Raw genomic sequence first — 144,179 nt, 5'->3', positions numbered from 1 at the left:
GTGCTTTGGAGATAGGATTCGTACCGGGAATAAGCTCTATCTCAAATTCAATCTCCCTGTCTGGTGCTAGGCCTGGTAACTCCTCAGGGAAGACTGCTGGGTAGTCACATACAACTCGGAGCTCTTCTAGTTTTTGGTCCTTGTCCTGACTAGTATTGACTACATGTGCTAGGAATCCCGTACATCCTGAATCCATTAATTTCTGTGCTTTTAGAGTTGAGAGAAACTTCTTGGCCTTTCTCTTTGGTTCTCCGATGTACTCGAACTGTACTTCTACTTCAGGTTGGAATACGACTTTCTGTTTACGACACTCTATAGAAACACCGTATTTGATCAGGAAGTCCATTCCAAAGATGACATCATAATCAGTCATATCTATCACTATCAGATCACAAAAGAGTTCTCTGTTTGCTATAATGACTGACACTGCTCTGAGCCAGTGCGTGGATGCCATAATTTCTCCTGAAGGTAGCGTTGTCAAAAACTGACCACTGAGTACCTCTGGAGGTATCGCTATCTTTTCGGCAAACGCCCTGGATATATAAGAATGGGTTGCCCCAGTATCGAATAAGACAGTTGCACTTTGCTGTAAAATACTAATCTGACCTGAAACAACTATCGAGGCATTCGCTACGTCCTCTCTGGTGAGTGAGTAGATCCTCGCATTGGTCGTAGCTGAAGGGGCTTCTAGTATGCCCTGGCTGATGTGTGGACCATCTAAAGCGGCCTGCATCTGATGTAACTGAGCTGGCTGGCCTCCGTACTGAATCGACTGTGGTTGAGGAAGACTAGTCTTGTTTGGACACTGCTTAGCCATATGCCCTTCCTGTCCACACTCAAAGCATCCTCGTGTGCCCTTACGACAAACTCCAGGGTGGAATTTCCCACAAGTAACACATTTGGGATAACTAGGCTGTTTACTAGCTGGTTCTCCTTTTGGGTAACTCCCTGGTTTGCATTTATTGCTGGAGTTCCCTTTCCAGTTAGAGCCGTGGGAGCTGTGGCCCTGGTGTTTCTGAGTACCTGAGCCTCCTTGACCTTTGGACTCTGAGAGAACTTGCTTCTGCTGCTTGATGCTATTCTGGTAATGCTCCGTGATGAGGGCACTACTTACTAGTTCTTCTGTGGTTTGTGGCCTATGAACGCCACTGGCTACATTCAGTGCTATGTCCGGCCTCAGCATCTTAAGCATCAGTCGGACCCTTTCCCTTTCAGTGCTGACTAATTCGGGACACAGACGAGCCAGCCTGTTGAATTTCTTCACGGCCTCCTCAACTGAAAGGTTGCCCTGGCGGAATTCAGTGAACTCATCGTAGTGACGGTTTGTGACCCGCATGTGAAAGAACTCCTCAAAGAATTCTTTCTCGAAGTCAGCCCATGTCATCTGGTTTACTGGGCGCTTCGCTCTAATTCTCTCCCACCACATGCGTGCATCTCCTACTAGGCAGAAGGAGGCGCACTTCACCTTCTCATGTTCTGGCCAGTCCAGAAGCTCCATTGTACTCTCCAGTGTTTTGAACCAGGCCTGAGCATCCCATGGTTCACTGGTTCCTGAGAAATTCTCTGGCTTGACTTTCTGCCACTGGATCAGATAGGCTTCTCTCTATGTTCCTGCTGCTGGGGCTATAGGCTGGACTGGTGGAACCTCTATCACTACTGGAGTTGTTAAGTTAGGTTATGGGGTGACAGTGGGGGTGTTCTGCTGATTAGCCCTTAAAGTGGCTATCTCTTGTTGCTGTTCAGCTAGTTGCTGTTGTAACTGAGCCACTACTGCTGTAAGGTCTGGGGGAGGCACTGAACTGCCTGCCTCTTGTTGGGGCTTAGTAGCTGGTGTCCTTCTAGCTGGGCATCCTCGTGCAATTTCTAGAGACATAGAGGACATACATAACTAATACAATCATAATTGCATAACTATTGTTATCATGTTAGATACTATCATAAATAACCATGCTTTAGTTATCTCTAAACATGAAAACGAGAAACATAAATAAAGTGAGAGATGTTCTTACTTGGAAGCTGCAGGTTCAATGCTGATGTGTGTGTAGGAAGTATGGAACTTTTGCTCTGATACCACTCTGTAACGTCCCGCCTCCTACTAACTAAGCTGTAAGGCCGGGGTTACATTTTCCTGTGCTAAGCTATATCCATGACCATCAATAAGTCTAAGTGTGGAAAGCTGTACCAATTAAAATCTTTGCTAACTGCTACTAAATTCAGGATTTTATTATCAGACATATGCTAAGGGGTGTAATCTAAGATATACATGTCATCTATTACATCCCCTATGGTCAAGGAATCTAAATAGGGGTTTGCAGCTGATATCAGGCCTCCCAATCGATCCGTGGATCGATTGGAATGACCTGATCGATCCACTGATCGATCTAGCATGCTACTGTATATGAAAACTTTGTTTGGATCGATCAGTTGATCGATCCAGACTTGTTGATCGATCTATTGATCGATTCAGCTCGCTACTGTGCACGGGGTAAATTCTGGATTGATCGGCTGATCGATCTAGGCTTGCTAATCGATCCACTGATCGATTCCAAGGCTCTCTGTTCGCGAGGCTAAATCCCCCGATCGATCCAGTGATCGATTCCAGAGCTTACTGTTCGCGAAATCAAGCTCCCCAATCGAGATCAGCTGATCGATTGGGGGCCTCCAATCGATCGGCTGACCGATTGGGGTTTCTGATTTTGCAACTGAGTTATGATTTCAGCACTGTTTCGTGCCCAAATCACATATACAAGTTCTAAAATGGCTGGGAAACATTCTAACATCAAATATTTAATATTCTAAGCTTGGCCTAGTGTTGGGTTTTTCGGGCCGCGAAAACCGCTTTTCGCGTCGCGGAAACCCCGAATCGCCCAAGCCACGGATCTCGTGCAAGGTAAAACAGAACGAAAATACGAGTACGAGTTTGAAAAACTTTAATCTACAGTAGATCTACATAAGGATAAACCATTTATACCTTTGATGCGATGCCCTTCGCGTTCCCGCTCGTCCAAATGATGCCGGATCTCAAGACCGTCAAGCGCCGGTCCTCTAGAAGTATCCACACGGACACACTAGATGGAGATGACCAAAAACCAAGGTGTGCTAGCACCTATGTGGTTCGGCGAAGGGAGGAGAGGGAGAGGGAGAGCTTGAGAGGGAGAAGGAAGAAGATGCGCACAAGTGAATGAAAAATGAATTTCTTCACCCAAAACAAAGTGGCCGGCCACATTTCAAAATTCACATTAATTGCATTAATTGCAATTAATATGAAACCATAAAATCACATTAATTGCATTAATTGTAATTAATATGAAACCATTAAGAGAGTGGCTTTGTCACTTCCATGAGGTGGCACCCATGATGATGTGGAACATCATTATTGGTCCACCTAATGCCAACTCACCAATGAGGTGGCAAAAGGTCAAGTCAAAATTGACCTTTTGGTCTTCCTTCTCAAGTCAAGTCAAACTTGACTCAATCTCTACCATGGTAGATCTAATCCAACCATTTGATTCGAGCCAACTTAATATAATGAATCTAATTCATTAAATTAAATTGATTCAATGAGTCAAAATCTAAATTAGACTCATTTAACACATGAATCAACTTGAGTCGAACTCAAGTTAGCCCAATTAGGATTACTCTTAATCCAATTTGATTCATCAAATGAATCTAATCCTCTTGGTTCATCATATGAACCTAATCTCCACCTAATTGTCCTAAGTGTGTGACCCTATAGGTTCTTGTAACGTTGGTAATGCCCTAAACCCATTTAGGAGCATAAGTAATGAGCGGTATCTAGCAACACATCATTACTACCCAAGTTACAAGAATGTCGAGATCCGACATCACCTTGTGACTACCAATTGTGACTACTCACAAAATAATGACAAGTGTCCTTCTATCCTAGACATCTAGATTGATCAATGTGACGCATAGACCGTGTCATCCTCTAATCAATCTAAATCTTGAACTCCAAGTAGACTCACTCGATCAAATGAGCTCAACATCTAATGTTGACTCATTTGGGCATAACCATGCACTTAGTGGTCTCACTCTATCAAGAATACCGATGTCGCTCCGTCATATGGGAGGGATAGATCCCATCTACATCACTCACATCCTCTACATAATTCGTTATATACCCAGTAATCGCCTTTATAGTCCACCCAGTTACGGGTGACGTTTGACGAAACTAAAGTACATAACTCCTTATGTAGGGATCCATGGTGACTTCAAGTCTAAGGACTAATAGTCATACTAATAGCCACATGAGAAAGTATATGACACTCATATAACGATCCATGATACTTTCTCATGGCGGGTCATTCAGTATACATTCTCTAATGCATACCCATGTGTCAGCTTGATATCTCTATATCCATGACTTGTGAGATCAAGTCATCGAGCTGACCTACATGCTAGTCTTATTGTATTAACATTGTCCCTGAATGCTAATACTCGACTAGGAATGATTTAGAGTAGTGTTCCCTATATCATCTCACTATCGATTCAACTAATCGATTGATATAGGTATGAACCTTCTACTCAAGGACGCTATTATACTTAGTCTATTTGGCACTAATATAAATAAGTATAATAACCAAACAAATGCCTTTATTAATATACAAGAATATGATATACATGAGTCCATACAATCATCAAATGATTGGCTCTAGGGCTCTAACTAACACCTAGTGCATAGTTCACTAGTTCATGACATTTGAACATACTCAAGTGCGGAACAAATAAATTGCTAAAGAGTTCTAATGCTTAAAACAAAACTTGCTAGATCCCTAAGATCTTTATTCCAAGTTTCACCCACACACATCTTCATCACACTGACCTTCAGCCTCCGCTAGTCCATCTTTCCTTTACCTTTATCTGCAGTATAAGGAAAAGAGTATCTATAAGCTTTCGCTTAGTAAGAAACCATCTACCTCACAAAACATGCATACGATGGAATCATGCTTTTAAAACATGCTATTTGAAATACATGCTGACATGCTGAAATATAAATACTGAGGTTATTAGTCATGTATACTAAAACATGGCATCAAAACTAGTCATGAAATATCAAGAGCTAAGCATGAAACTATCACATGTATCGATGGAAAGAAGCTAAACTGATATAACACTGAGCCGAACTGAACTAAGCTAATACTGAATTTAAATCATGTTCACATAACTGATTGTGAGATTTTATAAAACTATTTATAATAATAGATCAAAATACTAATCATGCTGCTGATGGGCCCAGCAACCGTACTTGCTATGCGCGCATCCCTAACTAGACCCGGGGTTGCAAATTCCGAATCTAATAGGGTTTACTAGGTTATCTAAACCTAGGGACGACTATGGGAGCCCAACCCAATGGACATCTAGTCCAGTACAGTGCCACTGATAAAGTAAGATACTGGTATAGCTGAATTTTCTTATCTTGTTATTTCTAGGTTATCTGAACACGACATCTTCAATCGTTAAAGCTCTAAATCAATTTTCCTATATTTCTCAATATGTCACATCAAATCATATCAAAAACATAAAAATCTACTACTTTCTCTATTATAAAAAAACCCTCAATAACTTTTTTGTGGCTCCTACACTATGACGTCTGGCGAGATAGCGATTATCTTACAGGCTGACGTGAAGAGGGGTTTTGAGGAGAAAGCAAGAAGAGAAAATCACTATCCTCTAGGTTTTTCGAAAAAGAAAAATTTATTTAATAATAGATGATTAATCCTCAAACAACTAAATACATATTTATATAAAATCCAAATAAAGAAAAGAATCCTAATATATAGAATACAATTTCAATCTTATAAAGAAAGAAAAAATTATTAACATACTCATAATCCTAAAAATCCTAAATAGACTCAAAATATAAAAATATAAGATAGAAATTACTAAAAATACCTAAAATACTAAAAATACCTCAAATACCAAAAAGTAAAAATTACCAAAAAAAAATGATAATAATAATAATCTATAAAATCTCCTGCATCAGTCGTCTAGGGTTGAAAGAACTCACATTTGAGTACCAAGGATTACTCCTCAAACAACTAAATACATATTTATATACACTCCATACACTATTACTTAAATAAAAGAAAGAAATCCTAATATATATAGACTACAATTTTTTATCTTATAAAGAAAAGAAAGAAATTCTAAAAGAAAAGAAAAATTATTAACAGACTCACAATCCAAAAAATCCTAAACGGACATAAAATACAAAATATAAAAGATAAAAATTATCAAATTACCTTAAATATAAAAAAGATAAAAATTATTAAAAATAATAATAAAAATCTATAGAACCTCCTACATCACACTATTAAATTGCACATCTTTATTTACTATTTTTCATTTAATACCTCTATAGTCTAACCTACATTCTTAGTTTTGAAATTTCAGTACCGCTTCTAAAATAAAAAACCTCAAACCTCATGTCCAGGATGCTTCAAGTTTTTTTTTTCAACTTTTTGAATTCACAAACCTATCTATAAACCTTGCATTGGAGTTGCCCTGTGGAAGGATAAGATTAAAAACAAAAGCTAATGGTATGAATTTATCACACTGAGAAGTAGGAGTGGTATACCTTACCATACCAAAAATTTTAATATTTGAAAAATATATACTAATATTGTACTGAAATTTTGGTAAAAAATTTTCAATATGGTTAAATTTCATACCATTCATACCAAAATTGTTCGCTATTTGATTTTTTCGATATATCAAAATTATAAAAAAAATTATATTTGTTCAATTATCCTTCAAAATTATTTGGTATCAAGTTCATTCTAAATCACAATGGTGTTGTATTTCGAAATTCAGCACCATAGTGATGCCGATTTTAGAAATCCAGCACCACTTTGGTATTGGTTTATGAAATTCAGCACCACTGTGATTTATGATAAAATTTATTCGGTATTTGTTATATATCGAAATATCGAAAAGTTTGGTACGAATAATACCTTATCAAAATTTTCGGTAGGAATGATATATATCGGTATGATACATGTGGTATAGAAAACTTTTTGATATTTTCCTACCCCGATTTTGGAGGTAATGCTAAAAAATTTATAAAAATAAAAGGAGAGGAAATGGGCACGAGAGAGCAATGAAATCAAGCATTCAACTTGATGATTTTCGTTACAACAATGACACAAGAGAATCTCTTCTCATCTCAATCTTGTTTTAGCAAAAGGTGGCATCGCTCATCCAAAATGGTCTAGTATTATCGGCCCTACGACAAGATATAGGTAGATAAATCATGAGGGCATTTTACCTTAATACAATGGCCTTTTATATGGAAAAGATCAGACATCCAACGAAATATTTTACATTCATTTGGAATTGAATTCAGGTCAACTCGTCCCTAGGCTAACACAGAAGAGGTAAATCACGGGTGACCACTAGCCATTAGTGCAAGTGACCAAGGCATGGGGGAAGGCATGCTCAGACGCACCGAGTTCTGACTCTAAGACCTCATGTGACAACATTCCATACCTCAACCACCGTACCACCCTAAGTTTCTTCTCGTCTCAATCTTGAAGGTTGAGATAGTGTGTAGGTTTGGGACAAATATTACATAACTTATGCATCAAGTATTCATATGGACACAATCATAATATAATTGTTAATTATATTAAAGATTTACTTTAAAATTATTATTATTAATATAATTATCTTTAGAATTTGTATAATTTTAATATTAATTAATTGACAAAAATTTATTATACTTTATTTTCATATATATATATATATATACTCATTGTGTCATTAGTGTCTCAGTGTTCTATTAAAATTGGTGATAAAATCCATCAATAAGTTCTTATTTGAAATATATCTCTTGAAAAATACATGTGAGCTTTCAAATATTTGACTATTAACATTCTAGCACAAAATACATGACTAAAATATATTGTCACCCATTTGTATCATAATTTATATATCAAGGACAACCAATCATTATTGTTGGTGCAATATTCCCTAGGTCAAGGTTGACTCGGTTGACTGAGCTTGAATTGGGTTAAGCTCGAGTCTTGATGTTTGGGTTTCGATGTTTGACAATACATGTAGACAACACATGGAGATTGTAGGTGCGATTGTTCATGTGGAAGGATTGTGAAGGAGAGTCAAATAGGTCAAGGTTGACTGGATACTGTTGGTTGCTACTCGGAAAGCCTAGAGGTTCCACTGTACAAAAATTTTGTACAAAGGTCTGAACCTTTTCCTAGCTACCATGTGTTCTTAAATTTTGGATCGCCTGCGGAACTTAACACGTTTGATCCAAAACTTAATCTATTTGTTCTTTTAGGTTTTGACTTGGATCTCCTGCGGAAATTAACACGTTCGACCCAAATCACCTTAAGTTATTAATTCCATTAAATATTAATTTTCATAATTGGTTCCCAGTACTGACGTGGCGAGGCACATGACCTTCTTGGATATGGGAGCAACCACCACCGACTAGACAAAACCTTTTATATAAATCTAATATTTAATTTCCTAAAATAACTTTAGGTTAACCGAAAAGAACAATCAAATCACAAGGAAAAATAAAACAAAAGAACACAACTTCGAAAAACATATTCGAAATACTAGAATCGTAAGCCTCTTGTATTTGGTATTATTTCCAAAAATAACTAGTATGATGCGGAAAGAAAAATACTAGTTATACCTTTTAGAAAGACCTCTTGATCTTCTACCGTATTCCTCTTCTAACCTCGGACGTTGTGTGGGCAACGATCTTCCGAGATGAGAATCCACCAAAGCACCTTCTTCTCCTTTCTTCAAGTTTCGGCCAAGCACAAAGCTTCCAAAAGATGAAGATCTTTTTCCACCAACCAAGCTCCAAGGGATACAAGCTTTCTCTCCTTCTTCTTCTTCTTCTCCAAGTAGTATCCGGCCACCACAAGAGCTCCAAGCAAATAGAGAAGGTTCGGCCACCACCAAGAGGAAGAGAGGAAGAGAGGTTGGCCGGCCACAACACCAAGGAAAAGAGGGAGAGAAATAATAGAGGTTGTTCACATGAAGCCTTCTCTACCCCCTCTTTTATAATCCTTGGTCTTGGCAAATAAGGAAATTTAATTAAAAACTTCCTTAATTCTTTTGCCATGAAAAGGAAAAATTTATTTAATTAAAAACAATTTTCCTTTTCTCAATTTACATGGCCGGCCACACCAAAGCTACAAACAAGGAGAGTTTTAATTAATTAAAACTTCCTAATTTGTCTCTAGAAATTTATAAAATTTCTTCAATAATTTAATCCCTTCATGATTGATTTATAAAAAGGAAATTTAATAAATTAAAATCTTTCTTTTAAACATGTGGATAAAAAGAAAGTTATCTCTAAAAATTAAAATCTCTTTTAATCTACAAATAAGGAAAGATATCAAATCTTTTCTCAATCTTTTGTAGAAACTAATAAAAGAGAATTATTAATTTTTAAACTTTCTTTTAAATCATGAACATGGTTAAAAAGGAAAGTTTTCTTAAAATTTAAAATCCTCCTTTAATCAACAAATAAGGAAAGATTTCAAATTTTAAACTCTCTTTTAAACATGTAGATGATTTACAAATAAGGAAAGTTTTTACCAAAATTTAAAACCATCCTTTTAATCTACAAATAAGGAAAGAGATTAATCTCTTCTCTTAATCTTTTGTAGAAAGTTATAAAAGGAAATTTTTAATTTTTAAACTCTCTTTTAAAATCATGATATCCACATAAGAAATAATTTTAATAAAAATCCTTTTAATATTCTAGTGGTCGGCCACCTAAGCTTGGGACCCAAGCTTTGGCCGGCCACCTACATGACTCATCCACTTGATCTTGGCCGGCCCTAGCTTGGGTTCCAAGCTAGCTTGGCCGGCCCCATTGGATGGGTAAGAAGGTGAGTATGCGGTGGGTATAAATCTCTATATACTAGAGGCTACGATAGGGACCGAGAGGAGGAATTGATTTTGGTCTCCCGATGAAATTAAGCATCCCGTGTTCGCCCCGAACATACAACTTAATTTCATCAATAATAATTCATTCCACTAAAGAACTATTATTGAACTACCGCACCAATCCCAAATTACATTTTGGGCTCCTTCTTATTATGAGTGTGTTAGTCTCCCGTGTTTAAGATAACAAATGTCCACTAATTAAGTAAGTTATTGACAACTCACTTAATTAATATCTAGCTCAAGAGTAGTACCACTCAACTTCATCATCATGTCGGACTATGTCCACTGCAGGGTTTAACATGACAATCCTTATGAGCTCCTCTTGGGGACATTCTCAACCTAGATCACTAGGACACAGTTTCCTTCTATAATCAACAACACACACTATAAGTGATATCATTTCCCAACTTATCGGGCTTATTGATTCATCGAACTAAATCTCACCCATTGATAAATTAAAGAAATAAATATCAAATATATGTGCTTGTTATTATATTAGGATTAAGAGCACACACTTCCATAATAACTGAGGTCTTTGTTTCTTTATAAAGTCAGTATAAAAGAAACGACCTCTAATGGTCCTACTCAATACACTCTAAGTGTACTAGTGTAATTATATAGTTAAGATAAACTAATACCTAATTACACTACGACCTTCCAATGGTTTGTTCCTTTCCATTATGGTCGTGAGCTACTGTTTATAATTTATAAGGTACTGATAACATGATCCTCTGTGTGTGACACCACACACCATGTTATCTATAATATAAATTAATTGAACAACTTCATTTATCATAAATGTAGACATTTGACCAATGTGATTCTTATTTCTAGATAAATGTTTATACCAAAAGCTAGGCTTTTAGTATACACTCTAACAGATACTTGATAGGAAAGTCCTAGTGAGTGAAGCTAGGCAGAAAGAAAATCCTGGTGAGTGAAGCCAGGTGAAAGACCTAGTGAGTGAAGCTAAGCAGTATGGGAAATCCTGGTGAGTGAAGCCAAGTGAATGACCTAGTGAGTGAAGCTAGACAGCAAGGAAAGTCCTGGTGAGTGAAGCCAGGCAAATGAGAAGTCTTAGTGAGTGAAGCTAGGCAGAAGGAAAATCCTAGTGAGTAAAGCTAGGTGAAAGTCCTGGTGAGTGAAGCCAGGCACAGGAAATCCAGATGGATCAAGTTTGATCAGATATATGGTGTTGGGAAGCCCAAGTAGGTCAAAGGAATTGACCGGATACTTGGCACGGGAAATCCAGGTGGATCAAGGTTGATCAAACATCTGGTGGAGATAAGTCCAAGTGGGTCAAGGATGACCGGACACTTGGCATGAGGAGAAAAGTCCAAGTGGGTCAAAGGGATTGACCGGACACTTGGTGAGGGAGTTCTAGCAGGTCAAGGGTGACCAGATGCTAGGCATGATGTACCAACAAGTCATGGTTGACCGGATGTTGGTCTAGGGGACTTTGGACTTGTTTTTGGGCAAAAATAAGAGCTGGATCGATCAGCCGATCGATTGGCTCATGCCCAATCGATCGGCTGATCGATTGGGCGAGTCCCTGTGACAAGCCTTTTCCCAATCGATCAGTGGATCAATTGGGGAGAATTGACGATCGCACAGAAAGCCTCCCAATCGATCGACCGATCGATTGAGAGCCTCTAATCAATCGGTTGATCGATTGGGAGCTGCGATCTTGCGCGATAAACCCTGGATCGATTAGCCGATCGATCCAGACAATTCCCAAGAGCACAGAGGCACTCTGGATCGATCGACCGATCGATCTAAAGCCTCCCCAATCGATTGGGAGCAATATAATCTATTGGGATTCGACCGTTGGTGCAGGATTTAGCCGTTGGTGTGCGATTCCTTCGACAGTTCTTCAATTCCACTCTAGAGGTGATCACGACAGCTTCTTCACAGTATTTCTCCACTCTCATCGCTAGTTCTTGAAGGATCTTGGAGAGACATCCAAGTCAAGAGGCGTGTCTACAACAAGAAGAAGAAGCTAGGGTTAGGGTTTCATTGTCCAAATCTTGTAAGCTTTCCCTTGTATTTGCTTCTCTTTGTTTCTTGTTGTATTGAGAGTATTGTAGGGCTTCTCCGCCTTCGGTAGTTACCAAAAAGGAGTATTTTCATAGTGGAGGGTGCGTGAGTGTGTGGATCCTTGGACTAGTCACCTCTTCTTGAGGTGGATACCAAGTAAATCCTCGAGTTAGCGTTATTGTATTTGTTTTCTTGTATTTTCCATTGCACATCATCGCAAGAAGCAAGCAATGCCAAGCACGAAAGTGCAACAAGCTATTCACCCCCCTCTAGCTACATATTTGGTCCCAACAAGTGGTATCAGAGCGAGACCACTCTTCACCGGAATCATCGCCGGAAGGGGCAACAAAGGTAGAGGGTGAATAAATTGAAGCAAATTCATCAAGTCAAAGAATTCAAAAAGCTCAACTTCAAGATGGAATTCTAAGATGGCCTTGGATTCGAAACAAGGGTGCCTCCACCATATGTATCTATAAGCTTCAATTCTTGGAAATCAAGGATCGAGAATTTTCTTATGATGGAGATAGAGCAATGGTTTGCTCTAATGGAAGGTTTTGAAGCTCCAAGAAATCTAAAAGGCAAGATTCTCAAGAGGAGCAAGTGGAGCCAAGAGAAAATTCAAAGGAGCGAGGCAAATGACAAAGTGGCCAAGCTATTGGTAAATCTATTGCCAAGCAATATTTTGGCTCAAGTAGGAGAATTCAAAGATGCCAAGGAGCTTTGGAGCAAATTGGCAACGATTCATGAGATCCCCTCCACTGTACCAATTCAAGAAGAATCCAAAGAGGGTGACTCCATGGGCCAAGAACAAGAGGAAGAGGACTCCGAGGTTGAGAGATGCTCAACTTCCGAAGAAGAAGTCCAAGAAGCCTCATCATCAAAGGAATGCAATGAAAAGGGCAAAGAGGGAGCATACTCTTTGTTCCATGTAAAAGATGAAGATGATGAAGTCTCCACCTCTAGGATTGAGGGGGAGCGATCTTTATTGACATCGGATCAAGAAGAAGAAGAAGCTTCTACATCCGGGTCAAATGGAGAAGAAGACATTGCATCCTCCAAAGATCAAGAAATATCAAATGGAGAATCAAGTGTCATCCCTATGTGTGAAGGTATAAATATTTCATTTAAAAATAAAGATCATATCATATGTTTTGAATGTAGGGAACATGGGCACTACAAGAGCAAGTGCCCTAAATTGGCCAAGAAGAAGGGCCAAGTGGCACCAAAGGGCAAGGAGAAGCCCAAAGAGACCGCTCCCGGAACAAAGAAGAGCAAGGAGCACATTGTGTGCTTCTTTTGCAATCAAAGGGGACACTATCGGAGTCAATGTCTCAATGGGAAGAAAGCGGTCAAGGCTCAAGGAGGAAGCATGTGTCAAGGGGGAGCCTCCAAGGTAAAACGAAAGGTATCATTTATTGAGCCTACCCCTTTAAATAATGATAAAAAACATGCTAATTCCAATTTTTATCATTTAAATGCTATTTACCATAAAAATAGGAAGCATGATAGTATTAAGGAAAAACATGTAGCTCTTCATGCTAAAACTACCACACCTAGGATTAGGAAGGTAGGTAAAAATTTAGGCAAGAACTCTAAGGACTCTAGGTATTTGCCTAAGAAAAAGGAGAATCAAGATTTTAGTGAAAAATCTAAGGTTGAGGAATTATGGAAGGAAAATTAAGTCTTGAGGTCAAGACTTGACAAAATAGAAAGGACCCTTAGAAAGATCACAAATGATACACAAGGTTTTAAAAGTCAAAACCTAGGTTTAGAGAAACAAGGGTCATCCTATGGTCGTAGAGGTTTGGAATACAAACCTAAAACTAAAAAGGATGTGCCTTCTTACCATATGGTTCCATATAATTATGGAACCAACCCTAGGTCAAAAGGTCAAGTCAAAAATACAAGGGAAGTTATCCCTAGAAGTATTTTTGCAACAACAAACGTGACTAACACTTCTAAGAAGTCTAAGCAAGTCACTAAGAAGGTCACAAGGGAAGAAATTCCTAGAGTTGACCTAGGAAATGTGACCAAGGCTTCGAAAAAGCCTAACAAGGTCACTAGGAAGGTATCTAGGGAGGTTATCCCTAGTGAATACCTAGAGCATCCAAGGAGCACCAATAGGTGTTGGGTTTCTAGGAGCATTTTCTCTACCCCTTAGATGGGTTAGAGAGTGTCAACTCTAATTGGAAGGGTAGTTAGCCCAATCATGATGAAGTTGGCACTCTAAGAGCATTTTCGAGGTTATTGTTAACCTTTAAAAATGAAAAGGATTATAAGTTTACTCTTGGAAAGAGTAAAATGTGCTATAATTTGAGTATTTGGATATAATCTTAATTGGCACAAGAAATCATGTCTAAAGAAATGCCAAGTTAAGATTTTAGCATTTCATTGGGAAATTAAAAGCAAATCTAAGCTTTATTTTAATTTGTTACTCTTTAAAAGAGTAATATGTGTCAAAATTTGAGGATTATGCTTAATTTAAATTGACACAAAATTTATAAGAGCAAAAGAAATGTCAAATTTGGGTTTTGACATTTTCTTGGGAAGTAATGGGCAATCTAGGCTTTAAATCTAAATTAGCTAAGGTTTAAGGATACTTAGATAGTTATTATAGGTATTTTATTGATGCTAATTTGCCATGCTTTGTTTGCCCATCACATGTCATGACATCATATTTATTCTTGCACTCATGATTTATTATGAAAAACATAAAAATACTATGTCATGTCATACATACATCATGTAGTCATAGGAAATTTTCTTTTGAAAATTATTTATTTTTGATGTATGCCATATCACATCATGCATAACTTTTAAATTCCTTGCAAATTAAGGATAAATGGCATTCATTAACATGTAACATCCTTGGTGGATGTTCCTAACCTCAAAATGTCTAGATAGATATGCATGATCCCTAGATTAGGGCAAAACCAAAGTTTACATCTCACTAAGAACTATAAGGTGACTTGTATGTGTTTTCGTACATATTAGATGCAAGTGAGATGTTAGGATGATGAACAAAACTCAAAATGTTGAATTAGTGCATTTTTGTGAGTTTTAAGTTCATCAAAACACATAGTTATATGTTTTCCAATCATTGGGAAAGCTAATGTACAAGTCATGTGTATTGAGCCCAAGGAACATGGTTGGATATTAGTTTTGAAAATGATTTTAAAATGCTTTCAGAAAACCTTGGTGAAGACTATCTTTTGATAGTAATCATCATTGAAAAGTTAAACACAAACTAGAAGAAAATACTAAAGTTTTTACAAGTTTCGAAGTTTGTGTCAATATTTGAAAATCGAAAATATTTTCATAGAAAACTATTTTTCCTTGATAGTATATACCCTAAGGAATGTCTACATGAATTTTCATGATTTTTTGATTTTTGTAGAATTTTAGGAGAGTTTCTGAAATTCACTGAAATAAATTTTCAGTTTTTTAGAACTCCAATCGATCACCCGATCGATTGGAGTGCCTCAATCGATCGGGCGATCGATTGAGAGTGAGCTTCTCGTGAACAGAAGCTCATTGGATCGATCCACCGATCGATCCACGCAGCCTGAATCGATCAGTGGATCGATTCAGAAGGGTTCAATCGATTGAGACCCAACTCCAATCGATTGGGGATGCTGATTTTGGCTGGAAAAGCTTGTTTTCAGCATTCTAAATCATTTTTAGTCTATAAAACCACTCCTAACCCCTAAAAATACATTTTGTATACATTTAAGGGGAGTTTTCATGATGAAAATAAGGATGGATTGGTTAAGGAAGACTAAGTAGAGGTTTAGGTTGAGGTTTGGTTTCAATATTGAATTTTTGAACCTCAAAACTTCTAAATTTGGATTTCCTATATATTTAGGGCTTCCAAGTCATTGTTGGTGCATTGACAGAAGTTACGTGCATGTCTTTTGGGGGAGTTACTCTTTAAGAACATGAAAATATATTTTTCATATACCTTGGAAGGTGGTTAACCTTCTTTAGCGAAAATACCCAAGGTTGGGTATGTGAATATAATGAAGAGTGGATATCTTCATTATTCAAGTGGTGTATGCTCATGGATGAGCATTTGATAATAATGAAGGGTATGAGACCTTCGTTATTGTGTTGTGAACAACGAGTGAAGTTGTAAACAATGTTGGGTAACTCTTCAGGGGGAGAGTTTTTGATGTGTGCCAATAGGGGGAGAATGTGTGGTTAAGTTAGGTCTTCATTACCTAAAGAGGGAGTTTGCCCGCAAGGAAAGGGGGAGAATGAAGGAAACCCTCATTCATACATTGACATGAAGGAAGTTGAGGCTATGAGATTAGCCTAACTTAAAGGAGGTATTGTCAAACATCAAAAAGGGGGAGATTGTTGGTGCAATATTCCCTAGGTCAAGGTTGACCCGGTTGACTGAGCTTGAATTGGGTCAAGCTCGAGTCTTGATGTTTGGGTTTCGATGTTTGACAATACATGCAGACAACACATGGAGATTGCAGGTGCGATTGTTCATGTGGGAAGATTATGAAGGAGAGTCAAGTAGGTCAAGGTTGACTGGATACTTGATAGGAAAGTCCTAGTGAGTGAAGCTAGGCAGAAGGGAAATCCTGGTGAGTGAAGCCAGGTGAAAGACCTAGTGAGTGAAGCTAGGCAGTATGGGAAAACCTGGTGAGTGAAGCCAGGTGAAAGACCTAGTGAGTGAAGCTAGGCAGAAAGGAAAGTCCTGGTGAGTGAAGCCAGGCAAATGAGAAGTCCTAGTGAGTGAAACTAGGCAGAAAGGAAAGTCCTGGTGAGTGAAGCCAGGCAAATGAGAAGTCCTAGTGAGTGAAGCTAGGCAGAAGGAAAATCCTAGTGAGTGAAGCTAGGTGAAAGTCCTGGTGAGTGAAGCCAGGCACAGGAAATCCAGATGGATTAAGTTTGATTAGACATATGGTGTTGGGAAGCCCAAGTAGGTCAAAGGAATTGACCGGATATTTGGCACGGGAAATCCAGGTGGATCAAGGTTGATCAAACACCTGGTGGAGATAAGTCCAAGTGGGTCAAGGATGACCGGACACTTGGCATGAGGAGAAAAGTCCAAGTGGGTCAAAGGGATTTATCGGACACTTGGTGAGGGAGTTCTAGCAGGTCAAGGGTGACCAGATGCTAGGCATGATGTACCAACAGGTCATGGTTGACCGGATGTTGGTCTAGAGGACTTTGGACTTGTTTTTGGGCAAAAATAAGAGCTGGATCAATAAGCCGATCGATTGGCTTATGCCCAATCGATCGGCTGATCGATTGGGCGAGTCCCTGTGACAAGCCTTTTCCTAATCGATCAGTGGATCAATTGGGGAGAATTGACGATCGCACAGAAAGCCTCCCAATCGATCGACCGATCGATTGGGAGCCTCTAATCAATCGGTTGATCGATTGGGAGCTACGATCTTGCGCGATAAACCCTGGATCGATTAGCCGATCAATCCAGACAATTCCCAAGAGCACAGAGGCACTCTGGATCGATCGACCGATTGATCTAAAGCCTCCCAAATCGATTGAGAGCAATCTAATCTATTGGGATTCGACCGTTGGCGCAGGATTTAGCCGTTGGCGTGCGATTCCTTCGGCGATTCTTCAATTCCACTCCAGATGTGATCACGACAACTTCTCTACAGCATTTCTCCACTCTCATCGCCAGTTCTTAAAGGATCTTGGAGAGACATCCAAGTCAAGAGGCGTGTCTACAACAAGAAGAAGAAGCTAGGGTTAGAGTTTCATTGTCCAAATCTTGTAAGCTTTCCCTTGTATTTGCTTCTCTTTGTTTCTTGTTGTATTGAGAGTATTATAGGGCTTCTCCGCCTTCGGTAGTTACCGAAAAGGAGTGTTTTCATAGTGGAGGATGCGTGAGTGTGTGGATCCTTGGACTAGTCACCTCTTCTTGAGGTTGATACCAAGTAAATCCTCGAGTTAACGTTGTTGTATTTGTTTTCTTGTATTTTTCGCTGCACATCATCGCAAGAAGCAAGCAACGCCAAGCACGAAAGTGCGACGAGCTATTCACCCCCCTCTAGCTACATATTTGGTCCCAATAATTATCCTCCAAGTTAGCACACTTGATAACCTCTTACCATGACTTTTCAAAATAATCAGGTGTTGTAGAATTTGCAATGACATTCTTTATACTCTAATAGTGGTTTTGAAAATTAAAGGGTTTAATTTTTTTGACAATTTGTTCAATATGTGTCACAAACAATATCAATGCACTATTTGAGAGAAAACTTGTATAATAACTTTTGTCATAGCAGGATCCTAATCAGTGATGATTGTTAGGATCTTCGGATGGCTAGAGAGGGGGGGTGTGAATAGCCTCCTCTAAAACTTAACTAAATTCTTCAATCAAAACGTTAGCGCAGCGGAAATATGCACATGAAAATATAATACAAGGAAAAGAAAGACACACACCACTAACACCAGTATGTACGAAGTTCGGGGATAACTTGCCCCTACTCCTCGGCGTGTCCGTAAGGTGGACGATCCCTTGATCTTTCGGTAGATTACACCCCGGATAGATACCGGCTAAAGATTTCTCCTTCTCGGTGGAGTAACCTCTCCACAAAGTCTCAGAAGATATGTAAATAAAGCACAAGACTTACAGATTAGTGGCTAAAGAGAATGAAGAAAAATGCTCACAGCCACGCGAAGACAACAGTTAAACAGAGCACAAGAAGGAAGCACAGCCAAGAACTCAAAGCTCAGCACCCTTGCTTGATCGAACGAGAGTTCTCTCTTCGAACCTCTCTTCATCCTTCTTCTTATGCCTCTGCTTCCACTGCGTTCAGCCTGTCCCGAATTACTGTAAACCTGCACCGAATCCCTGCTGCAAGCTACGACGTCGCCAATCACTCTCCCTCCTCCTCTGGTTCTCTGAACTCACACCAATAGAACCCATGGTCTTCACTGGGGTCTCTGAGCTCGAACCAATGAGCAAGAGTCAAGCTGATTCCCAACTGATCGCAGCCAGATCATAGCCTGATCGCAGCCAGTAACTGTTGATGCTCCAATTGCACCATTTGCAGCGAAACACAGTAGAAAGAACCCTTTGTCTTATTCTTCTGATGGAGCTTAATTTGAATTTAAGCATTGGCATGATACCTACAACCTTCAACTTAAAAAGCTAACAGCAGATGGTTAAATCAGATGGATCAGAAGTTGCAGAGAAATAGCAGAAACTTCAGACAGTATTGGATCGGTCAACAGATCGATCCACAGCTTGTTGGACCGATCAGGCCATAGCCTGATCGGTCCAGGAGAGCTCTGATTGGTCTGTGGACCGATCAGGCTATAGGTGGATCGGTCCATAGACCGATCCCCTATACTCTCTCCCGAACTTCATTGCCTCCTGATCGGTCTCCAGACCGATCAGTAAATCTCACAGAGTGTTACTGATCGGTCTATAGAACGATCAGTAATTCTCACAGTGAGTTACTGATTGGTTACTGATCGGTCTGGTGACCGATCAGATAACCATAGTATCACTGGATCGGTCAACAGACCGATCCAATGCCTATGTAGGTAGGTTTAAAGCTTCCCAGCCCTAAACCCTAAAGACTTCCTGGTCTAGAGAACGAGCTACCGAACCCTCTCTAACATACTCTGGAGAACGAGCTACCGAGCCCTCTCCGACTTCGTCCGGTCCAGAGAACGAGCTACCGAGCCCTCTCTGACCTAGTCTCGAGAACGAGCTACCGAGCCCTCTCCGACTTCGTCCGGTCCAGAGAACGAGCTACCGAGCCCTCTCTGACCTAGTCCGGAGAACGAGCTACCGAGCCCTCTCCGACTTCGTCCGGTCCAGAGAACGAGCTACCGAGCCCTCTCCGACTTCGCGTGCCAAGTTTCCATACTTGGACTTTTCCCTTCCACCTGATCAACATTGATCAGTAATCAATCTGAGTTTAATTAATATCTGATACAAACTTAAATCAGTGTCAACATCAAAACAACAGCCAGGTCAGCCCGTATCAACAATCTCCCCCTTTTTGTTGTTTGACAACACGATTTAAGTTTAGATCAGAAATGCTCATATTTCCCTAACTTTAGGGGAATCAAGATCCTCCCCCTAAGACGAATACAACACTAAGGAAGTCAATAATCCTCAAGGTTATCCTCTCCCCTAAAATCAAAACTCCATTCATCTCTAAACTTAGTCATCTTCTCCCCCTTTGTCAAATACCGAAAAGGTGTGAATTAGGTAATAAGACTCAAAGGACTCCCCCTTAACCCATACTGTCTCTTTCTTAATCCACACAGAATTCCCTCTAAGTGTAATATCGGACAGTAAATAAGAGACAATCAAGATATTCCATATGAAAAGCATATAAATAGTCAATAAGAACTGAAAAATAAAGAGAAGCAAGTAATAGAAAAACGAGTAGCATAAACAGCTAATATCCAAGTCAGACACAGTATCTGAAACATAGGCAGTCAAAATGACCAACATAAAACAAAGTGTATCAATCAACATCCTCAATAAGAGGAGCATCATCATCATCTGCTGGAGGAATGAATTCCTGAGGCGGCATGCTCGAGGGTGGATAGCCCGAGTAATACTGCGGAGGTGGGTAGCTGGCCATCCATCCCAGAAGCACCTGCTGCGTCGCTAACTGCTGACTGCGTAGATCATCGTAACGCTGGTCAATCCGAACGCGCAGCCCATGGAGCTCAGCAGCCAGTAGCTCATCGTGCTGATCAATGCGGCTCTCCAGCTCAACAATCTGCCAGCGCAGATCAGGATCTGCCTCTCCATACTCAGCAGTAGCAGGAGGAGGAGCAGCAACGGGAGCAGCATCAACCTGTCGTGGAGGTGCCCGTGGTAACTCACCCAGTGCTCTCCCGTCCTTCCAACGAACCGCCCCATTCTGTCCTATGATGCCAGACTTGGAAAATGCACGTTTTCCAAGTCTGTAGTTCTGCCTTACCATCTTGACTATCCTTCCCTTGGAGACATCAATCTGTAGGGTCTCGAGCCAATCCGTAATTATATGCCCATAAGGCATATAAACTGTTAAGCTGTTAGGCTCACTATAGGAGATGATAGAAGAGTAAATGCTCGACATGATGTCAAAATCGAGACGCCGACGCAATTCATAAAGCATCAGACAGTGATATGGTCGGATCTCTGACAAGGGCTTGGATGTGATTGGCAGAAGGCAATTTATGACAATCTTAAAAAGAATGTAATCTGGGGCAGATAGTCTCAGGGCTGCAAAGGTAGGAAAATCAACATCTAACTCATCCTGTCCACCTGATCTAGGATGTCCGAAGAAATACTCATAAATGGAGTCAGATGAGACATCAAATGGAGAAGGTAAAGGGTCTGATAAATCAGGATATATGGAAAAGATATTTCCTGAACACCTCCGGCAGGCTAGATAGTCAAAGAAGGCCGAGAAAGAGAAATCAACAGTTTGCTTAGCAACTCTAGTTCTATAATTAACATCATTAGTTTGATGAAGATTATTATAAAACTCGGATACTAAGTTATAATTGATGTCCCGTTCTAAGTAGACTAGAGAATCAAGTTTGTAATAGACAATTATTTCTGACACAGATGGATAGAATTCATCCATGAATTTTCGATCCACAGACCTACAAGGAAGCAGTTTGAAGGTTCTTTGTTTAAAGGCTTCTTCAAAGTGATGGTTTGGAAATCGTCCAGAAACAGATGGTTGAGGTCGGGAGGGAGCTTTAGATTTGGATTTCTCAGTTGACGACTTAGAGGTTCCCTCACCAGCTTGTTTCTTCCTAAAGGTTTAAAAAAGGTGTGACATGGATGGGGCAAATAGGTGAGCACGGAAAGCACCAACAACCGAGAACCAAGCCAATAACACAGATACGATGAGAAATGAAAAATGAAGTGCCAAAATGAGTAGAGCTCGGGGAGAATGGAGTTACCTTGGTGCCATATCTCTCGGAGAACGAAGAGAAGAGTTGAGGCGTAGGAGGGTGTCGGCTAGGGCTTCGGCGTGCAATGGGAAGAGAAAGGATCGGAAAGAGTTAAGAGGGATGGGATCGATCCAGGTGTTGATTGATCGGACGACTGTCCGATCAGGATCTCCCTTGGTCTCCTGAATACCCTGATCGGTCGGTGGACCGATCAGAGAATCTCCTGATCGGTCCCTGGACCGATCAGGATCCTCGCTTGGTCTCCTGAATACCCTGATCGGTCGGTGGACCGATCAGGGAATATCCTGATCGGTCCCTGGACCGATCAAGATCCTCGTGTACCAAAATAATCTGATCGGTCCCTGGACCGATCAGGGAGAGTATCAGCAAGCAAACAGAGAGTTCTGGATCGGTCGATAGACCGATCCAGCCTCTTCTGATCGGGCTGTAGACCGATCAGTGTCTGACAAATTGAAAATTCAGGAATTTCAGTAATCTGAGATTCGAAGAAGTTTTAGGGTTTCTAAAAACTGAAGATTCAGAACTCAATAAGTTCAGAAACTTCCAAATTCAGAACCTAGTACCTGAAGAATCTACAAACATGAATATTTCCGAAAGATAAGCTTTTACAATCTGAAATTGCTCAGAACCCGAAAGTTCCAAACCTTTAAAAACTTAGATCAACTCCAAACGCATAGAGTTCAGACGTTTTTGAATCTAAAAGTTTCAAAACCAGAAAAACTTCTGAAACTATGATCTATAGTGGACCAAGGTATTAATCAAGACTTAGGCTCTCTATTACCTGGTTCAAAACACATCCTTGCTATGATCAGTTTCGAGTTTGTCAAAATATATCCAAATTGCTATCATTACTTCAACAACTTGTCCTATTTTCAATCAAAATCATGAAAGGTATCGATCAAAGGTATCAATCAACACATCATCCATAGTTAGATAATTTCTAGGTAAAGGTCCAACCACGTTTCCTTGGTTGGAATATATGAGTAAGATCTAGGAACCAAATACACATGAATTATGTAATGGTCTTCCCCATACTCAATTTATGTCTCTTCAACCTAATTATTCAAGAGATGCATGATACATTTTGAATAATTTGGCTAATCCTAGCATCTCACCCCATTTCTAGCAAACAAAAATAATTTGTTAAACCTTATAGTTTGTGTGAGATGTCCCCATGCTGCCCAAATTAATTTCCCAATTTCTCTTGTCGTTTTAATTGTCCTTATTGATCATGATGAAGTCCTAATGGCCTATTGAGCCAAACACATTCCCAATTCTCTCCTTAAATGACTAAATTCATTTTCCGGAAGGGGTTTGGTGAAAATATCGGCTAGGTTTGATTTTGACTTAACATATGTGAGCGCAATGTCTCCCCTAGCTACGTAATCTCTAATGAAGTGATGACGCACTTCAATGTGTTTGGTCCTTGAATGATGGACTGGATTTTTCGTTAGGTTTATTGTGCTGATGTTGTCACACAACACTTGCACTCCCTTATACGAAAGCCCATAATCTTCTAGAGTGTGGATCATCCACAACAATTGTGATACACTCTCTCCCATGGCAATGTATTCAGCCTCAGTCGTGGAGAGAGCAACGCAATGTTGCTTCCGAGTTGACCAACTAACCAATGATGAACTTAAAAATTGGCAACCCCCACTAGTGCTTTTCCGATCTAATTTGCACCCAGCATAATCGGAGTCGGTATAACCTATCAAGTCAAAAGACTCCGTACGAGGGTACCATAGACCTACTCTAATTGTGCCCTTAAGGTATCTCAGGATTCTCTTAACTGCAATTAAATGAGATTCCTTGGCACAGACTTGATATCTAGCGCACAAAAGTATGTCCGGTCGACTAGCTGTGAGATATAGAAGACTACCGATCATGCTTCTATATTGCTTTAGATCAACTGGTTTTTCATTCTCATCATTGTCAAGGCGAGTGTTTGTCGCCATTGGAGTGGATACTTCCTTAGAGTCACTCATTTTGAATTTCTTGAGCATCTCTTGAGTGTATTTCGTCTGATGGACATAAATGGCATCTCGAGTATGTTTGATTTCAAGTCCAAGGAAGAATGTCAATTCTCCCACCAGACTCATCTCAAACTCACTTTCCATGTGAGTGATAAATTCATTCAAATAGCCCTTGTTATTTGAGCCACAAATTATGTCATCGACATACACCTGGGCTACAAATATGTTTTCACCATCTCTACGCAGAAATAGTGTTGGATCTATTTGACCTCTTACAAAACCCTTTTCTAGTAAGTAAGTTGACAACCTTTCGTACCAAGCTCGAGGTGCTTGTTTAAGCCCATAAAGAGCTTTCTTGAGCTTGTACACGTGGTTTGGAGCTTCGGTATTTACAAACCCCGGTGGTTGTTCAACATAGACCTCTTCTTTAATGAAACCATTTAAGAAGGCCGATTTAACGTCCATTTGATAGAGCTTGAAGCCTATGTGCAGCAAAAGCTAGCATCAAACGAATGGACTCTAATCGGGCCACGGGAGCATAAGTTTCATCATAATCGAGGCCTTCGACTTGACTATAGCCCTTGGCTACAAGTCTTGCCTTGTTTCTTACGACTTCTCCCTTTTGGTTTAACTTATTTTTGAAGACCCATTTGGTTCCAATAATAGTGGTCTTCTTAGGTCTAGGAACTAAGTCTCACACTTGGCTCCTTTCAAATTGACCTAACTCATCTTGCATAGCTATGATCCAGTCAGGATCGTGCAATGCCACATCAACTATTTTTGGTTTGATTTCTGAGATTAAGGCGACCTCATTAGACTCATTTCTAAAGAATGATCTAGTCCTAACCCCTTGTTGGATGTCTCCAACAATCTGGTCTTGGGGATGACTAGAGGCTATCCTGGATTGCCTTGGCGTCGGCGGTGCCTCATGAGTGGTCTCACTAGGCACAGGCAAAGACTCAGTATCAGGCAAAGGATCAGCCTGAGCCCTTTGTTGCCTTTGCTCATCGTCATCGGAGTGAACTTCAACTCTTTCTATGTTTTGATCATTCAAACTTAGCCTTCTACGTTCAAATTGAATTTCTCCTACATCCCTCGATTGATCATTTGATTTAGGGATTTCTTCAAATGCTACATCCGAGGACTCTTCAATCAATTTAGTCCTATTGTTGTAGACTCGATAGGCTTTGCTGATGAGAGAGTACCCGACCAGTATCCCTTCATCAGCCTTAGCCGTGAACTTTCCGAGATGATCCTTGGTGTTCAAGATAAACACCTTACAACCAAACACCCTAAGATGTTTAATTGTAGGGGGTTTTCCAAACCAAAGTTCATGGGGAGTCTTTCCTAAAAACCTATGTATCAAGACTCGATTTTGCACATAGCAAGCTGTATTTACAGCTTCAGCCCAGTAGTGAGTACTCATTGAGCATGCTTCGTGCAGCCTCTTGCAAGACTCGATTCTTTCTCTCCACAACCCCATTTTGTTGTGGGGTCCTTGGAGTAGAGAACTCATGCCTATATCCTTTTTCTTGACAAAATTCTAAAAATCTATGATTTTGAAATTCTCCACCATGATCACTTCTAATTGTTTTAATTGTTGTTGATTTTTCATTTTCAGTTCTTCTATAAAAGGAAACAAAAATATCTATGGTTTGATCCTTATTTTTCAAAAAGAAAGTCCATGTATATCTAGTAAAGTCATCAATGATCACTAAGCAATATCTACTTCCATTCAATGAAATGACATTACTACAATCAAATAAGTTCATATGCAATAAATCTAAAGCAGTAGAGGTACTTACAACGCTTTTACCTTTATGAGACGCTTTTGTTTGCTTACCCTTTTGACATGCATCACATAATTTTGTCTTTTGGTACTTGATGCTTGGTAGGCCTCGCACTAATCCTTTGTTGGCCAGCTTTCGAATATTCTTCATGTTTACGTGGGCTAACCTCCTATGCCAAAGCCATGATTCTTCTTCTTTTGACATGAAGCACTTAGCAGAGGCATTAGTAGCACTTTTAAAAGATACTTGATAAATGTTATCTACCCTTGTGCCTACTAGTACCGTGTCAAGTGTGTCAATGTGTTTGACCAGACATTGACTTGAATGAAACTCAATTGTGTAACCCGTATCACACAATTGGCTGACACTTAGGAGATTAAAGGTCATCCCCTTGACTAGAAGGACATTCTTGATTTGGAGACATTCGGATATATGAATGTCTCCAACTCCTATAACCTTAAGGCTACCATTATTACCAAATGATACATTACCTCTATTTTTGTTTTGAAGGGTGGTAAAGAGTGACTTGTCCCCGGTCATGTGCTTGGAGCATCCACTATCAACAAACCAAGTTGATAGATGCTCCCCCTTGACCAATGCCTACAAGACACGAAAAATAGACGTTTTAGGTACCCAAATCTTGGGACCTAATGCATCTACAATGAAAGACCTAGGAACCCATGCCTTGGTCACAACCTTCCTAGTCTCATGAACCCTAGAAGCATGTGATCTATGAAATTGGGTTCTAGACACTAGTGAAATGAAACTAGACTCCTTAGGTTGATATCCTAACCCAGCCTTGTTGTAGACCGCCCTTTGGGCATTTATAATCATATCTAAGGTCTTAGAGCTAGTTGAGAATTTTTCAAGCATTTTCTTGAGTTTCTCAACTTCACCCTTTAAGGCTTTGCTTTCATCCTCAAGGACCTCTAGATGTAGGTCATCAACCTCATCTTCCCTAAGGGCCCTCAAGTGCTCTACTTCATCTTTTAATGATTTAATTTGAGTTTTTGATTTCTTAAGCAAAGTAGATAAATGTGCAATGGTTTTATAACATTTCTCTAAATGAGGAGAGGTTACCTCTTCATCATCCGAAGATGATGAAGCCGCGGTTGAGGTGTCACTTGTGTCACCATCACTCCCGGAATCCGGTTCCTCCCTTGCCATGAACGCTAATTGACATGTGCTTTTCTCCTTCTTCTCTTCCTCCGATGAGCTTGAGGAGGATTCATCCCAAGTAGCCTTGAGAGCTTTCTTCTTCTTGGCCCTTTCCTCCTTCTTCTTGAGTTTTGGACACTCGCTCCGATAGTGTCCTTTCTTGCCACACTCATAACAAGTAACATTAGTTTTATCAACATTTTGATCGATAGGTTTACCTTTCCCTTTGTATCTCCGGCTTCTTTTCATGATTCTCCTTACAAAGTTGGCCATCTCGGTTGATGATGATCCACCTTTATCATCGGACTCGGAGGAGGATGAGGATGAAGGAATCTCTTTTTCCTTCTTCTTTTCTTTCTTCCTTCTTCCATCTTTGCTCTTTTCTCCTGCAACTAAGGCAATACCTTTCTCTTTTTGACCCTTGTTAGCAAACTCATGGAGTTCCATTTCACAAAAAAATTCATCTACTTTAACAATTGAAAGGTCCTTGGAGACCTTGTAGGCATCTATCATAGATGACCACAGGGCATTCCTAGGAAAGGCTTTGAGAGCATACCTTACGATATCGCGATTCTCTACGCGTTCATCTACGGAATGAAGACCATTGATAATTTCTTTGAACCTTCCGTGTAGTTCACTTACCGTCTCGTTCTCCTTCATGGTGAGGTTTTGTAGTTGGTTTAAGAATAAATCTCTCTTGGCGATCCGAGAGTCTCGAGTTCCTTCTTGGAGCTCGATGAGCTTGTTCCACAAGTCTTTTGCGCTCGTGAATGGACCTACCTTGACGAGTTGATCCTTGGCTATCCCACATTGTAGCGTGACCACTGCCTTGGCATCATCTTGTCCTTTGCGAGTTTGCTCGGTGGACCACCTTGATGAGTCAAGTTCCTTACCTTCTTCGTCCTTCGGAGGTGTAAACCCTTCCTTGACGGAGAACCACATTGAGATGTCGGTCTTGAGATAATATTCCATGCGGCTCTTCCAGTATTGAAAGTCTGCTCCGTCGAAGTAGGGTGGACGATTGGTGCTAAACCCTTCCTTCATAGCCATCTTCTTGCTCTTTAGGGTGTTAATCCGGATGAAGAGCACCTGGCTCTGATACCACTTGTTAGGATCTTCGGATGGCTAGAGAGGGGGGGGGGTGTGAATAGTCTCCTCTAAAACTTAACTAAATTCTTCAATCAAAACATTAGCGCAGCGGAAATATGCACATGAAAATCTAATACAAGGAAAAGAAAGACACACACCACTAACACCAGTATGTACGAAGTTCGGGGATAACTTGCCCCTACTCCTCGGCGTGTCCGTAAGGTGGACGATCCCTTGATCTTTCGGTAGATTACACCCCGGATAGATACCGGCTAAAGATTTCTCCTTCTCGGTGGAGTAACCTCTCCACAAAGTCTCAGAAGATATGTAAATAAAGCACAAGACTTACAGAGCAGTGGCTAAAGAGAATGAAGAAAAACGCTCACAGCCACGCGAAGACAACAGTTAAACAGAGCACAAGAAGGAAGCACAGCCAAGAACTCAAAGCTCAGCACCCTTGCTTGATAGAACGAGAGTTCTCTCTTCGAACCTCTCTTCATCCTTCTTCTTATGCCTCTGCTTCCACTGCGTTCAGCCTGTCCCGAATTGCTGTAAACCTGCACCGAATCCCTGCTGCAAGCTACGACGTCGCCAATCACTCTTCCTCCTCCTCTGATTCTCTGAACTCACACCAATAGAACCCATGGTCTTCACTGGGGTCTCTGAGCTCGAACCAATGAGCAAGAGTCAAGCTGATTCCCAACTGATCGCAGCCAGATTACAGCTAGTAACCGTTGATGCTCCAATTGCACCATTTACAGCGAAACACAGTAGAAAGAACCCTTTGTCTTATTCTTCTGATGGAGCTTAATTTGAATTTAAGCATTGGCATGATACCTGCAACCTGCAACTTAAAAAGCTAACAGCAGATGATTAAATCAGATGGATCAGAAGTTGCAGAGAAACAGCAGAAACTTCAGACAGTATTGGATCGGTCAACAAATCGATCCATAGCTTGTTGGACTGATCAGGCCATAGCCTGATCGGTCCAGGAGAGCTCTGATCGGTCTGTGGACCGATCAGGCTATAGGTGGATCGGTCCACAGACCGATCCCCTATACTCTCTCCTGAACTTCATTGCCTCCTGATCGGTCTCCAGACCGATCAGTAAATCTCACAGAGTGTTACTGATTGGTTACTGATCGATCTACAGACCGATCAGTAATTCTCACAGTGAGTTACTGATTGGTTACTGATCGGTCTGGTGACCGATCAGATAACCATAGTATCACTGGATCGGTCAACAGACTGATCCAATGCCTATGTAGGTAGGTTTAGAGCTTCCCAGCCCTAAACCCTAAAGCCTTCATGGTCTAGAGAATGAGCTACCGAGCCCTCTCTGACCTAGTCCGGAGAACGAGCTACCGAGCCCTCTCCGACTTCGTCCGGTCCAGAGAACGAGCTACCGAGCCCTCTCTGACCTAGTCCGGAGAACGAGCTACCGAGCCCTCTCCGACTTCGTCCGGTCCAGAGAACGAGCTACCGAGCCCTCTCCGACTTCGTCCGGTCCAGAGAACGAGCTACCGAGCCCTCTCTGACCTAGTCCGGAGAACGAGCTACCGAGCCCTCTCCGACTTCGTCCGGTCCAGAGAACGAGCTACCGAGCCCTCTCCGACTTCGCGTGCCAAGTTTCCATAGTTGGACTTTTCCCTTCCACCTGATCAACATTGATCAGTAATCAATCTGAGTTTAATTAATATCTGATACAAACTTAAATCAGTGTCAACATCAAAACAACAGCCAGGTCAGACCGTATCAACAATGATAATATTTGGTGGGCCATTAGGCATGATTTATATTAACTTCTTAAGGAATCAAACAAAAAACTCAGTTTTTTCATCACTTAGAAACCCACAACTAAAAATAATTATCTGATGATGATGATTAACTCTTAAAAAAGGTGCCAAAATTAAGTCATATTTGTTAGTGTTATATCTCGTATTAAATACAACTAGATCACCAAATATACTGTATGCCCACCTAGATACATGATCAGCCAAAAAATATTTACTAAAGATGTTATCTGAATCAGTCTCATAATCAAAGAAAAAAAGTTAAATTCTTCTCTTACTCGGATGCAAATAATTCGATCAATGTTTCGACATCAATACCCTTTTGTTATGTTAGAATGTATACTAAAAGTCTAGCTTTTTGTATAAACACTTAGTTTGAAATAAGAATCACATTGGTCAAATATCTGCATTTATGTTAAATGCAGTTGTTCATTTAATTTATATTGTAGATAACATGGTGTGAGGCGCCACACAGAAGATCATGTCATCAGTACTTTATAAATTATAAATAGTAGCTCACAATCAAAATGGAATGGGACAAATCATTGGAGTGGTTGTAATGTTATTTGGTATTAGTTTATATTAACTATAAAATTACACTAGTACACTATGTGTGTATTGAGCAGGACCATTTGAGGTAGTTCTTTTTATACTGACTTAATAAAAGAACAAGACCTTTGTTATTATGGAAGTGTATGCTCTTAATCCCGATATAATAGCAAGAACGTATACTTAGTATTTATTTCTTTAATTTATCAATGGGTGAGATTTATTTCGATAAATCAATATGTCCGATAAGTTGGGAAATAATATTATTTATATGGTGTGTTGTTGATTTTAGAAGGACCGTGTCCTAGTAATCTAGGTTGATAATGTCCCCTTGAGGAACTCATAAGATTGTCATGTAAACCCTACAGGTGGACTTAGTCCAACATGACAATAAAGTTGAGTGATACTACTCTTGGAGAAAGATATTAATTAAGTGAGTTGTTAGTAACTCATTTGATTAATGGATATTCGATATCTTAAACACAGGGAGATTAATGCACTCATGATAAGAAGGAGCTCATAATGTAATTTGGGATTGGTGCGGTAGTTCAATAATAACTCTTTAGTGGTATGAGTTATTATTGATGAACTTGAGTTGGGTGTTCGGGGCGAACACAGGAAGCTCAAGCTCATCGGGAGACAAAAATAATTTCTCCTTTCAGTCCCTGTTGTAGCCTCTATAATGCCTTGTATCCACAAACTCCACTTCTTACCCAAGTAATGGGTCGGACACATCCTTGCTTGGAGCAAGGGGGCAGCCAAGCATTATTTTGGAGCTCATGTAGTGGCCGACCAAGCCATGCTTGGTGACCAAGCATGGGGCTGGCCATAGGTAAAGGAAAAAGAAAGTTTTGTTTAAAACAAAATTTTATTAAAATCTTTTTTTATTTGTAGTTATCTACAATAGTTAAAAGAGAGATTTATTTTGTTAAAATCTTTTCTTTTTATAGTTAAAAGAAAGATTTTAATTTCCTTTTATAGCCATCCTCATGCTTTTAAAAGAGAGTTTTAAAATTTTAAAATCTTTCCTTTTATAGTTATCTACAAAAGATTAAAGAGAGATTTTAATTTTGTTAAAATCTTTCCTTATTTGTAGTTATCTATAATATTTAAAAGAGAGATTTTAATTTTTGATAAAACTTTCTCTTTTTGTAACCATGATTTAAAAAGGAGAAGTTTTAATTAATCTTTCATTTTTTGTAGTTGTCTACATATTTTAAAAGAGAGAAATTAATTTTAAAACTTTCCTTTATTGCCATGTACAATAGTAAATTTTAAAAGAGAGATTTTAATTGTTGTTAAAATTTCCTTTTTTAAATGGGATATCACAAATAAGGAAGTTTTAATTATGTTTAAAATTTTCCTTTTTTGCCGTGACCAAGGATTATAAAAGAGAGGTAGAGGGTGCCTTATGTTATGAGAATTGATCTCTCTTAGCTCCTCTCTTTTCCTTGGTGTGGCCGACTCCCTTTATTCTTATCCTTACTTGTGGCCGGCCCTCTCATCCCCTCATCCATCAAGGGCCGACGGCACAAGAGAGGTTCATCTTCATCTAGATCCGAGGACATACAAGGGACCTCTCTTCCTCACCTTTGGCTGGAAGCAATTTCATCCTTACTTTGCTAAGGCCGGTGGAACAAAGAGAGGAAGAAAGCTTGTGTTCGATTGCTTGGAGGAGAAGAAGAAGATAAGGTAATTTCCTATTTTGGCATCCCTTGGTGGCTCGAGAGTCTTGGAGGAGAAGAAGTGGTTCGAGTGGATCCATCTTGGTAGATCGTTGCCCACACAACGTCCAAGAGGAGGAGAGGAATACAACAGAAGATCAAGAGGCCTTTAGCTACAAAGAAATGTATAACTAGTTATTTATTTCCACATCATAACTAGTTCATGTTCTTTGTATAAATCTTGAAAAACCAAACACAAGTGGCTATCGATTTTAAGTTATCATTTTTGTTATCAATTTTTTTTTCGATTTTATGTTTCGATAATGTGCTTCTATTGAGGTCTCTATAGTTAAATCTAGTTTGTTGTAAGAAGCTAAATATCCGATTCCTTTGAGAGACTTTGTCTAGGAAGTGGTGGATGATCCCATACCCAAGAAGGCCTAGTGTCTTGCCATGTTTAACCTGGAAGCTGATCTTTGAAATAAATATTTGATTAATTTTTGTAATATGGTTTAATTTAGGAAGATCACATCGGTTAAACTTGGAGTAAAAACATTAAGTATCGTTTCCAATCCAAGTTTAACTTCTGAAGGACAATTTGGATTAATAATGTTAAACATCATTTGCAATCCAAATTTAACTTCAGGGTAGCTAGGATAGTTCTATGCTTGTACAAATTTTTGTACAGGGGAACTAGGACGATATTCCGAGTAGCAGCCAACATGTTCATCCTTAGATTTCTCTCAAAGTTTCTAATATCTTTTTTTTTATGTAACCTACCCCCTCAGGCCTTCCGTACTCTATCTCCAATAATTATTTATTGACAAGTTGATACATTGACCTCTAAAAATTATTTTCTTAATGGTTTCTTTGTTGTCGAAATATTACAATGTAAGTGTAGCAAATGTACCTTTGATGAAATCGAGAGTAGATGATTATAAATTTCTATTATCTATTCGAATAGACTCAAGATCAAAATTAGTCAACCAACCCTTGTGTAATATTAATATGGTTCTTGGAAGCCATTGGTCAAATCATTGTTATGTCGTGCTTGTCCTAGTTAACTATTTGGATCGTGTACCTCCATGGCACTCCATGCATAGTTGATATCTCAATAAGTCAGCACTTGATCAGGCCATACAAAATAGAAATCAAGAAGAAAAACATCATATTGATCAAAATTAGAAACTTATGTTTTAAGTCTATGAAGTTTACTCTCAAATCTTCTTTTGTAAAATAACTAGTAAATGGACGTGAATTGAATTCACATTATCAATAATTTAGAAAATTTAAATTTGATTTACATAATTTTACAAAAATGTTTGGCAGATTAAGCTTCAAAGATTACATACAACCATTTCTAACATATAAATGTGAAGACATTAATTTCAAAAAAGTAATGCAAGCTAATAGAATTGTTATGTTACAGACCATATTATATGGATTGTTACGGATGACTCTCAAGGCAAGTCCATGCCATTTTTTTTTTATTTTTAAATATAATTTTTTCTCTGTATTTTTTTTTCCTTCGTTCTCCTCTCCTCATTGAAATCGCTTGCCCGTGTGCCAACCGCACCTTCCTCGTCGCCCACCGCACCTACCTCACTGGGATTCCAACAGGATCATAGCCAGAATCCCGACTAAAATCTAGCCACGATCGCTAGCATGGCAGCCGGATTTCGGACGGATTTTGGCTCCAATTCAGCCGTGAACCAATCGGGGTCTGGCAACGACCCGATTCATGCCGCGATTACGTCATATTCCGACCACGATCACGCCAGATCGCAAATGGAATCCAACAGCGATCGAGCCGAATCGCGACTGGAATCCATGACGCGATCCCTCAAGGGTTCACCTCCCAGTCGATAGTTGGGGTGGGGCCAGGCAGCCGGAGACCACCGGTAGTGGGTAGGAGACTAGCGGTCGGGCGGGTGGCCAACGACGGGCGGCGCGGTGAGTACGACGAGCAATTTTAGCGAGAACAAAGGAAAAAAAAGAGAAAAAGTTGTCTTTAAAAAATTTAAAAAATGACATGAAGCCGCCATGAGGGCAGTCCGTAGCAATGCGTAAAAAATAATCTGTATCATAACAATTCTGTACAAGCTAAATTATTTGCTTCCTACTCAAATACAAACATGCATAATCGAAGGATCTTTTAGCAAAATAACGTTGTCTTTTTCAAAGTAACTTGGTGTCTGTGTTCTTGTCATATAAAAAACTAATGTTTGATTAAAAATCTCCTTTATCCAATTTGGCATGAATTAGCGACAATCGAATGTTGCATCAAAAAAAAAAACTTGTACCTCTGAATGTCCATAGGATCTTCATATGTTAAGACACCAAAGTTATAATATTTGACCCATATATCAACAGAATATGGCACTGCTAGGACAACCCTTTCATAGGTTTCCTCGGTCTTATGCAAAGTGCAAATTTGTGCCTTGTGATTTGCTTACTTATTCGAGTAACCGTAACATAAAAAATACTCAATCAAGAAGGCATCGTAAATCAATTTATAAAAATGAGCTTTTACCTCTACAAGGGTCAAGCAAGCTTCGTCATTGCGAGTGGGGGAGGGCAGTGGGGGAGGGCACGAGAATCCCTTGATTCGATGAGACGAGTAAGGGAGGCGAGGATGGCTTCGAACCCTAGCTAGATTTGACATGGCTTGTGAGAGCTTGTCACGACGAGGGAGACGCAGCAAGGGAGATTTTGCGATAAGAGAGGGTGAGGTGATTTTGCAAACTCTAACTTCAATGATGACTGTGAGAGCTTGTTGAGCGGGTCTGGGCATGTTGAAAGAACTACGAGCAAGGGCGTCTGTGACAGCAAGGTGGGGGAGGGTGCAGCGAGGAGAATCATGAGCAAGCAGCTGTGGCGAGGAGAATCATGAGCTAGGGCACAGGGAAGAGGAGATTAGATCGTTCATGGCGAGAAGAAAATAAAAAACGCATGACACGGACTTTCCACGAGGGCGGTTGACAACCGTTCGCATGTTTTGATCCACAACATAGCTATATATATATATATGGACTTGTCCAAACCGAACTCGGGCCACTTGGAATTGATCCAGGCGCTTAGATTCTTCTCTTAAGTTTATTTCTTATTTTTTATTTTAAGATATATTATATTTATTTAGTGTTCAAAGTTTTAGAATTTAAGAGTTAGGTTATAACAAATTTGAATCAATAAAATTTTTCCTTTAGGATTCAAGCTTCCCTTTTAAATTATAGTGTTTAAGATTAAAAATTTTAAATACTCGCAGGACATATTATATATATTTAGAGTTTAAGATTTTAAAATTTAAAGATTGTGTTATAATAGATTTAAACTTATAAGATTTTTTTCTAAGGTTTAGACTTTCCTCTGAGGTTATAATATTCAAGATAAATAATTTTAGGTGCTCATGAGATATAATATATATATTTAAGGTATTTTAAAAAATTTATGATTTTTAAAAATTCAAAAAATATTAAAAAAAAGTCAAGCGCTTGGATTAAATCCCGACACCCTGACTAAAAATAAACAAAAAAAAAAGAATCAAAGTGCCTGGATTAATTCCAAGCACCTCAAAAAATTTGTTGCGGATCATTCTAGAGAACGGTCTGCAGCATATTTTTTCACTATATATATATATACATATATTTAGTAATGATATAGTGACGGACTCCCATCCATAAATCCTGTCCACTCACATATATCCGAGTGCCTGGATCATTTTCAAACACCCCACACAATCAATCAAGCATGAGAATGGGCACCATATCAAACCGCGTGTATCTATATATATGGACTACAACAGGATTTTTAGGGGAAGATCTATTTTAGAGATAGACCAAATTACTACATGAATATAAACACAAGAATACATTTTTGTCTGAATCTAATCAAAGTGAGGTGACGAGAAGTTAACCGGAACTTAAATTTAGTGTAGGGCCAGGATGCAATTCTAGTTTGTGCCTTGACAAGAGCAATGATCGAGCAAATTGGGAATTTGACCAAATTGAAACTTGGCCAAGAACATACATGTACCTATTTTAACTCAAACAAGACAGATTTCTTGAAATACATAAAATGCTCGCTATATGTTGCCTACTTCTAATTCATGAGGAAAGTTTAGATACAAAAACCCTCAACCCCTTGTCTGAATTTCCTTTTATCGAATTTTTATTACCCAAGAATCTCTGTAAGTACACTTCTTGAGCAAGGAATCAAGGATTTATCATCTTGTTTTGATGCGTGAAGCATGCATAGTGCTCGTCCAGCAACATTCCAAGCAAAACTGCACCTACCAACGCCTCCCATTTGTGCATAATCATATGCTAGATTATAAATAGCAAGAGCCTCCTCAAATATATCATCACGTTTCCTTGGGCTGTCTTCAAACTCGGCAGCTTCATATAACATCTATTAATTTGCCCAACTTGTCATGAACTTGGGAATGAGTGACAGATAGTTCATGCCTTTCAGAATAATTTAATTGCACTTACCCACTTATATTTCTTGATGATGTCATCTGCCATTTCCTCTTTGAATTCTTCGATTTCGTGTTCCAATGCCTGTGCCATTTCACTCAAATAATTCGTGTACCTTGGCTTCCACAATGATAGGCCAGATTCGGAGTAACGACTGAAACAAGATAGCTTTGATATTCCTGTGAAAAGGAGTGTTTATAATGGGACCAGAGAAAAGACAGCTGGAAAACAAAATCTTGATCACATATCCATATTGAATTTTTTAATTTCAATGATTCTACATCTTTGAGCTCTGCTAGAAAGTAGAAACCAATACAAACTAGCTTTGTTTCTTCCAAGTTAAAAGGAGTTGAAACAAGTTATGCAAATTCAAAATCTTGCAAGTACATTTAGAGAGCAAGGATGACAGTTCTCACCATTAAATTGATTATCTTCAGTTTGCACTGAACCCGCTTTATTAAAGATCAATCCCAGTATGGATGTTGAAGTATAAGAATCTGACTTCAACTTCTCCATGTAATGTGGATACTTATCAGCCTTGAGTTCAGGGGGAACATCAACCTAGATTAAGAAAAATGAAAAATTAGTAAATAAGCATATCTTGAAATCAACAATACCAATAATTACACGTTAAAAGAGATCATGACCCTAAGAAGCTTAAAAAAAAGGAAAATGCCATCATTCATCTTTTTCACTTGACTACTCAAGTCAATAGCTTTACACTACATATAACATAACAATGCCGCTTCAACGAGTTTACCTCAATACGTGCCAGATTACTGATGAAAGCGCAATTTAGTGTCAATTAAAAACATCTGAAATCCAAACAATAAAAAAATAGAAAAATTAAAGAAAGTAACTCATTTTGCAACAAATTCAAGAGCTTTCTCAACCAGATCCAAAATAAAGCACAATGGATACCTTCCTAAAATGACATGTTAAATACAACTTAAACAAGATTTGAAAACACAAGAAGCAAGACAAATTAGTAAGCATAAACTAACCTTCAGTCCACTTTTTGGTGCATCCACTGCATCATAATATATGTCAACTAACTTAAGAATCTTCTCTTTTAGACATTCTTTCTCCTCCGCACAATCATCGCTTAGAGTCAGCAGCCTATCCATATATGAAAGCCAACAATCTGCAGCTACACTAATGGTGTAACTGAAAGAAATCAACGAACTCCAAGAGTTAATATGGCAGAAGAATAATAACAAATACAGAACAATGCAATCTAATAATGCCAGAAGGTGACTGGGAGCAGAAGAAGGCTTGTTTTTTTTTGCTTTAGAAAGTTAACTAGGGAAATTCACGTTTTTGAAAAATATTCTCTAGGTGAGTAAATACTAAGATCACATCTATGTTGTAGATCAAGAGAGCTTGGCCAGAGCCTTACTTTTAGGGAGAGCCAGCCTTGTCTCAGAAAACGAAACAAAGAAACTATGTACAAAGAAAAAACCAACCAAGCATACTTCAAGACATGAATAATTTCTGAGTTGTAAGATTGATAATGCTTAGGGATTGAAGAATGGAGCTTGAGGAAATCTCTGCGACTGGAGGCATATGATGCTACAGAAGTGATTGCCAATCAGTCTCATCAAAAGATCATCATAAACTTATCTGCAGACCACCTTACTATGAACATGAACAATCATATTTTGATTACAAAAGATACATTTGCTGTCATAAGAAGAATAATAGTTGCTATTAATTTTTCTTCACTGTTACTATTTTCAAACAAATAATGGCATTGACAAAGCTGCATTGTTTATGCACCACACTGCTAAGTGTTAATATGCTATCAGGTTTTAACTATGTGAGTTTCGTAGCCAGATTATATTGATCAAGACCTAACTAGGAACATGGAAAGCCCTATAAACCTGCAAATAAATCAATCATTAACGCAACTATATGTGTAAGTCTAACCTGAATAAATCACACCTCAACTTTAATCTAAAGGGGAGTCTTGGCTCAACGGTAAAGTTGTTGCCTTGAGTCCTAAAGGTCACGAGTTCGAATCCTGGAAACAGCCTCTTGCAAAAAGCAGGGTAAGGCTGCGTACAATGGATCCTTCCCCGGGACCTCACATGACGGGAGCTTCGTGCACCGGGCTGCTCCTTTTTTTATGTGAATTCTTAAATCTGTTTAAGCACCTAAATTCTAAAAAAGGGCAGCCCGGTGCACGAAGCTCCAGCCATGCGGGGTCCGGGGAAGGATCCATTATACGCAGCCTTACCCTGCTTTTTTACAAGAGGCTGTTTCCAGGATTTGAACCCGTGACCTTTTGGTCACAAAGCAACAACTTTACCGTTGCGCCAAGGCTCCCCTTCAATCTTAATTTGTTTAATTCCCCTTTACCAAGGCTAACTTTAATTTTCATGATTCAATTCCTCAATCTTAATCTAATCTATTTTACTGTCATCATACAATAGACATTTCAAATCAACACCTAATCTTAACTTAATTAAAATTCTTCAATTGGAATTATTAAATATTTAAAATTTCACCTACTATTCCACTTATTATATTTAACTTAGTTTATTTTATTCTCTATCCCAATTCCCAAGGGTGCACCCAAGGTTCTAAAATTCCCAAAGAGCGTACTATAATTTTGTTTTTTTCCAAAGGGCACACCTAATTTTAATAATACCCCTTCTACCAACAATGGAACACCAACCCATTTTTCCAAGCATCCGAGCCACAATATCTTAGCCACTCAAACATCACCTTGAACTTCATGCTTACCAAAACCTGTTTTACAATCAACTCTTTCCGCATAAAACAGTATTCCGGCAGTATAGCAAACCAGGAAAAAGTTAAAGAAGACCAATTAGGGTTTTAGCATAGCTTGGTATAGCTCATTCGACATCTTCTTATTGATTCTCTTCAAGAGTTTTTCATTATTCTCTGAATGTATAATATGTTGGCAAATGTTGTGTCAATATTGGTTTGAAAAATTATTTAGAATGAATTTTAGAGATGATAATTTATATTTTTTGTAAGAAGGGGAGCCTTGGCGCAACGGTAAAGTTGTTGCCATGTGACCAAAAGGTCACGGGTTCGAATCTTGGAAATAGCCTCTTGCAAAAAAGCAGAGTAAGGTTGCGTACAATGGATCCTTCCCCGGGACCCCGCAAGCTTCGTGCACCGGGCTGCCATTTTTTTTTTTTTAATTTATATTTGTTGTAGTTCAAGATTTTGGAAAGATAAGTTGATGGTGTGATTACAACCATTCGAATGTAAGTATTTGTATCTCATAAGAAAAATTATGTGCCCACCAAATATTAGAAAAAAATAAATTTTCAAAAATTTCTCCTATGCATTACCATGTGCAGTTTTTCTAGACTTGGTCTAGATCTCCTACTATGTGGTGCCAAACTTTCAAATGTGGTAGAGGTACATCCGTTCTTATTTCTCCAACTTGTAACACAGTGGTGCTGATCATTATAACTAAAGGTGTAAACGAATCAAGCTAGTTCGTGAGCTTTTCGAGCCGGTTCAAAAAATATTTAATTTGTATTTGAAATTATCAAATTCGATCTGAATTAGAATCCATAATATTTTGTTCGATTGTTCATGAGCAACACGTGAGCTGAACTCGAATCAAACTTTGGTTATTTTTACACAATTTTAATTTAAATATTCTCAAATTAAGGTATGAATAATTTGAACTGAACTCAAATTTAAGTTATGTCGAAGTATAATCCAATTCTGTTTGAATCAAAGTTCGAATAATTCAAACCGAACTCGAGCTCGAATTTTATTTCAAATCAAGCTTGAGCCAAAATTATTTATATTTTCGAACTGCGAATCGAATTCGAATATCACATATGTTTTTTGAACGCAAACTCAAATATCAATATTTTTCATATTATTCGACTCGATTCGATTCATTTGCACCCCTAATTATAACCTAACACTACTATGGCGTTGAACCTTCCCTCCCAGCAACATTGTGGTGTTGATCAACACAAATCGGCACCATTATGGTGCTGAACTACACAGTTGTCAGATTTCTCCAACCCAACACCATGGGGATATTGATGATTTCAACCCAGCATCACATTCGTTATGTTTTCTCTAAACTAGCAACACAGTGGTGTTGATCATTCCAACTGTGCATTAGAGTGATATTGAATTTTCAAACCCAGAACCTTGATTTCTTCAACCTAGCACCACCAACCCAACACCACATAAGTCTTGAACCTTCTAACCCAATACCTCAGTCACCAATCCTGCACCATGGTGGTGCTGATCATTTCAACCAATCACCACATAAGTATTGAAAACACCACAATCTCCAAACCTAAACCAGTGGTAGTACTAATCATTCCAATCCAGTACCAGAGTGGTGTTGATTATTTACTATGCCATTTGACGGTGAAAAGTTTGTAACTACAATGAACTTGTTCAGAAGTGTCCATCAACAATCTACCCGTGTCAGAGTCATAACTTCATGTAGTAGGCTCAAAAGTAGAATTGTACACCATCAATCAGTTTTGATCGAGATTGATAGCCTTAGCTAGCTTTGATTGAACCATATCTAAGTCCAATAGATTTTTGCATTGCCCTTGAGTCCCACCATGTCTTAAAGCCTCAGTTTCATAGCCTTCTTAGTAGCATGTTTACAAAAATTCAGCCTATCTGTCAATTGGCACAAAGCCATAAGTTCATATAGGAGTGTCAAAATCAGGGTTGTACATCATCTCTTCCTTCTCTACACTGTCTTCTACCATTCCATGCCCAAATTTTAGTTTTCTTAATTCTTTAAATCCATCAATGAGTTTCGATCAAAACTCATTGACAGCCTTAGCCATCTCTGATTAAACCCAATCCAAATCCAGTATATTTCTGCATACCCACAAGTCCCACCATGCCTAGTTTCTTGACATTCTAACATGTGCAGAGGCTATTTATAAAAATTCAACCTATGTGTCAATTGGCAGAGAGCCATAAGTACATATAAGAGGTGAGAACTCAGGTTGGATGCCATCTATACCTTCTCTATACTCCCCTCTTGCACTACATGCTAGGTTTCAATATTCCAAATCCTCTAGGTACATCAATGAGTTTTGCCCAAAACTCATTAATGGCCTTAGCCAGATCTGACCCAATTCAAGTCTAGTAGGTTTCTGCATTGCCCTTGAGCCTCACTATACCCTAAAACCTCAATTTCATAGCCTTCTTATCCATGCAAAGCCTATTTAAAAAAATTCATCCTATCTACCAATTGACATAGATTCTTATCCATGCAAAGCCTATTTAAAAAAATTCATCCTATCTACCAATTGACATAGATTCTTATCCATGCAAAGCCTATTTAAAAAAATTCATCCTATCTACCAATTGACATAGAGTTGTAACATTATATAGGAGACTCAGAACCAGAGTTGAACATCATCTCTACCTTGCAATCTATCTAATTGTGATGATTATAAAAAACTTTGTAGGGAGGACCCTATTTTTGATGAAGTTTTCATATTTTTTGAATCTATTGAATCAAATTTCGAGGAGAAACAACTAACTAATCAACAATCCATAAATGTGCCCCCATGTAATATTCCATCATTTTCTAGGTATACTAATGTGGGGAACAGAAACACAAATTATTTCACCTTTGATCTAAATGAAGTTAGTATATTAGAAGGTGAGCTACCCAATATTAGTATGGTAGTTGGAGAATATTTTGAAAGAACTTGGAGTCAGCAGGAAGTAAATGATATTCAGATTGCAAAGAAATTAAAATACAATACCGATTTGGAAGAATTTTTAACTGATGATATCCAATTTGAACAAATTGATTTTAACCCAATTAGTATAGGGACTTAGAGAAGTGCCTGGTTGTTGATGATCCATATGTATGAATTCACAAATAAAAACAAAGGCCAATTGAAGATGCAATGGAGTCAAATCAATTTTTCATTGGACAATTTTTTCCCTCCCAATCAGAGTTCAAGGATGCACTAGTAAGGCAACAATGCCCAAAAACTTCATATACAATTGAGTTGACACCCGACTCAATAGAATTAGAGTTATTTGCTTTAATCAACCACGTATGTAGAGAGTAGTTATTAACGGAGATGTGAAGTACCCTCTTACAAAATATGTACAACAACACCAATGTGATACCGTTAAGGAAACACCTAATCACCATGCTGGCACATCCAAATTTATAGCTTATCAAATTGAAGGGCAGTTTGTTTCTTTTGATAATTAGAAACCAAGGATGATCAAAAGAGAAATGCAATCTTGGGGTTCATATCATATAAAAAAACATACTTAGCAGACAAAAAGCATTAAAGAAAGTAGTTGGTGATTTTGATCAGGTTTATAGTGGCAGTTATGTTGCGCTAAGAAATGGTGAAAATCAATTTCAATGTTATTTTTGAGTTTTTGGTGCCTATGGAAGAATATTCAAGTCGTATCTATGCAAACTTATTGAAATTGATGCTACACATCTTAGTGGCAAATATCCTGGTGTGTTGTCGATGGCAACCGAGTTGATGGTAATGCAAGATCATCCAGGTTGGCTTTGGAATTACTAAAGTTGAATGTGGGTCTGTCTAAAAGTAGTTTTTGGACCATTTAAAGAGATTCCATACTGTTGATCCATAGTCATTGAGCATTGTATCGGACTTGACATCGATGCATTATATCAACAATTAATAAAGTGTAACCAACCACCCATTATGCTTTCTTTTGCTACTACTTATCTTGTAACATGGTAATAGGTACCCGGGATAGGCCTGCATTAGGTTTGTTTTGGGAAGCAACAAGAGTGCAAACGACAATCCAGGGCCGAGGAATGCAAAGCATGCTCGAAAGACATCCGGATGCTTATGAGTAGCTACAGATCATAGATTCTATAAGATGAGCTAATGCACATTTTATTGGGAGAAAGCACACAATACTAACCATTAATTGTTCAGAGAGTTTAAATACTTTATTTAAGTATACACGTGAACTTTTCATTACCAGTTTAATTAATAATATTAGAAGAAAGATTGCTCAATGGTTCTTTAATCCTAGGGAGGAAGCTTCAAAATCTTATGGTCTTTTGACACCTTACACCAAGAATGAAATTGATTTAAGGAGACAAAGAACTAGACTATATGCAGTCTTCCCACACTCCCAAAATGAAATGGAAGTACAGGTACTTGCTTCTTCCTACTTGATTTGGAAAGGCATAGTTGCAAATGCAGTGAGTTTTAAATTTCATGACTTCTTTGCTCACATGCTATTGCAGTCATCACATATCGCAACATGAATCAATATCGTTATTGTGAACATTATTTTGTGTCTCAAAATTGAAGGGGTCACTCACATGGATCGTATTTACCCATGTCAAAATAAGCAATTTTTGTCTAGTGGTTTATACAAATATTGTAGTTCTACCTCCCCGTAACGTTGTATAGCCCGGTAGGACAAAAAAGCACGCATCGAGTCCAGACATACAACTATGCAATACTATAACAATAATAAAACGATATTGTGGCAACCAAGTAAAAATAAAACATAAATGCTATCAAGTAAAACACTTGCAAAGATACAATAAGGAAATAGAGATGCTAAACAGAATTTGTAGATGATCATTGAACAATGTCTACAATCAAGTAAAAATGACCACTGTTTTATATCTATACTGTTAGAATAAGTAAAAAGGTATTTGAGTCTTTTGGTGTATATTCTCTTTTCTATATAAAGGTCTAACTCGTGGGGTTCTGTTAACACGAGATTTTAGGTTTTACCTTGAACATGGTATCAGAGCCAAAACCCTAATTTCTTTTTCTCTTCCCCGCGCCGAATTCTCTTTTTTTGCCGCGCCGAATTCTCCAGCAGCACGACCGCCGCGCGAGGTCTCTCCAGCAGCGAGCGCCGCTTCCTTCCTCGCGTCGCCTCCTTCCGCGCGAGTTCTCACCGGCGCCAACTGGCATCGATCTCTTCCTCGATCGTGCGGGTAGGGCTCGCGACAACTCCCACCGCCGGCTTTCTTCTTCTTCCTCACCACTGGCCAGCAGCCTTCTTCACTGCCTCGATCGGTGTCGGCGCACACTTTCTCAGAGCTTCGAGCCTCTCTTCCCAAGCCTGCCCTCGTCGGTGGAGTTAGTCGCGTTGAGGAGGACGAGGAGAACATCGACCCGGCCCTCAGGCGCGCCTGCACTGCTGACCACGCCCTCTTCTCAGGTACGACTGTTCTGAATACCTCTGGTGGCCAAGTCGCTGAGGATCCCTTAGCCAGCGACGTGTTCTTCCTCCATGTCACTGCCGCCGTCGCTGCGATCTTGATCTCCTTCCGCCTCTTTGCGATCGTGGTCTTGAGTTTCCTCTGCGCGCTCGTTATTGTGCTCACGACTCAGCTATTAGGTGACATTCTGTGTGTGGTTCCTCGGCCTGGCGTCCTGCAGCCTCCTGCTTCTCAAGTGCCTGCAGCCTCCTGCTTCCCAAGTGCCGGCACATCGGCTGGAATCCAACTCCAACTGATTTCCTCTGCGTCAGCAAACCTAACAACACTCTTTATATCCGCATAGCCGCTCCAAATTAGCTACTAATATTAGTTCCTGTTCCTCCTCACTTCGTATATTCCAACAGCCGGGTTCACAGTTCTATTCATGGCTACATCTAGTGTCCCAAAACCAGATATCTCAATCTTTACCAACCATATCACTGCACCTCTCTCTTCCGAGCAGTTGGATGGTAAAAATTATATCTCTTGGGCATCTCACATTGAGTTTTGGCTTGTTGGACAGGGTTATGAGACACATCTCACTCAAACTGAAGAAGATGTTCAAGACGTCGATCGTCCTCTGTAGAAGAAGGTCGACGCTCAGTTATGTTGTATTATCCGAGCCACCATCCATCCATCTCTTAGGAATGCCTTCCGTACTCACAAAACCTGCAAAGCTGTTTGGACACAAGCTCAACAACTCTTTACAAACACCTCTCGGCGACTCTATCAAGTCTATGAAGATCTCATGACCATCCTCAACGCCAATCAGATTAAGGATTCAATGTCAACTTATCTGGGTTCAGTTTCTAGCCTCCTTTGTGACTTCAATGAACTGCTCCCACCTGCGGCCGATCCTGTTGAAGAGCTTGAAAATCGGAAGAAATTTTTTATGTCTTTGGCTTTATATGGTCTGCCCACGGATTATTCTCATGTTCGTGACCAGATCCTGAGCAGCCCCACAGAAGCTACCATGGAAAATACCTGGGCGACTCTTCTCCGTGTCCCGGCCAAAGTCTTGACGATGCCTTCCTCTGTTCCTGTCGACTCGTCAGCTTTGGTCTCTCGACACAAAGGACCTCCACCTCGCAAGGGTGGCAAAGGACGACCTTGGCGTGATCATTACCACCGACCGGGACACACGATTGATAAATGCTGGAGTTTGCATGGTCGTCCTCTTCGTGCTGCTCAGATTGATCAGAGTTCTGTTGCTCCTTCAGCTTCCACTCCACAGTTAACACCTGATTCGACTTCAACACCTTCCTATACTGACTTTCTGAAATGGTTTGAGGATCGACAGGCTTCAGGTTCCACTGCTACCATTGCAGACGCTGGTACTTCCTTTGCTGGCATATCTTGTTCTTCGGGTCCTTGGGTTCTTGATTCTGGGGCCACCGATCATATCACTGGTAATAAATCCCTTTTTTCCTCTCTCACTACTTCTAGTAGTTTACCAATGGTCACCATGGCCAATGGTTCCCAAACTCAATCCCAGGGTATTGGTATTGTTCATCCTTCTTCATCTCTTTCAATTCATAATGTTCTTTATGTTCCCGGAGCTCCCTTTAATTTATTGTCGATAAGTCAACTTACTCGATCTCTTGATTGTGTCATTTCTTTTACTAACACGTCTATTTCCTTACAGGACCGGAGTACGGGGAGGATGATTGGCTTCGGATGTGAATCTCATGGCCTATATCGGCTTTAACAACCCTCTTTTGTTGGTTCGGCGGCGGCATCTCCACTTCTTATTCATGCTCAGTTGGGACATCCAGGTCTTAATAAATTGAAACAGTTACATCCTAGTCTTTCTCACTTAGAGTCTTTATCTTGTGCGTCGTGTCAATTAGGTAAGCATGTTCGTAGTTCTTTTTCTCCTCGTATTGAGAGTCGGGCTATGTCTCCTTTTGCTTTGGTTCATTCTGATATTTGGGATCCGAGTCGTGTTTCTTCTACAATGGGGTCAAGGTATTTTGTTACTTTTATAGACGATTTTTCCCGTTGTACATGGTTATATCTAATGAAGGATCGCTCAGAATTGTTTTCTATTTTTGAATCCTTTTTCCTTGAAATAAAAACTCAATTTGGTACTTCTCTTCGAACTTTACAAAGTGATAATGCACGCGAATATTTGTCTACTCAGTTTCGTACCTTCTTGGCATCTCATGGTGTGTTGCATCGCACGTTTTGCCCTCATACCCCTCAACAGAATGGGGTTGCAGAGCGCAAGAATCGTCATCTCCTTGAGACCACTCGGACTCTTCTTCTCCATTCTCATGTCCCTCATCAATTTTGGGGTGATGCCGTACTCACTGCGTGTTATCTCATCAATCGCATGCCTTCATCCACTCTCCAGGGTAAAATACCTCATCAGGTACTTTATCCACATCAGTCCCTTCATTCTCTGCCACCTCGAGTCTTTGGTTATATTTGTTTTGCTCATGCTCTTGATCCCATCATTGACAAACTATCTCCTCGGTCTCATAAGTGTGTCTTCCTTGGGTACCCACGGTCTCAGAAAGGGTACAAGTGTTATTCCCCTACTCTTCGTCGGTACTTCATCTCTGATGTCAAATTCTTTGAGTCGGTTTCTTTTTTTGGTTCTTCCGCTTCACAGGCCGAGGTTTCTCCCTCTCCACCTGCACCAGTGACTATCTTTTATCATCCGGAGGCGCCTCTATCACCTCCAGCCTCGTCTCCTCCTTTGCAGGTTTATCAATGTCGTCCTCGTTCTGCTTTGCCACCGACCAACACTGACACTGCTGTGGGCACATCTTTGGAGCCAAGTCCTTCGTCGTTTCCTCCGGTCCCATCTCCTGACTCTGATGTTCCTATTGCACTTCGAAAGGATATGCGTTCCACTCGTAATCCTTCTCCTCACTATGTTTCTTTAAGCTATCATCGTCTTTCCCCATCCTATTATTATTGTCTGTCTTCCTTGTCGTCTGTTTCTGTTCCGAAGACTGCAGGTGATGCCTTTGCCCATCCAGGATGGAAACAGGCTATGCTTGATGAAATGAGTGCCCTACAAAGCAGTGGGACTTGGGACCTCGTTCCTCTACCTCCTGGAAGGTCAGTGGTTGGTTGTCGATGGGTGTTTACGGTGAAAGTTGGTGTAGATGGCACGGTTGATCGGCTTAAGGCTCGTCTTGTCGCTAAAGGCTATATTCAGGTATTTGGATTGGATTATGGCGACACCTTTTCTCCTGTTGCCAAGATGTCTTCTGTGCGTCTTTTTCTGTCTATTGCTGCAATTCGCCATTGGCCCCTTCATCAGTTGGACATCAAAAATGCATTCTTACATGGTGACCTGCTCGAAGAAGTCTACATGCTCTGGTCTTGTTTGTTGCTCGGAGTCGGTCTTGTATGTCGCTTGCGGAAATCTTTATATGGTCTCAAGCAGTCACCCAGAGCATGGTTCAGTAGATTTAGTACCATAATTCAACAGTTTGGCATGACTCGAAGCGAGGCTGATCATTCTTTTATTCATCTACTGGTTGCATCTATGTAGTGGTTTATGTTGATGATATTGTCATCACGGTAATGATCATCTTGGAATTTCACAAGTAAAACAACATCTTTCAAACATTTCGACAAAAGATTGGCAAACTCAAATACTTTCTAGGGATAGAAGTGGCACGATCTAAAGATGGGATCATTATATCCCAAAGGAAGTATCCAATGGATATTCAGAAACAGAATGTTAAACTCAAAGGATCGACAATCCCATGGATCCTAATGTCAAGCTCCTACCAAATTAGGGGGAGCCCCTTTCAGATCCTGAACGGTATAGGCGATTGGTAGGGAAACTAAGCTACCTTACTGTCACTCGTCCGGATATCTCATTTGCAGTGAGTGTAGTAAGTCAGTTTCTTAGCTCTCCATGCAAAGAACATTGGGATGCAGTAACTCGCATTGTTCGATATATCAGGGGTGCACCAGGAAAGGGTCTTTTATATGAAGACAAAGGACATACTCAAGTCGTAGGGTATTCTGATGCAGATTGGGCAGGATCTCCCTCTGATAGAAGGTCCACTTCTGGATTTTGTATATGTGTCGGAGGTAACCTTATTTCTTGGAAAAGTAAAAAACAGAATGTTGTGGCAAGATCCAGTGCAGAGGCAGAATATCGAGCTATGACTATTGCTAGTCAAGAACTTATATGGTTAAAGCAGTTGCTTCAGGAACTAAGGTTTGGAGAGATTACACAAATGTCACTCATATGCGACAACTAAGCCGCTATGCATATTGCCTCAAATCCAGAGGCAGAATATCGAGCTATGACTATTGCTAGTCAAGAACTTATATGGTTAAAGCAGTTGCTTCAGGAACTAAGGTTTGGAGAGGTTACACAAATGTCACTCATATGCGACAACCAAGCCGCTATGCATATTGCCTCAAATCCAGTCTTCCATGAGAGAACAAAGCATATTGAAGTTGATTGTCACTTTGTCAGAGAGAAAGTCATATCTGAAGAAATATCTACTAGCTTTGTCAACTCAAATGATCAGCTAGCAGATATATTCACTAAATCACTTAGAGGTCCCCGGATTGACTACATATGTAACAAGCTTGGTGTATATAATCTATATTCTCAAGCTTGAGGGGGAGTGTTAGAATAAGTAAAAAGGTATTTGAGTCTTTTGGTGTATATTCTCTTTTCTATATAAAGGCCTAACTCGTGGGGTTCCGTTAACACGAGATTTTAGGTTTTACCTTGAACATATACTATCAAATGTTCATGTAATACACTTGTATTAATTCTTACCATTTGTCTTAATTTTTAATAGATATACAAGAATAGTAATTCAGGAATTAGTAAGTGGTGGTATTCTGCAGCACGTCTTATGGTCAAGTTGCTTGCACCAGTTGTATTTGTTTTTTACCTTCCTAGTATGTCTAGACTCGATGTGTGACTTCTTATACCGGGCTACATAATGCTATGGGGAGTAGAATCGAGATATTGTATAAACCACTAGGCCAAAATTGCTTACTATATAGATAAATACGATAAGTGACCTTCCAATTTTGAGACACAAAATAATGCTCACAATAACAGTATGGATTCATATTTCGATATGTGATGATCGCAATGACATGTGAGCAAAGAAGTCCTTAACTTTGAAACTCACCGCAGATGCAACTATGGACCAGCGATTGAAATGTCATTCCGTGCCGCTCGGCACAGACGATTTTACAATTCCGTCGGGGAAGCGAAATCGGCATGTCACGTGCGCAAGGATGTGTCACCGGAAGCTTTCGGTGCCGTCGGAGGCGTACTAGGTGCCATAAGAGTCGCGGGCGCTGGAGGTGTCACGATGCGACCCTACACTTCTAGCAGAGTCGAAAGCGTCACGCCGCCAAAAGCGTCGTAGGATGTTTTCGACGCCGCTGAAAGCATCGCGGGATGCTTTCACGTCGCCGAATGCCGAAAGCGTCGTCGGACGCCGAAAGCATCATCGAACGCTTCCAATGCTGCCAAAGGCCTCGTTGGACGCCTCTGACGCTGTTGCGGGTGCTCGTTGCAGGGTGTCAAGAGCGTTACTGTGCAAAATTAATATTACCATTTAAATAAATCAAGCAATTCCCACTTAAGTGTGATATTTTAAAGAGACTTTCATAAACTCTAATTAAATTATCCCAATAAAATATACAAAATACATTTAAAATTAAAAAAATAATAAATAAATTGTTTTTACTGTTTTAAACTTATTTAAAAATTCTAAAAAAATTTAAAAAATTTTTTATAAAAATTCTAATAAATCAAATTTATATTCTGATATATATTTCTAAATTATTTTATATTTTTTTATTGTTTTAATGTTTAATTAATATTCTAATTTTTTTAATTATTTTAAATATATATTATTTAAATTATTAACTAAATAAATAATTAAATAAATAAATAGTTATATATAAAATAGTATTTTGCATTAATTTATATAATTTTGATTATTTAATTTGGACGTTGGAAACTATAAAGGTTATCTAAGTAAAATATTACAAGAACCAATGTTTCCATCTGATTCACGTCTCTCCTTTTAGTATTAGTAAGGTAACATATTATGATGTATCAATTTTAATTCGAGTTATTGATAGATAAAATTTTCTTTAAAGAAAACTATATTTAATTATCTTTTTAACAATATTAAGTTGTTTAATAATAGAGAACTTATATAAAATCAAATACGACTTATTTTTAAATTATACACAATAAATATATTTATCTAATAATTACTATATATAAATAAAAAATACTGAAACTATTTTGGCACGACACGATACTAAAACCGTATCGTTCGGGTATGAGACCAAAACCTCGGCACGGTTCGAGATTTTAAACCTTGACTATGACTAAGCTCGTGTATGTATTTCCATTTCAGTTTATAGTATGTGAAAACGGTATATAGTCTAGTTCTTTGTCTCCTTAAATCAATTTTTTTCTTGACATAAGCTATCAGAACACTATAGCTTTCTCCTTGATTAGGATCTATGTTATGTAACGGCTCATAGGCATTTGAATGTCTTTCGAGCATAGTTTGCATTTACTTGGCCGTATTGGATTGTTGTATTAGCTCTTGCTACTGCCCAAATCAAACTTAAGGTAGGCCTATCCCAGGTATCTGTTACAATGTTACAAGATCAGTGGTAGCTATAAAAAGCATAATGAGCGGTTGGGTATACTTTACTAACTATTGATGTAATCCTTCGATATCTATCTAATATAATGCTCATGACTGTGGATCGACAACAAGGAATCTCTTCAAATGGTTTAAAAATCATTCCCCTATAGGCACACATTCAACTTCAGCAATTCCAAAGCCAACTGAGATAATTTTTCCATTACCATCAACTGTCGTTGTCATCAACAACACAATGGCATTTGCCACTTTACTAACTGTTGATATAATCCTTTGATATCCATTTCATACAATGCTCAATGACTATGGATTGACAATAAGGAATCTCTTCAAATGGTCTAAAAATCATTCTTATGCAGGCACACATTCAACTTCAGCAATTCCAAAGCCACCTGAGATGATTTTTCCATTACCATCAAGTGTCATTGTCATCAACAACACATAATGACACTTGCCACTAAGACGTGTAGCATCAATTCCAATAACAACACCATGAATATTTTGCCACAAGAACCGAAAGCCAAAAACAACACTAGAACTAATTTTCAACATTTCTCTGTAGTGCAGCTTAAGTATAGCTTAAGTATTATATAAGTCTGACCAAAATCACCAACAATTTTTTTCAATGCTTTCTCCTGAATTGAGTATGTTTTCTTATACGATATGTGAACCCCAAACCTATATTGCATTTCTCTTTGAATCATCCTTGGTTTGTAATTATCAAAAGAAACAAATTGTCTTCAATTTGACAAGCTATAAATGTGGATGTGCAAGCATGGTGATCAGGTGTTTACGTAATTGTCACATTGGTGTTGCTATATATATTTTGTAACAGTAAACTCCACATCTCCCCTAGCAATGATTCTCTATGTACATGGTTGATTGAAGCAAATAACTTTAATTCTATTGAGCCGAGTGTCAACTAGATTGTATCGGAAGCTTTTGGACATAATATACCTTACTAGTGCATCCTTGAACTCTTGTTAGGAGGGAGAAACTTGTCCAATGAAAATTTCATTTGGCTCTATTGGATCATCAATTGACCTTTGTGTTAATCGTGAATTCATAACATATGAATCATAACAGCACTAATCTGGGTTAAAATCAGCTTGTTCAAATTGGATAATATCATGAGCTAAGAATTCTTGTGAATCAGTATTGCATTCTAATTGCTCTGCAATTCGTATGTCATTTACTTCCTGCTAACTCTAGGTTCTCTCAAAGTATCAAACAGCTATCATATTAGTACTAAGTAGCTCATCTTCTAATCTATTAACTTTTCATTTAGATTAAAGGTGAAACAACTTATATTTTTGTTCCCCACATAGTATACCTAGAAAAAAATAGAATATTACTTGCAGACACATTTATGGACTCTCCTCCAAATTTAATTCAAAAGATTCAAAAAATGTGAGAACTGTATTAGTACAGTCCTCCATGCAAAAGATTTTACAATCATAACAATTACATAGACGGCAAGGTAGAGATGGTGTGCAACCCTGATTTTGAGCCTCCTAAATAAAGTTATGGCTCTGTGCCAATTAGCACAAAGGCTTAATTTTTTTAAATAGGTTCTGCACGGATAAGAATACCATGAAGCTGAGGCTTTAGGGAATGGTGGAACTTAAGGGTAATACAGAAACCTATTGGATTTGGATTGGATATCACCAGAGTTGACTAAGGTCGTTAATGGTTTTTGCTAGAAACCATGGACTTAAAGGATTTGAAATACTGAAACATAACATGGAATGGAAGAGAGAAGTGTAAAGAAGGTAGAGATCGTGTGTAACCCTAATTCTAAATCTCCTAGATGAAGTTGTTTTATGTCAATTGGCACACATGCTAATTTTTTTTTAAAAAAGACTAATAAGAAGGCTATGCATATGAGACTTTAGGGCATGGTGTAAAAACCTATTGAGTTCAATCAGAGTTTGTTAAATCATCAATGGATTTTGATCGAAACTCATTAATAAACCTAAAGGATTTGGAATATTGAAACTTGGGCATGTAGGGTTTAGGGTTTATGGTGGAAGAGGGTGTAGTGGAAGAGGGGAGTATAGAGAAGGAATAAATGATATGCAACTTTGATTCTGAGCCTCCTACATGAACTTTTGGTTATGTGTCAATAGACATACACTCGATTTCTGCACACATAACAGGCCAAAAAGCTGAGGCTTTAGGACATGGTGGGACTTGGGGCCACGCAAAAACCTACTAGACTTGGATTGGATCCGATCAAAGCTGGCTAAAGTCATCAATGGATTTTAACCGAAACTCATTGATGGAATGAGAGGATTTGGAAAACTAAAATCTCAGCATGGAATAGAAGAGGGGGAGTGTAGAGAAGGTAGAGATGGTGTGCAACTGTGATTTTGATACTCCTACATGAACTTATGGCTCTGTGTCAATTGGCACACATCTAAATTTTTGTAAACAGACTTTACACGGCTAAGAAGGTCATAAAACTGAGGCTTTAGGGCATAGTGGGAGTTAGGGGCAATGCAGAAACCTATTAGACTTGGATTGGGTCCAATTAATACTCACTAAGGCCATGATGGTGCACAATGACGTTATGATTCTATGTTAATTGGCACACAAGCTGATTGTTGATAGTTCATTAGAATTACAAGCTCATTGGAATTACAAGTTTTTCTTAGTCAAATGGCACAATAAATGATCTGCACGTGGTGTTGGGTTAGAAGATTATAATCACTAAAAATCATTTTCAAATAATTTTTCAAACCAATATTAACACAACATTTGTGTACGTACTTTTACATATCACATTCAAATTACAAATAAAAAAATTGACTTGAGTTTTAGAACCGTTTTGATCGACGTTCACGGGTGGATAAGCTTTAAGAGGTTATAACTCTTGACTCGGGTTAAATCACGAGATCTATAATATATTAAATCGAAGCTCATTTAGAGATCTACATTTATTGTTACGGGTATGACAGGTAACGCCCAGTCTTAGGCTAAAAAAAATATTATTTAAAGCCTTTTCGGAGGCTCCGAATAATTTGTCCTTTTATTAAGGTTATTTTCGTCTTTTGCATCATTAGGATTTTGAAACTATTTAAACATTTGTTTAGTTGATGTTAGAGAATTTTTTTTTTTATTTTTTTATCATCAATAATATTCTGCCATTGCTTTTCCCAAGATGACGAGTTTTGGATGTCTATTTTCTAGTATTCTGCTGAATCAACAGGTCTTTAAAAAATTATTTCGGCATTCATGGTCAAATCAATGGAATCAAAAGTTTCCGCTACATCATTTAGCATCCATGAGAAAGAATTGGTTGATTATGGAAAAAATTGTATATATAGCCAAAGTTTCAAAAGTAATGAAAATGAAAATAGATTACAAAAAATAAAAGGAGTAATAAATCGAGTCCACAAGAAAAGAGAAAGAGTGAATCAGTTTGCTTTAAGTGCAATAAATTGAGACACATGATACACAATTGCTAACTTTGCAAGAATTCAAAAGACAACACTTAAAGCTACCAAAGATGATGAAAGTGACACCTCATTCTCAACTCCATCTAGTGAATCAGATAATATTTAATGTCAGCCTAGGTTTTATAGCTGTTAATAATGAGGAAAAGTTCACTTATTTGGATAAGTGTGATGATTCCTTTGATGATTTGCGTGATGCTTTTGAAAAACGAAATGAAGACTTATAAAAAGAATGAATTGTTTTCTCAACTATAATTTTTTTTTAAAAAAAGTGAAAATAGGTTCTTAACTCCAAAACAAAAACATTGTATGAGCCTAATTAAAATTAAATCACTGCATTAAGAAAATGTTCCTATGATCTAAGATGAGATATTGGTAATAATTCTTGGTTTTGTGATGATATTGCTCTTAATGTATTGTGTTCAGTCACAGTATTTTCGAAAATGCTATAGTAAAAGAGGATCCAATATTTTTAGGTACATAATAAAATCATCTAAAACTCAAGAGCCCAAGGCACTCTGAGTATTTACTGTATCTTCGCCTCTTGTAGGTGGAGATCTCCCCATTTTATAATGCAACTTTATATTTGATAGTGGTTGTGAAAATCACTTGAAGGGATACTAGACTCAATTCACAAACATATTAAGCAAGGAAGCTCACATAATCACCTACAATGCCAAAAGTACAATTATTAGCATTGGCTTAAAAGGTGTCTACCATTCTACCATTATTTAACATATGTTATTAAAAATAACAAACTTCAAAGTATCATTTCATGTCAAAGTTTTAATTTTTGTCTATAATGGTACAATTTTAATACCATGTCATGCTGACATTAGAAATGTTTCGCCATACTTCAAACTTAAATAGAGATGACAATTCGACTTACCCACATCAAGACCCTCCCCACCTTGATTAAGGTCAATACAATGGAATTTGATTTGTAATGCATTTTATAAATTATCATGTATATTTTATTCCCACAAACCAAAAACTCAACTCGTATAGAAGCAAGGCTGGACAGGAATAGAGAAGAGGAGTTCAACCCAACTTTCTATAAAAACATAACAAGCATCTAGACGAATGATTGTTTAATATTACCAAAATGACTATTGTGTATCAAATGAAGCGTGATTTGAAATATCATACTGTGCGGGGTGGCATAGACGAAATATATTTTTCAATAAATTACAAAAACACAAAACTACTCGAACCCACTTTGTACAAGTAATTATCTTGTATCATGCCGACAAGAATCTAGACGAATGATTGTTTAATATTATCAAAATGGCTATTGTGTATCAAATAGAAGCATGATTTGAAATATCATACTGTGCGGGGTGTCATAGATGAAATATATTTATCAATAAATTAAAAAAACACAAAACTACTCGAACCCAATCTGTACAAGCAATTATCTTGTATTGTTGTGTCAATCATGTCGATAAGCATCTTGCTATATTAACATTTGATACCATTTGACATACTATGTTTGTTAATTTTTTAAGCTTTTGTTATGAAATACCATGATAAAATTATAGCATTCTATATGCGAGTTAGGAATATAAATGTGTTATTTTTTTTTTTTAATGAACTTCCTCCTTTTCCATCCAATTCTCAACCAGCATCATATGTTGAAACGCCGACATAGTTCAAAATTTTGAACCTTACTTAATAGAAGTATTGTTTCTTGAAGCATCCTAGTGCTAGTGAGATCATTCCCATAATCTTCCAAACCAATGTTAAATATTGTCCCTTGAACATCTAATATTAGAACAATTTGGCACACGTCCACAAAAATATCTTGGTTTATCACTAGGAGTAGGGCATGAATTATCACATTAAAAATAAATATGGACAAGGATATTGGCATCACCCACACGTGTCATCCAAAGTCAAAGACATGGTTGGCAATAAATGAAACATGCAATTTTCATGAGTCACTTTCAGTATGCAAGGAAGAGCATAGATACCCAAAAAAAACTCACTTTTGATTTCGAAGTTATAAAAGATATTGGTATCATTGCAGTTTCAGTCCACAACAATGACAAAACTTTAATCTCTCCTTGTATTGCATGAAAGCAACACAAACCCTATAGGACTCAATCTAAGTAATTTAAACGCAAAATCAAGGTAATTTAGTTCCAATCCAAATAATTACTTAGTTAAACATACATTCTGGATTATAGTTATTATATGATAATAATTACATAATATAACATAACTATGTAATTATAAGGGGGCGCTTGGTTCTCAGAAGGGAATGACAATGAGAACAGGAATGATAGAAGTAGGAAATGGGAATGGAGGGGTTTGCTAAGTAATGGTCCATTCCCATATTTGGGGAATTGAATCCGTGGGACCCACCACCAATTCCCCAAACCAAGCACCAATTTTCCATTCCTTTCCCATTCCCCACTCCCATACCATCCAACCAAGCACCCCCTAAGTATATTGACTACAATATCAACATATTGCACATTTACATTTAAAAATAAATAAGGCCCTGAGAACTCTTAAACCCAAGGTTTAAAATCTCGACCTATGCCGAGGATTCAGTCCTCTCCGGAATGATACGGTTTCGGTATCGTGTCGTGCTGATATACTTTCAATATTTTTTTAAATTTTAAATATAAATATATATTAATTTTATTAATATTTGATTATTAAATATGTTTATATTTTGAGATATTGAATTTATATTTCAATATTTTCTCAGATAATGTATATTAATTTTTTTTAAAAATTATTTTAAAAACTAAATAATTCTCAAAATTCAAAACTAAATTTAAAATTATAAAATCATTTGAAATGATAAAAATAATTATAAAATTAATTGGAAATCTAAAATTATTTTTATAAATGTATTTGTAAATTTTTAAATTTAAAAATTTATTTGAAATGTTTAAGAATTATATTTTTTCAAATTTAAATTTAATTTTAAATTATTTTATAAAATATTTATTAAATTTTAAAATTATTTAAAAATTTTGAAATAATTTTTAGTATTTTATCAGTACTATTAATAATAGTTTATTTATAAAAAATAAAAAATTAATCAGATATAAAAAAATAAAAAAATCATGGCTATGGTGACCTGCGAAGGCTATCGTGGCATCACTGCTTTGCAGAGGGTTTTAGGAATATATAAAATTTTATTAGAATTTTAAATAAATTTTTATATATTTTAATGAGATAATTTGATCAGAATTTTAAAAAATATGTTTGACTATTTGTTTAAGTTAGGAGTTAATTAGATCCATTAAAAAATAATAACATATCTAGGAGATAAATAAAAATAAATAAATATTTCATATATATTTTTAGAATTAAAATAAATAAAATATATAATTAATTAAATAATTTGGTTAGGGTTTAATTAAGCTTCTTTGTATTATCCCCATCTTAGCTAAGAGTTATTGAGATAATCAAATTAAGTTCAATTTTAATTATAAAAAAACTCTTAGTTTTAATTTTAAAAAAATAACAACGCTACTTGGCATTGCAGCCAAGGCCATGTGCCCCCTCCTCTCATGTGGTCAGGGGGTCACACGATCCCTCCGGCGTGACCACGAGGTCACGCAATGCTTTCGTAGTTGTCGTTAGGCCTGGTGTCGGGTCGTGCCGGCATCGGTCGACTAGCGGAACGAAATGTTTTGTTCGTTTCAACTAGCTTAGTACGAGATTTCAATCCATGCTTAAACCCATGATTTAAATTCATCTAATTTGCAACTTACATTGTGTTAAGATTATGGTTTAAAATCTCGAGCCGTGCTGAGGTTTCAATCCCAGAACGATATAGTTTCGATATCGTATTGTGTCGTTATAGTTTTGATATATATATATATATAGGATAATTTTATTAGACTATAATTAAGTTTATTTAAATTATCTCAAATATAACTAGGATTTGATTAAAATTATTAACTCAAATTATCAAGTTTAGGACTTAATTTAATAAAATAAATTATAATAAAATAAATTTTTAAGTATTTTAATAGGATAATCCGGTCACAGTTTTAGGAAGCCTGTTTGGTTAGAAACATTAACCTAAGTTTTGATTGAAACCCCTAAGTTCGTTTTCCCCTTACCATCGCATCTTCTCCCGCTACCCACGCTCGCATGTCACTGTTCTGGACTCCTGCCTCTTGGTATTTATTAAAGCCGAAGAAATCACCTCGACGACCACTGGCACGCACGGCCCGTCCGGGCCGAGCACCGCGTCCAGACGATTCGCTGAGTAGCCGCACCGTCGCCGGACTCATTGTCAGGCTCGTGCGATGCTTCTAGACGCATCGCCGGGCTCGCACAACCCATGCAGACGCGTCGCCGAGCTCGTATGACACTTGCGAACGCGTCGCTTGGCCCTCAACGCGTCGTTGCATACTGGCATTGTGCTGGTGTCGATCCGTGGACAGAACAAGATGTTTCGCTTGTATCCGACAAAACAGCTCGAGATTTTCATCCATGGTTAAGATCTACTTGCATTATATGTCCTTGGCCTTGTTCCAAGTTCAATTATACTACGATTTCCGGTTATCCATGAAATATTAATATATTTGTAGACTACCGAATTCAAATACCATATCTCCTCGAAGCAATTTGTAATCTGATGATGGAAAATTAGATTGTAGACCTCTCTTGGATGCTAGAAGAACTCATGACTTCTATCCATGAAAGATCGAGTATTAATAAAACTCCTACTATAAGACATTAGAAATTGACTTAGAAATTTTTACATTCTCATATTGTGAAGTAAATAAATTAAATAGGAGGGTTTCAATAGGGCAACCCAATTTAAAAACATGGCAACTTTAGGGGTGGTATAGCGAAATTTATCGAAATTTATACCACATAGCGTATACTGTACCGAAATATTGGGTATATAAAAAAATCATATATCAATACCGTACCAAAATTTCAGTATATCAAATTTTCGGTATGGTTAAATTTCATATCATTTAGAGTAAAATTTCGGTATCGGTATGGTATACCAAAAATATCAAGACAAATGTTCGGTATACCATTAAATCGGTACGGTTCGGTATATTTCAGTATGGTATGTGCGATATATCAAAAATTTCAATATTTTCCTCCACCCCTAGGAAACTTTGTACAACCCTACTGTGTTGGCAAGATTAGATACTGAAAGAAAATATTACAAGCATGGAATTACCTGGGCTTGAACCTGTTGGCTAAAAATTGATCAAAAAGTTTCTTTTCCAATTCTCTATCAGTAAGATCAAGTGGTCCTTTTTGTTGAACACCTGCTGTGCTAGACATTGGAACCCACGGCTTGCTACTTCTAAAATATCTCAGTAACTGAACAAAGCAGGGAACATTGCATAACATAATTAAAAATGTGAAACAACTGCACTATGTGAATAAGATTAAAAGCAATATCATTAGTCCCTATTCATACTACAATCATGCACACAATCTACAAAGAAGAAACCCAGGTTACGCCATTCAAGATGCTGATTTGATATTACTCATAAGCAGCAAATATGTACTGTCTGATCTATATACCAGTTTAGGGAACATAAGCTAGGAGTATGAATCCAGAACAACACAATCATGCCTGGCAAGCAAATCAAAGTGTTAGGTTAATGTTTTGTAGTTATTAGTTGTATATATGAATATATATTAACTAATATATCTATAATAAATTATTTATATACAGATATATTAGCTAATATATATAGATATATACAGCTAATACTCCCCCTCAGGTTGGAGCATAGATATTAATCATGCACAACTTGTTACATAGATAATCAACTTGAATCCCATTTAAAGTTTTTGTGAAGATGACCATTGGTTGTTCTCCAGTCTTCACATATCCAATGAAGATCAAGCCTCGTTGAATTATCTCACGAACAAAATGACAATCAATTTTAATATGCTTAGTTCGCTCATAAAACACAAGATTCGATGCAATATGAAGAGCAGCTTGGTTATTATACCATTTACCAGCGCTAAAATTTTAATTCCTACTTCAGTCAAGAGTTGATATATCCATATTATCTCATACAAAGACTATGTCATAGCCCTATATTTTGACTTTGCACTAGATCGTGATACAATGTTTTCCTTCTTACTCTTCCATGAGACTAAATTTAATAAAGATACAATAACCTGAAGTAGATCTTCTATCCATTTTGGAACCTACCCAATTTGTATATGAAAAATATTCAATATGAGTGTACCCATGATTTTCATATATGATACCCTGTCCGGGTGCTCTCTTCAAGTAATATAAAATTTTCTCTAATGTTGTTCAATGATGAACTATTGGAGATGACATAAACTCAACACTAACCAAATATACAATTTATAGATAAGCCACATAAAGTAATTCAACTTCCCAATCAACCTTCGATATCTCTCAGGATGTTCAAATAGTTCTCCACCTCCTGTGAGGTACATGTTCTGAGTCATTGGAGTACTACAAGGCTTCCCCTAATTTTCCATAAAACTTGGATGGACAATTTAAGGTAGAATGATCTGTTTCAAAAGAAACTAATCAATATAGATTTAATAAAGAATATAATCATGCCTAACTTAGTAAATCATATTAAGACCTTGGTTAGTAGTATCGAATAAAATTGCAAGGCAATGGATCAACCTTCCCATGAATCCATTCCAACGTTTGGGTAAACAATTTGTGGTCAAATGAACCATTTAAAGAAAGGACCCATTAGATAGATTAAGCATCATTACATCTCTACTACATGTAAATATTATTCAAGGTATGAAGGATTATTTTGTGCCGGAATTTAGGGTATAAAGAAAGGGCCCATTAGATAGATTAGGCATCATTACACCTACATGAAATATTTCTCGGGGTATAAAGAATTATTTTGTGCCTGAATTTAGATCTCCAACCAAAAAAAGTAAATTTTCGTATTGTATAATGCAAACACTAGGCACATATCAAAGAGTTCAAAGGTCAACTCAAATAAGTTTTAATTATATAATTCCCCTCCACTAGCATCATCACCTCTAAATATAAGTCTATAGCAATCCTAAAGAAATTATTAAGCGGGAGTAACATCTCTCAACCGCGTTACATCAGTATGTTAGCATTGTGTTTAAATTATAATTTAATTTCCATTGCACATATGTTCATGACACAACCAAGAGCTTAAACAAAGTTAAAGGCTTTATCTTCATCAAGTTCTTGGTAATTCGTTCTCTAAGATTTCATTTGCATTACTTAGGAGATGTGAAGTTTATTGTGAATGAAATCCTAGATAAGGGTTAAACTTGTGAAGTTTGTAAAATCTCAAAGGTTGGGTCAAGGTGTTATTCTGAGTTAACCTTATGTAATTTGTAAAATCTCAAATGTTGGGTCAAGGTGTTATTTGCTCAAAACTGGATGGGCAACTTTATTGGAATTCTTTTGGGTTAATGGACTAAATGCATCAAGGCTATTGAGTAGGTGTGACATTGTCAAATCACGTTACATCGGCTTTGTTAGCATTGTGTTTAAATTATAATTTTATTTCCACCATGCATATATTCTTTGGCACAGCCAATCGATTACACACAAACACTTACACTACTAATTTATGGTTTGTTTTTGTATTTATGTGAAGAATTGATGATTTAAGTGTGTTATCTATGCACCCCCTACCTGATCCATAGTAGATTCTACAACGAATTACAATCTATTAAATAATAGAACACAAGATGCGGATTGATTTCAAATTGGAGATAAAAGCATGCAAGTGATAATGGTCGATGGTGCAATAAAATTAGCCATGGGTTAAAGAGCAATTTCTTACTGATTTATTGTGAATGGATCCTAGATAAGGATTAAACTTGTGATAGTTTGTAAAATCTCAAAGGTTGGGTCAAGGTGTTATTCTTAGTTAACCTTATGTAGTTTGTAAAATCTCAAATGTTGGGTCAAGATGTTATTGGCCCAAAACTGGATGGGCAACTTTATTGGAATTCTTTTGGGTTAATGGACCAATTGCATCATAGGCTATTGAGTAGGTGTGACATTGTCAAATCACATTACATCAGCTTGTTAGCATTGTGTTTAAATTATAATTTTATTTCCACCATGCATATATTCTTAGCACAACCAATCGATCACACACAAACATTTACGCTACTAATTTATGGTTTGTTTTTGTATTTATGTGACGAATTGACGATTTAAGTGTGTTAACTGTGCACACCCTACCTGAGCCATAGTAGATTCTAGAACGAACTACAAGCTATCAAACAATAGAACACAAGATGCAGATTGATTTCAAGTTGGAGATAAAAGCATGCAAGTGATAATGGTCGATGGTGCAACAAAATTAGCCATGGTTAAAGAGCCATTTCTTACTGATTTTCAAATTGAAAATCTGTTTTAAAAGTACAATAATATGCAACCATATTTCAATAGAAATATAACCAAGGATTTGGATTACATTGTAAGCTTCCATTCCCATATATAATGCCTCTACTTTATCTAAAATTTATAAGCTTCTAATTGATCCCAGATAGACCTTCAAAAAATCTGTGAAGATTTAACATTAAAAAATCATTTTGATGCTTTGACTTAAAGATTTCCCTAATGACTTGCCGAAGATTCTCTTAGAGACATGGAAGAACCTCGATTGATTTAATCTATTTAGTGAACAACCAACTTGTTGATTGACTATGAATTAGGCTCCTTGATTTTTTTACTCATCCATATTATCAGGGAAGCCAACAACAACAATTAAACTTTATCCCACTAGGTGGGGAAGGCTAATTATAAGGGAAGCCAAACTAAGAAATTAAACAAAGAGGAATAATGAGAAAGAATGCAAGACATACCGTTTGATAATTACAAAATCAATTAAAGCTTTTATTAGTATGTGCCCATTTATAGTTATTTACAACTCTAAAGCTCATCATTTTCGAAAATTGGTTTTCTTATCTACGAACTTTCTTTTGAGTTGATGCAAGATTCATATGTTGATACAAGAAACAACCTGTATCGGGCAATGACTATTATAATATCGAGCGATATGATAGATTATCCACTTATCCTCTAGAGGCATTCAATGCATCATTCCTTAAAGTGAGAAAATTAATTCTAATGCTTGCTTATTAATTTGTCAACTTTTTTATGCACTACTTTAATTTTTAAATTAGTTGATACGCTAATTTAACATCTAAAACTTATTTATGTAGTTCAATTTTCAAATTAGAGAATGCATTAATCTACTAGGAAAGATTTAAGGCTTCATCCTTGAATAATGACTTCACTGGAGTCTTGAAGAACATTTCACATTTTGATTTTCCCGATTTGTTGGAGCGGATAACTAAAAAGAAAGAAATAATGTCAAAGTTCAATCAACAAGGATCAAAATGATGGAGAAAATAAATTCATTTCTCATTCAATAAAAATCTTAAGAAAATATGTTAATAACTCATTCAGAGTTGAGTTCTCCTAGGTAAGGGAGAATCATGTGGTCTGAAATTACGGATAAATTTTTTTTAGTGTTTCTTTTAAACTCCTTAGGTTTTATTTTTTTTTTTACAATTTTGACTTGGTCATTAAGAGAGATAACCTCTTCATAATAAAAAGGGGATATTCTTTGTGTGTAAACAACTTTTTAATTTTAACTTTAAGAAATTTCTTATAAGAGATTGGTTCTATGTGAGATAGTTACCCTTTTGACATGTCAATTTTGATATCAATTCTGTGAGTAAATTTGATGATTTGATTTTGGTGTTGCATGATTTGTTCAATATTTCAATTCAATATTTTTTATTCACTATTTTTCTTATATGCCTTCTTAGGTTTAGGAAAAACCTTCACTATTATTCATGTATTAATGCCCAAAGAAATAAAACACTAAAAAAAAAAAAGAGTTTTTCTCCCTATAATTCATTATTGTTTCAGACATTAATTTCTTTGACTCCTCTATAAAGGTAACAGACGTGGAGACCAGAATAAAGTCAAATGATACAACATTCCTGCAAGCAGTCACACGATTTCCTCCCATGTCTGAATCAGGGGTATACAGATCACCATAAACAATAAATTTAGGCATGAATATAACAGAGTATTTTATGCGAAAAATAAAGGATCCCATAAATGAAAAATAAAATTATACCTGTGAATTTCTAGAGACCCAGTACATATCACCATCGAAGTCACTGTTTGCCATCTCATCAGCTAAAGACCGTGAGCCTTTAGTAGGGAAGAAAATAGCATATTTAGAATCTCCCACAAACAACTCAAGTTCCTTAATGTACCTTGCTGAAAGAACATGTATGTCACCAAAATGCAAACCCGGATGCTTATAAACAAGGACATCTCCAGAAATTTGTCCATTTTCACTGTGCATAAAATGTCATTGTAAAATTTATACTATGGAGTGTAAAAATAAAGATCATACAAGCCAGATATGATAAATTGAAGATTTAATGCAGGTATTAAGAAATTGGAAAACACGTACAGAACAACACAAACTTCATTAGGTTTCAGCAAACCAGTTGGGTCTACAGTTCCCATTAGATAATAACAATCTGTCACTGGAAGCTTTCCTGCTTTCAGACCCTTCCTTTCTTCTTTCATTAGAACAGAAAGACGAAATTGCATATATGGCTCCTCAAGTGGAATCCCACAAAGTATCATTCGTGACACCAGAAAATCATCCATATCCCCATACTTGAGTGAAACTGAAAAGGAAACACGCAGCAGGAATGTTAATGACCCATAAAAGAAGCTATGAATTGAACTGCAAGAAGTACTATCAACATCTAAGGATATCTGTCCCCACAAGGGTGTCAGTTGGTTAGAGGGTGGCAAATTTACTACAATAGGCCAGGGATCAATTCCCGACAATGCATGCCCTTGGGTAAAAACTCCTCCCGCCCCTTAGCCACTTGACCCGTGATTTACCTCCCTTCACATAACCTGAGGACGGACTGTGAGGGGCCCTGAGCATAATCATCTTTTGCTACAATCATCTAAGGATATCTGGGTAGTGGAATTGAATTATCGAATATGATAAAATAAGTTACGGCTAAAATAGTAAAAAATTATGCAATAAAACAAAGTACTTGAGCTCAGATTTCACTAAAATCTAAAGATACCTCTGATTGCAGCTAGTTTGGTGTACCTAGCATTTTGAGCATCATCTAAAGCATTTTTCAGAAGTTCCAAAAAGTACTCGTTGGGTACTCCTCCATAGTGAAGCAGTGCAATCAAGTATCTTGATAAGCATGTCCGCTTTGGTCGATTGCTGAAATATTGAGGAAATAGCACATGGATGAAAGACTATATATTATGGAAATAGCTCCTCCATAATGACATCAATGTTATGAATGAGTTCTTGAATTAAGTTGAGAGAATTTTTCCCACTAATGAGAACATGCAATCCACCATTTCTAACGATGAATTATTGAAGTATAAAAGTAAATCCGAAAACTATGGAAGAAAAATGACGGTCACGGCATATGAGAAGGTAGATGTGTACTATGACTTTGATCCGTGTACATCTCTTTCCTTTATTTCTATTTACTAACATACATGTCTCTTTTGCCTATTTTTTAGTTTATTATGTTTTGCCTCTTTACTTTTTTAAGTTGAATGGTGGTCCATTTATGGTGGTGACACTCCAAACTTACCAAAAAAAAATGGCAATGAAATTTCTCTCTTTGACAAATAGTTCATTGTGGTGTGAAAGAAATTGGAGCTCATTTGAAAGGATAAGAAGTAATTTATAAATTATATTATCTATCCTTTCTTTTTATTAATTTTTAATAATTTTCAAATTATTTAGATACATACTAAGAAGAGGAATGGGCTCGAGACCTCAAGATTGAATGATCTTGTATATGTCAAATTCAACGTCAATCTTATGAAGAAGAGTAAAAGAGAAATGAACGGAGGTTTGCTTTTATCCTCTCAAGCTAATGAAGCTCGAGGTTGGCTTGTTGATGGTGGTGATGAAGATGAGGTCGAACCAGGTTCGAGACTTACTTGGAGAATAGTGGCAAAGGCCTTGCGAGCGGATGAAGTGCTAACGAAGGAGGAGTGCAAGGAACATCCCTATTTGAGAACTTGATGAGGATTTAGATATCTTGGAGAAGAAGAATGAAGATGTTGATTTTGAGTAAGATGATGAGAGGATTATAATTATAGTTGATGCTTTAGAAGATTAGTTATGTTTAGTTTAGTCCTTGTTGGCTTGTTGTCATGTTGGATTGAAGCTTTGAATTTTAAACTTTTTTAGTATTAATATGATAATGAATATTTATTAATTATCTTATTAGTTGCATTTATATATTTATTTGTACCTTATATAAATTGTATTATATAAAGCTTATTTATGTATAAACATCATTTAGTTACATATATTACACAAAGAATTATGACTATTTATAATATTATGTTATATTTGAAGGTGTCCTAAGACAATTACCTTAGATATTGGTTTTTGTATTGGATAAATAAATTCAAATTCTTTACATATCTAATATTGGTTGTTCTTTATTTAATCTTAAACTCATTTACTGAATGTACGTAATACGATTGATAACATGAGAGAACTTGTGATGTGTAATTATAAATGTATCGAAATATTCCCTAGTTGATGAATTGATGAGTTCGGATATCATCGATTATGAGAGACTAGCACGTGTTATATTCGTTGGTTTATCCAAGCAGTTCCTCACTCGCTAGAGACATTGGGATACCGAGAGTTAAACGTGGATGCTAATTAAGAGTAACTAGTTCATTGGAGTGACCTGCCATGAGACTTTATATTGTTCTATACATATATGGATATGTCAATGAAGATCTTATAACAACTCGAGTGTAAGTTTCCTTCAACTTAATATATAAAAGTCATCTTGGTCATAGAGACTTACTTTGGCATCTTAAGCAATCATCTTCTCAGAGATGTAGACCCGAGATGATTAGGTATAAGTCGAGATGCTCAAAAGTGTTTGAATAGCCCATAGAGGATTCATCACTCCTTTAATTAGGAGACGTATACCCTATGACCTCTTGTCAGGATTATTACACGCAAATCTTTGGTGAAAACAATACACGTCAAGAGGATGATCTTCTTAGACACATGTTTGTGTAATTTAAATCCACAAGACAATGAACTACTACTTAAACTAGGTGTGGCATAGTCAACTTAGTGAGGACACACACAAAGACCATATCTATAAGATGAGTGAAAGGAATATACGCATGAATAACAATAGCCAGTTCTAGAATCAACTATGATTTTTTCGATTAATTAGGGATCGTGATGTACTACTATGTGCCACTCACGATCGATTCACAATTAATGGTTAATTGTGAACAACCAAAATAAACCGGAAACATATTGGGTCACACGCACTACGAGTATATCCGAAAAATTTAAAACAAGTTTGAGAGCTTGATTCTCAAATTAAGAGAGACAAGTTTGGTAGGACCAAACGAGTAGCAAATATGGAAAGTGTTTGGCGCAGCGGAAGCGATGGTGGGGCATGCCTCTTGTAGGCAATGTTAGATTCATTGTGATTTAATAATAAACCAAAAGGGTTTGGTTTAGTTATGAACCAAGATGGTTTAGTAATAAACCAAAAGAGTTTAGTTTAATTATGAACTAAGTTGGTTTGGTTTTGAACAAAACTTAATGGTAATGGATCGGGTTGCAATTGATTAGTGGGTTTAGGAGATGATTTGCTCCCAAATCATTGAAGAGGTGTATAAATATACCCCTTCACGAGGAGAATTATTATTGGAATTGGATAACCTAATTTGATTAGGATTTTGGATTTCCTCTCCCCCCCCCCCCTTCACTCTCTCTCTCTCTCTCTCTCTGTGTTGTCGTCGAAACAAGGAGGAGCCACCCTCCTTGCAGTCGTTGCCCAAAGCAAGGAGCCATCGACCGTCGCTTGCGGCCGGCCACCCCACTTACTATTGGTCGCCAGCTGCATGCCGCCAACCATCCTCCCGCCGATAGCAATCCCAACAAGTGGCGGACAACAACTACTCCTTGTGCCGGCTAAAAGTTGGTCGGACCTCCTCTTAGTGTCGTCAGGTTGTGTTATGCCGCCGAACATCAAGTTGAGCCGTGAGATCTCTATCGAATCGTGTCGTCGTCAGTCCTTTGACTACTATCAAAGAGGAGACAAAACTTATGGCTTAGCTAAGTCATCTTGAAGATATCTCGACCTAAATATCGATAGAAACAAACTTCGTCAAGTTTGCTAGTTGATGTTGTTCCAGTGTAATGTCATCCAGAAGGTATAATTTCCTTTTATGAATTTTATATTCTATGGCTATGTATACACAAGTTGTATCTTATATGTGTGTGGTGCGCATGTTGTAATAATTTAGAAAATTATTATGGTTCTGCTAGTTGTTTAGGAAATAAAATTTTAAAACACACGTAGAGACACCCAACATATAATATATAAAAAATAGTAAAAAAAATTCCACCACCTAGCCTATAGGCATTTACTGACAGCCCCACCACCGCTTATCGTCATTTACAACACTGGCCAAAAGTGGAATTAGTTAAGGGGAGTTGTGTCAGCATCCTAAGAGAATTACTTTTAGAAACCCTAACTCTAGAATGGGGCTCCTCATCGTGTAGAATTTGGAGATAGAAAAACATTGTATTATATTGCATTACATAAAAGCTAATTACTCATTAACTAAAATTAAAAAACATAAAAATGATTAATTCAACCTAAATAATTGATTTGATCATAAAATTAGAGTTTAATCTTAAAAAGCTATGTCTTAAACTAGGTTATATCTTTATTTCTATAACATTACATTAGAGTCTCATTCAATATATATATGTTGAACTGATTGCAACCGTTATATATCTTCTTTTTCGTGTATGATGCTCTCTACACTTACCTTTTGAACACTAATTATCCCTTGATCATGCTGTTTATATTGTGTTCAAATTATTATTATGATGTCATTAGATTATGATATCAATATAGATAGAGTGATGTGCTAAGTTCATTATGCTTCACTATCATATTATTCTTTGAAATGGTAAATGCAATGCATCTTTATATTGAGATGTTTATTAGTCATATATTATAAGTCAATTAGACAAAGATGCCATGCCAGACATCTCAACCACGCAATGATAGCTAGTCTAAGGCCTTTAGCCTAAGGGATTATCATGAGGCTATATCTCCTTGACTGATATGATGATTGTGGACTTAGGTAAAAGCCTAATGACATACTCATAGGCATTATATCAATAGCATACTTATATGGTTGAATGGCGCAATCATTCTTATCTATTTAACATTATACAGTCATTGCACTAATCAACTGAGGGATTGGAGACTCAAGGAATCATTGACGGGTTGATTGAGAAGTTATCTAGCAAAAACTTGTATGGGTACAGTGTGGCAAGTTGCACAAATAAAAATCTGTACTTTGTTCAATTATGTCATGATTATTATACTCAGCAGTTATTCCAACAACTTTCTTATTTACCTCCAACTTCCAAGAAGATCATCGAGTTGGCCCGAGCTGGCAGAGCTAGATCTTTCAGGAACTTCGTGATTATTTATGGAGATATCTCTTATTTTATTATGTTCTGCTATGACACAAGTGTAGATATATTGTAGTTGATACTTGATATTAAGCACCTTCAAGCTTATCCTATCATCAGGGAGATTGCGACCCATAGCAATTTATCATGTCTAATTAGACCAAATTATAAAAAAAATAACTTTCATTCAAATATTCTATGCATTCGATAATGCATTTTCCATTCATATATATTCTATTCTCGTGTGATATTGTCAACTAAAGCACATAGATCTATCGTGCATTGTATCAAATGTCTAAAAGAATACAAGTAAATTTTGATTTCTTGGAATTTAAAGGCAACAAACCATGTACTGTTGGATGGAATGCATCTCTTATTAGTAATCTTTTGTAGATGCACAGCAAAATATGTACTTCAGATGCAAGATAAGCTTTGAGGATTTCAATATTAAATAAAGAACCCAATAAATAGACTTTAGAGTAAAAAGTTAAAAAAATAATAAACAAGAAAAGAAAGAATGAATCTTATGACTTAACAAACTTATGAGCAATGGCAACTATATCACAATAAAAAAAAAGTGATGAAATTTCCACCACAATAACCAAGATCAAAGTTAACATAATTGCCAACATCTCTATTATTTGCCAGTCAAAGAAATTCCATGTATACCTTGTTGCAACAATCTCCAAGGAGTTGCAAGACTGAATATAAGAAAAACTTGCATCTGATTTAACTTTCCTCATAGAAGGTCTTACTTGTATAGTTCTCGGAGGAAGCTACACAAAAATAACAAGATAAGATAACCAATCAACTATAACCGTGAATCAAAATAATAATTCTACACCATGGAGTAAAATTTCAGTCTAACCACAATTGTACTTAAATCATCCTTTCAAGACCTATTGAACAGGTCAATACAGGGAGCCTCTACCATGTTTGTCACCTAGTCTAGTGACCTATACCTACATGAACCTCCTCAAACCAATAGTATAAAAATATTTCTATAAGGTGCATTACGGGGCCCATATTGTTCCATCTCCATGAGCTCTTCAGATTCTGTAATTTTATCATAGGCCAAGTTACACTTTGAGTATGCTAGATGAGGCATTAAGATACAACTGTGTCCAAAAAGTTTGAGGTGTAACAGTTCTGGCATAACATCTAGATAAAGTTAGCATACCAGTTTATTCAATAGTAGGGTTCCCTTAAATGCTGCTCCTTTGTTAAACAAACGGAACTGGATAAGCAGAGGCTGATATTCAATGGAAAACTAAGCCATTTATTTTTTTATCAAAGGATATTAAAATAGGATTTGCAGTAGATTCACTGGCATACCGCTTCTGAAGTAAGCGACTTTGTAATGTTGAGAGGTTCCTCTGCAATTTCAGATCCATCCAAGAACTAAAGAAAAGTAGAAGTTTCAGAGACAGATTAATAACAAAATAGGTAATTCTTATTCCTGTCAGAATAGAAACACTAAACATATATTTGGTTAATGGTTGATAATTTAAACAATGCACGATTTCTATAAATCAACCGCTCAAATATTCATCAGAGCACAAGAGATCAATGATACCACCATATTCCACACCAAATATTCACATTTTAGGTCCTGGAGAAAGGTGCAGCACAGAATTTTGATGATTCAGAAACTCACACATTCTTTTGAGTGAAAGAGAAAGAATATGACAGATCTGTTTATTATAAACCCCTACAACATACAAGGTAAACCACACTTATTCTAAAGGCACAGAAAAGTAGTAATCAACACAAGGGCATACTTTGGGTTGATGTATGGAGCTATGAAGCTGAAAGGGCACACCTGGTTACTCATTGGTGTCAAGCATTTCCCCTTAAAGATATGATGGGGACATTTCAAAGCTATATCTTCTGAAATAAACCCAGTTCCATCAGTGTGGATCAGTGGCTCACCATTTTCATCATAGGAGATGTTCCCATCATCATCCTAGAAGATACAATGTCCACATAGATAAAATTCAGAACCAATCAAAATGAACAAAAGTTTAATGAATCCCAAAGTCAGAAGGTATAGTACCACGCATACTATGTCGTCAATCATTTCAACATGAACTGACGCAAGATCAATATCTAACTTCATCGTTTTGGACAAGATCAAAGAAAATCTGCATTGATAAATTCCACATGGCACATACAAAAAATTATCATTAACACCAAAATAATACACAAAATTCAAACTAGATAACATATTTACACACCATACAAAATAAGCAAATTTTAGAAGCTAAACCTGGCCATATATTTTGACAAACTTGAAACTGTATGTACATGCATAAAAACAGCTCTGGACTCATGTATGAACTTGTCTGATAGTATATAAGGTTTTTCCTGATCAGCTATCCAATTTGATTCCATGCGAACAAAATAACATTTCACGGGGGAACTAATGGAGCTTTTTTTCTTCTCCTTGCCACCATCTTTGTAAACTAGAAATAATCAAGTCATGTGATGCAAGATCAATAAAATAATATATATAAAGTCCATAGATATATTTTTATAGCAAGGAGCATGTTGGTTTATTCAGAAACTGAAAGCAACAACAGGAAACATTTTATTAGCAGAACGTGAGGCTAATAAATTAATCAAAACCTACAAGGAAAATGAATGATTAAAAACTCAACGCGGTATAAAGTTTTGGGTGTAATGAAAAGCTTCTAAACATGTTAGGACAGTGTAGCATTGGTTAGAGTAATAGCAAAATCAAGAAAATAATACTTGCAATTAGAAGAGTCATTCTAGCAACATTAGTAAAGGCAACAAATCTGCTACTATGAGTATTTCTGTGAATCCAAAATCCCATTTCAACATTTTGCAGCCAGCTCCAAGAAGCTTGGATTTAAATAACATCGGCAGGCAAGCGAGATAAAGTGTTGATTTAACAAATAGATCATAGGGAATTAAAAGGGTTGAGGTCTACATAAAGGATGTTAAGTTAGTTTTATTTGATTCAAGTTTTGGCCAATTTACAACATATATAGGATTTTCTAGTTGAATGAAAGTCAAACCACATTCAAATGGGATTTGCATTGAGTGGAGGTTAGAACTATCTTCAGCTGGGAAATTTTTAAGTTAGAAGAATTCTAGCAACATTAGTAACAGCAACAACATTTGCTACTATTTCTATTAATATGAATCCAAAATCTCATTTCAACATTTGCAGATAACTCATTTGGCCCAAGTTTAGGCCAATTTAGAGGATAAATTGAGAGTTTCAGTTGAACGAATGTCAAACCACATTCAAATGGGATTTGCATTTGGTGGAGGTTAAGATTATCTTAAGTTGGGTCATCTATTCATACTGGCCAAAACCTCTCTAGCTAACTTCTCCCTCTTCCACTTCTCTAGGGTGCAAGTCTTCTCCTCCCAAGGAGCGAAACATCTTTCTTCTTCTTCTTCCTCTTTTTCTATCCCCATTAGTGCTAGCAATCCTTTTAATGGTGGTGGTGTTTGGAGAGGACAACCAAAGGAAGGTAAAGTTCTCATCTCTTATAGTCATCCTAATTTCATGTTTGGAGTGATTACCACTAAAGGCTGTAAAGTTCTCATCTCTTATGGTCATCTTATCTCTTAAATAGAATTAGTTAACCCTAAAGGCTATAAATGCAAGTTGTAAGCCTATTTTAAAATAACAATAGGAAAGATATCATATTTCATCCTTCTCAAAAAATCCTAACAAGTTGTTTCATCTGAAATTTAAGAAGCCTTCCCTAGAAAATTGAAATTAAGCAAAGGAGCCAAAAATGTTCCTGAGACAAAATAAGAGCTCTAACAAGACCTAACAAATTTTATACAACACTATGTAAACCAAATGCATGAGACTTCATCGACAAGTAATTGCACAGTAAAGCTAAAACTAATACAGATGCAATGATTAGAGAGTTGTGCAGATAGAAAACTTTTTCAAGGCAACATAGCAAAGGCCAATCTGAACATAGCTTCAAGAAATGATATATGGAATTAAAGGGGGAAAACAGGCAGAGAGATAAACTTCCAGCCTTCAACAGATCAGAAGGCCAAAAAGTGCTCCATTAACATAGAACTTGAGAAAATACCCCAGTCTAAGAAAATTCAAGTCTGATCCTCAATAAAGTTCAAGTGAATAAAGGGAGTACCCTTAACAGAGATAAAAATGAAAATAGTGTGTTTCTGCCATCTTAAATCTATAATGTTCTGGACAAAAAAAGTCCGATTATATGTGCAAATGAAAAACTGAGCATACAACCAACCAACTCGTCAAAGACGCAATGATCTTTAGACCAAAACTGATGATGCAACCAACCAACTTGTCAAAGAGGGCAATGATCTTTAGACCAAAACCTTTGGACAAAGCAAGACCAAAAAGAATAAATTTTAGAAGCTTACCAAAAAACTGATAGCGTCGTAATCCCACAAGAATTCCCTCTTGAGCAACCTTGTGGTATATTGACTCATATCCCTGGAAAGCATGAGATCCTTTTCCAATATTCATTTCCTCAGCAAATTTTACTAACAAGACATTATCATCACCCAACACTCTCTGCATATGAGTTCTTTGAAGTTGCAAGTAAGGACCCTGCAAAAGTTGTTGAGGAAGCAAATTTTGCAGATAAAACTGACTAATCAATATCTAAAATAACATAACAGGATGACTAGACGACCAATTTATATAATGGACCAACATATTTGTCTGTGTGAGACCAATAGACGTGCAACGTCCTACTTTCATCATGCTCTCTCATACCCACAAAGACTCAAACGATATGCATCTATTTTTTATTTGATATAGACAGGATTTGAACCCTAGATCTCCAGCTCTATCTCACAAGCTCAAGTTGTTAAGAAAGGAACCAATTTATATTGATATAATGAACAGGCACATGTCCATGTGGGACCAACGGACGTGAAGTCTCTTCCATTCAACAACATTGTTTAATTTACCCAATTTAATTACACAAGTGTGAGAACCCATAAATGATAAGAATGCATGGAACCTTAATTATTCATACTATAACAGCAATGGGGGAAGGTTATTAGGGTTAATTTACACTATAATAGTCCCTTCTTTTTTTTTGGAAAAATAAAAATATATTAAATTCAAAGAAAAAGGGGTACAACCAGAATTAAACAAGCTCAATCACCATCATCTGCCATCCCACAACCTAGGGAGCTACTTATGTCTGACACATCAAATCAAAGTATACTCCCAAAGACTGGTATTCATGAGTTTGCACAGTCTTGAAGGTCTTCTCAATATCCTCTCCAAAGAAATTGCTATTCCTCGCTTACCAAACATAATGAATCATGGAAGACAAGGTGATGTAGCTGATAACTATCAGTTCTGCTGATTCGCGTACGAATACTGGAAGTGATCTTCTAAACCCTGTTAATTCATCATAATGCTAAGAGATAGGCAACCAAACTCGACGTTTCAAAAGAAACGGCGTGGTCATAAATTCCTTTTAATCAAAAACTTCCCTACATCAATCCCAAATAATTGTTTATATAGACTCCAAATTCTAAGACATAGAGAAAGGAAAAAAAATTTGACAGAAAAGAAAAATTCCAAACAAACTAAAAATCTAAAATACCCTAAATAGACTCAAAAATCAAAAAATATAAAAGACAAATTATCAAAAATACCCTAAATTTCAAATTCGACAAAAGAAAATAAAAGACTAAAATTACTCTTTTATTTCCACATTATTCTCTATAGGGTGGAGAAAATTCACCCTCAAATTGCTAGTATCGTGAAAAGAAGAATCACCATGAAAAGAAATCTAATGTTTCATATTAAAAACATCGGCGGTGCAAATATGACTAAGTCACTTCAAACGATAGGCATTGTGGTTTATCTTCTCAACAATCTCGACAGGATCAATCTTTAGAGCTAAAAATTTAGTGCACTCTTCAACGGTAAATCGATTCTTAGTTAAAACTGTCCAAACAACATCTCCAATATTAAACTCCAAGTGTTGATGCTCTTGGTCTATTGTATGTTTGTCCTCATCAAACTGATCCGGAGATGATAAAGCCAAAATGATTGCATTTTGTTAGAAATCGTACATGTCTATAACGAAATAAGCATCAACTGTAGTTCCTGGCACAAATATTGACTCAAGCTAAGCAACATCGGGTTTGCTGAAAAAAGCTTCTGTATGTTCCCTGAAGGGTCTTTGTGGTACATCTCAATGGAGTAAATGACTCCATCACCTTTTACCAAAGTGGGGGTGTGCAGACGAATAGTAAAGGTGTTTGAGTGGCCAAGCCTCTTTAGCACAAGTCGCCATTCAGAGTTGCTTCCATAATTCTTTGATGATGCTTGAGCAACTTGGTCGTAGATATCAAAAAATTTGCATAAGTTACAAGGGGCATCCACCACAATACTTGGTTTTGACCGGCCAGCATAATCTGTGAATTTTGGGTTGACACCAAAATGGACCTTCATCCCCTTGTAAGAAAGCTGCAAAGGGTGATCTCTGTAAAGAAGACCAGCCTTTTGAAAACTTTGGATTGTAGGTGCTCCGATCTTGTCTGGTAACACTTGATCAGCCTCCAAAAATCCAACATAATCATTGGAGTTTTCAGTAGGAACTGTGGTACAATTCATGTCACCGTCAAATGCTATTCTTTGGGGCAAGTGTGTGTTCGACTAATAAAGTCTATGTTATTTTGCACCATAGATGCCACCAAGTTGGAGGCATCCGCTGCAACAAAAATACTAGGTTGAGTTTGATAGGTATTCACAATATGTTTGTTAGTTTGCTTATCAGTGAAGTCCTTAGACAGTGAGCCTGGAGTTCGCTTCAAGAACTCCCGCAGCACAAACCTTTCATCGAACCGGTTCAACACCATCGTCACCACGTCAAAGAACGTGATCTGCACCACGCTTGCTACCATGCCTTCTGATGCTTCCCTGCTACCGTTGAGGTCCGCCCTCCTTGGGATCGCCTTCGTCCTCGGAATCATGATCATAAATTAGATCACCGAATATTTCAATCTTATCATCCACACCTTCCTTATATATAAAATATCCTTCCACGTCATCAAGAACATCCTCTTCCTCTTTTGAATTTGTCGGTGATTGTTTTTGCATTAAACCGGATTTCTTCTATTTTGATTTTCAAACATCGCTTCCATCCTCTCTTTAAACCAGTCAAACCGACTATCAACATCTCTCAAATCCGCTGCTCCATATCACGGTTAAAAGCGTAGTCGACGTGTTGCTGCTTTCTTGATGGCATGGTTCCACAAGATCAACTTGGCTGCAGCGAATAACAATCAGTTCCATTGATTCGCGCACGAATACTGAAAGTGATTTTCTAAACCCTATTGATTTTGCAAAATATTAGGCAACCAAACTCGACGTTTGGAAAGAACCAGCATAGTCGTAAATTCTTATTGATAAAAAACTTCCCTATATTAACCTCAAATAATTATCTATATAAACTCCAAACCCTAAGACACAAAGAAAAGAAAGAAATCCTAAAAGAAAGGAAAAATTCTAAACATAATAAAAATCCAAAATACCTTAAACGGACTTAAAAATTTTAAAAATATAAAAGACAGAAATGATCAAAAACACCTTAAATACCAAACTCAACAAAAATAATAAAAAAACTAAAATGACTCTTATGTTCCTGCATCACAAGGCCAGAAGGCAGACCTTTGTTAACACCTTACACTCTCAATAATATCACCCGAAGACTCGCATCATCCGTCTATATATAGACACCTCTTGCTAGTCTCTGATCCTTTTCCATAACTTCGAAATAGCTAGCACATGACGGCAAGAAGACAGGAAGCCTAAGAACTATAACAAGAAAATAGATGTAAGAAATTACACTTACAAGTATCCTCCCCAATATAATAGGTTGGTTTAGTTAGAGACATGGTCTAAGGCAGTAAATGATTATGGGACAATAGCAAAGTCTTCATGGGTGGTTGTGAGATGCATAACTCATGACCTTATATTATAGCATGATTTACAATTAGTTTCATATCGATTGACAAAGGTGAAATATTTCATTCTACCTATCAACCAACATGCATAACAGCTCAATACAACAAAACTACTACCAAGCTTCCATGATCAACGAGCAACCGAAGGCTTCTCCAAAGGCATGTGAAAAATCCATACCATGGCATAGTATGAAGTTTACCTAAAACACACGATCTTTTGCATCGGCTTTCGCGTGGCAATCCAACTAAGTTAGGTTTTGCCTCTTGATTCCCTTCACCTTTAGTTTTTTACCTTTTCTACTACTCCTTAATTCCTTCCTCTCCTTGGTACCTTTATTATCACATTTTGGCATTATGACACAAAACCGAATGGCATATTGAGGTAGCGGAAGCATGTTAGCACTGCTTTCTCTCTAGAAACTAGAGAAGAGGGGCTGCATCCAAGCCTCGTTGTCCACCGGCCAACCGAGTCGCCGTAGTGCAGAAGAGGAGCTACACCGATAGAGCTACAACGACTAGCCACTGGGCTAGCGCGGAAGAGTGAGGAGCTGCATCGACAGAGCTGCAACAACCTTCACAAGAGCAAGGAGTGGCAGCGCTACACTGCTACACCAAAGTAGCACGGTGTTGCATGCGATGTTGTCTTCTTAGGAGTGCTGTAGCATGCAGTTCAGCAAGGAGAGGCGTTTTGATAGACTAGTGCAGTAGAGGTGCCGGAGATAGCTGAGCAGAGGAGCAGAGCATGGAGCTTTGTGCGCACGGGACAAGTTGTGGCATGGTGCAAGCAATTTGCAGCACTAGCGTAGAGTTTCAGCATCCAAATCACTTTCTGCCAAATCTTTTTCCGACAATCATCGGAGCAAGGAGCAAGGAGCAAGGAGGGGAGGACCCTCACAAAAGACAAAAGAGTTGGTATTTGGTAAGAAACTGCAAGGGGGAAGGTACAGGGCAGAAGCTTCTTTTCTTGGTCAGCATTTCCAATTTTGGTGAGTGCACAGACTGCTCCCTGCTGCCCACACTACCCCTTTCTGCTTCAGGGCAAGGCATGGCCAAGTTCAGAAGGCAATATGATAAGAGACAGCAGTGGCCAATCACAGGCCACAGACGGTAGTCCACCACCTGCTAGGCAGCAACAAGCTGATGTTGGCATTGGGCAGACCCAGCTGGAGGTTGATCTAGCGGATAGAGTATTATATTTGAGAGGTATCCTAAGATAATCACCTTAGATAATGTACTATTTATTAGATAAATAAATTCATTATTTGAGTATATATGCTGTTAGTGCGGGAAGCATCCGACGATCGAACCTACGTTTTGATAATGACAAAGGGATTCAAAATTAAGATTCCTTATTATCTAACGTGCTTAAATGAGGTTTCAGGAAAGTCCTAACTGCAGTTAGGCAGGTGAATACCCTAGGGGGTGGTAACCCTAGGTCATAGTGGGTGGTAACCCTAGGTGGAGGAAAACCCTAAGGGGCTGTAAAATACCGAAAATGGGCAAGTCACCATAAGGGAATTTTCCGAAATTTTTAGAAATTTTCTGGGAATTTTTCAGAGACCGTATGGTGTAGGTTACGGGGATAAAAATTGGACCCCGGAAATGTCTGTTTAGGCTACCCTATTTATTTGAGGAAAAGTTTTTCTTTTGTTTTTCTTTTTCTTCTCCCCTCACCTGATGTCGCGTGCCTTAGCCCTCATTGGCGCCGATCCCTTCTCCCGATTCCTTATCTCCTTCCCCTCCTCTTCATCTTCTCCATGCCCTAACTGCTCCTAACCGGCGCTGCACGCGACCTCCTCCCCGACGACATCGCACGACCACCGGCAGATTTTCCTCCTCGCGATTGTCTTCTTCTTCTTCCCCAACTGATCGCCGACGCGAATCGCCGACGTTGATGGTGGCTAGCAACGTGCCCTAGCGCGGCCCCCTTCCCTGTGCCCTAACCGCCTTCCACCCTAGCCGTCACTTTTTCCATCGCGTCGCTCCGCGGCCATCGCCGCACGGAGCAGCACCGACGCCACTGCGGCTGCCCTCTCCGACCACTGTTTTGTCTTCCCCGACGGCGCCGCAACACGCAGACGCCTTCTCTATTTGTCTTCGCTGTTGAGAGCGGGAACACACTGACGTCGTTCCTCCTCAGCCCTAGCACCGGTTCACTAGCCCTTCAGTGACGAGATTTTTCTCCCCTCGCGCTACTGCTTGCACACTTTTCTTCACTGTGGTTCCGTTTTTGTTGTTACCGTGTCCTAGCTGTGATCGAAGAGGTAAGGGAAATTATATTTTTGTTGCTGGATTGTAGTGGTGGAAAGATTTCTTGGTTGGTTTCTTGATCTTTTGATCTGGACAGTAAAACGCAAGGTACTTCTTGGTTTCCAGCGGCTACCCTATTCCGGCAGCCACTCATTGCAGCAGCCGGCAGCCCCTTATTCCGACAGCAACTCCAACCAGCAGCTTCCATTGTTCCAGCAACTAGAACAAGGCTGTGATTTGAGGTAAGGCATAAGGATTTGATATATGTGTTGAATTAGGGCTAAATTGGGTAAGAAGCTATGATTGATTTTGCTTATTGCAAGTCCTAATTCGACTGGATTAGTTAGAATCGATTGAGTTAGATGATCCAATTAGGGTTTATAATTGGATCTGAATTTATGTTAGCTTCTCGAGGATTTGATTTAGCTAATTTATTTATATGTAATTAGCTAAATCTGGATACCATGTATTACAGGACTCTGATTCGAGACGAGCATCTCGACGTTAGATTTGACTGGATTGGACCTGCTATTTAAGGCGGGTACCTTGACTTATCTTTGATAATGTCATATTGATATGTTTAGTAGGTTATAACCTTTAGTAATAATTATGTTCGTCTTTGCTTCGGTTGGTCACTACCCGATACCTGTTACATGCTTGTTTTATTTACTTATTATGCACTTCATGTTAGTACCTACCTGATTATACATGCTTATAGGGGTAGTGACACAACCATGTGTTTATTATATTCAGGATCTAGGTTTTTATACCTTATCTGATCTGTGTACCTTTGATTTGGTTCATTATCCTATGGTACACATTATATATATATATATGGATATTGCTATGCTGTTCAGGATTTTGCCATGCTTAGTGTCATGCACCATTCGCATGATTGCATGCTGCGCGATAGTCTGCTCCATTATTGTTGAGCGATCGCTTCATCCTCGCTTGCTCACCGGTCCGCTTACGGTAGCGTGACGCAGCAAAGACGCCGCTTTGCTGGTGCCCGTTGGGACATTCATGGTAGTGATCGCAGCAGAAGACGCCGGGATCCCTCCCCGTCATCGTGTACCGAGAGATGAGAGCATTACGCTCCCCCCACTTATGATTTGGGGTAGGAGGATAGGTGTACTCCGACAGCATCCCATCCACTCGGTCACTCATCAGGAGCAGTGATGACAGAGTGCACGGTTGTCATAGCCCTACCCACTCGGTCTCACCATCGTGTGATCGACCGCGCGGGGTGACCACGACATGGCATCATACGACGATTTATCGATTATGTTTCACGACTTATACGCTATTGGATGGATGCGTATATTTGACACATGTGATTTATATACTCTCCCGACGACCGACTATTCCGATAGAGACCCGTGAGTACATTCTTCACCTTTTCTATTACGATCTTTCACTTTTGTCAGACTGCATCTATAGTTATTACTATTTGTTATAGTTTATTATACATGTCAACTAGGTATCTGCTGAGTTGTTGAACTCATCCCCGTGGACACTATCTTTTTCAGGTACCAGGTTGCTTATGGAGTCGCTTGGAGTATCCTGCCTGCCGATTCCCACGTCACATCAGAAGACTTACCGTTTCCATTTATGTTTTATTTGTTTTATATATCAATGTATTTAGCTTTGTGCTTCGATTTTGTTTCTAGAGTGTTGTTTTGTTATGTGGTGTAAGCCTAGTCGGCTAGCAGTCTTCGTTTTTAGTTTGTATGTGTTGTCCATTGTATTTCCACTGTGTTTAGTTTTGATACAGCCGAGTGGGCTGTTAGATTTACATATAACTGCGTGGTTGTGTTTTTATTGTATCAGCCGAGTAGGCTTCATATAAACTGCGTGGTTGTGTTTATATTCCAGCCGCATGTGGCTAAGGTATATTGTGTCTGTAGAAATGGTTCAGATTGTCAGTCGTACTGGGGAGATGCTGTCAAAATTTCTTAGGACAGGACTCCCCCGAGGCGTGACAGGGCAATAACCCTAGGTGGAAGAAAACCCTAAGAGGGTAACCTTAACCCTACGTGGAGAAAAACCCTAAGGAGCAGTAACCCTAGGTCCTAGGGGGTGGTAACCCTAGGCAAAAAGTCCAGTCGGTCTGGAGGACCGGACTGACATCAGGTAATCTCTCCTGAGGGGAGTAGGTGAGGACGTGTTTCCCGCAGAGGGAACAGTAGACGTCGGGTCGACCTAGGGTTTCCGGTCGAAAATCCGAAGTCAGACCCGGACAGTCTGATCACTGTCGATCATTTGATTTATCATGTTTATATCTGTTCTAACTTTGTCTTGCAGGGTATGTTGTTGTTTTGGGACTAACGTGTCTTGCAGGTACAAAAGGAACAAGCTAAGCCTCGGATGAACAGTGTCCGAGGCGCCTCGGCTAGGTTGTTAAGGGCGCGCCTGAGGCGTCAGGCGCACAAGGCGCTAAGAAAAGCGCCTTCCATAGCGCGAGGCGGGCACTGTTCGCCAGGCGCGCGCCTAGGGCGCTTTCGCGCCTCACAGAAGGCGCGATCGAAGCGCATCGCGCGATTCTTCCCGTTCACAATTTCTAACAAAAAAAACATTTCAAACCTAATTTGGTTTGGAATTAGGGTACAGAGAAGAAAAGGGAAGAAGAAAAGGGAAGAAGAAAATAACGGAAGGAGAAGAAGAAACCTTGCAGAAGAGTCGCGCCATCCTCCACTGTCGCCGCCGCTACTGAGTTGCTTCCGTCGCTGCCCGGGTATGCGTTTTTTCCATCTTTTTTTTTTTTGTTTTTCTATTCTTCACTTCATCTTCTTCTTCTCATCTTCTTCTTTTGTAATCTTCTTCGCTTCGCTTCTTCGCTCCTCTTCTTTTTCTGTTTTTTCTTCTTCTTCTTCTTTTCGTCATTTTCACTGTTCAATATTTCAAATTTTCAATGTTTTTTCATCACTTTTATTTCTTCTCTCTGTTATATCTTCTTCCTCTATTTTCTTTTTTGTTTTTTCCTTTCCCGTTGACAGCAAAACTGCTACTGCTGTGATGCTGTCCCGTTTCTTTTTTTTTTGTTGTTTTCTTTTTGTTTTCTGTTGCTAGGACTGTAAAAAACTGTTGCTGCCGTGAAAACTGTGATGCTGTCCCTGTTTGCTGGTAATTTTAGCCAATTAAAACAATGTGTTTGCTGGTAATGTGATGTGCAAATATTTTCTCTCCCTTTTTGCATAATCAAGCCTGTGATGTTGTCCCTGTTTTTCTTTTTATTTTCCTATTTTTCTATTGCTGGTACCAATGGTACAGTACTTTTCTATTATTGTTGATACTAGGTATAGTAGTTTACCATTCCATTAATTCATTAATTTTTTTTAATTTTGTTTTTAATTTTTTAGGTTATTTTCTTGTTCAATTATCATGGAAGGTAGTAGTGATACTCCAACATATATATCAAAAGATCCGGCATGGAATTATTTTCAAAGAGTTAATCCGAATAACAAAAATAATTTGATTTGTAACTTTTGTCAAAAAGTTACAAAAGGAGGTATCTATCGTGCAAAACAGCATCTTGTTGGAGGGTTTTGAAATACTACGACTTGCAAGAAATGTCCGCCTCATGTACGTGAAGAAATAAAAAATTTCATGGAGAAAAAGGCAGAGAAAAGCAATTTTTCTAAACTTGCGACATTAGACTTTGAGGATGTAGACCCTCTTGGTGATGATATTGACATGGATGATATTGGAGCTAAAGCTGTACTGCCTATAAGTACAAGTACAAGTTCTAGATCAGTGAATATGCAAAAAAGGCCAAGACAAATAGGTCCAATGGATACGTATTTTGCTCCTAATGTGCAAAAAAAATGTTGAAAGTAGAAAGGGTAAAGAGAGGCAAACTACGATAAATGAGGCATACAAGAAAGAATTGAGGGAAAAAACTTGTATGACTATAACTGAGTGGATGTATGATGCGGCAATTCCTTTTAATGTCGTTAACTATTCAAGTTTCAAAAGGATGTTGGACTTGGTTGGCCAATATGGTGTAGGTCTAAAAGAACCTAGTTATCATGAGGTGCGGGTTCCTTTTCTAAAAAAGACTGTTGATAATGTGACTAATGATTACATTAAGTCGTGTGAAATAGAATGGGCAAAGTATGGTTGTAGTTTGATGGCAGATGGGTGGACAGACAAAAGACAAAGAACATTGATTAATTTTTTAATGAATTCTCCTAAAGGTTCAGTTTTCATCGAATCGGTTGATGCTTCTGATTATGCAAAAATTGGAGAGAAAATATTTCAGTTGCTTGATCGATTTGTGGAGCGTGTAGGAGAAGTAAATGTTATTCAAGTTGTAACGGATAGTGCAAGTAACAATGTGCTTGCTAGTAAGAATTTATTTAATTTTTTCTTATCATTATGCTTTTTCTTATATATGTTAAAATTATCTAGTTTTCTAACTTCTTTTATAGGAAAATTATTAGAAGCAAAAAGACCACGCTTGTATTAGACTCCTTGTGCTGCTCACTGCGTCGACTTGATCTTAGAAGATATTGGGAAATTGCCTGATTTTAAAGCAACATTGAAGAAGGCAATGAGTTTGAATGCTTACATTTATATTCGCCCCGGCATGGTAAATATGTTGAGGCAATTCACAAGACAAAAAGAGCTTTGTCGGGCGGGTATCACAAGATTTGCTACTGCTTTTCTCACTCTTGAAAGGATGCATCTACAGAAGCAAAATTTAAGAAAAATGTTCATTTCAAAGGATTGGACAGAGAGTAAATGGGCAAAAGAAGAGGCGGGGAAGAAGGTAGCTAAAATCATCATGACACTTAGATTTTAGAGCAATATTGTGCATATTTTAAAGATATATGGCCCTTTAGTCCGTGTTCTAAGACTGGTTGATGGCGAAAGAAAACCTGCAATGGGTTATATTTATGAGGCTATGGATAGGGCAAAAGAAACAATTATGAAGGCCTTTAAGGAGAAAGAAGAGAAGAAGAAGAAGAAGAAATTGAATTTGAAGAAGATGAAGATAAAGAAGAAGAAGAAGAATACAATGAGGATGATCTTGAGCTTGATGATTAATTTGACTTATTACGCTTGTTTTGATGAACTTTGTTAGTTTAAATTAGAAAGTTGAAACTTGAAATTTTGAAACTTTTATTAATTTTATCATTGTGTTGTTTTACTTGTTATATTTGATATTGATGTGAGTGGAATATTAATAGTTATCATATTTGACATATTTTATAAGTGTGTCAATAGTTTAGTAGTCATCAACCTCATGTTCAAGAGGTGCGCGCCTCAGGCGCGCCTCACGCCTCGGGCTCTATGAGCCTTTTGCGCCTCGCGCCTCTAACAACAAAGGACACAATTCACATGTTATTTGGAGGCGCCCTCAGGCGGATAAGAGGCAGCGGCGAGAGCTCATCGACAGCGAGGATTGCGGAATAAATCTTCGAGTTGGAGGCGCCTCCATGGGGCATTGGAGGCGCCCTCAACGAAGTATTTAAGCAGGTCTCGAGGCAGCAGCAAGAACATCAGATTCCAAGCGACCTTTCTGCAACCAGCTGCTAACGAGAAGTTTCGATGAAGCTACAACTTGACGTCGACAACCTGGAGTTTTATTTCTGCCATTTCTTTTGTCATCGGTATATTTATTTGCTATTAATTGTACTTCATTTGTAAATCTTTTACGATATTATAGTTGTTGCTCAATGTAAACACTCAACGAGCGTGGGCCTTGGAGTAGGAGTCGCCACAGGCTCCGAACCAAGTAATACCCTGTGTCTCTCTGTGGTTGTCTTTTATTTTATTCCGCTGCGTTTCTTTGATAGAGTTTTAAATCGTAAACGAATTAGCTACGAGCGCTATTCACCCCCCCCTCTAGCGCGATCTCGATCCAACAATTGGTATCAGAGCGGGTTGCTCTAAATTGGTACAACTACCGTTCGAGCATTTTTTTGTCACTTTCTCGTTCGTTTAGGGTAAAAATAAAACCTTACGCTTTTCGTTTTTTCCCTCCAAAATTGTTTTCGAAAAATTCATTCTCATCTCTTCACCGCTCATTAATATTGATAAAATATCGCATTTAGCAAAATTTGATATAATATTTTTTTAATATTTTTTTATAATATTTTATTGTTTTTTCTCGAAATTCATGAATTCCTATTTCTATCTTTTTCCCGCACTACTAATCCAAGACCAAGTCTTGGAACAAGTTTTATTATTTTTATTTTGCGAGATTCCTTCTTAATGGTCTACGAAGATGGGTACAGCTCCACATGCCTACCACTTCTGTCCGACGAGAATTTCAGATACTGGAAAAACCAGGTGGAGCATCAACTGAAGACCGAAGCGGAAATATGGACCATAGTCCATATTGGATTTATTCTCCCCACTGAAGAAGGTGTACCCATCACGTGTGACAAATGAGATGCACAAACAATAAGGACATTCGAGGCAAAAGCAAAAGCAACTTGTATTATCCTATGTGGACTAACAAATTCAGATCTTGATCGAGTTGGACAGTTCAATAATGCTAAGGAGCTTTGGGAGAAATTACTCAAGCTTTATGAGATCCCTTCAGAGCCAGAAGATCAAATAGAACCTGAGTCCGAATCTGAATTTGAATCCCCAGAGTCAACCTCCGAACCAGACTCAGAAGAATCAGAGCATACCGATTTCATAGCACTGATGGCTAAAGACGAGATATCTAAATCTGAGTCAGAATTTAAAATGACAACAGTTAAGGGGGAGAATCCTATCATGGATCCTAAAGGTAAAATTATAAATTCAAATTTTAAATTTCACATAACTTGTTTTAAGTGTAGGGAGAGAGGGCACTATAGAAACGAGTGCCCTACTCATAAGATTCGGTCGGCTCAATTGGAGGAGAAGGAGAAAACGATCAGGAAAAGGAAGAAGCATATTAAATGCTCTAAGTGCTAACGAATGAGTCACTGCAAAAGACAATGCCCAGAAAGAAGCCCCAATAATCCAAGAAGAGAAATCAAGGTAAATAAATTTACATTATATGCAAATCCAATCTTTTCAACACATGTCGGTACTCTAAATAATCCTGCTTGCTCTAGTATAAATTTTTCTTTAAAATTGGATATGCATGCTAACAATACAATAAATAGAGTTAACTCAAATCTAAATAAGAATAATTTAAAATTATTTAATAAACATAAGAAATTAACGTTGAGAAAATTAGAGAAACAAAATAATATCTTAAAAGATAAAATAGATAAGTTAGAAAAGATTATTAATAATTTAACTAATCAACAAAATCTAGACTTAGGTTATAAGTCTAAAGTAAAATTTAAACACTACAAACCAAGCTATAATCAAGTACATTTTAATTACTAAACTTAATTTAAATATAACTCAAATCTAATTTATAAATTTAAATAAAATTATCAACAATATAGGGGGAGGCTCCAGAATAGCTGGCACCTCCAAAACTAACCTGGCAGGGTAATTAGAACTAATTAGAAAGGGAACAAGTTTAACTTGACCTATGGTACTGGTGAAATTTTGGATAATAGTACGTTAGGGAAATTTAGTCTATGCATGTCTAGAAAGATATGGCTTCGACCTGGTGCATTTGGCTAAGTGGAACTAACCGAGTTACCCTTTATGGAATCTAACCAGTTAGACCAAGGTTTTGTATTAAGTTCAGTAGATAGGACTATTTGGAAAACCTCGAAGGCATGGTTACTTTAATGATGTCCAAGTGACTCACCATAACCCAGAAGTTTATTCAGAGAATGTCTATTTGTTGAGCCCAAAGCTAAACCTAGATCTAACACAAAGTTAAACAAAATCCTATAATTAAACCCAATTTATCTCACAAAATTATAGGATTCCCTGATTTAAAATTTAGATCGGGTGATGACTAAGAATCAAAATTAAATTAAATTAAATTAATAATTCAAAATTAAATTAAATTAATAATTAAAAATCAAATTCCTTTAAAAACTTATTTTAAAATTCTTTTAAAAACTTATTTTAAAATTCTTTAAAAACTTATTTAAAAAATTCATTTAAAAATTATTTTAAAAATCTTTTGAAAATCATTTAAAAATTATTTTAAAAATCCTTTTAAAAATTATTTTAAAAAACATTATTTTAAAATCCTTTGAAAATCATTTAAAAAATTATTTTAAAAATCCCTTTGAAAAATCCATTTGAAAATCAGTTTAAAAATTATCTCAAAATCTGATTTGTTATCATAATTATTTAAAAAATAAAAAAAACTAATGATTATTAATTTTTAAATCATAACTAATTTTCAAATCCTATGAAATTTAATTTCAAACTCAATTTTCAAAATTTTAAATGTTTTACTCATTTAGAAGTCATACTCAAACTTATTTTCAATATCAATTTAAAATAAAGATCTCACACTCACTCATAAGTTGAACATACTTGATAACCTAAAATGGGTGAGATAGAAAATTAAGAAAATATAAAATATCTATTATGTTTTTATTACATGCTTGGACTCTAGGACCCTAGGGATTTATTTTGGCATTAATTAAGGGGGAGTGAGTGGAGTCAAGCCAAGTTTTTTTAATAGTTAAACTCTTTGAAAAGTTAAAGCAAATCCAATTATTTTTATCCAGAAAAATAAATTTTTTAATTAAGCTTTAAACTGTTTATTATCTTAACTAAGCTTTTATCAATATCTTTTTAAAGCCAAGTCGTTTTTCAAAATTTAGCTAAGTAGTTTTTCAAAAAGGCTTTTTTCGAATTTAACTAAGTTTTTCTTCAAAAGCTTATCAAACTTTACTAAGTATTTCTTCAAAAGCCTGTCAAAATTTACTAAGTAATTTTTCAAAACTACTTCAAAATTAGCTAAATTACTCTTCAAAGTCAAAAATAATTTTTCTTAGCTAAAGTATGTTTCAAACTTAATACTTCTCAGACTTTTCCCTTTACACATGTAATGAATCTTCAAATTTCACTTAGCTAAAAAGTTTTTCAAGAAAATCAATTCTAAAAAGCTAAATGTTTATCAAAGTTTTTCCCTCTATTTAAAAGTTTATTTTCAAGCTAAACTTTTCATCTATCTTCTTAAAGTTGTTATGGAAAAAAATTATTAATTCTCAAAACAAGCTAAGGCTTATACTCAACTTATCCTTTACTCTTTCATTTATTTTTGATTTATGACAAAGGGGGAGAGTATAAGAAAATTCAAAGAAAGTGTAAGAAAATTTAAGAATGGAAATTTTTGAATTTTTTTTAATTCAAGGGGAGGTTTTGTTAAGGGGGAGTCCTTATACTTAAGTTTTTTACTAAGGGGAGCTCTGCACTTAATTTAGCTCTGCACTTAATTTTATACTTGTCTTTTCATGCTTATTTTTTTATGGCATTATTTTCTTAACTTGAATTTTTGTTGCCATAATCAAAAAGGGGGAGATTGTTGGTGCGAGAAGCATCCGACGATCGAACCTAGGTTTTGATAATAACAAAGAGATTCAAAGTTAAGATTCCTTGTTATCTAATGTGCTTAAATGAGATTTCATGAAAGTCCTAACTGCGATTAGGCAGGTGAAAACCCTAGGGGTGGTAACCCTAGGTCCTAGGGGGTGGTAACCCTAGGTGAAGGAAAACCCTAGGGGTAGTAACTCTAGGTCCTAGGGGGTGGTAACCCTAGGTGAAGGAAAACCCTAAGGGGTGGTAACCTTAGGTCCTAGGGGGTGGTAACCTTAGGTGGAGAAAAACCCTAAGGGGAGGTAACATTAGGTCCTAGGGGGAGGTAACCCTAGGTAGAGAAAAACTCTAGGTCCTAGGGAGTGGTAACCCTAGGCAGAAAGTCCAGTCAGTCTGGAGGATCGAACTGGCATGTAATCTCTCCTAAGGGGAGTAGGTAAGGACGCGCTCCCCGCAGAGGGAACAGTAGGCATCGGGTCAACCTAGGGTTTCTGGTCGGAAATCCGAAGTCAGACCCAGACAGTCTGATGACTGTCGATCACTTGATTTATCATGTTTATATCTGTTCTAACTTTGTCTTGCAGGGTATGTTGTTGTTTTGGGACTAACGTGTCTTGCAGCTACAAAAGGAACAAGCTAAGCCTCGGATGAACAATGTCCGAGGCGCCTCCATGGAGTCTGGACGCGCCTCAGGTGCAAAGATGAGTTGTCTGTGCAGAGGAGCTGGAGGCGCCCCCATGGAGCTTGGAGGCGCCTTTAAGTGGATGAGTTGCGACCAGGTCCGTTCTGATCCATGCGGCTGACTCGGCTTGTTGGAGGAGCCTTGGATGGTGTTGGAGGCACCTTCAGCAGTGTATAAAAGGGGGTCTCGAGGCAGCAGCAAGAACATCAGATTCCAAGCGACCTTTCTGCAACCGGCTACTAACAAGAAGTTCCGACAAAGCTACAACTTGACGCCGACGACCTGGAGTTTTATTTCTGCCATTTCTTTTATCATCGGTATATTTATTTGCTATTAATTGTACTTCATTTGTAAATCTTTTACGATATTATAGTTGTTGCCCAACGTAAACGCTCAACGAGCGTGGGCCTTGGAGTAGGAGTCGCCACAAGCTCCGAACCAAGTAAATACCGTGTCTCTATGTGATTGTCTCTTATTTTATTCCGTTGCATTTCTTTGATAAAGTTTTAAATCGTAAACGAATTAGCTACGAGCGTTATTCACCCCCCCCCCCCTCTAGCACGATCTCGATCCAACACATGCTCCATGTATTTGATTGGATCTTAAACTCAATTAATGAAGTCCACAATACAATGCATAGTATGATAGAAATTGTGATCGGATCACAATTAGTGGGTATCTCTTCATATATCATTATATACATATTAAAATATTTCCTAGTCAATGAATTGATGAAACTAACATATGTTAGACTTCTTGATTTATCCAAGCACTCAACCTTACTGGTTGGAACATTGGAGATGCTGAGAGTTAACATATGGATGTTGGTTAAAGGTAACGAGTTCATTAGATATGACCTGCTATGAGACTTCATGTGATTCTATACACGTCTATGAAGATCTCATTGCAGCTCTAGGGCAAGATTCCTTCGACTTGAGATATTCAAGTCATCTCGGTCATGAAGACTTATGCTTTGACATCTTAAGCAAGCATCTCCTTAGAAGTGTGGCTCTGGGATTATTGGATATAAGTTAAGATGCCCGAAGATGTTTGAATAACCCACAAAAGATTCATCACTCCTTAAATAAAGAGACGTATATCCTATGACCACTTGTTAGGATTATTACTCGTAAGTCTTTGGTCAAAGTAGAAAATACGTCAATAGGATGGTCTTCTTGGACAAGTGTTTGAGTGAATCTGCAGAACAAGGAAATATAATTTGAGCTAGGTGTGACGTAGTCAACCTAGTGGGGAATGATATATAAATCATGTTTTGAACCAAGTAGGTATAAGATAAGAATAACTATAGTTTAAAAGTGGTTCTAGAATCAATTATGATTTCGATCAATTGGAAGTCATAATCTACTGCTAGTGTCACTCATGATCTATTCGTAATTAATGGTTAATTATAAATGGTTAAAATAATCGGGGACCTATAAGGTCACACGTATTACGAGTTTATCCGAAAGACATAAAACGAGTTTGAGAATTAGATTCTTAGATCGAGAGAGATTGAGTCTGATTGGACCAAACGAAGGTCAAATATGGAAGATATTTTGTCAGAACAGAAGCGTGGATGGACCACTTTTTTTAAAGACAAATTGGGTCGTCTTTGATTTATTTATGAACCAAATTGGTTTGGTTTTAATTAAAGAAGGGTTGGTTATTGAACTAAGGTGGTTTGGTTTGAACCAACATAGTTTGGTCTTGAATCAACATAGTTTGGTCTTGAACCAAACTTAAGGCTAATTGTTTGAATTTTAAGTTAACGAATACGGGTTTGAATTCAAATCCATTAGGAGATCTATAAATAGATCCGACTAGAAGAGAAACATAACAACTTGGATTAAACTTAGGTTTTGATCCCCCTCTTCTCTCCCTCTCCTCTTCACGCGCGCCACCGACCACCAAGGAGAAAAGTTCTCCTTTGCGCCGTCGTCGCCTCCCTGTAGCCAATGCCACTGCCACCGCCGGCAGTCCTTCACCCAACCACCGAACAGCAACAACTATTATACCGCCGCCGCCCATCAAGGTTTCTGCCACTATCGTCGGAGACCTCCTCCGGCCACTCTTTCCTTCGCTAGCTAGTCATCGACCTCTGGAGTGGACAGCAGTCGCATGTCGTTATTCCAGCTACCGGCAGCCCCTTCCGCTAGCTTAGGCTACTGTTCTGGCGAGCAAATGTTGTTGTCGGAACTCTAACGCCACTAGGCTTGCTGTCCCTCACCAGCAGCGAGCTTTCCAACCTCCAAACATTAGCTTCTTCTTCTCTGTTCAATTCGTTTGGTATCGTCAAGTTGCCTTGTGCCACCAGATACCGAATCGAACAGTGGGTCCTCTTTCGGATGGCTTTGTCTCCCTCCTTCTATGTGTGATGTGTGTGCTATGATAATTTAGTTTATTATTATGTTTCTGCTGCTTGTTTTGCGAAATAAAATTTTAAAACACGCATAGAGACACCCAACACAAAGAACACTTGGCACCGCAAATGACTAAACAAAGTTAAAGTACAACTTGCTGAAGAGACCACTAAAGATGATGTGGATGGCCAACAAACTGGAGAAGCTACAGATGCAGAGGAAACGACACAACTCAACTCCACACCTAATGCTTTTGGACAGATTGTTCGTATAAACCCACAGCAGGATGTCCAACAGAACGGAATGGCGTCACCTCATGCTAAACCACCAATTGAACCTCAAGCCCAACCACCAATTGGAAGTAAAGTTTGAGACAATGTCAAAATTTTACGAAGGTTGTCGACGTATTGATCACTCTAAGGAGAACTATTGGGTTGTGCAAAAGAACCAAAGGTCATAGGTCAGCCCACACAGGGTGGTCGGTGTCAAGATCACGTAGACAGCAGAGTGCAGCGGCCGCACGAGGGTGTAGCCAAAAATAGTACATTGTGTAGCACCGCGGGCCACAGGATCATGAGCCACGTGCAGAGAGCGGTGCTAGCAGTACAGCGGTCGTGCACAGAGTATGGAGACATGCTAGAGCAGAGCGAAGTGGTGCCATCCAAGCAAAATGGTGCAGAGTGGCGCTAGACTGGAGCAGAGTGGAGCACAGAGCAGAACCAATAGCTCACCGTCTAAGCGAGTGGATGCGAAGAGTGGGGGCAACAACACAAAGCGGTGGCAGCGTCTTGCTGCCCAAGCAAGCTGGAGCAGAGAGTGGAGGCAATGGCACACCAAGGGGGAGGCAGCGACTCAGTCCACACAAGATAATTGCCCATGGTGCGGAGGCAGCGGAGCCGAGAGCGGCGGCAATGGCACATGGAGTGGGGACAGTGGCTCAATGAATATACAAGATGGTGCAGAAAGTGAAGGCAACCCTCACACTAATGCACAGCGGAGCGAAGACAATGCACGGCTTAGTGCATAGGAGAATGTGCAGCACCGGGGTGCACAAAATATGGCCACGGAATGGAAGGAGGCAATAGGACGACAGTGGACATGCGTGTCCACAACAAAACATGAAAATCGCTAGCTGGAAAGTTAGGGGCTTTTATAAGACCCTAAAACAAACGAGGTCCAACACCTCCTCCTTCACAGTCGCCAGATTGTTGTATGGGGATTGATGGAGACCAAACTATTAGAGGAAGACTTCAACAGCTCCCTCCGACTATGGTTTTCAAGTATAGGGATTGAATATAACTTTCAATTCTCAAATCGTTAGCGCATCTTGCTACTTTGGAAGCTAAATCTTGTGGACTTGGCTCCCTCAAAAGAGTTGCAAGTGTAGGGATTGAATATAACTTTTATAGTCGTCGGTCTTCAACAACTCCCCAGAAGAGTTAGTCCTCCAAAATAGTTTTAACAGCAAGTGTATCTGCTTCATCAATTCCTCCGATTGCATTTCCTCTATCTAAGGTGATAGCTACTTCTCCCCTACCAAAAATAACTACCGAAGAAACTTCTATACATAACCCTACATTGTCGTTTGTACCAAGCGAGACCTCTCATCTTCATCATCCAATGTCCTTTGATTTTGTTCCCTGTTTGATTAATGAAAAAGATCCTCTTTACTTAGCTAAATTGGAGGCGGCTGAAAAATGCAATGCAGCAGAACTCATAGAGTTTACGGCAGATTCTACAATGAAAGTGAGTGTTCCTATTTTACTTTGTCTTCTATTTAATTTTAGTTCATCAAACGGTATTATCTGATATTGCAGTCTTTTGGTCAATCAATATGTGTTTCCCAAACGTTTATCACAGTTAAATATCAAAACTCTAAAGCTGAACAATGGGAGCATAAGATACAAGAATTTCTCAAGGCCAAGCAGTTTTTTGATCTTCTTGGTGCTTGTTCTACCTTAAATGATTATGATTATAAAGGTACAGTGAAACAATTCGGAAAGGGAAACGTAGCCCCCCTGCTAGTTGTCCAAGGAAAAAGGTGACAAACCGTTCGGGAGGTTAATGCAAGCATTGAGGAGAAGGAATGTGTATTTGTTGGTCTATAGGAATATGAAATTTAGCACGTAGAGCAGAGTTTCGATTTCAGTATAGATAGTTGGGGTGTTCTCAAACCGACTCCATAAGAATATGAGCAAAGTGAAATAGAGAAAGACACTTACAATATGTTGCTTAGAAGAAGGATAAAGGATGAAATTCAAACCTTAACAACGTGCCTAGTGAGGAAGACAAAGAGCGCGATGCGGGAGGTAAAACTCAAGGGTCTCCAAGATTTTTTACAAATTCAAATGAATGAAAAATATTTTAAGTTTGCAAGTCATTAACGGGTTAGGTTTTGGATACAATATATTCTAATACGGTTGTTGTACTAATTGTCTAGCTATGTATGTCTCCTTTAACTAGACTAAGAAAGAAGGCGAATGATAAGGAGATAGGTTAAGAGGTTCATATATGGCGTATAGTTTACCTAGTTTACGTCAAAGTATAGTCAAGTTGGATTAGGTCAAAGTCAAAGTCAAACTTAAAGCCACGTCAAACCGCTGTCTTCACCAAGAGTCATCGAGTCATTTTAGGAACTTGGCCAATCGAAATATAACTCAGTAGGGATTCGACCAAGTTAGGCCGAGTTATGAGATGACTCGGCAAGGATTCAACTCAGATAGTCCAAGTCATGGAATAGTTCAACAGTATATACAAGAATGATGAGAAGGACTCGGCAACGTTTGAAGAAAGAAAAACGTGAAGTACTTGGTAGTGGATATCTTATATCAAACGGTTACTGAGCGCCCTTTCATCACCAAAACCGTCGCAAGCACTGTACCTTTTCAACGGCAGTTACTTGAAGACCGTGGCAAAACCGTCACAAACCTTCACAAACAAGTAATTAGAACTACGCTATTTACTTTATCAGTTATGGCGCCGATTAAAGAGAGCAAATCTACTCTTTAAATGGTTCATAAGTGCTCCTTTATATCAAGGGAAGGGACGTCTATAGAGGTCGCCTCTTCAATAATATATAAGGTAGAGGTTGCAGCATAAAAACATAGGATTTCTCCTCTCCTGCTCTCCTCTTTTTCACTTTGTGCATTATTTCTCCGTTTTTATTCTTATTCTCTAGCCTAACTTGTGAATCGGAGTGGACTAACAGAGGTACGCCTTGGCTCCCTCCTCACTCAGTGTTGACTTCTAAGGGATCTCCCCTTGTTCTTGTGTTGATTCGAATTGTGGATCGTGATGCGTGGATTTTTAACCGCCTTAACCATCTCTCCTATTCCTAACTGGAATATTTTAGCGTCGTTTATGGAAGTCAACATTTCTTGTGGGAGACAGCGTGGGAGAAGTATCGACACCATTAAATGATTTCTCTAAATAACAATTATTAGAGGGTCCGGACATGTTGTCAGGCACATGCAATGGGTCTTGATGCACTGTCGGGCTCGCGTGACGAATCCGGACACGTTCGCACGACGTGTCAGGACACATCATCGGCTTGCTCGACGAGTCCAAACGCATTGTTGGGCTTGTGGGATGCATCGCCAGGCTCACACTACAAGTCCAGATGCGCTCTAGCGACGCGTCCGGACGCGTCGCCATACACGTGAGACGTGGATGCGGGGCCTCGAGGCGCAGTGGCACCAGAGGCATACCTGTGTCGGTCCGCCGGCGAACTGAAATGTATTACCTTTATCACGAGATTTTAAACCATGATTGTCTCACTTGTAGTATTGTGCAAGTATCATAATTGCCTTCATGAACTAATGATAACATAGATTATCATAATACACCTTAGAAGACGCTTACAACCATGAATACCAATGTAGTGCCAATAATAAAATTTTAAAAAATGATTTTATGTTATTTAATTGATTTTAAGGTCGTCATATATATATATATATATATATATATATATATATATATATATAAAAGGGGTCTGAATAACTAATATGTTAAGTAATGAATTAATGGACCCGACCCAATTAGCTAGCCAACTAACCTTCCCTACCCTTTTAAATATATTTCATTGAGAAGATTTTTTCCCCCTTATATTGGTATCGTCACTCCTTCCTCTTCCCTCCTACCCTTAGCAACTCTAGGGGAAATTGTAGAAGAACGATGTCGGATCGCTTCACGTCATTCTCCTAAGTCATGCTCAATATCTTTTCGCCTACAAAACTCTAAGGCAAGATTTCTAACATCATTTTCTACACTATATGGATCATATTATGTATGTTTTAATGTTTGATACATGTTTTATTGTTAACGAATACATTTTTCAATTGTTACGACGATTTGATGAAGTTCTAACGACTTTTTGATTGGAAAATGTTGATGCTGGAATTTTCGAGATTTGCTCCTGCCATGGGGACGTTGGAAGGAGGTCTGAGGGGTCGAGGAGGTGTTGTTATGTCGAAGGAAAAAGGTTGGTGTCAAGGGAGGAGGGTTGCGCGCTGTTTTTGACGAAAGTTCTATTGACTTTTGGTTGGAATTTTGATGCTGGAAATTTCAGAATCTATTGCTGCCTTGGGGATGCTGGAAGGGGTTAAGGGCTGAGAGGGGGTGCTGCTATGTCGAGGAAAAATGGACTGGTGTTGGGGAGGGTTTCATTGTTTTGACTGAAGTTCTATCGACTTTTGGCTGGAATTTTAATGTTGAAAATTTTAAAAATCTACTGCTGCCTTGGGGATGCTGGAGGGGGTTGAGCGACTGCCTTGGGGAGTGTTGCCAGGTCAAGGAATAAGGGACTGGAGTCAAGGGGAGGAAGGAGGGTAGATGGCTGCGTCGGAAGGGGTTCTTAGGGACTGGAGTCAAGGGGAGGAAGGAGGGTAGATGGCTGCGTCGGAAGGGGTTCTTAGGGACTGGAGTCAAGGGGAGGAAGGAGGGTAGATGGCTGCGTCGGAAGGGGTTTGTAAGAAGAAGGGTTCGATGAAGAGGATTCGGTCAGCCGGGGGTGTAGGTTTGGGAAGGTGCGTGAGGGTGTGTGGCAGTAGTCGCTAAAATAACATCCGTATGTGTAGTATTTTTGTTTAATATTCATGTCTAAGCACCTTTAATTCTTTTATCATAACTTTTAGTAAGGTTTTCGATGCATGAAAAATTAATTGTATGTTTTAGTATACAATAACCAAGTTGTATCCCACTAGGTGGGGTCGGCTATATATATCCTTTAACACTATTGAGCTATATCTCTTATTATATCATCATCTATACTTAAATAAATTTTATCTTATTTTATTGTTGCTAACCAAGTCTTTTTTGGTCTTCCTCTTCCTTGTCTGATATGTGTTTATCATAGTTTTACATCGCCTAACTGGAGCATTTATTACTCGTCTAAGTACATACTCGTACCATCTTAAACGTGTCTAGTTTTCCCTCAATATATACAACTCCAATTTCTCTCTAATGCTCTCATTGCTTATTCCGTTCATCCACCTATGTCCACACATCCACTTTAACATTCTTATCTCTGCAACTCTCATCTTCTACTCATGTGCTCGAATTATACCCCAACATTCAACTCCATATAACATGCAGGTCTAACTGCGGTTTTGTTGAACTTTCCTTTAAGTTTTAGAGGTACTTTAAAGCCACATAAAACATCCGACGCTCTCCTCCATTTCAATCATCCTGTTTGTATTCTACGTAAGACATCTCTCTTAATCCCTCCATCGTTCTGCAAAAAAAGATCCTAAATATTTAAAACTCTTAGTTCGGGCAACTCATCATCTCCTATCTTACAAATTGTCTCATTAAATCTAATACAACAACAACCAAGCCTTTTCCCACTAGGTGGGGTCGGCTGTATGAATTTTTTTACGCCATTGAGCTCTATCTCCTATTATATCATCATCTATATTTAAATAAATTTTATCCTGTTTTATTGTTGTTAACCAAGTCTTTTTTTGGTCTTCCTCTTCCTCGTTTGATATGCATGTTTATCAAAGTTTCACATCGCCTAACTGGAACATTTATTGATCGTCTAAGTACATGTTCGTACCATCTTAAACGTGTCTCTCAGAGTTTTTCCTCAATAGATGCAACTCCGACTTTCTCTCTAATGCTCTCATTTCTTATTTTGTCCATCTTCGTATGTCCACACATCCACCTTAACATCCTCATCTCTGCAACTCTTATCTTTTGCTCATGTGCTCGAGTCATAGCCCAACATTCAGCTCCATATAACATAGCAGATCTAACTGCGGTTTTATAGAACTTACCTTTAAGTTTAAGAGGTACTTTACGATCACATAAAACACCCGACGCTCTTCTCCGTTTTAACTATCATGCTTGTATTTTAAGTAAGACATCTCTCTTAATCTCTCCATCATTTTGCAAAAATGATCCTAAATACTTAAAACTCTCGGTTCCGGACAACTCGTCTTCTCCTATCTTAACAATTGTTCATTACTTCTAATATTACTAAACTTAAATTCCATATATTCTGTCTTTAATCTACTAAGCTTAAAACATTTCCCTTCTAGTGTTTTCCTCCAAGATTCTAGCTTAGCATTTACTCTTTCACGTGTCTCATCTACCAAAATAATATCATCTGCAAACAACATGCACCACGGTACTGTGTCTTGAATGTGTGCATAATTAATGTAAAAGATAGGACTTAGAGCCGATCCTGATGTAACTCTATCTTTATCGAAATGCTTGCCATTCTCAAGTCTTTACTCTGGTCATTACATCCTCATACATATCATTAATTAGTTCAATATATGTTATGCTAACACCTCTCTTTTCTAAAATTCTCCATATAATTTTTCTTGGACTCTATCATAAGCTTTTTCTAAGTCAATGAACACTATGTGTAGATCTTGTTTTTGCTCCCCATATTTTTCAATTAATTGTCTAAGAAGATGTATAGCTTCTAGTGTCGACCTTCCAGGCATGAACCCAAATTGATTTTCTGTCACTATGGTCTCCTTCCTTAATCTTTTTTCTATTACTTTTTCCCAAAGTTTCATAGTATGACTCATTAGTTTAATACCTCTATAGTTTGCACAATTTTGTACGTCTCCCTTATTCTTATATAAGGGAACTAGAGTACTTATCCTCCATTGATTAGACATTTTTTTCATTTTCAATATCATGTTAAATAATTTTGTAAGTCATTTAATACCTTGTTTCCCTAAGCATTTGCATACCTCTATCGGAATATCATCCGTCCAACGACTTTCCATCACAGATCACATTTAAAGTTTGTTTTACTCAAGTTGAATTCTACGATAAAAATTAAAATTTCTATGCTCATTTGACCTAATTAAATTACCTAAGTTAAGTTTTTCACCTAAACCTTCATTAAAAAGTTGATGAAAATACCGCTTCCACCGTTCTTTTATTTCTCCATCGTTTACTAATACCCTATTACATTCATCTTTAATATATTTTATTTGGCTAAGATCTCTTGTTTTTCTTTCTCTCACTTTAGCTATTCTATAAATGTCTCTTTCTCCTTCTTTTGTATCCAATTTTTGATATAACCGTTCAAAAGTTTCATTTTTTTGCTTCACTCACTACTTTCTTAGATTTTTTCTTGGCTATTGTATATTTTTTTAAATTTTTCTCGTTCTTACAAATATATAATTGCTTATAAGCTATTCGTTTTTCCTTCACTTTCTCTTGTACTTTCTCATTCCACCACCAAAATTCTTTACTTAACGGTGCATGTCCCTTTGATTCACCGAGTACACTCTTAGCTACTATTTTCAACTTTGATACCATCTTATCCCATGTTGTATTAGTCATCGTATATTTCACCTAATGCTTGTACTTCTACCTTCTCCTTATATATATGTTACTTTCCATCCTTTAACTTCCACCACTTAATTCTAGGAATTGTATATATTTTCTTTCTATTGATACTATGTTTGAGGCATATATCCAACACTACTACCCTATGTTGGGTAGTTAAGCTTTATCCAGGGATGACTTTACAATCTTTACATATCTTTCTATCCTTTTTCCTAACCATAAGAAAGTCAATTTGAGATTTATTATTCCCACTTTGGATTGTGACTAAGTATTCTTCTCTTTTCTTAAAAAATGTATTAGCTAATATAAGGTCATATGCTATTGCAAAATCTAATATAGTTTTCCCTTCCTCATTTCTCGTTCCAAATCCATAACTCCATGTACCCTCTCGTATTCCTCATTTTTCACTCCGACATGCCCATTTAGATCGCCTCCTATTAAAATCATTTCATTTGGTGGAATATTTTGTAATATTTCATCTAAGTCCTCCCAAAATCTTGATTTGGTAGCTTCATCTAATCCTACCTGTGATGCATATACGCTCATTATGTTCATAGTTTCTTTCGTCACTATTATTTTAAGGGCTATAATTCTATCTCCTTTTCTAACTACTCATTAAATCTAATATTACTAAACTTAAATTCCATATATTCTGTCTTTATTCTACTAAGCCTAAAATCTTTCCTTTATAGTGTTTCCCGCCAAGATTCTAGTTTAGCATTTACTCTTGCACGTGTTTCATCTACAAAGTAATATCATCTACAAACAACATACACCACGATATTATCTTAAATGTGTGTAATGAGTTCGTCTATAATTAGTGTAAAAATATAAGGATTTTACTATGAAAAAAGATAGTGAGTCCGTCCTTGATATACCCTATCATTATTGAAAATGCTTCAGTTACTCCGTCCGAAGTCTTTTTGGTCGTTACATTCTCATACATATTATTAATTAGTTCAATATATGTTACACTAACACCTCTCTTTTCTAAAATTCTCCATATAATTTCTCTTGGGACTCTATCATAAGCTTTTTCCAAGTAATGAATATTATGTAGATCTTGTTTTTGCTCCCGATATATTTCAATTAATTGTCTAAGATGTCTAGCTTCTATTATAGACCTTTCAGACATGAACCCAAATTAATTTTCGATCATTTTTTTATTACTTTTTCTCAAATTTTCATGGTATGACTCATTAATTTAATACTCCGATAGTTTGCACAATTTTGTACATTTTCCTTATTCTTATATAAAGGAACTAGAGTACTTAACCTCTATTGATCAGACATTTTTTTATTTTCAATATCATGTTAAATAATTTTGTAAATCATTCTACCTTATTTCACACTTTCATACCTCTATTGGAATATCATCTAATCTAACAGTTTTTCCATCGTACATCCCATTTAAAGATTGTTCTACTTCTGAAGTTTGAATTCTACAATAAAATTTTAAATTTCTATACTCATTCGACCTACTTAAATTACTTAAGTTAAGTTGATCGTTTAAACCTTCAGTAAAAAGTTGATGAAAATACCTCTTCTACCGCTCTTTTATTTCTTCATTATTTACTAGTACTCTATTACATTTATTTTTAATATATTTTATTTAAATAAAGATCTCTTGTCTTGTCTTCCCTTCTCTCACTTACTTATTCTATAAATGTCTCTTTCCCCTTCTTTGGTATCCAATTTTTGATATAATTGTTCAAAAGTTTCATTCTTTGTTTCATTCACTACTTTCTTAACCTCTTTCTTAGCTATTGTATATTTTTTAAAATTTTCTTCGCTCTTACAAATATATAATTCTTTATAAGTTGCTTGTTTTTCTTTCACTTTCTCTTGTATTTTCTCATTCCACCACTATTGTTAGGGTTCAATCAAAGTCCCACATTGAAAAGATTTGGTAAAGATCATGGGGTTAAAAGGATGTATGATATCTCTATTGACATGAGGTCTTTTGGGTAGAGTCCAAGAGCAAAGTCATGAGGGTCTAATCCCAAAGTGAACAATATCATGTCATTATAGAGATATGTGGACATCCTTTGAGCATAACAAATGGTATCAAAGTCATGGTCCAGATCAAATGCAATGTGGGGTGGCCTTGAACAAAGTTGAGGGTGTCCCCGGAATAGGTCAAGATGACCGGATGCTTGCGGGAGGCCCAAAGCAGATTAGGCTGACCGGATGCAGATGCTCGCGGGGAGGCTCAGAGCAGGTCAGGGTGACCGAATGCTCGCGGGGAGGCTCGGACTATGAGAGTAATTATGGTCCTTCATTTGAGGGGAGGATTGTTTAGGTCCAATCAAAGTCCCACTTTGAAAAGATTTGGTAAAGATCATGGGGTTAAAAGGATGCATGATATTGTTAGAGTATATACTAAAAGTCTAGCTTTTTTGTATAAACATATAAGAATCGCATTGGTCAAATGCCTACATTTATGCTAAGTGTAGTTGTCCATTTAATTTATATTGTAGATAACATGGTATGAGGAGACACACAGAAGATCATGTTATCAGATCCTTATAAATTATAAACAATTGCTCACAACCAAAATGGAATAACCATCGTGTTGTAGTGTAATTAGTATTAGTTTATCTTGACTAATAAATTATACTAATACACCATGAGTGTATTGAGCAGGATCTAGTATCTTTTATACCGACTATATAAAATAACAATACCTCTGTTATTATGGAATACTCTTAATCACGATATAATAACAAGCACATATACTTAGTATTTATTTCTTCGATTTATCAAAGGTGCGATTTAGCTAAATCAATAGTCCGATAAGTCGAAATGATATTATTTATACGGTATGTTGTTGATTATAGAATGAAACCTGGCCCTAGTAATGTAGGTTGATGATGTCCCTCGAGGAGCTCATAGGATTATTACGTAAACCCCGCAGTGGGCTTAGTCCGACACGACGATAAGGTTGAGTGGTATTACTCTTTGAGCTAGATATTAATTAAGTGTCAGTAACTCATTTAATTAGTGGGCATTCAATATCTTAAACAGGAAGACTAACACACCTATGACAAGGGGACCATATAATAATATGGGATGGTGCGATAAGGCAATAATAACTCTTTAGTGAAATGAGATATTATGATGAACTTGAGTGGGTGTTCGCTAACACGGAAGCTCAAGTGGAGACCAAAATCAATTCCTCCTCTCGGTCCCTATTGTAACCTCTTATTTATAAAGTCTTATATCCACCCAAACTCAACTTCTTACCCACCTTAAGGTGACCGGCCAAGCCAAGCTTGGAGCCCAAGTTAGGGCCGACCAAACCAAGGTTAGATGGGTTCAAGTTGTGGCCGGCCCTAGCTTGGAGCCCAAGCAAGGGTGGCCAGCCACATTGAATTCAAAAGGAAGTTTTATTTTGTAAAATCTTTCCTTTTATAGAGATCCATTAAAAGGATTTAAAATGATGATTTCAATATAAAACTTTCCTTTTATAGATCGATCATAAAAGGAAGTTTTTATTTTGTTAAAAACTTTCCTTTTATGTTGGTTTTAGAAGAGAATTTTAAATTTTAAAATCTTTCATTTTATAGCTTTCTACAAAGGAATAAAAGAGAGATTTGAAATCTTTCCTTATTTGTAGTTATCTATAATGTGAAAAAAAATATTTTAATTTTTTGATAAAACTTTCCTTTCTTGAAACCATGTTTTATTTTAAATCTTATCTTTTATAGATATCCATAAAAGGATTTAAAAGAGAGATTTTAATTTATAAAACATTTCTTTTAGAACTATCCACAAAAGGGATTTTTAAAAAAGAGATTTTAATTTTTGTTTAAAATCTTTCCTTGCTTGGAGAACAAGCATGTCGCCGGCCATGACAAGAAGAAAAGGAAGTTTTAATTTTTTAGTTTTAAAACTTTCTTTTTTAGTCATTGGCAAGGAATATAAGGAAGTTTTAATTATTTTTAAAACTTTCCTTATTTGCCAAGACCAAGAAATATAAAAGAGAGGGTAGAGGTGTCTCACCTCACAACAATACATCTTCTATTCCTCTCCTCTCTTCCTTGGTGGTGACCGGCCCTTACTCTTGGTGGCCAGCGGCATATTGGTGTGGAGATCCTTTGATAGCCGGTTGCTTGAAGGAGAAGAAGAAGAGAAGGAGGTTCTCTTGTCTAGCATCCCTTAGAGGAAAGTTGGTGGTCGAACTTCATCATCTCTTGAAGAAAGTTGGTGGCCGAAACTTGAAAGGAAGAAGAAGGCTTGGGTGGATTCTCGTCTCGATAAATCGTCGCCCATACGACGCCTGAGATAAGAAGAGAAAAACAATAGAAGATTAAGAGGTCTATAAGCTATATAAGGTATAAATAGTTATTAGTTTCCGCATCATAACTAGTGCATCATTTTGTATAGATCTTGTAAAACCAAACACAAGAGGTTATCGATTTTAATTATCGTTTTTGTTTTCGATATTTGTTTCGATTTCATGTTTCGATAATGTGTTTCTATTAAAGTCCCTATTGTTAAACCTAGTTTACTGTCAGAAGTTTAAATATCCGATTTCTTTGAAAGGCTTTGTCTAGGCAGTGGTGAATGATCGCATACCCAAGAAGGTCTAGTGCCTCGCCACGTTTGACCGAAACTGATCCTTGAAATAGATATTTGATCAACTTCTGTATTATGGTTTAACTTAGGAAGATCACATCGGTTGAACTTAAAGTAAGAATGTTAAGCTTCGTTCCCAATTCAAGTTTAATTTCTAAAGGAAAAACTTGGATTAATAATGCTAAGCATCGTTTGCAATCCAAATTTAACTTTAGTAGAACACATGTGTAGCTAGGATAGTTCTATGCTTGTACAAATTTTTGTACAGGGAAACTAGGACGGTATTCCGAGTAACAACCAACAATCTCCATTGGCATGAGGCCTTTTGGATAAAGCCCAAGAGCAAAGTCATGAGGGTCTAGGCTCAAAGTGGACAATATCATGCCATTGTGGAGATATGTGGATATCCTTTGGGCACAACAAATGAAGATTCCTTATTTAATAGTGCATGTCCCTTTGACTCACCGCCAAGTACACTCTTAGCTATTATTTCAACTTTAATATCATTTTTATCTCATGTCGTATTAAAGGCACCATATATTTCATCTAATACCTGTCTTCTCCTTATATATATTTTGTTTCTCATCCTTAATTTACACTACTTAATTATAGGATTCGTATATATTTTTTTTCTATTGATATTATGTTTGAAGCGTATATCCAACACTACTTACCTATGTTGGGTAGTTAAGCTTTCTCCAGGGCTGACCTTGCAATCTTTACAAATCTTTCTATCCTTCTTCCTAACCATAAGAAAGTCAATTTACAATTTATTATTCCCACTTTTGAACGTGACTAAGTGTTCTTCTCTTTTCTTGAAAAAATGTATTAGCTAATATAAGGGCATCACAAAATCTAATATAGTTTTCCCCTCTTCATTTCTCATTTAAGCTCATAACCCCTATGTACCCTCTCATATTCCTCATTTTCATATGCTCATTTAGATCATCTCCTATTAAAATTATTTTATTTGGTGGAATATTTTGCAATACTTCATCTAAGTCATCCCAAAACCTTGATTTGGTAGCTTCATCTAATTTTACTTGCAGTGCATATATACTAATTGTTGTGAGAAGCAAGGGTAGATAGGTCTTTTTATCTTTTGTTAATAAGTTGATTCTTAGGGTTGTATGGCTATATAAACATATGTAATTCGACTGGAAATAGATGAATCTTTAAACTCTTTTATTACAACATGGTATCAGAGCAACCCTAACCCTAGTGTCGCCGCACCTTCTTTCTCTTGACGCCGCCTCATCTTCTTTCTCTCGAGTTCTTTATTTCTCCCCGCCGAACAGCACATCCATTTCCTCTTCTGCTCCCGGCGCGACGCTCCTCCTGCTCGCGACTTCTTCCAGCGGCGACGCTCCTTCTCCTGCTCGCGACTTCTTCCAGCGGCGTCTAGGGCACAGCGGCGTTCCCTCGCCCCTTCTGCTGCTCGCGATTTCTTCCAGCGGCGTCTAGGGCACAGCGGCTGCGTTTTCCTTCCTTCTTCATCTCGCGACGCCGCCCAATCTCTTCATCTCGCGCCGTGATTCCTTCACCGCTGGTTATTCCACCTCCTTCGCCGATCTCTGCTTCCTTCCCCGACGCCGTGATTCCACCTCCTTCGCCGATCTCTGCTTCCTTCCCCGACGCCGCCACCTTCTTTCTTGTGCAGTGTCGGCGGCAGTTCCTCTTCTGATCTCCTTGTGTGGCGCATGCGGCTATCTCTCGACGCTGTGATTTCTCTAGCATCTGTTTTGTCGTGATTTCTCTAGCATTTTTTTTTTGTGAGTGTAATGGCGGATAACGCTAGTGAAACCTCGGGGATTTCTGTGAATCCTATGGCGTCTTCAGGACAGGTACAACCATTTTTCACAATGGCAGGCACGGGACGGTCCGGTCTTCAGATAGTATCAGAAAATTTGTCCGAGACAAATTATGCATCTTGGGCAGTTGCTATTGAACTTTATGTCGAAGGCCATGATAAACTTGATATTCTTCACGGCTCTAAAGTGAAACCAGATGAAAAGGATCCTAGCTTTCGCACTTGGCGGCGTGATAATATTCAATTAATGACTTGGAAACTTAACTCTGTTAGTTCTGGCATCAAACAAGCCATTCTTCATAACAAAACAGCGTATGGCATGTGGAAGACACTGGAGCAGATGTATGGACGTCGACATGAGATGCTGCGTACTTATCAGCTCAGCAGTCAAATTTTCAAACTTGAACAAAGTTCTATGTCAGTCACCAATTATTTTGCTACTCTGAAGGGGCTGTGGGATGAGTTTGACTACTACCGGATGGAAAATTGGAGTTCCACTGATGATCATCAGAGATATTTAAAGCTTCTGGAAAAAGACAGAATTATTAAATTTTTGGATGGACTTAATGCAGAGTTTGAAAATTTAAAAGGGCAAATCCTTGGTCTTGATCCTACTCCCTCTCTAGAATAAGTTTACTACAAAATTCTAAGTGAAGAAGGTAGAAGAAGGACGATGAACAACAAGGGGATTTCCACTATAAGCCCTCCGATTGGGGAGACCTGTCTTTATTGGTTCTGCAAACAAGTTCCGACCTGGAGGAACTAAAGGACGAGGAGACAGATTTTGTCGGCACTGCAAGAGGACTAATCATGATTCAGATTTCTGTTGGGAAAAATATCCAGAAAAGAAACCTGAAAAATTTAAACATAATGCTAAGAAGGCTCCTAATAGTGGTAATATTGCTATCCAAAAGTTAGAAAATGAAGAGATTATTGGTTCCTCTGTGCCTTCTACCACTGGATTGTCTTCTACTGATATTGTTAACCTCCAGCATCTTCTCTCTCGGCTTCAGGCTTCATCTTCTATCTCTACTCCAGTTCAAGCGCACACAGGTATTCGTAGCTTGGGATTCCTCTTCCTTTGTACCTCAAGTGGTTCCTCATGTGATTCCTTCTCCTATTTCACTGGATGTCATGGAAAATGGAAAAGATGCTCCATCACTGGGCTCACAGTCTTCACCAGATATTATTACTTACAAACGACGACGACACAAGCAAGGACCTACTGTTGATCGGCTAGTTGAATCGGATGCTCCGGCTCCTGATCCCGTGAAGCAGTTATCCTCATCAGTTGAGCCAACCGCACCTCGAAATATGAATGAGCTGAACCTTCCTATTGCTGTTATGAAGGGTGTCAGGTCATGTACTCAACATCCTATCTCCAACCACGTTTCATATTCTCGTTTGTCTCCTTCATATCATGTATTTGTTTCACAGTTATCAAATCATGCTATACCTTCTTCCTATTATGAAGCTGTAAGGGATTCAAGGTGGCAGGAAGCAATGAATGAAGAAATGGAGGCTCTCAACAGAAATGGTACTTGGGAATTAGTAGATCCCCCAAAGGGGAAGAACTTGGTTGGTTCTAAATGGGTCTATGCTATCAAGTATAACTCAAAGGGTGAAGTGATCAGATATAAAGCCTGACTTGTTGCCAAGGGATTCACCCAAACATATGGGGTGGATTACTTGGAAACTTTCGCACCAGTTGCAAAGCTGAACTCGGTAGGGTAATTCTTTCTCTTGCTGCTCAATATGATTGGCCTCTGTTTCAGTTAGATGTTAAAAATGCCTTCTTAAATGGTGACGAAGAAGTATATATGTTACCACCTCCTGGAATTGAAACAAAAGGAAAGGTTTGCAAGCTAAGAAAAGCTTTGTATGGGCTTAAACAATCTCCCAGAGCATGGTTTGATAGGTTTTGCAAAGTCATGATATTGTTTGGCTTTAAACAAGGGAATGCTGATCATACACTCTTTATAAAAAAGAAAGAGGACAGAACTACCATTCTTTTGGTTTATGTTGATGATATGATAGTTACAGGTGATGATGAGGTAGAAATCCAAGTTCTTAAGTCCAAGTTAACATCAGAATTTGGAATTAAAGATCTTGGATCATTGAGGTACTTCCTGGGCATTGAAGTCGTTCGATCAAAAAAAGGAATCTATGTATGTCAGAGAAAATATGTGTTGGATTTACTCAAGGAGACAGGGAAGCTGGGTTCTCGGCCAGCGTCTACTCCTATAGAAGTAAATCATGATCTTACTAGTTCTAATGGGGAGGATCTTACAAATCTGGAAAAGGGAACATATCAAAGGTTGGTTGGAAAATTACTCTATTTATCTAGTCAACATCACCTATGCTGTTAGTGTAGTAAGCCAGTACATGCATGCTCCTAAAACTATCCACATGGAGGCCGTTGACAGGATTTTAAGGTACTTGAAATCATGTCCTGGAAAAGGCTTGCTGTTTAAAGGAGGTGGTGATCTGAAGGTGGAATGCTATTCTGATGCAGACTGGGCTGGTTCTCGAGATGATAGAAGATCCACTTCTGGCTATTGCACTTTTTTGGGAGAAAACTTGGTAACGTGGAGGAGTAAGAAACAAAATGTTTGTGCACGGTCCAGTGCTGAAGCAGAATATCGAGCCATGGCACATGGTCTTGCAGAGATGTTGTGGTTGAGTTTTTTGTTGACAGACATGGGATTAAAGGCTGAATTACCTCTCAGGCTGTATTGTGACAACAAGGCAGCAATCAATATTGCAAATAATCCGGTACAACATGACCGGACTAAACACATTGAGATTGATCGTCACTTTATTCGGGAGAGACTTGATTCTGGAGAGCTATGTCTGTCTTATGTTAAGTCTGAGGACCAACTTGCTGATATGTTTACAAAAGCTATACCCCAAGCTGTGTTCAACTCCTCTCTTAGCAAGTTGAACATGTTTGATATATATGTTCAACTTGAGGGGGAGTGTTGTGAGAGGCAAGGGTAGATAGGTCTTTTTATCTTTTGTTAATAAATTGATTCTTAGGGTTGTATGGCTATATAAACATATGTAATTCGACTAGAAATAGATGAATCTTTAAACTCTTTTATTACAACACTAATTATGTTCATAGTTTCTTTCAGCACTATTATCTCAAGGGTTATAATTTGATCTCCTTTTCTAACTGCTCCTACAACTTATCCTTTAACGAACTATCTACAACAATACTCACTTCATTTCTTGCTTTACTCTTTCCTGTGTACTATAACTTATAACCTGAGTTCTCTATCATCTTTACCTTCTTGCCAACCCATTTTATCTTTTGTACACACAAAATACTAATTCTTCTCCTAATCATCGTATCTACTACCTCCATTAATTTACCGGTGTAGATTCCTATGTTCCATGCTCCAAATCTTAGACTATTAATTTTTCTATCATATTTATTCTTATCCAACCTATGGTGTGAGAACTTTTGCCTATTTAACATTACACTCAAGTTCTCATGGAGATGTAACGGTTATTATCAATACATTACAGCCGAACCCTACAAAGCGAACTTTTGCCTATTTACCGGTGAGAATGTAGCATTCGTGGGCCACATTATGCATGTTTTGATGTTTGATGTATGTTTTATTGTTAACAAATATGTTTTTCAATTGTTACAATGATTTGACGAAAATCTAAGGACTTTTTGATTGGAAAATGTTGATGATAGAATTTTTGAGATTTCCTACTGCCATAGGGGCGTTAGAAGGGGGTTTGAAGGGTGAGGAGGTGTAGTTATGTCGAGGAAAAAAGGTCGGTGTCAAGGGGGAGGGTTGTGCTATTTTTTATGGAAGTTCTATCGACTTTTGGCTGGAATTTTGATGCTGAAAATTTTGGAAATCTGTTGCTGCCTTAGGGATGGATGCTAGAAGGTGTTGAGGGTTAGGAGAGGGTACTGCTATGTCGAGGAAAAAATGACTGGTGTCAATGGGGAAGGGTTGCGTTGTTTTGACTAAAGTTCTATTGACTTTTGGTTGGAATTTTGATGCTGGAAATTTCGGAAATCTGCTGCTACCTTGGGAATGCTGGAAAAAAAAGGGGGGGTTGGAGGGGCGGCTGAGAGGGAGTGTTGCTAGGTCAAGGAATAAGAGGACTAGAGTTAAGGGGAGGAAGGACGGTGGATGGCTATGTCGGAGTGGGGGTAGTGCGAAGAAGGGTTCACTGAAGAGCTTTCGGGGGCTAGGAAGGTGAGTGAAGGCATGGGCGTCCCTAAAATAATATCCGTATTTGTAGTATTTTTTGTTTAATATTCATGTCTAAGCACCTTTAATTCTTTTATCATAATTTTTAATAAGGTTTTCGATGCATGAAAAATTAACTGTATGTTTTATAACTATCATGAAAGGTAAGCTATTTTTCTTGTTGATGAATGTGATAATGTGACAGGTAAAGGAGTCCAGCTTAGAGGATACCGGAATTCTTTATCAAATCATAGGAAAAAGGGATAGTGGGATCCGACTTAGAAGATACCGGAATCCTTACCAAGGCAAGTGTAACCCGACTTAGAGGATACCGGGAAACCTTATCAAACCTAGTCCTATAGTAAGGATCCGGCTTAGAGGATATCAAAAACCCTACCAAAGCTTGTGGAACCCGATTTAAAGGATACCGAGAAACACTACCAAACCTAAGATAAAAGTTTAGCCAAACAAACAGAGGTTGAGGAAAAAAAAAGGGGCCGCATTCAATGATATGAACTCACTTAAATATTTTGATGTTGAAAGTTAAAGGATTGATATTATTTTAATAAAATTTAAAGGTTCATGGTACTAAAGGTCAGCGGGGTTTAAATTTAAAATGTTTAAGGTATTTTCTTAAAGTTATATATATATAAGCATGTGATTATATGTTTAATTCTTAATATAAAATGTTTGAACTTGTTGAGTCTTTAGACTTACTAGATCCATATGGTGCAGGTAATGAGGAGACGGAGGGTCTTGATGAATGAGCTAGCTCGTATTAGGTAGTGTACACCCGAGGGTCTTGTCCTTTCTTCTATTTGTTTATGTTATTTTTTTCGTAGTTTGGATGTTGAAGTTCCCTTTCTGAGTCGATGATGTAATGCCGGGTAGATATATGGGATTCCTTATTTTAGTTGGTTGAACATTCGAGTTTTTTAAGTTTTCTTTTATTCACACTATTGATTCTGATGTCTTCTAGTTGACCTATTTAAGATGTACCACATCGAAGTGGATTTATTTAAATAAGTTTTAGGAGAAAGGTTTTGCACAACATGTTTTGAAAGCTATAAGGGGATAAAGTTTTAGGTCGTTTCAACCAAGGAGCTTACAACTAAGAATATACTCAACATATATTAATAGTGGATCTAGCAGCAAGGAGCTTACAACCAAAGAGTACCATCAGGAAGAATTTCCTTAGAAGAAACCATATTGGAAAGTAATAATATCCACAAATAGACAATTGTAAATATGAAGGAATAGATTTTTAAAAATTAGAAGTAGCAAAAACTCATTAAATAAATCTTATATTATATGAAGTTAAATGTTGTTATGTTATATGAAGATGAATGTTGAGCTATAAAACAAGTACACGTGCAAAAGATGAGAGTCACATAAATGAAGATGTTAAGGTGGATATGCGAACACACAAGAATGGATAGGATAAGAAACGAGAATGTTAGAGAGAAAGTTGGAATATCAAGAAAAATTCTAAGAAATGCATTTAAAATTGTATTAACACATACTTATGTGTCCAATAAATGTCTAAGTTTGGCAATGTGCGAATATGACAAATATGCACACTAATAGTGGAAGAGGGAGATAAAAAAAGGCTTGATTAGTAACGATAAAGTAAGATAAAATTTAATTAAATATAGATGAAGATATAATATGGAATTTAACTCAATGACGTAGGGGATCCATATAACTAATCCAACTTAGTAGGATAAAGCCTTGGTGGTTATTGTTATTCTAGAAGATGCAAAAACTATGCAACAAGAGATTTATCCTTCACATACTACAAACATATAGTAACTTTATTGAAAAAATAGTGAAGCAAAAGAAGCAGATCTCTCAATTTTCCGGCTGGAATCACTCTTAGAATTGTTATTAGAATCAATAAGAAATCAACAATCTGTAAAAGATCAGTAGCCAATATCCTTATAAACAGATTGTTTATCAGTAAAGTCAGCAATCAAGGCACTAGGAAATCTGCTGATCTGGTGGTTAGAAGGAGAAGACAGAAATTGGTTGCAATAATGGAAACGAGAAGAAAAAGCAAGTGATCTTCCTTTGCTGGAAAGAAACTCTAGAACCAAGAGCAGCTGTGGCTCAGCCCTCACACCAGGAGATCAATACTGCAGAGGCATGATTCAACAAGCAGATGTTCCTAGATTGCTACTGATATCTGCAGATTCAGATTTATTGATGCAGAAAAAAAAAACATGATGTAGGAGGCAGACAAGGGATCCAGAGGGGAAAAATCCCAGATATCTGCTGCAATAATGCAAACCAGAAAAACAAAAAAAAAAAAAGTAAGTGATGTAAGCCCAGTAGGATGATAGACTATTTTAGTAGTTATAATAATTCTTTTCACCTTGAGTTGTCCATGATGATTGTATTATATTGGACGTAGCTAAGGTTTAAAATTTTGAACCATGGCGGAAGCTCGATTTATGACTTATGGTTTCCGTATCATATTATGTCATGCCGATACGATTTTGATACTTTTTAAATATAAAATTTATTAATAAAAAAATATTAATATTTGATCACCATTAACGTTTACTATTGAATTATATTTGAGATGTTGAATGTTAAGTTCAAATTTTGATATTATCTCATGAAATGTTTGATACTTATTGAGTAAAAATCGATTTACAATTAGATGAAGTCTACCAAATAAAGATAGCGCAATCAAGTAGATTTAAAATATATTTATTTTGATCAATTTAAAATTAAACTAAATTTATATATATATATATAATTTATTAGTAGTAGTATATTTTATAAGATTAAATTATATTTAATTTGTTTCATCTTTCCTAACAATCTTGTTTTAAATTATATTTATTTTAATACTTTTTAAATATTTAGGATCATTTTACAAAACAATAGAGGGATTGAAAGAGATGTCTTATATAGAATACAAGCAGAATGGTTGAAATTGAGGAGTGTGTCAGGTGTTTTATGTGACTGTAAAATACATCTAAAATTTAAAGGGAAATTCTACAAAATCGCATTAGACCTGCTATGTTATATGGAGCAGAATGTTGGACTATGACTCGAACACATAAGTAGAAGATGAGAGTTGTAGAAATGAGGATGTTAAGATAAATGTGTGAGCATATGAGGATAGACAGAATATAAAATGAAAGCATTAGAGAGAAAGTCGGAGTTGTAACTATTGAGGGAAAACTCCGAAAGACGTTTAAGATGATACGGACATGTACTTAAACAACCAATAAATGCTCCAATTAGACGAGGTGAAACTATGACAAACATGCATATCAAACGAGGAAAAGGTAAACTAAAAAAGACTTGGTTAACAACAATAAATTAAGATAAAATTTATTTAAATATAGATGATGATATAGTAGGAGATAGAGCTCAATGGCGTAAAAGGATCCAAATAGTCAACCCCACCTAGTGGGATAAAGCTTTGTTGTTGTTGTTTTCTAGCAATATGTCATCCTTAAAGAGTTCTTTCTCTTTATTTACCTCATGGTCGAATGGAGCAAGAAAATTAACTATCCTTAAAGAAGTTAAGAGGTTTTTTTCTCTCTTTTACCTCGTGCACAAATAAAACTGGGGAAAATAAATAAATATCTTTAAAATGTTTTTTTTCTTTATTTACCCAGTGAATGGATGAAGGAGAAAAAAATTAACGAAGGGAGAATATTAAAAGAGAGAAAGGAATTAACTATGTAAAAAAATAAAACTTAAAGAAAAAAATGAAAATAGGGGAAAAGAAGAAAGAAAAAAGGCAATCGCAACGGCCTACCGCCACAAGGCCAAGACCTAACCTGGTCGTTGTGAGCTCACAACTACCTTGAGGACAAGTGAGGCCTCTTGCGACGACCTCGCCTGGCCACGAAGCCTTAGCGAGCCCACTGCCACTTGCGGCTCTGAGCTTGATGTCCAACATTTCACTACATGAATGAAATGGTAAATTTCACCTGTGTCGATAGAACGACTCGACATTTTATTCCTTTGACATAGCATGTTCAAATAATGTTGGGTAGTCGTGAACATGCAACTCACATAAGAATCATTGTTTACCACAAAATGGTAAATTGCAAGGTTATGCCAAAAATATAAGTCCAAACAGTCACACAATAATTGAGGTTTGGTGGTAGTAATATTTGACTTGCAGGTAACAATTGTTTATTTCCTTTCTTGCAGTTGATAGCATAGTATGATTTTGTCGTTTTATCATTATGTTTACCATAGTCGACTCCACCTAGTGGGATAAAACTTAGTTGTTATTGTTGTTGTATCATTATGTTTATCATATTTTCATTAGGGTTACAAGAAGGCCATCCTTAAGAGAGTTTTGAAGACAGTTGACAAAATTTTTAAGTATTTCAAGCTCTGCATTTTTGTCATTAATTTTCTTGTCTATGTAGTTAGGATTTCATATGCTCTATGTGTAGAATTTCATATGTTCAGTGTTCATGTTACTTTTCATTTTTCCATTAGTAGCGTAATTTTATGGTTGATTATGAAAGTTTAATTTTTTTTAATGACTTCCTGTATTAATTGGTTAGTTTCTAATTGGGGATTTTGTGAAATATGCAATTTGAAATCCTTGTATATGTTGTAATTGTATATGGATCTTTCTTTGGTGTAGTTGATCCTAACTAGATAGGCACAAAGCTTGTTCTATGGTCGTTGTGAATGTCATGTTATGCCTATGGCCATCGAGAGACCCACTTGGGTTTCTCGAAATAGAAGTTTTTTTAGTGAGGGACAATTAGACATTGAAAAAATCTTCAAGTGTGTGCAAATTCATACCGGCCAGGGTGTTTTTTCTAATTTGATACTTTGTCAAGCGTGAGGAACTCTTAAAGACTGGTTTTTGTACTATGATTCATGCTATAGAATTTTACTTATAAAAAAATAGAGGTAATGCACATTCATAAATTTGTTTAATATAATTTGAATGCACAAGTGCTACAAAAATATAAGATATAACTACGCAAGCTTAAAATTCATATAAATACAATTTAAAACATGACTAGGGAAGTAATCAAGACAAGTAATCTAACAATAATATTTAAAAAGGTTTGGTAATTATATCAAATTCTATTCCATGGCATATATCTTTCGTAGTATTTTTGCCCAACCTATAAAATAATGATAGAATACAAGATACAAGAGTTAAATGCTCCAAGCCCTTACTTTGGCAACTTATTCTCACTTTTTTACTTGGTCTTTCCCATCACTCACTTGGTAGTGCACCTCAAAGGCATAGTTTTAGACAACAATACCCCGCGCCATAACGCACTCACCAAACTCTTTACCTAAGGAGAATCCCTCTCAAACTTGCAAGGTTCAAGAGCACACTTATGCTTAGCTCTACATGGGTCAACCTTAAACCTAAATGAAACTATCCTTAGCTCTCACATGGCATCTTCCATAAGAGTTAACAAAACACAATTGTTTAATACAAAAACAAAAGAAAATAAAAAACCAAATTAGAAGAGCGTAGAGTTGCTAATTTCACTCTCCTCAATTGCTCCTATTGTGTTATTATGATCCAAGTATCTAAGCTCTTCAAGATCTGAGAATCAAAGGGAGAAAAAGACATGATTGAATTGCAATTTAAGCAATGTTTAAAAGAGAGAAAAAGATGTTCGAAATAACACTCAAACAAAAAGTAATGTTATGATTGTTGTAACTACCAGCTTACATCATCTAATCAACTCTTTAACTAGGGATGGAAATGGGGTCTAGCGAAACAGGAATACAACTTCCTCTTGATGCCTACTTATTGTGTGGAGGAATTAGGGCTAGGGAAGATGCAAGGTGGGTCAGCACAGATCAACATAAGATACATAAACATATGAGATGAATACTCATAAACACACACATACATACATATAGGCCAACTAAGGGAAACGAAGGCAGAACAAGGAAGCAAACACTATTTATATCATAGAGCAGGGCAGTCCCAATCTGACTAAGATTGCCAGATGTGAATATGTTAAAAGCAGATCCTCTTCCTTGAGAGAGATGCAAAAACTCATCCCAGTGACTAAGACTGCCTGATGTGAATTTGACAACAAATCAGAGAGAGAGAGAGAGAGTAACAAAAACTCATATAAACGAAATTGATTCGGGAAAGGAAGACAGAACTGTTTCTTGTAGTATCCGGGAACTCAATGGTTTAATTAATGGAGTTCACTTAATTTAATTAAGAATTTATTTAATTAAGTTAGTCTACGATTAGAGAATTTAGATTAATCAAATAATAAGATATAAATATATGAAATTTTTATATAGATTATTCATTAAAAGATAATTGGCATATTATAATATAAAATATATAATATATAAACGTGTAGATAAATTAGATATTATTATAGATTTAATCTCTATAAATAATATATATAATATAAAGAAAATATGATCAATATAATATAACGTATAGATAATTATAACATTATAATATAGGAATTATATATGATATATATATGGATATGGATTTTTATAAAGACTGAGTAAAAATAAAATTTATATAACGGAATTGATAGAATTTAGACAAAGTCTTAACCTTCCATCTCTTTAAAACCCTACCTTCAAAAGCTCTAGGGGATTTTTGGAAGACTGACCCTAAGAAGCTCCACCCTCCCCATCATTCTCCATCAGTCCTAGAGCTCCACGGGAAGACAAAGAAGAGAGAAATCGAAGGCATGCTCCCAACTTTGTGTGATGCTTAGTTAGTCCTATAATTTGTGGAATTTGGATCTATTGCTCTTGATGCGTTAATTAAATTATATGTTGTGTGTTTTATTTATTTTCATGACTTCGATTATATAAGAATAAATCTGATAAGAACTGGTCCGTTGCTTTAGTGTGATGAATTATATGCACTAGTAGTTCGGATTCATTGTTTGATTACGCTAGAAGAAAAAAAGTGCGTATGGATGGCTCGGGTTATAGATTTTGTGATGGGTTATTTATGCTCCTTGGGAATGCATGTAAATGCGTTGGATTTCAATTACGATAAGGATATTTGTGAACCCATAGGCACGGAAGGGTTCTATTGCTAAATTTTTTTTTTGTTGAGTTGCTGATGATCTACAAGAACATATGCAGTGGGGTAAGGGGGCTAAGCTTCAACAATATTAATAATACTGTATAGAAGTGTGTGCATATGGGGCCTTGTTCACTAAACTGTAATTATGTGATTGATACTATACGAATTCCTCATGAATGTGTGCTACTAGAGTTCAATAACTACTAGGTTTCAATATAATTATAATGCTCTACAGTACTACATGCATGACCATAATTTAATGTGCCAGATTTCAATAGCTGCTAGGTTTCAATATGATTATAATGTTCTACAGTAGTACCTACATGACCATAATGCTCCATGGATATTTGTGTATGTGTGGTACAGCTTCGAGGTTGATTTATGAGCATGTTGTCCACTGTTATCAATAATATCCCATGCATGTTAGGAGTATAAGAACCTTTACTATTGAAATTGAAGTTATGATTATATGAATAAGTTATGATAGTTTAGTAGGTTATATGTATGTTATGAATTTGTATGCTTATGTTTACAATTATGTCATGTCTAACTTGCTATGCATGCTCATGCTATGTGATGCCCAAGTCTATACTTAAGCTTATGTTACGAATTTGCATGCTTATGTAAGATTCACGAGTCTCTCATGTTTAAGCAGTGTTCAAGTCTATGTTAAGTGCACAATTATGTGTATGTTCATGGTTATGTAAGGAATGTGGTCGAGTGTGACCGGTGTCCTCAGTCCGGGAGCTCATCAAAAACTACGTGGTCGAGTGTGACCGGTGTCCATAGCCCAAGAGCTCGCCAAAATCTACGCGATCGAGTGTAACCAGTGTCCTTAGCCCGAGAGCTCACCAAACTATGTGGTTGAGTATGACCGGTTTCCTTAGCCCAGGAGCTCACCAAAGTTATATGAGATTGAGTGTGACCGGTGTCCTTAGCCCGGAAGCTCACCAAAATTCCATGAGGTGGAGTGCGATCGGTGTCCTTAGCCCGGGAGCTCACTAAACTATATGGTTGAGTGTGACCGGTGTCCTTAGCCCAGGAGCTCACCAAAGTTATATGAGGTTGAGTGTGACCGGTGTCCTTAGCCCGGGAGCTCACCAAAATTCCATGAGGTGGAGTGTGACCGGTGTCCTTAACCCGGGAGCTCACCAAACTATGTAGTTGAGTGTGACCGGTGTCGTTAGCCCGGAAGCTCCTTAATTCTATGTGATTATGTTTATTTTCATGCTTAGCTTATGTACACGATGATGCTTATGATTATGTCCATCCTTAGTATATATGTTTATGCTATGCAAGTATGCTTATGCCTATCTTTATATACATGCTCATGATTATGTCTATCTCATGTCTAGTTATTTACGTGCTTATGCTTATATTTCTATTCATCCATAGTATATATGTTTATGTCATGTAAGTATGTTTATGCCTATGTTTATTCACATGCTCATGATTATGTCTATTACATGCTTAGTTATTTATATGCTTATGCGTATGTGTACGTTTGTATGCCTATGTCAACGCCTGTGCTCATGCCCATAATATGTCCGTAAGTTCTAAGTTACCTAGCTTGGGTACCCCGTAGTACACTAGATTATGGGCGCTACCTATTGCATAACACGGTTCGGAATATGCTGAGTCTCTTGACTTATAGATTATCACTTTTTTTCAAGAAATGAGATGAATGAGGCAGGAGGCAATGAACAGCGAGCCAACTCGGGACCATGGCAGTACAACCCAAAGACTTTCTAGTTTAGTTTCCGCATTAGTTAGGTGTTTCCTTTGAAGAATAAATTTTGAACTGCAGTTCGCTAGTAATTTATGTTTTAAGAGTTGTCTATGTATCTTAGTTGAATGAAAAACTCATTTTGGGAATTATGTGCAAGTGGTGTTTGCAGCTATATATGTATATAAAAAAAAAACTAGGGACGTCTCACTTATGATTCTGAAAGCAAAAATAAAATCTTCTCACGGATGGGAAGATTTTGGTCTATAAGACAAAATTATTGTGAAAGAAATTGTAGGAAAGAAACAAATTTGAAGATCTAGATCACAGCAGTAACAGCTAGCAAACTAGCAACCTGCAGCAAATTTAAGGAAGTGGATCGAGAAGGAAGAGAGAAGGGGAGCCTTGGCGGAACGGTAAAGCTGTTGCTTTGTGACCAAAATGGCACGGGTTCGAATCCCGGAAATAGCCTCTTGCAAAAAGCAGGGTAAGGCTGCGTATAATGGATCCTTCCCTGGGACCTGCATAGTGGGAGCTTCGTGCACCGGACTGTCTTTTTTTTTTTTTAGATCGAGAAGGAAGAGAATAAGGAATCCCAGAGAGAGAGTCATGCAATGAAAATACAGTGAACAGCTTCACCAGGACATAGTAGGATAGGTGATATTGCTAAAAGAGGAAAAGAATCAAGGTGAATCATGCTGAAAAAAGAATGCCACGATATGCAGAGATTGTAAACTCCAAGATATTTCGTGACAAGGAGAACAAGCAGTCAATCATCTTGAAGAGCTTAGACACATCAACTCAACTGGAAATTGAATACCATGACAATAGGAATGAAAGAAGTCTAGTAGTGGCTCAAGCTAAAAGAAGAAATAGAATAACAAAAAAATATGTGCAAAAACAAAAACAAAAGAAAGAGGGGGAAAACTAGTACCATACCTTAAAGATTAAATGTCCCTCTAAATCAACATGACAATGGTATATATGAGCCTTACTGGAATCCCAGTCCGAGCTCTGCAACATAATGAATGAAAATATTAGGCATATCCTTGGAACAATTCTACATGCTTGTACACTATTTCTATCAGAAAATAAAAAATCACAAAGAATCTACCAAATTGCGATGTTAATTCATGAATTATAACAATAATAACAGCAACAATAATAAACAACAATAATTTTACAGCGAACAATAATTATTAATTTAGGAATGAGCATCAATAAAATTTTAGAGAAACTGCAAACTTACCTTTCTCCTATCAAGCAGCGGAATGCATTTAGACCTCAATTCCTCCCAAACAACTGACTCAAACTGATCCATGTTCAACCATTGAATTTGCTTGATAAATTCAACTGATATAGTTTCTTCTAACTTGTACCTAAAAAGGACAAAAAGATAATATTGATATAATCATGCTAAAATTGTTGAAATGTATCCACTATGTTGGATTATAACATTTGGTCATACTATCTAGCACGGTTGAGATTTACAATTATGCTCTCACACAAAAATGTGAAAAGGCAGCGGCACAATGATGATTGGTCATGATTTCAAGTGTTGATTGGCTGCAATGTGATGTAGACACCAAGGTTTAAAATTTCGACCCGTGCCGAGGTTTCGGTCTCAGACCGGAACGATACGGTTTCGGTATCGTATCGTGCCGTGCCGATACAGTTTCGATATTTTTTTATTAATATATAGTAATTATTAGATAGATATATTTATTGTATATAATTTTAAAATAAATTGTATATTGATTTTATATAAGTTGCTTGAACAACTTAATATGGTTAAAAAAAATAATTAAATATAATTTTCTTTAAAGATGTTAATTACTCGAATTAAAATTGATACATCATAATTATATAGATTAATTGTTTATTCATTTAATTAATTATTAATTTAAATCTTATATATTTAAAATGGTAAAAAAAAATAAAATATAAATTAAACAGCAAAAAAATAATAATAATAAATTATTAGAATATAAATATAATTTATTAGATTTTTTTATTTTTTTAAAAAAATTTTAAATAAATTTAAAACAGTAAAAAAAATTTAATATCAATTAAGTTTTTTTTAATTTTTTTTTAAATTTTAAATATATTTTATAGGGATAATTTAATTAGTTTTTATAAAAACCTATTCAAAATATATATCCCACTTAGGAATTGTTTAATTAATTAAAAAAATTTCTTTGGTAACAGTCCGCCCGATCCCGCGATCCGCGATCGCGATCGCGCGCTGTGGAGCGCGATGCCTTCGCCGCCGGCGGAGGCGTCGCGCGAAGCTTCCGCCGCGGCAGGAAGCGTCGCGTGACGCTTCCGCCGCCGCGGGAAGCGTCGCGCGACGCCTCCGCCGCCATCGGAAGAGTCCTGCGACGCTTCCGGTGACAGCGAAATTTGTTCTCCTCATGTGCCGGTTTCGGTTCGTCACCGGAACGGTAAATTTCGACTGTTTCGGGCGGCACGGCTCGGCACTTCAAACCTTGGTAGACACTTTAAGTTCATCGGGGTTTCCATCACCAACAATGTGAGGTGAGGTAACACGAGACACCGATGCACTAAAGCTTCATTTGCGTTTAGTGCAAAGCTTTTACCAACTTTAATGAGAGAAGTAACGTGATTCTTCCTTGTGATTTTTCCTCAGGTTTCTTGGAATACCTCCTCCACTCGAGACTCATGGTACCTAAAACTTTATTTCCACTATGGATAGACAGACGAAGGCGATTTTGAGTATTGATTGGCTGTGATGTGAGATGGCAATTTTAGTTTGTCAAAGTTTCCATCATAAACTATATGAGGTAAAGTAACGAAGACATTGAAGTATTGAGGCTTCATTAGTGTTTAGTGCAAATCTTTTACCAACTTCAATGAGAGAAAAAGTTATTGCAATACTTCCTCGGGTTTCTCAAAACCCTTACTCCATTCCATACTCATGGTACCTGAAACCCTATTTCCATGATAGACAGACAAGGGAGATTTTAGGTGTTGATTGGATGAAATGTAAGGCACATGGTCTATGTTGAGTGTTGACCGAATGCAATGTGAGGCAAGTGGTTTAAGTTGGTCGTGTTTCCAACATCAACAATGTTAAGTGAGGTAATAGGAGAAACCAAGGCTTCATCAGCGTTTAGTGCAGAACTTTTAACAACTTTAATAAAAGAAAAAAATTTCGTGATTCTTCCTCGAGTTTCTCAAAAATCCTTCCTCTGCTCAAGACTTAGGGTACCCAAAACCCTATTCCAACTAAGGATAGATAAATGAAGGAAATTCCAGATGTTGATCGGCTGCAATGTGAGGGAGATGGTTTAAATTCGTCGAGTTTCCATCGTAAACAATGTGAGGTGAGGTAATAGGAGAAAAAGGCTTCATCAATGTTTTTTGCAAAGCTTTTACCAACTTCAATTAGAGAACAAGTGTCGCAATTAATCCTCATGATCCTTCCTTGGGTTCCTCATAATCTTTCCTCCACTCAAGACTCGTGGTACCAAAAACCCTACTCCTATTGACGATAGATTGATAGAGGGGATTTCGGGTATCGATTGGCCACAATGAGAGGAGTACAATTTAAGTTCATTTGGGTTTCCATCATCAATAATGTGAAGTAAGCTAATAGGAAACACTGAGGCACCGAAGTTTCATTTGCATTTAGTGCAAAGCTTTAACCAACTTCAATGGGAAAAATATCTCCTCCTACTCCTCCTCTTCTTTCTCTTACTACTCGAGTTGGCATCACAATATTGTTTCATTCCAACAAGGGATCGAAACCCTAGCTCAGAATGGGACTTTATTGACTGAAGATAGTAGCCAAAGATCGAGTAAACAAGATAAGCATGATCAATTGGATAATTCACCATAATAAGCTAGACATTAGAAACTTCCTCATCTAGGTATTGTTCTACTCAAATAACAAAAATGAAAAATGACTAGATAACTAAGGAGACATCAACTCCACTATAGTATGAGCAATTCAATTCATGGTGAAAAAAGACACTTTAGCACATGACACATAAATGGAAGCTATGTTGTGCAAGAAAAATCCTTCTCATTGAACCACAAGAGATTACTTGGATATTGGTGACAAACATTCAGTGCAGATTATGAATCCAACAAGCAATGCTTGATGCTCTTAGCGATTAGTAGTTATTCAAGCTCAGATGAAAACCTAATTAAGCATTGAGTGTTTCCTTCTCACAAACCTAAAACAGATTAATTCCTGATATGACATTGTGGCTCATAAGCATTAGTCGATTATAAGTTTACCAATTTTTGTCTCTTCAAATTGAGCTTCTGAAAAAGGAAAGAACTCATATCTCAAGGATAACCTTGAAGAGCTATCTACGTATGTCTTTTGATGGAACACCCTATGTGAGTTAGCAATCAACATTAGAAACATGGGGAACTAAGAATATATTACACAAAAAGCACTATTCACTTGCCTTCCTAAATAACTTAGAATCAAAAAAGCCTTCCTGAATTCAAGCTGCCCCAGTGCTATGAGCTGAGGACTTATTGACTGCCCAGATGATGACGGAGCCACGTATCGAGGATCGCTCTGAAGTGATTCTTCTGTTTTGCAGCATAAGATAAAACCAAAATTTTCAGAGTAATTTGTATGCATCCGTACACTCTCTATGAAAAGAAAATTTATTATGAACATCTATCTTGCAGACAGCAACAAATTCCTACTCTAAATAAATGTTCTTAAATGGAAACTCATGTAATTTATGGTAAAACTGTTTTGTTCGGAGAAGAAATCCATTACCGGAGCACACGCCACAGCTGCGCAAAGGAGAGGAGGAGCCCGAGGGCAGAGTGTCAGCGAAACTCTCCTGGGTGGGTATAGGGCGGAAGTTATTCGCCATGTACAAGATGAAACCAGAAAAATTTCTTATTCTTCTTCCTGACATCTGCATCAGGACGTCTAAGGCGGCTGCTTCCCCCAGGTCGGCCAGGGCCCTCCTGGCCCCAGGGTCCGGCTGGAGCAGCGACTGCTCAACACAAATCCGGTGGAGCAACTCTTCAACAGACCTAGGCAGCCAGACTGCGTTGTCCAGGGCATTGTCGTGAGCCATGGATCGACCGACGATGGTAGGCGATGGCTGGGGTTTCATGGTACTTGGACAAGAACGTACATTTGCTGGGCGAGGGCCAGGGGACCCCAACGGGCAATTGGTTAACGTTAGAAATTAGCAGGCGGGCGGGGGCTGCACAAGAATTTGAACCGTTCGCTGGAAACAGTGCACTCGATAGCCGTTGGATTACGATACTGGCTCGGCCTTCAAGAGCGAGTTGTTGCACAGGATCCTGCGTCCCCCTTTGGACGGTGCATGGTGGAGGGTGGTCGGTGGACGTGACTATTGGTGGACGTGACTATTGAACGATTTGACGTTCTAGCAAATTTCTTTTCCCCTTTACACCGCCCACCCCACTTCTCCTCTCCCTTTTTGTTCTTTTTTCTTTTTCTTTTTCTTTTTCATTCAAATGACCTTTCTATCCCTGCTTTTCTTTTAAAAAAAAATTATTTAATTTTATATATAAGGCGACGAGCTATTACCCCCTCCTCTGCTTGCGATCTTTCGATCCAACCACGTACTCCGTATATTTGATTGGATCTTAAGCTTCGATTAATAAAGTCCACAATCTGATCGTAGTATGTTGGAAATTGTGATCGGATCACAATTAGTGGGTATCTTCGTGTATGTCGTTATATACATATTGAAATATTTCCTAGTCGATGAATTGATGAAACTAACATATATTGAGCTGCCGAGTTTATCGAGCAGTCGACCTTCTTTAGTTGGAACATTGGAGATCTTTGAGAGTTAACATATGGATGTTGGTTAAAGGTAACGAGTTCATTAGATATGACCTGCTATGAGACTTCATGTGATTCTATACACGTCTATGAAGATCTCATTGCAGCTCTAGTGCAAGATTCCTTCGACTTGAGATATTCAAGTCATCTCGGTCATGAAGACTTATGCTTTGACATCTTAAGCAAGCATCTCCTTAGAAGTGTGGCTCTGGGATTATTGGATATAAGTTAAGATGCCCGAAGATGTTTGAATAACCCACAAAAGATTCATCACTCCTTAAATAAAGAGACGTATATCCTATGACCACTTGTTAGGATTATTACTCGTAAGTCTTTGGTCAAAGTAGAAAATACGTCAATAGGATGGTCTTCTTGGACAAGTGTTTGAGTGAATCTGCAGAACAAGGAAATATAATTTGAGCTAGGTGTGACGTAGTCAACCTAGTGGGGAATGATATATAAATCATGTTTTGAACCAAGTAGGTATAAGATAAGAATAACTATAGTTTAAAAGTGGTTCTAGAATCAATTATGATTTCGATCAATTGGAAGTCATAATCTACTGCTAGTGTCACTCATGATCTATTCGTAATTAATGGTTAATTATAAATGGTTAAAATAATCGGGGACCTATAAGGTCACACGTATTACGAGTTTATCCGAAAGACATAAAACGAGTTTGAGAATTAGATTCTTAGATCGAGAGAGATTGAGTCTGATTGGACCAAACGAAGGTCAAATATGGAAGATATTTTGTCAGAACAGAAGCGTGGATGGACCACTTTTTTTAAAGACAAATTGGGTCGTCTTTGATTTATTTATGAACCAAATTGGTTTGGTTTTAATTAAAGAAGGGTTGGTTATTGAACTAAGGTGGTTTGGTTTGAACCAACATAGTTTGGTCTTGAATCAACATAGTTTGGTCTTGAACCAAACTTAAGGCTAATTGTTTGAATTTTAAGTTAACGAATACGGGTTTGAATTCAAATCCATTAGGAGATCTATAAATAGATCCGACTAGAAGAGAAACATAACAACTTGGATTAAACTTAGGTTTTGATCCCCCTCTTCTCTCCCTCTCCTCTTCACGCGCGCCACCGACCACCAAGGAGAAAAGTTCTCCTTTGCGCCGTCGTCGCCTCCCTGTAGCCAATGCCACTGCCACCGCCGGCAGTCCTTCACCCAACCACCGAACAGCAACAACTATTATACCGCCGCCGCCCATCAAGGTTTCTGCCACTATCGTCGGAGACCTCCTCCGGCCACTCTTTCCTTCGCTAGCTAGTCATCGACCTCTGGAGTGGACAGCAGTCGCATGTCGTTATTCCAGCTACCGGCAGCCCCTTCCGCTAGCTTAGGCTACTGTTCTGGCGAGCAAATGTTGTTGTCGGAACTCTAACGCCACTAGGCTTGCTGTCCCTCACCAGCAGCGAGCTTTCCAACCTCCAAACATTAGCTTCTTCTTCTCTGTTCAATTCGTTTGGTATCGTCAAGTTGCCTTGTGCCACCAGATACCGAATCGAACAGTGGGTCCTCTTTCGGATGGCTTTGTCTCCCTCCTTCTATGTGTGATGTGTGTGCTATGATAATTTAGTTTATTATTATGTTTCTGCTGCTTGTTTTGCGAAATAAAATTTTAAAACACGCATAGAGACACCCAACACAAAGAACACTTGGCACCGCAAATGACTAAACAAAGTTAAAGTACAACTTGCTGAAGAGACCACTAAAGATGATGTGGATGGCCAACAAACTGGAGAAGCTACAGATGCAGAGGAAACGACACAACTCAACTCCACACCTAATGCTTTTGGACAGATTGTTCGTATAAACCCACAGCAGGATGTCCAACAGAACGGAATGGCGTCACCTCATGCTAAACCACCAATTGAACCTCAAGCCCAACCACCAATTGGAAGTAAAGTTTGAGACAATGTCAAAATTTTACGAAGGTTGTCGACGTATTGATCACTCTAAGGAGAACTATTGGGTTGTGCAAAAGAACCAAAGGTCATAGGTCAGCCCACACAGGGTGGTCGGTGTCAAGATCACGTAGACAGCAGAGTGCAGCGGCCGCACGAGGGTGTAGCCAAAAATAGTACATTGTGTAGCACCGCGGGCCACAGGATCATGAGCCACGTGCAGAGAGCGGTGCTAGCAGTACAGCGGTCGTGCACAGAGTATGGAGACATGCTAGAGCAGAGCGAAGTGGTGCCATCCAAGCAAAATGGTGCAGAGTGGCGCTAGACTGGAGCAGAGTGGAGCACAGAGCAGAACCAATAGCTCACCGTCTAAGCGAGTGGATGCGAAGAGTGGGGGCAACAACACAAAGCGGTGGCAGCGTCTTGCTGCCCAAGCAAGCTGGAGCAGAGAGTGGAGGCAATGGCACACCAAGGGGGAGGCAGCGACTCAGTCCACACAAGATAATTGCCCATGGTGCGGAGGCAGCGGAGCCGAGAGCGGCGGCAATGGCACATGGAGTGGGGACAGTGGCTCAATGAATATACAAGATGGTGCAGAAAGTGAAGGCAACCCTCACACTAATGCACAGCGGAGCGAAGACAATGCACGGCTTAGTGCATAGGAGAATGTGCAGCACCGGGGTGCACAAAATATGGCCACGGAATGGAAGGAGGCAATAGGACGACAGTGGACATGCGTGTCCACAACAAAACATGAAAATCGCTAGCTGGAAAGTTAGGGGCTTTTATAAGACCCTAAAACAAACGAGGTCCAACACCTCCTCCTTCACAGTCGCCAGATTGTTGTATGGGGATTGATGGAGACCAAACTATTAGAGGAAGACTTCAACAGCTCCCTCCGACTATGGTTTTCAAGTATAGGGATTGAATATAACTTTCAATTCTCAAATCGTTAGCGCATCTTGCTACTTTGGAAGCTAAATCTTGTGGACTTGGCTCCCTCAAAAGAGTTGCAAGTGTAGGGATTGAATATAACTTTTATAGTCGTCGGTCTTCAACAACTCCCCAGAAGAGTTAGTCCTCCAAAATAGTTTTAACAGCAAGTGTATCTGCTTCATCAATTCCTCCGATTGCATTTCCTCTATCTAAGGTGATAGCTACTTCTCCCCTACCAAAAATAACTACCGAAGAAACTTCTATACATAACCCTACATTGTCGTTTGTACCAAGCGAGACCTCTCATCTTCATCATCCAATGTCCTTTGATTTTGTTCCCTGTTTGATTAATGAAAAAGATCCTCTTTACTTAGCTAAATTGGAGGCGGCTGAAAAATGCAATGCAGCAGAACTCATAGAGTTTACGGCAGATTCTACAATGAAAGTGAGTGTTCCTATTTTACTTTGTCTTCTATTTAATTTTAGTTCATCAAACGGTATTATCTGATATTGCAGTCTTTTGGTCAATCAATATGTGTTTCCCAAACGTTTATCACAGTTAAATATCAAAACTCTAAAGCTGAACAATGGGAGCATAAGATACAAGAATTTCTCAAGGCCAAGCAGTTTTTTGATCTTCTTGGTGCTTGTTCTACCTTAAATGATTATGATTATAAAGGTACAGTGAAACAATTCGGAAAGGGAAACGTAGCCCCCCTGCTAGTTGTCCAAGGAAAAAGGTGACAAACCGTTCGGGAGGTTAATGCAAGCATTGAGGAGAAGGAATGTGTATTTGTTGGTCTATAGGAATATGAAATTTAGCACGTAGAGCAGAGTTTCGATTTCAGTATAGATAGTTGGGGTGTTCTCAAACCGACTCCATAAGAATATGAGCAAAGTGAAATAGAGAAAGACACTTACAATATGTTGCTTAGAAGAAGGATAAAGGATGAAATTCAAACCTTAACAACGTGCCTAGTGAGGAAGACAAAGAGCGCGATGCGGGAGGTAAAACTCAAGGGTCTCCAAGATTTTTTACAAATTCAAATGAATGAAAAATATTTTAAGTTTGCAAGTCATTAACGGGTTAGGTTTTGGATACAATATATTCTAATACGGTTGTTGTACTAATTGTCTAGCTATGTATGTCTCCTTTAACTAGACTAAGAAAGAAATGAATGATAAGGAGATAGGTTAGAGGTTCATATATGGCGTATAGTTTACTAGTTTACGTCAAAGTATAGTCAAGTTGGATTAGGTGAAGTCAAAGTCAAAGTCAAACTTAAAGCCACGTCAAACCGCTGTCTTCACCAAGAGTCATCGAGTCATTTTAGGAACTTGGCCAATCGAAATATAACTCAGTAGGGATTCGACCAAGTTAGGCCGAGTTATGAGATGACTCGGCAAGGATTCAACTCAGATAGTCCAAGTCATGGAATAGTTCAACAGTATGTACAAGAATGATGAGAAGGACTCGGCAACGTTTGAAGAAAGAAAAACGTGAAGTACTTGGTAGTGGATATCTTATATCAAACGGTTACTGAGCGCCCTTTCATCACCAAAACCGTCGCAAGCACTGTACCTTTTCAACGGCAGTTACTTGAAGACCGTGGCAAAACCGTCACAAACCTTCACAAACAAGTAATTAGAACTACGCTATTTACTTTATCAGTTATGGCGCCGATTAAAGAGAGCAAATCTACTCTTTAAATGGTTCATAAGTGCTCCTTTATATCAAGGGAAGGGACGTCTATAGAGGTCGCCTCTTCAATAATATATAAGGTAGAGGTTGCAGCATAAAAACATAGGATTTCTCCTCTCCTGCTCTCCTCTTTTTCACTTTGTGCATTATTTCTCCGTTTTTATTCTTATTCTCTAGCCTAACTTGTGAATCGGAGTGGACTAACAGAGGTACGCCTTGGCTCCCTCCTCACTCAGTGTTGACTTCTAAGGGATCTCCCCTTGTTCTTGTGTTGATTCGAATTGTGGATCGTGATGCGTGGATTTTTAACCGCCTTAACCATCTCTCCTATTCCTAACTGGAATATTTTAGCGTCGTTTATGGAAGTCAACATTTCTTGTGGGAGACAGCGTGGGAGAAGTATCGACACCATTAAATGATTTCTCTAAATAACAATTATTAGAGGGTCCGGACATGTTGTCAGGCACATGCAATGGGTCTTGATGCACTGTCGGGCTCGCGTGACGAATCCGGACACGTTCGCACGACGTGTCAGGACACATCATCGGCTTGCTCGACGAGTCCAAACGCATTGTTGGGCTTGTGGGATGCATCGCCAGGCTCACACTACAAGTCCAGATGCGCTCTAGCGACGCGTCCGGACGCGTCGCCATACACATGAGACGTGGATGCGGGGCCTCGAGCGCGATGGCACCGTGGTACATATCGTAATTCGCCGTCATGAAATGAAACTCCTTTATCACGAGATTTTAAACCATGATTGTCTCACTTGTAGTATTATGAAGTAGCAGTATTGCCCGTGAACTATGATAACATAGATTATCATAATACACCTTAGAAGGCGCTTCTGACCATGAATACCGATGTGGTGCCAGTAATAAAATTTTAAAAAAATAGATTTTATGTTATTTAATTGATTTTATTGTCGTATATATATATATATATATATATATATATATAGAAAGGGGTCCGAATAACTAATATGTTAAGTAATGAATTAATGGACCCGACCAAATTAGCTAGCCAACTAACCTTCCCTACCCTTTTAAATATATATTTCATTGAGAGAGGATTTTTTTTATTTTTATTTCCCCCTTGTATTGGTGTCGCCACTCCTTCCTCTTCCTCTACCCTTAGCAGCACTAAGGAAGAACGATGTCGGATCGCTTCACGTCATTCTCTAAGTGCGCTCGATATCTTTTAAGCCCACAAACTCTAAGGCAAGATTTCTAACATCATTTTCTACACTATATGGATCATATTATGTATGTTTTAATGTTTGATACATGTTTTATTGTTAACGAATACATTTTTCAATTGTTACGACGATTTGATGAAGTTCTAACGACTTTTTGATTGGAAAATGTTGATGCTGGAATTTTCGAGATTTGCTCCTGCCATGGGGACGTTGGAAGGAGGTCTGAGGGGTCGAGGAGGTGTTGTTATGTCGAAGGAAAAAGGTTGGTGTCAAGGGAGGAGGGTTGCGCGCTGTTTTTGACGAAAGTTCTATTGACTTTTGGTTGGAATTTTGATGCTGGAAATTTCAGAATCTATTGCTGCCTTGGGGATGCTGGAAGGGGTTAAGGGCTGAGAGGGGGTGCTGCTATGTCGAGGAAAAATGGACTGGTGTTGGGGAGGGTTTCATTGTTTTGACTGAAGTTCTATCGACTTTTGGCTGGAATTTTAATGTTGAAAATTTTAAAAATCTACTGCTGCCTTGGGGATGCTGGAGGGGGTTGAGCGACTGCCTTGGGGAGTGTTGCCAGGTCAAGGAATAGGGACTGAGTCAAGGGGAGGAAGGAGGGTAGATGGCGGCGTCGGAAGGGGTTCTTAGGGACTGGAGGCAAGGGGAGGAAGGAGGGTAGATGGCTGCGTCGGAAGGGGTTCTTAGGGACTGGAGTCAAGGGGAGGAAGGAGGGTAGATGGCTGCGTCGGAAGGGGTTCTTAGGGACTGGAGTCAAGGGGAGGAAGGAGGGTAGATGGCTGCGTCGGAAGGGGTTTTTAAGAAGAAGGGTTCGATGAAGAGGATTCGGTCAGCCGGGGGTGTAGGTTTGGGAAGGTGCGTGAGGGTGTGTGGCAGTAGTCGCTAAAATAACATCCGTATGTGTAGTATTTTTGTTTAATATTCATGTCTAAGCACCTTTAATTCTTTTATCATAACTTTTAGTAAGGTTTTCGATGCATGAAAAATTAATTGTATGTTTTAGTATACAATAACCAAGTTGTATCCCACTAGGTGGGGTCGGCTATATATATCCTTTAACACTATTGAGCTATATCTCTTATTATATCATCATCTATACTTAAATAAATTTTATCTTATTTTATTGTTGCTAACCAAGTCTTTTTTGGTCTTCCTCTTCCTTGTCTGATATGTGTTTATCATAGTTTTACATCGCCTAACTGGAGCATTTATTACTCGTCTAAGTACATACTCGTACCATCTTAAACGTGTCTAGTTTTCCCTCAATATATACAACTCCAATTCTCTCTAATGCTCTCATTGCTTATTCCATTCATCCATCTATGTCCACACATCCACTTTAACATTCTTATCTCTGCAACTCTCATCTTCTACTCATGTGCTCGAATTATACCCCAACATTCAACTCCATATAACATGCAGGTCTAACTGCGGTTTTGTTGAACTTTCCTTTAAGTTTTAGAGGTACTTTAAAGCCACATAAAACATCCGACGCTCTCCTCCATTTCAATCATCCTGTTTGTATTCTACGTAAGACATCTCTCTTAATCCCTCCATCGTTCTGCAAAAAAAGATCCTAAATATTTAAAACTCTTAGTTCGGGCAACTCATCATCTCCTATCTTACAAATTGTCTCATTAAATCTAATACAACAACAACCAAGCCTTTTCCCACTAGGTGGGGTCGGCTGTATGAATTTTTTTACGCCATTGAGCTCTATCTCCTATTATATCATCATCTATATTTAAATAAATTTTATCCTATTTTATTGTTGCTAACCAAGTCTTTTTTTGGTCTTCCTCTTCCTCGTTTGATATGCATGTTTATCATAATTTTACATCGCCTAACTGGAACATTTATTGATCGTCTAAGTACATGTCCGTACCATCTTAAACGTGTCTCTCGGAGTTTTTCCTCAATAGATGCAACTCTGGCTTTCTCTCTAATGCTCTCATTTCTTATTTTGTCCATCTTCGTATGTCCACACATCCACCTTAACATCCTCATCTCTGCAACTCTTATCTTTTGCTCATGTGCTCGAGTCATAGCCCAACATTCAGCTCCATATAATATAGCAGATCTAACTGCGATTTTATAGAACTTACCTTTAAGTTTAAAGAGTAATTCTTGATCGCGTAAAACACTCGACGCTCCCTCCGTTTCACCCATCGTGCTTGCATACCTGATAAGGCGTCTCTCGATCCCTCCATCATTTTGTAAAAATGATCCTAAATATTAAAATCTCTTGGTTTAGGACAACTTGTCTTCTCCTATCTTAACAATTGACCATTACTTCTAATATTACTAAACTTAAATTCCGTATATTACATCTTTAATCTTAAGCCTAAAGCATTTCCCTTCTAGTGTTTTCCGCCAAGATTCTAGTTTAGCATTTACTCTTTCACCTGTTTTATCTACCAAAATAATATCATCTGTAAACAACATGCACCACGGTACTATGCTTTAAAAGTGTGCAGTGAGTTCGTCTATAATTAGTGTAAAAAGATAGAGACTTAGAGTTAATCCTTGATGTAATCTTATCTTTATTGAAAAATACTGTGTTACTCCCCACAGAGTCTTTACTCTGGTCATTACATCCTCATCATATCTTTAATTAGTTCAATATATATTACACTAATATCTCCTTTTTTTTTCCTAGAATTCTCCATGTAATTTCTCTTGTGACTCTATTATAAGTTTTTTTCTAAATCAATGAATATCATGTGTAGATTTTATTTTTTTTTCCCAATATTTTTTAATTAGTTGTCTAAAAAGAGATGTATAGCTTCTATTATCGACCTTCTAAGTATGAAACCAAATTGATTTTTGGTCATCGTAGTCTTCTTCCTTAATCATTTTTATATTATTTTTTTCCCAAAGTTTCATGGTATGACTCATTAATTTAATACCCCTATAGTTTGTACAATTTTATACGTCGCTCTTGTTCTTATATAAGGAAACTGAATACTTATCCTCTATTGATCATTTTTTTTTTCATTTTCAATATCATATGTTAAATTATTTTTGTAAGCTATTTAATACCTTCCTTCCCTAGGTACTTTCATACCTATATCGAAATATCATCTAGTCTAACGACTTTTTCATTGTGCATCCTATTTAAAGCTTGTTTTATTTCTAAAGTTTGAATTATACAATACAAATTTAAATTTTTATACTCTCATTTAATCTACTTAAATTATCTAAATTAAGTTGGTCACCTAAATTTTCATCAAAGAGTTGATAAAAATACTTCTTCTACCCCTCTTTTATTTCTCCATCGTTTACTAATACCTTATTATTTTTATCTTTAATACATTTTATTTGGATAAGATCTCTTGTGTTCCTTTTTCTCACTTTAGTTATTCTATAAATGCCTCTCTCCCTTTCTTTTATATCTAATTTTTAATATAATCATTCAAAAGTTTTATTCTTTACTTCATTCACTATTTTCTTATCTTCTTTCTTGGCTATTGTATATTTTTTTAAGTTTTCCTCATTCTTACAAATATATAATTGCTTATAATATTCGATTTTCCTTCACTTTCTCTTGTACTTCTCATTCCACCACTGAAAATTCTTACTTAGGGTGCATGTCCCTTTGATTCATAAGCACGCTCTTAGCTCTTATTTTCAACTTTGATGCATGCTTATCCATTATTGTATTAGTGCGTACGTATATTTCACCTAATGCTTGTGCTTACACTTCTCCTTATATATATGTTTCCTATCGTTAACTTCCACACGTAATTCTAGGAATTGTATATATTTTCTTTCTATTGATCTTATTTTGAGGTATATCGACCACTACTTCTAGTTAAACTTATCCGAGGATTTACTTACAATCTTTACGTATCTTTCTATCCTTTTCTAACCATAAGAAAGTCGATTTGAGATTTATTATTCCCACTTTGGATTGTGATAAGTATTCTCTTTTTCTTAAAAATGTATTTAGGCCAATATAGTCGTATCTTATCGCAAAATCTAATATAGTTTTAACTTGCTCATTTCTCGTTCCAAATCCATAACTCCATGTACCCTCTCGTATTCCTCATTTTTCACTCCGACATGCCCATTTAGATCGCCTCCTATTAAAATCATTTCATTTGGTGGAATATTTTGTAATATTTCATCTAAGTCCTCCCAAAATCTTGATTTGGTAGCTTCATCTAATCCTACCTGTGATGCATATACGCTCATTATGTTCATAGTTTCTTTCGTCACTATTATTTTAAGGGCTATAATTCTATCTCCTTTTCTAACTACTCATTAAATCTAATATTACTAAACTTAAATTCCATATATTCTGTCTTTATTCTACTAAGCCTAAAATCTTTCCTTTATAGTGTTTCCCGCCAAGATTCTAGTTTAGCATTTACTCTTGCACGTGTTTCATCTACAAAGTAATATCATCTACAAACAACATACACCACGATATTATCTTAAATGTGTGTAATGAGTTCGTCTATAATTAGTGTAAAAATATAAGGATTTTACTATGAAAAAAGATAGTGAGTCCGTCCTTGATATACCCTATCATTATTGAAAATGCTTCAGTTACTCCGTCCGAAGTCTTTTTGGTCGTTACATTCTCATACATATTATTAATTAGTTCAATATATGTTACACTAACACCTCTCTTTTCTAAAATTCTCCATATAATTTCTCTTGGGACTCTATCATAAGCTTTTTCCAAGTAATGAATATTATGTAGATCTTGTTTTTGCTCCCGATATATTTCAATTAATTGTCTAAGATGTCTAGCTTCTATTATAGACCTTTCAGACATGAACCCAAATTAATTTTCGATCATTTTTTTATTACTTTTTCTCAAATTTTCATGGTATGACTCATTAATTTAATACTCCGATAGTTTGCACAATTTTGTACATTTTCCTTATTCTTATATAAAGGAACTAGAGTACTTAACCTCTATTGATCAGACATTTTTTTATTTTCAATATCATGTTAAATAATTTTGTAAATCATTCTACCTTATTTCACACTTTCATACCTCTATTGGAATATCATCTAATCTAACAGTTTTTCCATCGTACATCCCATTTAAAGATTGTTCTACTTCTGAAGTTTGAATTCTACAATAAAATTTTAAATTTCTATACTCATTCGACCTACTTAAATTACTTAAGTTAAGTTGATCGTTTAAACCTTCAGTAAAAAGTTGATGAAAATACCTCTTCTACCGCTCTTTTATTTCTTCATTATTTACTAGTACTCTATTACATTTATTTTTAATATATTTTATTTAAATAAAGATCTCTTGTCTTGTCTTCCCTTCTCTCACTTACTTATTCTATAAATGTCTCTTTCCCCTTCTTTGGTATCCAATTTTTGATATAATTGTTCAAAAGTTTCATTCTTTGTTTCATTCACTACTTTCTTAACCTCTTTCTTAGCTATTGTATATTTTTTAAAATTTTCTTCGCTCTTACAAATATATAATTCTTTATAAGTTGCTTGTTTTTCTTTCACTTTCTCTTGTATTTTCTCATTCCACCACTATTGTTAGGGTTCAATCAAAGTCCCACATTGAAAAGATTTGGTAAAGATCATGGGGTTAAAAGGATGTATGATATCTCTATCGATACGAGGTCTTTTGGGTAGGTCCAAGAGCAAAGTCGTGAGGGTCTAATCCCAAAGTGAACAATATCATATCATTATAGAGATATGTGGACATCCTTTGAGCATAACAAATGGTATCAAAGTCATGGTCCAGATCAAATGCAATGTGGGGTGGCCTTGAACAAAGTTGAGGGTGTCCCCGGAATAGGTCAAGATGACCGGATGCTTGCGGGAGGCCCAAAGCAGATTAGGCTGACCGGATGCAGATGCTCGCGGGGAGGCTCAGAGCAGGTCAGGGTGACCGAATGCTCGCGGGGAGGCTCGGACTATGAGAGTAATTATGGTCCTTCATTTGAGGGGAGGATTGTTTAGGTCCAATCAAAGTCCCACTTTGAAAAGATTTGGTAAAGATCATGGGGTTAAAAGGATGCATGATATTGTTAGAGTATATACTAAAAGTCTAGCTTTTTGTATAAACATATAAGAATCGCGTTGGTCAAATGCCTACATTTATCTTAAGTGTAGTTGTCCATTTAATTTATATTGTAGATAATACGGTATGAGGAGGCACACGGAAGATCACGTTATCGGATCCTTATAAATTATAAACAATCGCTCACAACGAAAATGGAAAGGGACAAACCTAGTGGTTGTAGTGTAATTAGTATTAGTTTATCTTGACTAATAAATTATACTAATACACCATGAGCGATTGAGCGGTGGGAACAATCGAGGTGATCTTTATATCGACTATATAAAATAACAATACCTCGTTATTATGGAAGTGTGTACTCTTAATCACGATATAATAGCACACATATACTTAGTATTTATTTCTTCGATTTATCAAAGGTGCGATTTAGCTCGTTAAATCGATAGCCCGATAAGTTGGGAAACGATATTATTTATATGGTATGTTGTTGATTATAGAATGAAACCTGTGTCTAGTAATGTGAGGTCAATGATGTCCCTCGAGGAGCTCATAGGATTATTACGTAAACCACAAGGGCTTAGTCCGACACGACGATAAGGTCGAGTGGTATTACTTTGGGCTAGATATTAATTAAGTGAGTTGTATTAACTCGTTTTAATAGCATTCAATATCTTAAACAGGAAAACTAACACACCTACGACAAGGGGACCATATAATAATATGGGATTGGTGCGATAGTGCAATAATAACTCTTTAGTGAAATGAGATATTATTGATGAACTTGAGTTGGGTGTTCGGGGCGAACACGGGAAGCTCAAGCTGGAGACCAAAATCAATTCCTCCTCTCGGTCCCTATTGTAATCTCTTATTTATAAAGTCTTATATCCACCCAAACTCAACTTCTTACCCACCTTAAGGTGGTCTGCCATGCCAAGCCAAGCTTGGAGCCCAAGCTAGGGCCGGCCAAACCAAGGTTAGATGGATTCAAGTTGTGGCCGGCCCTAGCTTGGAGCCCAAGCAAGGGTGGCCGGCCACATTGAATTCAAAAGGAAGTTTTATTTTGTAAAATCTTTCCTTTTATAGAGATCCATTAAAAGGATTTAAAATGATGATTTTAATATAAAACTTTCCTTTTTTAGATCGGTCATAAAAGGAAATAAAAGAAAGTTTTTATTTTGTTGAAAGCTTTTCTTTTATGTTAGTTTTAAAAGAGAATTTTAAATTTTAAAATCTTTCATTTTATAGCTTTCTACAAAGGAATAAAAGAGAGATTTGAAATCTTTCCTTATTTGTAGTTATCTATAATGTGAAAAAAAATATTTTAATTTTTTGATAAAACTTTCCTTTCTTGAAACCATGTTTTATTTTAAATCTTATCTTTTATAGATATCCATAAAAGGATTTAAAAGAGAGATTTTAATTTATAAAACATTTCTTTTAGAACTATCCACAAAAGGGATTTTTAAAAAAGAGATTTTAATTTTTGTTTAAAATCTTTCCTTGCTTGGAGAACAAGCATGTCGCCGGCCATGACAAGAAGAAAAGGAAGTTTTATTTTTTAGTCGTTAGCAAGGAATATAAGGAAGTTTTAATTATTTTTAAAACTTTCCTTATTTGCCAAGACCAAGAAATATAAAAGAGAGGGTAGAGGTGTCTCACCTCACAACAATACATCTTCTATTCCTCTCCTCTCTTCCTTGGTGGTGACCGGCCCTTACTCTTTTTCTCTTCTCCTTTGTTTTCCCTCTTGGTGGCCAGCGGCATATTGGTGTGGAGATCCTTTGATAGCCGGTTGCTTGAAGGAGAAGAAGAAGAGAAGGAGGTTCTCTTGTCTAGCATCCCTTAGAGGAAAGTTGGTGGTCGAACTTCATCATCTCTTGAAGAAAGTTGGTGGCCGAAACTTGAAAGGAAGAAGAAGGCTTGGGTGGATTCTCGTCTCGATAAATCGTCGCCCATACGACGCCTGAGATAAGAAGAGAAAAACAATAGAAGATTAAGAGGTCTATAAGCTATATAAGGTATAAATAGTTATTAGTTTCCGCATCATAACTAGTGCATCATTTTGTATAGATCTTGTAAAACCAAACACAAGAGGTTATCGATTTTAATTATCGTTTTTGTTTTCGATATTTGTTTCGATTTCATGTTTCGATAATGTGTTTCTATTAAAGTCCCTATTGTTAAACCTAGTTTACTGTCAGAAGTTTAAATATCCGATTTCTTTGAAAGGCTTTATCTGGCGTTGGTGAACGATCGCATACCCAAGAAGGTCTAGTGCCTCGCCACGTTTGAATGAAACCGATCCTTGAAATAGATATTTGATCAACTTCAGATTATGGTTTAACTTAGGAAGATCACATCAGTTGAACTTAAAGTAAGAATGTTAAGCTTCGTTCCCAATTCAGGTTTAATTTCTAAAGGAAAAACTTGGATTAATAATGCTAAGCATCGTTTGCAATCCAAATTTAACTTTAGTAGAACACATGTGTAGCTAGGATAGTTCTATGCTTGTACAAATTTTTGTACAGGGAAACTAGGACGGTATTCCGAGTAACAACCAACAATCTCCATTGGCATGGTGCCTTTTGGATAAAGCCCAAGAGCAAAGTCATGAGGGTCTAGGCTCAAAGTGGACAATATCACGCCATTGTGGAGATATGTGGATATCCTTTGGGCACAACAAATGAAGATTCCTTATTTAATAGTGCATGTCCCTTTGACTCACCGCCAAGTACACTCTTAGCTATTATTTCAACTTTAATATCATTTTTATCTCATGTCGTATTAAAGGCACCATATATTTCATCTAATACCTGTCTTCTCCTTATATATATTTTGTTTCTCATCCTTAATTTACACTACTTAATTATAGGATTCGTATATATTTTTTTTCTATTGATATTATGTTTGAGGCGTATATCCAACACTACTTACCTATGTTGGGTAGTTAAGCTTTCTCCAGGGCTGACCTTGCAATCTTTACAAATCTTTCTATCCTTCTTCCTAACCATAAGAAAGTCAATTTACAATTTATTATTCCCACTTTTGAACGTGACTAAGTGTTCTTCTCTTTTCTTGAAAAAATGTATTAGCTAATATAAGGGCATCACAAAATCTAATATAGTTTTCCCCTCTTCATTTCTCATTTAAGCTCATAACCCCTATGTACCCTCTCATATTCCTCATTTTCATATGCTCATTTAGATCATCTCCTATTAAAATTATTTTATTTGGTGGAATATTTTGCAATACTTCATCTAAGTCATCCCAAAACCTTGATTTGGTAGCTTCATCTAATTTTACTTGCAGTGCATATATACTAATTGTTGTGAGAAGCAAGGGTAGATAGGTCTTTTTATCTTTTGTTAATAAGTTGATTCTTAGGGTTGTATGGCTATATAAACATATGTAATTCGACTGGAAATAGATGAATCTTTAAACTCTTTTATTACAACATGGTATCAGAGCAACCCTAACCCTAGTGTCGCCGCACCTTCTTTCTCTTGACGCCGCCTCATCTTCTTTCTCTCGAGTTCTTTATTTCTCCCCGCCGAACAGCACATCCATTTCCTCTTCTGCTCCCGGCGCGACGCTCCTCCTGCTCGCGACTTCTTCCAGCGGCGACGCTCCTTCTCCTGCTCGCGACTTCTTCCAGCGGCGTCTAGGGCACAGCGGCGTTCCCTCGCCCCTTCTGCTGCTCGCGATTTCTTCCAGCGGCGTCTTCTGCTGCTCGCGATTTCTTCCAGCGGCGTCTAGGGCACAGCGGCTGCGTTTTCCTTCCTTCTTCATCTCGCGACGCCGCCCAATCTCTTCATCTCGCGCCGTGATTCCACCTCCTTCGCCGATCTCTGCTTCCTTCCCCGACGCCGCCACCTTCTTCCACCTCCTCTTCGCCACCGCCGCGGTCTGGCCACGGTCCTCTTCGATCTCCTTGTGTGGCGCGTGCAGCTATCTTTTCACAAGCTGACACTGGAGGGTCCGGTCTTCAGATAGTAGCAGAAAAATTGTCCGAGACAAATTATGCATCCTGGGCAGTTGCTATTGAACTTTATGTCAAAGGCCATGATAAACTTGATATTCTTCACGGCTCTAAAGTGAAACCAGATGAAAAAGATCCTAGCTTTCGCACTTGGCGGCGTGACAATATTCAATTAATGACTTGGATACTTAACTCTGTTAGTTCTGGCATCAAACAAGTCATTCTTCATAACAAAACAACGTATGACATGTGGAAGACACTGGAGCAGATGTATGGACGTCGACATGATATGCTGCATACTTATCAGCTCAGCAGTCAAATTTTCAAACTTGAACAAAGTTCTATGTCAGTCACCAATTATTTTGCTACTCTGAAGGGACTGTGGGATGAGTTTAACTACTACCGGATGGAAAACTGGAGTTCCACTGATGATCATCAGAGATATTTAAAGCTTCTGGAAAAAGACAGAATTATTAAATTTTTGGATGGACTTAATGCAGAGTTTGAAAATTTAAAAGGGCAAATCCTTGGTCTTGATCCTACTCCCTCTCTAGAACAAGTTTACTACAAAATTCTCAGTGAAGAAGGTAGAAGAAGGACGATGAACAACAAGGGGATTTCCACGATAAGCCCTCCGATTGGGGAGACCTCTGTCTTTATTGGTTCTGCAAACAAGTTCCGACCTGGGGGAACTAAAGGACGAGGAGACAGATTTTGTCGGCACTGCAAGAGGACTAATCATGATTCAGATTTCTGTTGGGAAAAATATCCAGAAAAGAAACCTGAAAAATTTAAGCATAATGCTAAGAAGGCTCCTAATAGTGGTAATATTGCTATCCAAAAGTTAGAAAATGAAGAGATTATTGGTTCCTCTGTGCCTTCTACCACTGGATTGTCTTCTACTGATATTGTTAACCTCTTCCTTCTCTGAACCCGTCTTCTATCTATCTACTCAGTTCAGTCTTCAGCGGGAGGATTTCCTCTTCCTTTGTACCTCAAGTGGTTCCTCATGTGATTCCTTCTCCTATTTCACTGGATGTCATGGAAAATGGAAAAGATGCTCCATCACTGGGCTCACAGTCTTCACCAGATATTATTACTTACAAACGACGACGACACGAGCAAGGACCTACTGTTGATCGGCTAGTTGAATCGGATGCTCCGGCTCCTGATCCTGTGAAGCAGTTATCCTCATCAGTTGAGCCAACCGCACCTCAAAATATGAATGAGCTGAACCTTCCTATTGCCGTTAGGAAGGGTGTCAGGTCATGTACTCAACATCCTATCTCCAATCACGTTTCATATTCTCGTTTGTCTCCTTCATATCATGTATTTGTTTCACAGTTATCAAATCACGCTATACCTTCTTCCTATTATGAAGCTGTAAGGGATTCAAGGTGGCAGGAAGCAATGAATGAAGAAATGGAGGCTCTCAACAGAAATGGTACTTGGGAATTAGTTGATCCCCCAAAGGGGAAGAACTTGGTTGGTTCTAAATGGGTCTATGCTATCAAGTATAATTCAGAGGGTGAAGTGATCAGATATAAAGCCAGACTTGTTGCCAAGGGATTCACTCAAACATATGGGGTGGATTACTTGGAAACTTTCGCACCAGTTGCAAAGCTGAACTCGGTCAGGGTAATTCTTTCTCTTGCTGCTCAATATGATTGGCCTCTGTTTCAGTTAGATGTTAAAAATGCCTTCTTAAATGGTGACCTTTATGAAGAAGTATACATGTTACCACCTCCTGGAATTGAAACAAAAGGAAAGGTTTGCAAGCTAAGAAAAGCTTTGTATGGGCTTAAACAATCTCCCAGAGCATGGTTTGATAGGTTTTGCAAAGTCATGATATTGTTTGGCTTTAAACAAGGGAATGCTGATCATACACTCTTTATAAAAAAGAAAGAGGACAAAACTACCATTCTTTTGGCTTATGTTGATGATATGATAGTTAAAGGTGATGATAAGGTAGAAATCCAGGCTCTTAAGTCCAAGTTAACATCAGAATTTGGAATTAAAGATCTTGGATCATTGAGGTACTTCCTGGGCATTGAAGTCGCTCGATCAAAAAAAGGAATCTATGTATGTCAGAGAAAGTATGTGTTGGATTTACTCAAGGAGACAGGGAAGCTGGGTTCTCGGCCAGCGTCTACTCCTATAGAAGTAAATCATGATCTTACTAGTTCTAGTGGGGAGGATCTTACAAATCTGGAAAAGGGAACATATCAAAGGTTGGTTGGAAAATTACTCTATTTATCTAGTCAACATCACCTATCTGTTAGTGTAGTAAGCCAGTACATGCATGCTCCTAAAACTATCCACATGGAGGCCGTTGGCAGGATTTTAAGGTACTTGAAATCATGTCCTGGAAAAGGCTTGCTGTTTAAAGGAGGTGGTGATCTGAAGGTGGAATGCTATTCTGATGCAGACTGGGCTGGTTCTCGAGATGATAGA

General features: G+C 37.6%; 1 protein-coding gene across 4 annotated transcripts; it reads right to left on the bottom strand.

Moving 5' to 3' along the window:
• Window positions 1-35,694: 35,694 nt before the first annotated feature.
• Window positions 35,695-125,316, bottom strand: LOC122006189 (probable RNA-dependent RNA polymerase 5). 4 transcript variants are annotated; one of them, XM_042561596.1, is made up of 20 exons: window positions 124,917-125,316; window positions 124,591-124,720; window positions 121,398-121,527; window positions 121,088-121,162; window positions 74,676-74,865; window positions 72,544-72,739; window positions 72,331-72,418; window positions 72,097-72,240; window positions 71,610-71,675; window positions 71,455-71,526; window positions 70,944-71,050; window positions 65,836-65,984; window positions 65,196-65,418; window positions 64,993-65,076; window positions 64,851-64,893; window positions 59,915-60,060; window positions 37,417-37,579; window positions 36,829-36,973; window positions 36,428-36,591; window positions 35,695-36,344 (listed from the first exon to the last, which is right to left on the bottom strand). In XM_042561596.1, the coding sequence occupies exons 1-20, from the start codon at window positions 125,263-125,265 to the stop codon at window positions 36,108-36,110; spliced, it is 2,901 nt and encodes a 966-aa protein (XP_042417530.1). In that variant the 5' UTR covers window positions 125,266-125,316; the 3' UTR covers window positions 35,695-36,107. The 4 variants fall into 4 exon arrangements, with proteins under 4 accessions (XP_042417530.1, XP_042417529.1, XP_042417526.1 ...); XM_042561595.1 differs by having other exon boundaries at window positions 64,851-64,927; window positions 65,018-65,076; XM_042561592.1 differs by having other exon boundaries at window positions 64,851-65,076.
• Window positions 125,317-144,179: the final 18,863 nt, after the last annotated feature.

The sequence above is a fragment of the Zingiber officinale genome, chromosome 7B (genome assembly GCF_018446385.1).
Source record: "Zingiber officinale cultivar Zhangliang chromosome 7B, Zo_v1.1, whole genome shotgun sequence".
Taxonomy (NCBI): Eukaryota; Viridiplantae; Streptophyta; class Magnoliopsida; order Zingiberales; family Zingiberaceae; genus Zingiber; species Zingiber officinale.
Note: the sequence above shows the minus strand (reverse complement) of the source record. Positions and strands in the feature narration are given on the sequence as shown.

Excerpts from the sequence above, each read along its gene's own strand:
- LOC122006189 (XM_042561592.1), bottom strand. The coding sequence starts at position 125,265 with ATGAAACCCCAGCCATCGCCTACCATCGTCGGTCGATCCATGGCTCAC. Across the intron at positions 74,866-121,087 it reads AGGGACATTTAATCTTTAAG|GGTCCTTACTTGCAACTTCA; the intron begins GTATGGTACTAG and ends CAACTTTTGCAG. Across the intron at positions 60,061-64,850 it reads GGGTCTCTAGAAATTCACAG|TTACTGAGATATTTTAGAAG; the intron begins GTATAATTTTAT and ends TGCTTTGTTCAG.